At 42.5% G+C, this 144179-nt stretch overlaps 5 protein-coding genes across 6 annotated transcripts; 1 reads left to right on the plus strand and 4 right to left on the minus strand.

Moving 5' to 3' along the window:
• Positions 1 to 2154: 2154 nt before the first annotated feature.
• On the plus strand, positions 2155 to 14310 carry dbh (dopamine beta-hydroxylase (dopamine beta-monooxygenase); the record flags this gene model as incomplete). The annotated part of the gene is made up of 12 exons (XM_079179413.1): positions 2155 to 2532; positions 4851 to 4997; positions 5734 to 5991; positions 6393 to 6569; positions 9357 to 9459; positions 9728 to 9894; positions 10045 to 10188; positions 11451 to 11489; positions 11950 to 12009; positions 12126 to 12253; positions 12625 to 12784; positions 14197 to 14310. The coding sequence occupies 12 exons, from the start codon at positions 2155 to 2157 to the stop codon at positions 14308 to 14310; spliced, it is 1875 nt and encodes a 624-aa protein (XP_079035539.1).
• A 523-nt stretch (positions 14311 to 14833) lies between these two features.
• sardh (sarcosine dehydrogenase) lies at positions 14834 to 51482 on the minus strand. 2 transcript variants are annotated; one of them, XM_079179610.1, is made up of 22 exons: positions 51322 to 51482; positions 50157 to 50346; positions 49213 to 49349; positions 48763 to 48941; positions 47804 to 47983; positions 47088 to 47211; positions 46700 to 46800; positions 44629 to 44733; positions 40086 to 40215; positions 38100 to 38186; positions 33926 to 34016; positions 33514 to 33655; positions 29735 to 29818; positions 29346 to 29459; positions 28521 to 28659; positions 26843 to 26956; positions 26313 to 26460; positions 22965 to 23058; positions 20967 to 21129; positions 20680 to 20848; positions 19615 to 19750; positions 14834 to 17318 (listed from the first exon to the last, which is right to left on the minus strand). In XM_079179610.1, exons 2-22 carry the CDS (start codon positions 50339 to 50341, stop codon positions 17190 to 17192), a joined length of 2751 nt encoding a protein of 916 aa, XP_079035736.1. In that variant the 5' UTR covers positions 50342 to 50346; positions 51322 to 51482; the 3' UTR covers positions 14834 to 17189. The 2 variants fall into 2 exon arrangements, with proteins under 2 accessions (XP_079035736.1, XP_079035737.1); XM_079179611.1 differs by lacking the exon at positions 51322 to 51482 and adding an exon at positions 50995 to 51175.
• Positions 51483 to 53945: 2463 nt separating this feature from the next.
• cercam (cerebral endothelial cell adhesion molecule) lies at positions 53946 to 63237 on the minus strand (the record flags this gene model as incomplete). Its single annotated transcript, XM_079178532.1, has 12 exons — positions 53946 to 55756; positions 57557 to 57760; positions 58343 to 58470; positions 58946 to 59078; positions 59531 to 59637; positions 60072 to 60148; positions 60288 to 60407; positions 60573 to 60777; positions 60942 to 61076; positions 61277 to 61394; positions 61900 to 62010; positions 63035 to 63237. The coding sequence occupies 12 exons, from the start codon at positions 63235 to 63237 to the stop codon at positions 55522 to 55524; spliced, it is 1776 nt and encodes a 591-aa protein (XP_079034658.1). The 3' UTR covers positions 53946 to 55521.
• Positions 63238 to 77053: 13816 nt separating this feature from the next.
• On the minus strand, positions 77054 to 86624 carry urm1 (ubiquitin related modifier 1). The gene is made up of 5 exons (XM_079179235.1): positions 86575 to 86624; positions 85315 to 85385; positions 80300 to 80381; positions 78581 to 78629; positions 77054 to 77957 (listed from the first exon to the last, which is right to left on the minus strand). Exons 1-5 carry the CDS (start codon positions 86607 to 86609, stop codon positions 77889 to 77891), a joined length of 306 nt encoding a protein of 101 aa, XP_079035361.1. The 5' UTR covers positions 86610 to 86624; the 3' UTR covers positions 77054 to 77888.
• Positions 86625 to 90618: 3994 nt separating this feature from the next.
• sh2d3ca (SH2 domain containing 3Ca) lies at positions 90619 to 124553 on the minus strand. Its single transcript, XM_079179695.1, has 13 exons — positions 124406 to 124553; positions 102347 to 102475; positions 100026 to 100175; positions 98535 to 98812; positions 98319 to 98396; positions 97385 to 97512; positions 96898 to 97273; positions 95630 to 95759; positions 95345 to 95460; positions 94896 to 95067; positions 94674 to 94785; positions 94362 to 94568; positions 90619 to 92907 (listed from the first exon to the last, which is right to left on the minus strand). The coding sequence occupies exons 1-13, from the start codon at positions 124484 to 124486 to the stop codon at positions 92732 to 92734; spliced, it is 2133 nt and encodes a 710-aa protein (XP_079035821.1). The 5' UTR covers positions 124487 to 124553; the 3' UTR covers positions 90619 to 92731.
• Positions 124554 to 144179: the final 19626 nt, after the last annotated feature.

The raw sequence follows: 144179 nt of genomic DNA on the forward strand, positions 1-144179 counted from the left end.
GTGTGGTCAGCATGGTCCTTTGTAGCCTCTGTAACCACACCCAACAGTGATGTCACTGGGGTACACATGTACATCCCTGTAGCAAAATAAGTTGAAACACTGGAGGTCAAAGAATAATAATAATATCTTTAAAGAATAATTAAACACATTTTTGAGCTGTTAACCCACAAAGCTCTAGGCTACAGGTTGTCTCCGTGTCTCAAATAACTATCTTCCTTTAAACCTCTAAACGTGATTTGCATTGATTGCTGTTTCTTTACGCTTGATGTCTTGTTACTTTCTTCCGGGTTTTCATTCCAACTAAAGACTTCACCCACTGACAGCAATCTTTTAAAGGTGCTCAATAAGGAATTCAGAGCATATTTATTGTATTCCTCCACTTGGCTCTCAACATGGCGACGGCTGAGCCGGCGGATCACAGCTCAACAGCCCCGGGTCTGTAGACAAAGCACAGAGAATCTCAGATTACAACACACATAGAGGGAGAGCGACTTCATTCTCTGATTAGGGAGACATTACTCCACTATATCTTTACATAGTAAATAGCTGTTGGCTGCTACATTAATGCTCTGAATCCGGTTTATAGAACCTTTAAGGGGAAATAAACATATCAATGAAATCACTTAGTGAAATAACTTAGTGTAATCGTCTTTTTCACTGCAGACATTTGACTTGTCATAGTAGGAAAAGCACAGGTGTTACTAATAACATTTCCGACAGCTCGGTTGGATTCAAGAATCCCAGTAAGTCACGAGAGTGTGACATTGAGGCAACATGCACAATACCAGGATCCTGAAACTGAAGCAGCTCGATGGAAAACAGCCATCATTGATTGTATTTTACTGTGACATGTCAAAATATCCTGTGTGTGAAAAGTGCTTTTTGAAAGCTGCAGGGTGTTGGATTGGTGCCTATGTGATATTGGTTTTGAGAAGTGCTACCATATACAAATACACTGTGATATAATCAGACTGCATATACAGATTTATATTCATACACCCTTTCATAACCCTTAATGTTGGTTTTAATTCTCTTTTTAATAAATGTATCTGTGTTTTTATGACTCTATGAAAATGCATTTCCTCATTTTGAACTTTAATTAATTCAGATTTTCTACAGTTCTTTGTTTGACTGTGTGTTGTTTTGCTCTACATCCTGATTCTGTGTAAAGTCAAGCTCCCTGTTTGTAATCTTTTTTTTATGCCGTATTGATTCTCAAATGTGTGTAGAAGGCGGGGACAGGCCAAAGAGCACAAGCACACACACTTTTCTACAGGGGCTTTACTAACCTTTTAATCCAACCCCGAATGTGTCCCTCTTGCGTTTGAAACCCACAATTGACACTTTGATTAGGTCTTCTGCCGCCTGAGGCGGTGGCTTTAGGAAATGCATCACTGCCTTGTTTTCACCTCAACAGTTGCTTGCTGCCCCCTGAATCCACTTTGAATCACAAAACAACAACAAGCAAGGTGAAAGTTATCGTGTTTGGAATACTTTCTGTCAGGAAAATGTATGATGCATGCTCACCAAAGCAACAAAAAAAAGACAGAGATGGAGCGAGCAATAAAGTTTAGTTAGACTAAGCAGATTGTCGTTGATAATGTCCATGGTTGAATTAGGATCAATTAGGGGCGGGCAGATGTGCAGAATCATGGTTGACCCCAGGGCTTAAAGGATACAATCCAATTTTCCTCAACAAATGTAATACTGTTAGAGTGGATAAAAACAGACAACTCACAAGGGAGGAGTCTCTTAAAAACCAGGGAGGGCGATGAGACAGAGAGAAACGGAGCAGTTGCTCAGAAGAAACAGACAATACCCACAAGGGCTTGAAAACAGAGAAACCTAAAGACAGGAAAGATTAGTGAAACTCAAACTTTTCAGAAAACAAGGGCCTGGGAGGATAGAAAACATGAGAAGAAAAGAATAACCAACCTCACCTGCCCACTGCGAGGGAGATACTGAGTCTACTGTGGCCAGAGAGGAGAGCAGACAAAACCAGTGAGTGTTTCAGAGTTGAAACTCTTATAGAACTGCAGCATTGTAACTACAGCGCTGATGACATCTTTTTTTTAGACTCTGGCTGAAGAACCTGAAAGACAAAACAGAAGTGAAACTTTGCTACCACACTGATTGAGATCCATCATTTAGGCTATGAGAATCTGCAATAAGAACCTCCGCCTTCAGGACATCACCATCATGTACTTCACAGCCCTGGCTGCTCTAATGGTCATCTTGGTGGCTTCGTATCAGGCGCCCACCAATGCTATCCAAGTGTCCGGCCTAAAATCAGCCTCCTCCTCCTCCTCCGGCCCTCTCCCACCTCTCCCCATGCCCTTCCGTGTGCCCCTCGACCCACGCGGGGATCTCCAGCTGGCCTGGAACATCAGCTACGCCGACCAGGAGGTTTACATGGAGCTGAGGGTGGCAGACATCAAACACGGCGTGGTCCTGGGGATGTCCGACCGCGGGGAGCTGACCAACGCTGACCTGGTGGTGCTCTGGGACTCTGGAGCTAACAGCTACTTTGGGGTAAGCAGGAATTTGTGCTATCTGTAGAATCTGTCTTACAAATTATTGAATTTAAAAGAATTTGGGGAGTTAAATCTTGCCTCTTAAAAGGTGTGGATATCAAGCAGTTTTCTACACAAGGTGTAAAATCAAATAATTTTCACTTTCTTTCTCACTCACTCGTCAAATTCATAAAAGCAAAGGGATTACATGGAAGTCCTTAAGGAATGGAGGTTTCCCTCATCTCTCTGTGGTCCCCGAGGCGTGAGATTGGTGTTTTTGCACGAGGAGCCGGCGGACGGCTTGCTTCATGATCACATAGTCACAAAGGATGTTATCGGCCCCTGCTAATTGGAAATCACTCAAACTGCACTAATAGCTGAAGTTCTTTGGGGAATCATTAGCGGTTATTAGCATATCAAAATTGAATCCTGTGATGATTAAGATGTGTAGAATGTCTAATTTTCATTTAGCCACACACAGGGCTTTAACAAATATAAGATTTCTTTTCCCTCTGAAATTTCCTGAGAAAAAAAAATGATATTGCCATGAAAATCCCATTTACCTTCCTTTTCATTTTGTCTATGCGGTTTGTATGGAAATAATAATGAGAAGCAGATCTGATCTGCTCTACTTGATCAGTGTCGCATTATTAACATGAGAACTCAGACTGTATGTGCCAACGTCTCGTTGGTTGGTTGAATATATGATGTTTGTGCAGAAACCTGCAGAATGAAAGGCAGGGTTCATTTCAGGTTTAATTCACAGCTTTTTAAGTCTAACTTGTTCTTCTTTAACGACCGCTAAAATATAACATATCACTTACTTTCATTGATCACAGTGAATCTCGGTAAAGAACGTTAACCTACAAAATAAATCATTAACATCAACTACAATATGAACTGAGAAAATGTTGAATGTAAAACAAACACAAAACTCCAAAATGTAGAAAGGAGTGACATCAAGTGTTGGTGCCTGCAGATTTCTCCTGCTCTTGTACTTTGTTTCGACCATGGACTGCGACAGAATGTATTAATATATCTTTTAATGATTATCGCTATAAATGGAATAAAAATAGAAATATAAAATATATGAGATAACTTCTGTCACGGGCTCAGATATGAGATTCTTTTTTAAACAAAGAAAGGCCAGACAACTCCATTAACGTTTTATCGACTTATTCAGCAGAGATAAAACACACAAAGAAGAAATCTCTGCTGTGAATCTCTGCTGTGATTAGATCTGAGGCCAGAGGGAGCATCCAGAGGATACTTTCTATTGAATGATGCACATCAGAGTTTCAGGAAAGATGGGGGTGACATATACTTGTGTCTCATAAATCTAGTCTGTCCCTTTATGCGAGCACATTCATTCCACATGTTGCTATTTCTAGAACAGCACTGAACAAATTAGACCTCCAGTAGGATAGTGAAGTACCTTTGAGGTACAAGGGATACTTTTTGATTTGGATACATGGTTTGGTTTTAGTTTTGTGCCTTTTGTTGCTTTATAATTATTGTTATGTGATTAAATGTAAAGTATTTAAATAATACAAGCAAAAACTCTTCATTGTTTGGTGCATTTTCAAGGCTTAAAACTTCAGAATTATAAAAAGATAAGACCTTCTCTGTCAGCCATCTGCAGGTTGTAGCTAGTGTATTCTGTACTCGCACACAAAACATACACTGTATACTGCCCAAATCTTTTTAAGATTTATATATAATGTATTTATTTTGAAGATCGTTGTCTTCAGAATCTTTTGCAGTTTGTGTGGAACAGTTACATAAGAGGGGCCGAGAGGGAGACAGAAATACAGCGATCTTAGGTGCTATTCTGGACAGATATGAATGTGAGAAACATAACAGAAGCAGATAGACTGAGCCGTTGCAAAGCCTCCTGGCAGAGACGTGGATCCTGAACACCGGGTTGGGAAGGTTTCACAACACGAACCGCCGTCACTGATTTCTTTGAAAGCAACTGTTTGGGCTGGAGTTAATCTTAAAATTAACAAACAATAGCAACATCACTTTTCCTCTAGTTGATGACATTCATTTAGCAAGTAAAAAAAGCTTTATTTTGTGTCTCAATACATGTTCCCCTATAAACATTTTTTCAGATAAATTCAACTACTGGTTGTTTGTAGCTGCCCTTTTTATTTAGAATGCTCTCCCACCTGGTTTGTATGGACACAAAGCTCCCCTGAAATGGGCCCACTACTCCACTACTCCACTTCTGGGCCATTTCAACATCCTCTAAAATAGTTTGTTGAGAGACACCATATATTTATTGTATCTACGGGTTTGATCTGTTAAATTGATGACACGTGTCTTCTCCTTCAGGATGCGTGGAGCGACAATGAGGGTCACGTTTCTTTGGACAGCCAACAAGACTACGAGTTGATGGAAGCCACACACAAAACTGACGGATTCTACCTGCTTTTCAAGAGACCGTTCAGTACCTGTGATCCCAGGGACTACCTCATAGAGGTGTGTAACATCTTTCTTTCCACACTGTGTGTGTCTGTGTACATGTCAGGGATGACGTGTCTAATATGCACTTATTGGAGAAATTTGGTTACGCCTCTGTCTCTCCTTTGTATCCACTATTTTGTAGAATCTTGAATTTGCAGATATTAAAAGAATGTTCCCCAAAAAATGACACAGCTGTTACTTGTGTTGCACGGCCTCAAGACAAAATCCTGTCTGTCAATCCTGAACCGAATGAAGCTGACAGTTAACAGGTGGCGAGAAGATAACGCGTCAGTAAGGTGGGAAAGATGGCGTTTGAGTGCACATGCGTGTAACATAACGACATAGTGTGTTTGTGCTGTACGTGTTAGTTTGTGATTGTGTACGTGTGTGTGTGTGTGTGTGTGGGAGGGAAGGGTGTGCGTTTGTGATATTTCCACTGCTGTCTTTAGTGCATGTTTTAAAAAAAAAAAGCAATGAGAGTGATCATGGTGGAGACCTCGTGGCTTCAGGTGTGGACTGATCAGCACAATTTCCACTGAAGCATTCAATAAAATGATTATGGTTTCCATGGTGCTGCATCAGACCTCTAAGTTGCAGACACAAAACCAACGGTCATCACCATGACAACATAATGAAAAGTTCTGTTTGCCATCCGAGACTATTCACATGAAAAACACGACTGCTGCTTGTGCTCTGCATTGCAGACATCATGCTACATGCTTTCCCTTCTGATTGTTTCGTGATTGGTCAGGAGGGAACGGTGCACATCATCTACGGATTTCTGGACGAACCGCTCGCCTCGCTGGATCAGCTGAACCTGTCCCGGATCCACACGGGGGTTCAGAGGGTGCTGATGCTGCGCCCCGACACGCCGTCGCCCACCCTGCCTCCAGACGTGCAGACGCTGGACGTCGTGGCGCCAAATGTCATCATCCCAAATCAAGAGACCACCTACTGGTGCTTCATACAGACGCTGCCGGAAAACATGCCAAAGAACCACATCGTGATGGTAGCTGATACGTGCCTCTAAAAATGGAAACACTTAACATAGAGTTTTACACAGTAAAGTGGGTGTTTTGGATGGAGACTGTGCACACGCTTCTATTATTGCTCCTTGTTTACCGCAGCTGGGCCTAACAAAACAATGTCATGGTTAGAAAAATAAATCTAAGAAAATGTATTAACACAACAAACACATCCCCTCACATCCTTATAGCTTTCTCTCAGTGTCAAAACGTAAAGTATTATAAGATATGAAAGCAATTGCACAGTATGTTGCATTTAATCAATTTCAAGTTTTTTTTAAATATTGTCTGAGGTAGCAGTATTGAAGAGCACAAACTCACTTTTTCACTTGTTTCTTTTTTCCATCTCTCTCTCTCTCTCTCTCTCTCTCTCTGTTTCTGTCAGTATGAGTCAGTGGTAACTCCAGGTAACGAGGCCATCGTGCATCACATGGAAGTGTTCGAATGCTCTCCGGATATCCGCGACGTTCCACAGTACAGCGGCTCCTGTGATGACAAGATGAAGCCGGGCAAGCTCGACTTCTGCCGCCATGTGCTCGCTGCATGGGCTATGGGTGCTGAGGTATGATGGGGAAACAGACGCCCACGCACATCTCCTTACTTCTGTCCGTACGGGCACCTTCCACTGACTATGTTCACTCCCCGTTCCCTGAAACAAAACAAAAAGAAAGAAGTATTACAAACATATTCTCACCACTTACCTGAATATAACTTTCATGATGCCAATAAAGCCAAGTCCTAAACCGCCCCTTGAAGATGCAACAATCAACCCCACACAAACAACGTTAGATAAATCAGAATAAACACACGCATTGACGTGTTTTTAATATACACATTGCAGGTGTCTAATTGAAAAAGAGTTGGAATGAATCTTGATTTTGGCCCTGTCCTCGTATCCATTATGAGAGATAAACAAATACTCCTACGCAAGTAATATTCAAGCCTAGAACAGCAAGCAGAAAACCTTGTAAAGAGGATCCCACACGCAGCACCAAGTCTATTAAGAGCTCGGAGACAGTCTGTATGTGGGAAGTAAACTCTCAAGCAAATATCCACAAACTGGTTTGCACGGACACTCGGCACAAACACGAATGAAAGCCACAAATGTACGTACATCGGTAGCTTAGAACGAGGCACGAGGCAGAAAAGGTTTCATCATGGCTGAAATTTAGCAAGTTGGACAACGAGGTCATGTCCACGCTGGTGTCCTCATGGTGAGTATTTTACAGGTTGTCGTCTGTATTCGTAAACTGTGTTAAATGTTTTTTTTAATATTAACAATGGATAAAACGACGACATGTAGTGTGAAACGGGTTATTCTCAGTGACAAAACCCATGAGAGTTATCACCCACAACATACCTGCCCACAACCTCCTCCCTTATCAGTGTCGTTTCTAGTCACAGCTGGCAAAAAAAACCTCCAACTCTAATTAATCCACTGTACACTACAGCAGCTGTACAGTGGACTTCATCAGGTGGTCAGAAACACGACTCCGAATGAATGCTAATGTTAGTCTGGTGTGCTGTAGTGTAGGCAACTGTTTGCTAACATTGTTATAAGGTAATATGTCAAAGTTGAGTTACGGCTTATTCAGCTGCCCCCAAGTGGCCAAAACAATCCGTTTGCTCGTCAACAATGCTCATCAACCAGCTAAAAGGTGGCAAACACACCTGTTTCTTCAGCCAGCCAGTCAGTCAGTCATCTTTCAGGCATTAAATCACCCCACTTATGTTCCACGGCAACCAACCAGCCGGCTGACTAAGCAAGCAGCCTGCTGGTCACATAAAGCAAAGAGGACAGGGAACGGTGAGCATGTCACCATATTTCTCTGCTCCGCTCCCCACTGTATCACAGCCAGCCCGGTCCCTCTCTGATTGGATTATCTGCCAGCCAAACGAAAAACAAGCAGGATGCCTTCTGTGAGCCATGAGCTGTGAAGACAAGATTAGGTGGGAAATATTCAGGCCTCTTTCATCACTTCTTAATAGTGTTGTTTCATTCTCCCCGGCACCGCATCAGAAGGGAACCGTGGCCCTGCAAAAACACAAAACAAGAGAGACAGAGGAAGTTTGAAAGAAGAGGGAAACAATGGAGAACAACTGGAAAAAAAGACATGTCTCTACGGATTTTACTGTTATGACATTAAACTAGATTAAATTGAACAATTCTCTCTTCCATTACAAATTGTGTCTATCAGCAGAAGTGGCTTAAGGTGGTCTGAAATGGTTGAAGACACTGATGATGAAGCAAGATTAAATCAAGTTTCCTTGATAAAAGCATGGAGGTTTGACGCTCATGGGGCCAGCAGAGACTGAAAAATGTATTTTTGCCACGATAAGCAGAACAGTTCAGAATCCAAGGAGCAAAGAGGATGAAAAAAAAGGGAAATATACCTCACGAGTCCAACCAGCATCTCGGAGGGCGCATCCATATGAGAATACAACTGTTCCCTGCAAAGAAATGATCAATAAACATTGTTTGAGCCAGCTCATAGATCCCCACACAAGGTTCTCAACAAGGAACAGAGATGACTTTGTGTTAATAATCAGTTTTCTCTACCATAATCACTTCAAAATCTCTTTCTGTCTTACAATCTGTCCCGGTTACAATTTTAGAACCGGTGGGTGGTTGGGAGTTTGTGAGTGGGCATGCCGTTATTTTTAGCAGCCATCACCAAACAGTTTAGAGAACCACAATAGTAGAGCTGTCGAGGCAATCTATTATCTCTGCAGTGTGGGCAAGAAGACTGATAATTGTGATTCTTTGGGTGTACCACTTTGGTGAGATCACATTGGTGGTTTGAGGGGAAGCCTGTAATTGACTATTAAGACATCCTACGGTGGGTGAAATGAAAACTTTCTCATCTGGAAGTTTGAGGAAAACCTGTCAAGACTCCAGAGAGACTCCATGTTTCACATAAATATACATCTGGGTGGCTTCTTTTTGTGATCCTCTAACGTCTGCCCCCAAAAAGGAATGAGCGCGGATGCTAAAGAAACGTTGTTTTCAGCTCCATCCTTGTGTGTGTGTGTGTGTGTGTGTGTGTGTGTGTGTGTGTGTGTGTGTGTGTGTGTGTGTGTGTGTGTGTGTGTGTTCTTTCAATCTCCTCTAACACAATGCCTAACAGAATTGAAAAACAATCCACAAGTTATTCTGGCGCTATAAAATGTAAAATATTTGTAAAATACAGGAATAAAAGATATGCACCTGTATTTTGACAGCTCTCAATCATCTGTACTGCATGTGAAGAAGAGTCTTTGCTATTACTTCAAAGCAGCTGCGTGTACATGAGAGAAACACTGAATGATGTATGTGTGTGTGTGTGTGTGTGTGTGTGTGTGTTTGCAGGCTTTTTACTATCCTCCTGATGCAGGGATGCCTATGGCTGGATCAGGCTCCTCAAGGTTCCTTCGTCTGGAGGTCCATTACCACAACCCTCTCCTTAAATCTGGTACATACAGCACACACTTATTTGACGTACACTTGAACTCGAGCACATGCTGTAACACATGCCCTCTGTCTTTTTCCTTTCTCTTTTACACACACACACACACACACACACACACACACACACACACACACGCAGCAGGATTCTCTGTACCTCTCCTCTTGCTTTAGTTATTTTCTGTTACGATTGTGTGCATGTGATTTTAATATGATCTACAGGTAAACTAGTTGTTTGTTGCATATTTTAATCTTCCATGATATTCTTCACGCAGGCCGTAGGGACTCATCGGGGATACGGTTGCATTACACCCCGAGTCTGAGGCGGTACGATGCAGGGATCATGGAGCTGGGCCTTGTTTATACTCCCATCATGGCTATCCCACCCAAACAACACACCTTCTACCTCAGTGGATATTGCACCTCCAGGTGTACCCAGACTGTACGTATACAAAAAACAAAGAATGCTGGGCGGATATTCCAGCTGGCGTGTCACATATTTCTTCAGGTTTTGGTCCCTAAAGCACAAAAATCCTGGTTGGAGCTTGACCTTAAAATGTCTGTTTCTTTGTCCGTCTGTTTGTCTATCTAGGCTTTTCCTCCAGGAGGAATCCATGTATTTGCGTCCCAGCTGCACACCCACCTGGCGGGGCGTGGGGTGAGGACAGTTTTGGTGAGGGGAGGCAAAGAGCTGGAGGTGGTACAGGAGGACCAGCACTTCAGTACTCACTACCAGGTGAGCAACAGCATGGCTCAGTTTAACCCTGAAGAACTTGGAGATCTACCTCTGTGTGTTGTATCTTATACTGTATTAGATTGTATCAAAGTCAGCTTTACTTCATATCACACTGAGCCGTGTGCCACTGGGACAAAGATTATCCTCCGCTTCCACTGCACCTTTTAAAAGAAAAGAAAGCTCCCACCTCATTAAAATAAAGGCTTAGAATTTGTCGTTAATTTTACAGCAGGTGACCCATATAGGTTTTAGAAGAACAAGCATAGGTACATTATGGCAGGAATTAGTTGCAGAAGATATGTTAAAACCCTAGAGTTTTAAGGAATTAAGTAGGAAAATATTACAGTAGTAGTCATTTGTAGTAGTTGTTACTCAAACAGGAGTAAATATACAATACTGTGAGCTTTTATTGGAGCTCTTGTGCAAAATACGTTAATCTACAGGAAGTTATAGACCTACGATCAGTCACAATTATAGCAGGCCTCATAAGGTATAGCACACTATATTCTTCATCAGCAGGACAGCAGCATGAAATAATGAATGAAAGAAAAGATCAACTTAACATCGGGTCACAACTGATAAACAACGACATTAACATTGTTGAGAGACAGCAGACAACATCTGTTGTGTTTTTTTAATGCACAATATCCTGGGGCAGGTAGACACACACATACACACACACACACACACACACACACACACACACACACACACACACACACAGGGCAGAGAAGGACATCTGCTAGACCATCTGATAAAATCTCCAGCTGCTGTTGATGTTAGACTAATCTGAGTGTACCTGTGTGGCAGTGCTGTTTCAAATCCTGCAGCCTCATTATAGGCATATGAAGACTTTATCAAACCATTCGCGGCAAAGCTAACAGACCTCCCCCCCCCCCCCCCCACACACACAGCTAATAACTGTGAAAGCTGCCTCTAAGGTAATCATCAAGAGCAACCAGTGTTTCATCTTGCTGTGTATAAATATATAAATAAATCACAAAGTGTCCAATAATGCCCAAACTTAAGATGCTAGAGAGGGAGATGCATTGTAAAAGTGTGTCCAGTGGTAACAAGGAATTGTATTATTAAAACTAAGCACTGTTTTATTCAATCCACTATGATCATTGGCATTATTTCTAATCACATCACAGACTACAGCCTAACTTCTAGGTTTACTGTTCAACAACAAGAATCCCCAAATTGAATGTTGGGTGGATTTTCATTTTAATGTTTTTCTTTTTTGGTCATCTTTCTTACAGACGATCCGAGTTCTAAAGAAAATGACTAATATTTTACCTGTAAGTATATAGTTGATCTCTACGCCTGCATTTGATAAAAGCAGTGACTGTTATATGTTTTAGTTTTTCACTGTGCAGATGTTACATTCAGACAAGAAAGGGAAATTACTATTCTGCGAGCTTAGCCAACTAGGTCTGAATGGTAGTGGCCCAGATGTAGTTTTTTTTTTTCCTCCCACTGCATTTAAAGTATTGAATTAGAATACCTCACCGCTGCATAAGGTGCTTAACTGGAGTGGAAATAGGGACAGGCTGTGAAATTGGTGCTGTGATAGGAAGTTCTCAGGAGACAGAAGACAAAACTGCAGCAGCTGAGCTCCACACAGCAAAAAAAAAAAAACTGCCCACTTGCTCTCTTAAATTACTAATTTTCTGTGAGTAATCTTAAATTCTCCTCAGTGGTCTTTGCTAAACATAAAAAGATGGTGACCTGCTGGTGTGTTTGTGCTTGATCCTGCAGGGAGATGTTCTCATAACAAAGTGTACTTATAACACAGAAGATAGGAGCAAGCCTACAGTGGTAAATTCACCTTGAACACTGCCAACAGCAACAGAATCTCTCCTCTCTAATACCTACATATGCTCTTTGTATCTACACCTTCCTCCACCTCCATCCAAAATCTCTTGTGTCCTCAGGGAGGTTTTGGCATCATGGAGGAAATGTGTGTTAACTACATTCACTACTACCCTCGAACTAAGCTGGAGCTCTGCAAGAGCCACGTTGAACCAGAATACCTGCAGAAATACTTTACCTTCATTAACAGGTAACACAAGCACAAACCACCTCTCTCTCTCTCTCTCTCCCTGAAATCTTGTGCTTGTTCCCCATGACCTTCAAACTTTTTTCATTTTGCATCCGCCCCTCCATCTCCTGTGTGACTAAGCAATTTTGGGGTTTCAGCATGGCATTCGCCCCTTCCCCCACTGCCCTTCACTCCCGAAAACCAGAGATGTGATTACTTCTTTTAATCTCGGAAAACCACATGCTTTGTCCTTTAAAGTGAAACTGTGTTCTCTTAATGCCAATTCTAACTGCTTTTTTCCCCCCCTCCAACCTATTCCTCCTTTCTCAATCTCCCTCCGCCTCCTACTTTTATCGACTTTCCTTCAACCTCTCTCTTGCTCTTCCCTCCAGGTTCCACGGAAAGGACCAGTGTGTGTGCGGTGAGGTTGGTGTGACGGAGCAGTATTCTCAGCTACAGTGGGATGCGTTTACTGGAGAAGTGCTGGACTCCCTTTATAATACAGCCCCCATCTCCATGCACTGTAACCAGTCGAGTGCACACCTCTTTCCTGTAAGTCCCCAATCACACACACTACAAACGACTAAACCAATTAAACCAGTTCAAAGACAGACTAGCATCAGTTGGACAGAATGGTCTGATCATTTGAACGGACAGCTTGTTAACTTGTAATATACACACTCGAGCACGCACGTGCACTCCCGTGCATGCACGTCTGTTTGTTCTATTTGGATCAGAGCAAATAAATCAATTAAACTCAAAAGATTTATAGATGCCTTGATCAAATTTATTTTGCAAACCAGGCCAGATGCAGACGCACTGACTCCAGCGTGTGAATGAAAACATTGAGAGCACAACGGTGTAGCCTAACATAAAGTCAGCTGGTTTGGAAACCAGGATGAGGCTCATGAAAGGACGCGTATACTGCTTGATCTCTTCAGAAGCGGATGCTGTCAGGAGCATTCATTTTCATTTATTTCATTAACTTCAACAACAAAAAGTGGCATGTATTCCATTAATGGAGCCACCACTGGAAGGCGGATGAAAGACTACAACCGCTTTGGGTGAAGCCATCATGCGTTAAAGTAATTCAGCAGCCAAGGGTAAAGTCAGGCTCTCACAGTGTTGTAGCGTTTATACTCCATATAAAAGGGCAGCAGAATACCTAGTAAGGAATGACGAGCGATGCACCAACTACAGGCAGGAGCTCTTGCAAAAAAAGGGGATTTTTTTTTTAAACAAAATGGTAAGAGGCAAAAAGGTTCAAGGACAACTTGCAGCTGAAATCAACAACTGAGAGCCACGGCCTCTCAACCTTTCTGCAGCAGACAAGTGACCGGCACTCTACCCTCTCAACCCACCGTCTGCTCAGGCAAACGGCTGAGCTACACGGGTACAAAGCATTCAAAGAATACGCAATAACATTTTAGATTTATTAGTTATCTCGTACGTTTAAATATAGCTATAGACACACACACACACACACACACACACACACACACACACACACACACACAAGCACACCAATTTTAACAGTTTTAGCCTTCCTCCCAGCACTCGACAGCGTCCAACCACCCACTGCTTGGAGGACATAACGATAACAATGCACACCTGTTTCTACTTGCACTGAATGAGATGAACAGCAATGATATCGCAGGCAGAAAGTAATTGATAGATGAAACTGGCAAAAACACTGAACTGAAATTGATAACTTCACACAAAAACACTGCTTAACTGGACCTTGTGAAAAGAAGCAGCGTTTTCAGTTTTAAAGCCATGTGCCATAAAAAATACAGTCAAAACCACAAAGAAATGGCCTCGAGTGTATTTTTCAAGGATATATTGTTCTATAACAACTGTGCAGTTATCTAATAAAAACCTGCAATTTAATATCAAGGATACTACACGTTTTTTTGCCAAACAACTCATCAAACGTCACCAATATCATAAATCTGTTTCTCCAGGGAGAGTGGGACAAACAGCCCGTACCGGCGGTTACCTCCATCCTTGAGAAACCTCGCTACCCTTGCGAGGGAGGAGCACATCCCACCAGCCGACCCCTTGCACCTGCCGTCTGAGCGGAGGAGGCATCAGGGCAGGCTTCAGCCCAACGAAAGGGCCCCTGACCTTAGGAAGTTAAAGAAGCTCCATGTGAGTTTGCAGAATTTACCGCTGTGTTTGGGGATAGAAGACGTCCTCTTTTGGGTTTTCTGACGCCCGCTGTAATTATATGCTTGTATCCACAGTCTTATGTTATTATCAGTACACACACATGAATGATAATCCTATTTATATGTCTTGTTTCAAAGCACGGTACAAGGACTTGAGAATTGGGATTAGCATGTAACGAACCAATAAAAGTGTGACTAATGAATTGTTGCTTGGGACAACAGCGTTAACTTCTGCTGCGTTATTTAAAAGAAAATCATATTATTTTGCTACTCTTTCACATAAAATAAAGAAATAAAAAGACTTCCATTCTCAATCATCACTTTTACAGTTTAAAACTGTAATTTTCACTCTGTTACTCTACATGTCCCTGTGTGTCCTTGAATTATTATTGTGTGTTGAATAATAAATGTCACAAAAAAAATGTTGGCAGTTAAAAGTTTATTAAAAATAGCTTTAGACAGATTCATTTTAATGGTCATGTTTGTTATTTGAACTGGTCAAACAACTCTCTTAAGACATTTCACATTTAAGAATCAACTTCGCCTGCTTTCCATAATCAAGACTTCTGCGATATTCACATCACACGATAGAAGGAAGAGAAATTCTGTAAAGCTGAAAAATACCTTTGGACAGAAGTGACAGTGTTTTATTAGTCTGCTTCACATTTCCCATAGAAATCGTCTTATTAACCTGAGCCACGACTGAGAACAACCATTTCAATGATTAATATCCTTCTGGGCTGAATCAATGAATCATTCCACATTAGTAAACATTTTGTGCTGAACGTGCAGCAACACAGCAAGTAGTAGCCATACATACAAATACCTTCCTCCACTTCAACACACACTTTCTTTGGCTGCTGTTCGCACAGGGTGAGCGATGAACTTTGGTTTATGTTAAACCTACACCTAAACTGTGTTGGTGCAAGTGGATATAAACACAAGTATAATATATGAAAAAATATGTTTAACAAAAATTAAATTTAGCAATTAGCTTGTAAACTGATGTTTTAAATAAAAATCTTTAAATCACTGTCATAGCTGCATTTAAGACATGGATTAGCTATCAAGGTCCTCAACTCCTGATTTCAGTTTTTAACAGAGCTACCTAGCTGGCAAACCTGTAAGCAGTCATAGTTTTAGTTTGTATGTATACACACACACAGTGTGTATAAAGACACCATCAATTATTAGTAGTAGACTCAGTAAATTATCAAAGTAAGACCCGCCTCAAAGTACCTATTTCATCGATGTATCTTTCATTACACAAATTCTACAAAACAGTCCTGCCATACTCACTTATCCACTGTACTACGTTCATACTTTGAGTTGAAAGTATTAGGAGGCCAAGTTGTTGTTCAATGTGTTGCTCCAACACCTCCTAAAGATGCTTCACTGTAAAAAGATTCAATTATGCCCCCTTCTGGGAGGGCTATAGTGTGAAGCCAACACATCCTCGCTCCAAACTCCTTTCACGGTTAGTTTAGCAGAGGACACGAACACTGGTTTCCTGGATGAAAGTCAGATGTTTGTTTGACCCTCGAGTTCGATTTAACAGCGATACAACACAAAATGAGAGCTCTTAAGAATGCCTGAATTGGTAGACAAGTCTTATAAATAAAATGCACAATTAAAAAAAACAAGAGAACAAGAGAATCGAGTTTGCAAACGGCAGCGGCTTAACGCCGCAGAGCACAGCAACAGGGGGCAGGGATTAGAAAACAAGGGGATTCCATCTGTAACAGCTGCTTTCTGATAACTCCCCGTCTTTCCCCGTCCTTTTTCTCCAGCAGTGTTTTGTCCCCGGCTGGTACTCTGTGCCTCAGGGTGCTTTTTTTTCCTCCCTTCCCCTCCAACTCTGATAAACACTGTCTGCCCAAGAACCAAAGAAGCCAGTGAAACCCTGTTTTTAGTCATTATTATCAGGACAAACATCAGTCACTGTAGTTTGACTCAAACTGCTACAAGGGTTAGTGTTAACGTTTGAGCATAGCTGTATTCCCTAACATGATTATCTACGGCCTCATAGGATACATTTGAAAAGAAATATTACAGCACTGCATCATAATACAATAGAGTGCACTATGAGGACATAAATATAATGCCAACCTACTATTAGCCTGTTGCCTAATAAAAGTCACGCTGCAGTTTTCTCTTTTTAAGTACACAAAAGCCCTGGCCACTAATTGAGAATTTACGGTATTTACTTTATCTGTTACTGTTGTCTTAGACTTCCTAATGTATTTAGTGTTATGGCTTAAACATGCTGAATCAGCTTAATTTGACTGTTTGAACAGAGCAACTATTGTTCAGTTTAGTTTTTGTTTCTAAAGCTAAAGATTATTCATATGCTGTTAAGATCAATCAAGGAATCCAGTTAGCTGGATCACAAATGGTTCTTTTCCAGTTTATCCAGGTGTAATGCGAAAAAAATGTTGATTACTGGAGACAATAAGAATTAATTTGTCTTTATAGTAATGCTACTCACAAGAGAAGAGTGTCGCTCTCAAACCCAGAGAGGGTTTAGAAATGTGGAGCTAAATATCAAAACACCAGATTCAAACCAGCACCTTTTACCTTCCCCTCCAGTTATATTAAATCCCAGATATAATCTTTAAAAAAATAATCACATTTTCAGACGCATAGTAATGACAGCGAGTCCAACGTGTTCAGAGTGAAACGGCTGCATCGGCGCTTAGAAAAATAGATCACAGTTGCAAAATGTGCACCTCTCTCAGCCTCATTCTCCAACCAGAGTGTGTTTTCTTCAGTTCCCGTGGTCCTTCTCAAGCATAGATGCCCTTGATGCGCTTGTTCTCAGGGTCAAATGGAGACTTGAGGTGGGCCTTGGCCTTGAACGTCACTCCCATCCTCTCCAGTGTAAACTCCCCGCTCTTTATGAAATCGGCACTCACCTGATAAGGAAAGGAAGAGTTAGATCAGAGGATTAAAAAGGGGAGGGGGGGAGGGAATTTACATTTTTGGGAGCTGAGGAGACGATGGAGATTAAAACAGAGAGCGAAAAAATGAGATGACCAATTAATCCGCACTCTTTGTGAAAATAAGTGTCCCCGGCCGGCGGAGCACTCCAGAACGGACAATTTCACGGCGTTCATATCCGACAGAAAAGAACGGCGCAGGAGTTATAAAAACGCTGAAAGCAATCCATTCACTCATGAGTCAATGTCAGCTCCCTCGTAACCCCGAGAGCTCATTTTCACTGACTCCCTCCCTCTTCCCTCCCCTGCAGCTCTGCCACTGATCTGTCACTCTTTCCTTCACACACACACACACACACACACACACACACACACACACACACACACACACACACACAGACCCAGAGCTCCCTCTCATCCCCCCGCTTGGTTTTTACTACTTCCATGCTGAAGGCTGCAGCCACTATAACTATTCTATTAAGATACAAAAGTACACCATGATTCTAAAGTGATTTCACAGTATATCTAAACCCAACTTATACAACACGATGAAATATCGGTGTGCTAGGTCCAAGGATTATGCAATTTACGCTGGCAGCTTCACCAACTTGATGTCAATAGTTTGTTTTACTTCATTATAACCGTCGGCTCAGCTCACAGCAGACCCCACTTTAGGCAGCCCTGCTTCAGATTAAGCCAGCTAAATTTAAAAGGCACAGTGACATCAAAAAAATACATCCTATGTGCCTGTGTTGAATGCCAAATACTCTCATATCAAAATACCTCTTTTCTCTTCCTGTAAAACACAATTTAATACAAAACTGCATTTAATCGTTAGCGATCCAATCACATACGAGGAACCTGATTTAAATCCCTATTGTTATTAAACCCTGCCCACATATCCCACTTCACTGGGAAATACGTTAAAGATGCTATATCTGCTGTTTCACTGTGACTTGAATGAATTGACTTCCTTTACCAGCTTGCCCAACGGTATTTGATGGTGTAGTGCACACGAGCTTAACAGTACGTCCACTTACCTTTCAGTGAGTACATTCACTTGTCAAACCACTGAAGCATGTACAGTACTCGGTCTGACACCCAATGAAATTGGGGGATACATTTTAATGGTGTACTGTACCAACTTCCTTAGTTACCACGATACCACAGAGCGGTGAAATGGTGAATTGAAAGAGAAAACACAAAGGAAGGAAGGAAGAGAAAGAGATGGAGAGCGATCAAGCATACAGAGGAGTGCAGACACTTGTATTGCTTCCTATACGCAGGTCAGTTTAAGAGAGACACTTGTCACTCACACTTACTTCTGTTGAAGCCGGTGATGTGATTGTAGGGGATGTGCTCTGTCGTACTGAGTGACAGGAGACTAGATCCCTCAGACCTGTCTGTGTGTGTGTGTGTGTGTGTGTGTGTGTGTGTGTGTGTGTGTGTGTGTGTGTGTGTGCGTGTGTGTGTGTGTGCGCGCGCACACATATGTGTCCGCATTTGAGTGAGTGCGTTTCCAGACTGAAGTGCTCGACAAAGCCAATGGTCTTTCCGCTTTGTTTTGCATTGCTGGTCACGACTTGGGGATGGATATGAGCGCACACACATACACCAGGGCACACATGCTATCACACACACATGTGCACGCAGTGTGTGTGTGTGTGTGTGTGTGTGTGTGTGTGTACTGAGCACACACTCCTACTCAAACAAATCACAGAAGTTTTTTTTCAAAATGTTTTGCCTTAAAGCACAACACTTCAACCAATATTTTGTGTGTCTCTTGCTGCTTCCATCTTTCTGTTTGATGTTCCATCTGTTATTCTGTGTGTGTGTGTGTGTGTGTGTGTGTGTGTGTGTGTGTGTGTGTGTGTGTGTGTGTGTGTCTGTATTATTATCGAGAGAGAAACACACCAACAAAAACTGTATGCTGGCCAATAAGACATATTACTCAGTGTAAAGTGAGTGGTGGGACATGACTGACAGCCTGAGGCTATGATAATACCTAAAAAAAGAGACGGATGCAGCTACCGGCTTACATTTTGAATAAACACGACACATACAGTACTTTCTTTTTCTAGTTAAGTGTATGTATTCATTCCAATCATTAAGACAACTGAGAGCTATGGTGTACCCAAGCAAATATAAGAAAATTAGGAAACAAATTAGGAATTAGGAAACAAAACGTATTAAACACAGAACCATAAAAGAGGCAAATGAAAGGGATACAGTGTGTAGGTATACTGTATGTATAAGTCTTTAAGGCCTTTACCACTCCTCCATCTGGGTTGCGGATGTATCCATATCCAATAGTTTTGTCGACAAAGAAGCCATAGTCAGAACGTCGTAGGTGACCAACAGGAGTGCCGTTACGGAAAACAGCCTCCAGACCGAACATCGGTACTTTCCTGGCGGAGAAGAAGAGAAGGGAGTGTTTCACCTCGTTCAAATAAACAACACACGTGCCCTGTTCCTTTCAGACACACTCACAAAATCAACTCATTTCATTAAAGTTGGACCTAATCCTAGAGCATATTTAATGAAATATGTTTTTATGTGCCCAGGAACATGTACAGAAGTCTGTTGACTTCGACTCCCAGCACAGCAGACTGACTCCCTCCCACACACACAAGATTCAATTGTATATACAGACGCGTACACACACATTCACACTTATCATGACTGTCAGGACTAAACAGAATGTGCCCACTCTGATCACATCTCTTTCACTAGAAGCAATGTTCTCTTGATGGCAAATTGCTGTCGACTTTGCTCTGCTCATTCGAAAGAGGTTATCCTCCATCTGAAGATGAAACATTAATAACAACCACACCACGAGTTAATGTATCTGCATCTTAGAATCTTAGCGAAGTGAAATATTTTGAATGTTTTATATGTTTTCGGAAAAGAAAATCTAATAGAAAAAGACAGAAATGTTTTTAAAATTTCAGTCTGGGCTTGCATTTACAAAGAATGTATTCACTTTAAATCTAGCATGTAAAACGTCTAAAAAGAAAAACACAGCAGGGAAGTTCAATAATGTTCCATTAAACCGCTGCTTGATCCTTTTACACAATATATCTGTGGCTGCACGTCTTACATTTTCTCACTGCACATTTGGAAAACGCATCAATATTAAGGATTTTCTCCTCTATGTAAGACCGTCGTCTAAACTATTTTAGGTTGTGGTTCTATGTAATCAATTTGTGTAAAATGTCTAAGTGGCTTCACTACAGGAAGCGTTTATAAAATGTACCACAGTGTTCACACTTTCTGCTTTTTCATTAATTTGCATTAATGTCTGTCTGGCGAGCATATAATCTCAGGCTTTACTGACTCATCAATGGTGAAGCAGACGATGCGCCTCCTCAGCCCCTCCTCCTTCTGTTTCTCCAGCCGCTCACGGCCCTCGAACGGGATCGAGCTCTTCAGTTTGCAGGTGAAGCCCAGCATCGACTCCAAGGGAGTGTCATCTGGGCGAAGGTCGGCGTGCCAATGTCTGTACCCTGATGAACAGGGGAGGAGAACGAGCAAAGACTTTAGCTGTGAGACGCACCAAAAGAAGAGCTGGACTTGTAGCTTAGGGTTTGTCATCTACAGTATTGGCTTCTTATTCTAAGTTACCTTTCTCTATGCTGAGTGAGTCGATGGCCCTGTAGCCCGAGTTGATGATGCCGTGCTTTGCACCAGCAGCCATGACAGCATGGTAGACTGGAAGGCAAGAGTCTTTGGGAATGTGCAGCTCCCAGCCGAGCTCTCCGACAAATGACAGACGCATAGCTCGCACCTGGAAGAGAGAGCGGCGGCTTAGAGTGATGGAGAGAGGCATGTAGAGGACCAAGCTGCCATGTCTCTGCTTGTGCTCAGTCACACACACACACAAACACTTCATTTTTAAAGGACCGGATCTGCAGTGCTTGTCCTGCATTTTACGAATAACAGCAGTTACTGTGTGCTGCTGCTGAAGAGCGAAAAGCAAAACGACAGAAAACGGAAGAAAATAATTGGAATGGAAAAGATGCAATGATAAGATAAGATACACACAGAGGGAAACAGGGAAACTTGAATCTCCCTTGAGACATGAATGTCCTCGGTTCTTTTAGTCCTGAAAGAGATTGACGGGGGTTAAGAGGTGAAAATGACGGAGGACAGAAAGGAGGAAGTGAAGTGAAAGAGAAAACAGAATAAAAAAGGAGAGCAGGGTGGTAGCTAGAGACGGGGCCTGAGAGGTGGAAAGAGGTGAAAGGTACAAGTTGATGAACAAGAAAATGCAGGCATACTGAAGGTAGGAAAGGATCCTGGATTTGTTATGTTTCTATTGTGACTAGAATACCAGAATGCTCAGGATGCAAAATGATATATAAGAAAGAAGAGTGAATGCTAAAGAAAAACAAAGAGGAAAAGAAGCGAGTGAGGAAATGTGAAAAAAATATAGTTTCCCCAGTGGGTGCTGTGAAAGCCAGGCCATCTGGCCAGCCAGGGATCACCCTGGGCCCCATATGTACGCCATGAAACTCTGGGGAGGACAGTAGGCCCACGCTTAGACACAACACACACACACACACACACACACACACACACACACACACACACACACACACACACAGGCGACAAACTTAAACCACACAGAAATACATGCACGCCTTACGCACACTGTCACTTACACATTTACCAGGCAAACATCAAACACGGACACACAGAGCACAGACACAAGTACAAAAATGCATATAAACATGAATTCATATGACCTAACATGCATGCCAGCACACTCGCTTCAACTGGCGTGTTGGGAAGAGAGAGAGAGAGTCTAATGAGCTATGAGGGGAGCAGAGGGCAGAGAGAGAGAGAGAGAGCTCTGTTCTCGCAGCAGTGCAGCCATTAAAATGTCACCCAGACGAGGCCAGCAACCAGCTGGAACGCACCACAAGCAACACACACACACACACGCACAAAACACTTCTGCAGAACTCTGAGAAGATGCGGACTGCAATCACCGGAGCGTTGCATAATTCATGCAATCGCGAAGACAGAGCGAGCGTGTGTGGACATATGTGTCGCTGCATGAGCCGGTACAACATGCTCTTTTTGATCCGAGGCCAGGAACAGTGTGGAGGTCAAACTGAGAGGCTGAGGCTCCGTCACCTTACGGCATGATTGTTTGAAAACTGAATGACAAATACAGGGAAGTTTAAATACACGATCTCCCCAGTGCTTGTAAACAACAGCGGATTTACTTTTTGACTTTTGACCTCAGGGGAGGAAGTAGAAAGAGATAGAAGGCGGAAAGAGGTTGAGAAAAACAAAAAGGTGTGGACGGACGTGGTATCTAAGTCACAAGGACGCCTGAGACATGCCATCTGTCCCCTCTCTCTCTCTCTCTCTCTCACACACACACACGCGCACGCGCACGCGCACGCGCACACGCACACGCACACGCACACGCACACACACACACACACACACTCTCAGTTAACAGAACCTTTGAAATAATTTAAAAAAACTTGACAGTATTTCTTATATTTAACTAGCACTCAGTGTTATTTTGAAGCTCATCCAATTATTGTAGAAATGAGTGGAGGCACCGAGTGAGTGTGTGTGTGTGTGTGTGGTGTGTGTTTTCACCTGATGCCCTGCTGCGTTGACAACTTTGTGGGTAGAGAAGGCGAAAGCTTCGTTGCTCAGGTCGGTGTCCAACACCTCTTGCAGCACCTCTCGGCTGCACACATAAAAGGGAAGACACAGAACCAGTGGTAGTCAATATTTTTTTCGTCTGCACCTGTGCACCTGGTGTGGTGAAAGATACTGTATGCTTTTTGATCCTCAAATGATCAGACTTTCCTTTCTCGACATCTTAAATATTTTAAGAAAGCCCTACTACAAAACTACGGGAGTACTCATTATATTTGATGTAGAAACGTACCATCTCTCCTTCTCCCACAAACAGACAGGCACACACGTACACTGAAATCAATATTACATAAAAATGAGTCAACAGAAAAAAGGGACTAAGTTTAGCTCACTTTGCTTCTTGTGTGTTTGTGCGTGGGCAGGTAGAGGCCTTTTCTGGGAGATATTTTCGCAACAGTGTGAAATGAAGCCAGGGTTGAAGATATTTGGGGAAGGGGTTCAGGTTACGTTTGTGTGAGCTGTACATGTTTGCGCATCTGTGTGGGTGTCCCGATCAATGTGGTCATAGCTGGATGAAGAGAGGTGTGTATGAGGGTATAGTCGTATGTGAAGAAAACATTTCTTGCGTATACAATATGCATGCATCTTCCAGTATGATGCACCGGCTAATGTTCTCTTCAGGCTGTCCTCCAATTTCTGTACTCCTTTAAGCATTGCTTTGTTCACTGAACTCCCAAGACCAAGAGCAAGGCCAATTAGCTATATATAATCACTGAATTGCTCTGTTTGTGTGTGTGTGTGTGTGTGTGTGTGTGTGTGTGTGTGTGTGTGTGTGTGTGTGTGTGTGTGTGTGTGTGTGTGTGTGTGTGTGTGTGTGTGTGTGTGTGTGTGTGTGTGTGTGTGTGTGTGTGTGTGTGTGTGTGTGTGTGTGTGTGGGGATGGGGAAGGGAGTCTTGCAACCACCAATTTGTTTCTCTGTCGTGCCACTTAACTGTGCCTCTCAGCTGTGGCTCAGAGGACGCAAACATACACAGCGCTTTCTTGCAGGATATCATATCATTTCATATAGTATAAATGTTCATAACTACAAAGCCAACGATCAAGCACACAGTTTCACCCTTTGGAGAGCGCTGCCGAAGCTGTGTGAGCGACAAAGATCCAAGTCTAGAGACCCCCCCCCCCCCCCCCCCCCTCTCTGGAGAATTAGTGTGAGACATCTCTGGGAGACAAACGCATTTCCATAAACGCTGTAATTTCCAATCTCCTCAAACTTTAAAGAGATCAATTTGCTTCATAAAGGAAACAAACCCCAAACATCGGAGTCGATTTTCCGCAATTCCTCATATGTGGCAGAAACAATATGAAAGATCTGAGAATCATTAAGGCACTGTGCGGAGGGAGGCAATGTAGATGCTAATCTTGTTTATGTTGCTGACATGCACACAAGGAAACATCCACTGATGCAAATACAAACACTCACAAGCCGAGTGCGCTTCGGATGCTCAGCAAAACTCAATGAGCTCCATAATCAACATCCGTTTATGCATCTGTGTATCAATAATGAAACACACACACACATGTATATATATATATATTGTATATATATATTGTTCTACTGCTGCTAGTGACGCACTGATTTCTGGTTTGACGTAAGCAATAAAAGCGAGAGGGACAGGATCTGAAAAAGGGGAAGAGGACACTGAGAATAGGCAATTGAGCCGAGAGGGAAGACTGGGGAGGAGAGTTTGAGAACGAGCTGGAAAAGATCTACAGAGACCTGAGGATTGAGAGAAAAGAAACTTAACAGAAGATGAGAAAAAGCCTCACGGAGAAGAAATCGACACAACCCACACAGAGAACAGAGTGGCCTAACCCTGCTGCTGGTAAGAGGGAAGAACAAAGATGCAGGGCGGCGGGGTTGGGAGGAGGGGAGGTAAAAAAAAGGGAAAGAAAAGACAGATGAGGAGTTCAGAGAACGAGATCGGGAAGAGGTAAAAGGTGGCCCGCCTTGCTGTCAGAGTGAAGCACAAAAAGGAAAACTGCAAGAAGCGAGAAGAGAAGGGACAACTTTGGACTACATCCCATGCCCGAACGTGCAGCACCATTCCCCTGAACTATACACCATTTCTCATCCTGAGATGAAGAAATCGATGGACGGTGGCTCTGATGGATGAGAGGTCAAACTGGAATACTGTGACATGTTCAGTATCGTTTTTTCTGAAAAAATGCCAAGGCTCCAACAAACAGAAGCTAAAGGGAGAAAAGCACCATCACTACTTAATCCCTGGTCGTCTCAATGCAGGGATCTGCAAACTGTATAACTTCGTGAGACCTAATGTGAATTCTGTTTTTGACATTTAGTCTTTGAAGATCATCACTGCAGTGTTTACACTGGGGAGTCATCGCGGCAGACGCTGCAGGTGAAGAGATACGATTCTAATATCATGTTGAGCATAAAGAGCAGAGTTTACAGTTGAGAGGCCTCAGATATTATCTCTACTGTGATTCTACAGTTATTACAGAAATGTTCTAACAAAATATCCAAGTATAGCCGAACCCGATTGGAATGACATTAGTTTTACAATTGAGTGGGAAGTTAAGCAATCACCAAAGTTGTTAATAATGTATCCTCTGGGGACCATGGATACATATGTACAAAATGTCATGGCAAACCCAAGTGTTGGACGACCGACTGACAGACTTTGCCATCTATAAAAAAAAATGATCAAACCAAAAACTACAGGTTCAATTGGAATCATGTGGCATTCAGGATCCGTACACAACTGAACCCAGTGGCTCTTCATATGTTTGTAACAGGTCCCGCTATGACGCAGGTTAGATAGTAACAGGTCCTGCCGTGGACCTAACCAACCCAAGGTGTAAACTGTCGTTGAGGCCGAGAGCGCAGCTGCTCCGAGTAATCTTTATCATTGTCACTTACGCCGATGAAAAATTGATTTTAATTTACTTTGCCGGGTTCACAGCATCGTGAAACAGCCAACGGCTACACATTAAACTGCAGAATTACACTCTAACCTTTCTGCTTCCGTCTCCTGTTTTCAATCAACCTCCGTCCCTGTATTCTTTCACCTCTTAAGTCTTGGGAATAGGCACTTAACCCGCTCTCCTCTTATCGATCCAACAGCTCGTCTTTTCAGTTTCCCCCACCTCTTGTCTCCAGGATGTGTATCATAACCCCTCATTAGAGTTACCTCTTTCTGTTTTTCCCTCTCCTCTCCACTGCTCTTTGCCCTCACTCACTCCTTTTGTCATTTCTAAATCACGATAATGTCTCGGCTCATTCGTAGCGCTCTTCCCTCCCTCCTCCCTTTCTTTCCCCACCTCTTGGGTCCCTGGATGCTGATCATCCCCATGTCCTCAGAGTGGTCCGTCAGCTGACAGTGGAAGCCTTGGTCCTGAAGAGTTGTTCTGATGTGGTTCCAGTTGTGTTCTGCCACACCGCCTCCAATGGCCAGGTAGTACACATCACCTGGAGCACACGGGCAGGAAACGAAGGAAATAAGCAGTGATTACGGGGAGTATGAGAGGAACACTGACAATGAAACATCAGACAAATACTGACAGAAAACATATAGAGAACGACCAATAAAACAGCACATAAATCGATAGCTACATCAAATTGCAAGAGATGATAGAATGATAGAAGAATATAATACTGAATACAGCGGATATAAAGTATTGATAGATACTAGGAGACAGCACAATAAGAAATAAGATGCAACACAATGACAGATAGACGGATAAAATACAACAGTTAAAATGACAAAAACACAACAGTGATGGAATAACAGAGCGAGCAATCGATCAGTATAGCAGACAGATGTGAAAACAACACACTCTTTCTTTCTCACCATTGGACTGTGGCGCCAGCGGCAGGTTGGCATCTCCAGGCTCCAGTCTGCTCACCGTCAGGTCAGCCTCCGTCCCTCCTTTCTTATTCAGCATGCAGGTATACACAGTGGAGCCTGAAACACACACACACACACACACACACACACACACTATTTATTCATGTCGCAGACTTTATAGGCCAATTTAAAAGTGCGCGGTCTCTCGAAACAATGCCAGACGCAAATCTCACAATAAAAAAACAACCTAAATTTGAGGTCAATCTTCAATCCCGTTTGTAAGCTTTTGTGTGTCTCTGAATGTGCGTGTGCTTTCCTAAAGATCAAGTGCTACTTGCTCTTCTTTCACAGCTTGCTTTTAAGGGGCAACAATTATAAATCTCTGCCTCACGTCATGTGAACCTCGTCCTTTTGTAAAATGGTTACGACCGAAATACGAACCCGATGATAGCTGAGAACATCACTGAACAAAACAGTCTTCATGAGAGTATCGTCAAAACAATTTCCAAGTGAATGAAGTGTGTATCTAATTACAGGAGACGAAAAAATACTAACATTCCAGGCGTCATCCGTTGGCTAAAGGAGCTGACAGCTACGGTGACATGCTAATATGTGTCTCTGTCCCCCAGTCATGTCTCATTTGAACCACTGATTGTGACAGTTTCATTCTGCCACTGGTACTAAAGAAAACGGTGTGTAAATGTGTTAGCGAAGCATAGGTCGGCCTGCTGAGACAGTAAATGTTCTCGGGGCAAGTGCGACGGCTGTAAGTGCTGTAAGTGAGAACAGGACAAAGGAGAGAGTGATGGACAGATAGACAGAGAAAGCGAGGTCGCGCGGCGTGTCATCGAAGATGTCGAAAAAGCTCTTGAGAACCTAGCTTCGTAGGTGGGGTGAGATCTGGTTGTCTGACTCAGTGGAGGATAACAAAGTGTAAGTAGATGTTCGCAAAAAAATGACATAGGCTGCAGAAAATAAACTTAAACTGAGATTAAAGTATCAACAGGATAAATCGTTTTTTGCTTTAACTTATCCTTATGATGCAAATGTTGATTGCACAATGTAACGGCCATAGAATAACAACATCATCGGCGTATCATTTGGTTCCCTATACGCCTCACTTTTCACTGTCTGCCACCAGGTGTTCTGGGAAAATGAAAACTTGGCACAAAGGAAGTGCGTCAATTTTTGCTCAACCAAAACAGGAAGAGGATCGTGCTTTTGAATTATACTTTCATGTCTATTCATATTCTTTTTTTTCCATTTTACTTGTAACAAGGATTATATGATAATGATGTTATTGATCATTTTGATAAACACTGACAGTCAAAAGTTTGGAATCACCTGTTATAAGCAGGTCGATTTTGAAAGGTTCCAGAAAAAACTTTTAAGAGACTATAAACTGGTATTTACTATTAGTGGTATTTGAGATTTTGTGGAAGAGTGGACTGTTTTGCTCACATGTTGGCATCTTGTTTAGTCTCCCTATCCATATATCTGCCCTCTTCATTCTGTCAATCTTCTCTCCCATCTGTCTGTGCGCGCGCGTGTGTGTGTGTGTGTGTGTGTGTGTGTGTGTGTGTGTGTGTGTGTGTGTGTGTGTGTGTGTGTGTGTGTGTGTGTGTGTGTGTGTGTGTGTGTGTGTGTGTGTGTGTGTGTGTTCTCGCTGCAGCACACTGACCTGGCTTCTTGTTGACATCAGCAGTGAACAGCCAATCAGCCGCCTTCTTGGCATCTGGTCCAGTGAGATAGAACTTTCCAAAGTAGGACATGTCAAACACTGCCACACCATGTCTACACGAGAGGCACTCACTCTTAATCTGCAAAGAGAAAAAAATAGAATGTCAGCCTTAAAGTTGCAGTTTACATCCACGTCTTTACAAAATGTTGTCACTTCATCGTTCATCATCATCTCATCCTATTAGACATTTGTGTCAAATTGTCATAACGGCCAAACGTGTGTTTTGTGAGGCGACAAAAACTGTTGACCACCAAAATCGAATCAGTGCATTCTTGAGTCCAAGTAGACGTTTGTGCCAAATTTTCAGAAATTCCCTCCAGGCCTTCCTGAGATAAAAGCATCTTCCTCTCGTTGCCAAACACGACATTTCTAAAGATATCTGGAGCCAGATCCTTGAAGCATACATTCATCACTGTAATTTAAAACTAATAAGAGAGGATTTTGAAGTCAAGGTTGTTAATTCTCCCCTTGATCATCTGCCTTCTGAGCGGCAGAGTTGGTTTGGTCTGCACTAAACCTCACTAACAGCTCCCTCATCACTGTCGGTTGTCCACGATTGTCCCACGAGGACACATGTTCCCTTTCCTCACGGGAGCCTTCAGAGAGTGTTCACAGTCATCTGGCGACCCCGAGTTATTTTTTGGCACCTCGGCTTTGACAAAACAGAAAGCTGAATTTGATTGAATGACATTGTTCTACTAAATAACACACATGATCTCACACACACACACACACACACACACACGTTTACGCTTGGTATCTTACCACGTCATGATGTGGAGGGAAGTCAAAGGTGTACTCTTTTCCCAGCAATTCTTTGTATTTGTAGTTCACATTCCGCTTAATGTCATAAGCCCCGTAGTAATCATAGTCTTTAAGCTTTGCAACAACAAAGACAAACAAATAGTTAGAGGCTTATTAATCATCATTGTCACCATGTGCAGAGAAGGACAAAACATTGGGCCAGATACTGTGTCGGCGTCGTCCATTACTGGCAGTAAGTATTTTCTAACAGTCCCTATCCACCGAGCCTTGTGGAAGAATTTGCATCTCAATCGTTTGTGTCTTTCCAAGTGCCTATTGTCAATATGTGGTTGTAAATAAATCATTAGCGTGCACATGCTTGTGTACAGTATACGTGTGTAGCGTCTCACAGGAGCGGGCCCGTCTTTGTTGAACCAGCCAGGCCTCTCCCAGCCATGTCTCTCCTGGAACACACAGCCCTGCTCCGTCAGCACCTGAAACACACATGGCACACACAAACACAGAGGGTAAACCGGAATGTTTACCGTTTAGCGATTACCTTCGAATCATTGCACGAAAAGTAGGGAAATTGGGATTTTTTTTTTAATCAAAAGCATGTATTCACACAATTGCACAGACATACATAAAATGTAATAGTCAGCAATTTCCCTCTTCACATCTACAGAATCACATCAATTGCCCGAGCAATCACAGCGGATGATTCTTGCTCTGTTGTTTTAAGGCAGCACCAACAAGATTTTTTTGTCTGTGCAGCAGCACAAGATCCAACTACAACACTGACGTATTATGAGCTTATAAAGTTGTACGGGGGAAACTTGCTAACAAACAGTTGCGTATTTACACATCAAGCAGATAATAATTCTTCGCAATTTCATCACTATAAGCAAACGCCTTTCTTCATTACAGACAGTCATTTGATCCATTGTTTACCGAGTACAATACAACCTGATGGGCAACAAATGAACTGGCCTACATGTTTAATGCGATGAGAAGTGATGGTCAAACACTATTTTAGCAAAAACTATTGCAAATATAGTCCACTTGTTAATTCTTGATTTGTTGACTGGTGTTGAAATAAGATATTTCAGCGCTCGCCATCGTCCTTAAAACTGACAGTCGCCCACAGTTAGTAGGTATGTTCTGCTACGCTCTCCTCTTAGCAGGCAGCTAGCTGCCTCTTGCCAGAACTTCCCACACCGAGCTATATTTACCACCCGTGCTACCGAGGTGGAGAAAACGTGTGAGCAGCAGTGTCAGCCACGGCCTGTTAGTACTCTGAAATAATGTTGCATTGCCTCCTAAAAGCAGACAGTCTCATTATTTGCACAGGGGCAGCTAGTCAGAGGCCTTAAGTGCCTCTTAGCCATAATGCATAGCATTGTGATTAGGAAAACGAGAGCCGGCATGGTGAACAAAAAATAATAATTAGACCTTTTCTGTGTCGTTTCCTTCTTCCATCCGCCAACTGCCTACATTTATCTGAGGCTCTCCAACAGTAGGAAGGCTAGTTGCTAGGTGATGGCCCTCGACGAGTGATTAGCAGGGGTCTTGCAGCTGAGGGTTGGACCAACCCAATCTCACAGGGACTGTGGTCTCCTTCGAGCTACAGTCCGTCTACCTGAGAGCACTTATTTGTGACTTTTCAGTGCTCTATACTGTAGCTGGCGAGCATCAAATCTGTTGCCATAATTATACTGAAAGTAACATATTAATACCTGATCCTGCACTTGTTATGCAAATGAGAGTATTTAGTGCTGGCTGGAGAAAGCTGTACTGCAACAGTGAGGACTTCAGTCTTAAATGGTACAAGAAGATGTGCCACAGCTGCATGCTGACACAATCTATTGAGCCTTGGAAGCGTCAATCAGCTCATACGTTTCACATTAAAAGGATTTCATTTTTGCTATCAAATTACAAGCAGTTTAAAGGGTACCAGGATTTGGTGATCAGCAGGGTGAATGTGATCTTCTTGAGAGTTGGCGCCGATAGCGGCATTTGCAGCCCTCAGCCGGTGTGTGGTCTTTAGAAAGAAATGTTCCGGTGCTTTGACGTTCCTCCTACGTCACGAGTGTGTTGCTCTTAAGAGAGGTGGAGCTCTCTTTATAAACCCTCAGAACACTAAAGAGCTTGACAGCGATATTTGCATTGTGCTATAAGTCACGTTTTTCCTCACATTTCCTTTTCATATTTGTGTCGTTGACTTTTTTGGAATTCTGTTTACATTCATTACGGATACACGAGCTACTAATTGAAAGAAACATTTTAAAAGTTACCGTCCCTTCATGTCTTTGCTCATTCTGTACACCATCTAAAAAAAAAAGCCCTTCGGGGAATCTGGTTAACTATGCATGAAAGGTGTCAGGGAAGCTAAATAAAACAAGCTGTACGAAAGCAGTAGGCATGATCTACAAAACACATTGACAACATTGCTAATGCAATCTGTGTGACAGTAATCTGTTCTGAAAGAATGCCTGCATGCGTGTGCCGGGGTAGAAATTGCAACAGTTAAGGTAAATGAAGTCTGGAACAGGGAAGCGAGGCTAAGTGGGTCATTAATGCATAAAATATGGTGGCGAGGCCCATTAAGAGTTTGTGTCGGGCTAAGGAGAGAAAGGAAGCTGAAAGACATCCGAGACCAAGCTACCGAAGCTAAGTGTATCATTTATAGTCAAGTTGGCAAGGATCGCATTAATAAATGTAGCTGCTGGGGATGTGTTACACTGCTAACTCCAGTATGCCTGAGCCTGAATCAGCTATTTGCCTACCGATTTGAGCAGAGACGACATAAGCAGAGAGCGAGGGGGAGACAGTCTGTAAACATACTGAGAGTACAGACAGAGACGGGGTCAGAGTTTGACAGATGATATCTTTGCACACACTTGCGTCACCAGTACTTCGGGACTAGCTTGGCAAACATATCCAATGATAGACACGGAAGCACACACACAGTTGTTCTACTTCCCCATTCGCAAAACATACATTTTTAGCATCTCAATTCAATGGCCTACTGCGCACATTCATGCACACGTAGACGTTGAAGCCTGCACAACCTGGGTATCAAGCGGCATCGTTTATATGTTGATATTTACTGTCTCAATTAGCCAATCAGATGCTGCATTTCCAAAAGGTTAAGAAGCAACAGCGGAACCTCTTTTTCTCTCACACAAAACACAGATTGGAACGAGAACAAAGACAGTGACAACCGCAGGAAGAGAGAGAGAGAGAGAGAGAGGGATAAACAGACATTAAGTATGAATAGGAGAGGAAATTGTGTTGGAGAGGATGTCAAAAAGAGAGAAGATGAGAGACATGTGAGTGAAGGCCGTGGGTAGAGGCATGGGGATTGGAATGAAAGGCTTAAGGAGAAAAAAAACGAGAGAAGAAGTGAGTCATACAACCTCTAAAAATATAGGGAGTGATCAAAGATGACTGGTCAGGTTACATGGCAGCAAAGATGCTCGTGTGACTTTAAGAGGTGAACTGGTTTCATCTATGTTAGGAAACCTCGTCGATATGGGTGCAGAAAGCTGCCCCCCCAGCTTTGCTCAAGCCAAAAGGTGTCTTGTCTGTCTAAATCCTGAGAGATACACCACACTGCCTACACTTTTTTCACAAAAAAGTAGAAGCCCCGCTTACCAAACGGAGAGTGCTTCAACAGAGCCAAGGTTATTCTTAATGTTTATCAGATCGAGGAAAAAATAAATGTGAATATGGTTTCATAACATCGCAGGGAGAGGCGACAGGGCAGGATGTTTTTGCTTTCAGTCGACTTATCAGAGTTTACTTCTTTAATATAGACACAAAGACTTCATACTGTGTTTATGTGAGACATTTAGGATTCAGGAAAGAAATACAGGAACAACCTTGATTCAATATAACAGGGACAGACTAAATAACTAGAGAATAGCCTTTGTGGAGTAATTGTGTGTATTTTCTGTTATCTAAGTACAACACGTTTCAAAATGAATGAATCGTTCTTTTTTCATTCCTATTCTCTATCATTAAAGTCATAGTTATTAGAGGAAAAAATAAAAATGACTTTGCTATTAAACTTATGGTGACTCATCAAACCACAGTTGAAAGGAGTGCGACTAACTCTAACAAGAAGGACGCACAACGAGGTCGTTTCCTTGAACTCAAGAAACGCACTGTTTCACGGCTCATCTACCTGATGAAAAGGGTCCTTCCTCATGTTTCGGCTGGCCAGCGGCTCATCAAAGGGGAACGCCACGGAGTAGTTTTTTGCATACGACTCATGGCTCCTCTCTCTGATCCAGCTCGCGTTGTCTGTCAGCGAGTTATGGAAACGCCTGAGACAGGAGGGAGAGGAATTCAAAAAAGATTAACACTCATTAAAAGACACAATTATTCAGACTTCATTTAAACATAATTATTCTGGTTCCTGCTGTCCTTTAATGAAATGCCAAACAGAAACTCAAAGCCATGTTCTGCGTGGCTTTGAGTTTAGACAGAGTGGCTCCATACCTATGAAGCCTCCTGTGAGCACTGTCACTGCTCAAATACTTTTTAAAGTTTCACCTCTGTAGGTTTGTAGACAGTCTTCTCGTGCATTGATGTACCTGATGTCGTAACCATACATATCCTTTTCAGGGCGGCCATGTATGATCCAGTGAGCCAGCTCTCTACCACAACCGCCTCCCAGCATCATGCCTGACAAAAACACAAACACACAGAAACTGGTATGAAAAGCGTCTCAAATTCACAGGTTAACTAATGCTGAAACAAGTAGGCAACAACTCCAGCCAGGGAGGTTAAAGTTGTCTCGACAGGAATCATTGTAAAGACCAGAAGGAAGTGGCAGACAGAGGAAGCTGTCGACAGAGCGGAGGTGCGGTTGTGGCATAACATCTTGGTTTCCCCCCCCAAAATCACCCTATGGCAAAGCCAGTGGAAAGGAGAGGCTAGAACTGGGTCAGGATGAGATAGGAGCAGAGGCAGAGGTAGAACGGTGTAGCAAGATGGTCAGCGTGTACAAAGAAGACACCTGGACCAGATGGGAGCATGTGTGAACTCGCAAGATCACCTATAGGCAGAGCTCTGGAGAGCCAAACCAGTTTCTTTTTCAAGAAGAGGTGCACCATGGAGCATATAGTCAGTTGCCACGCAAAGGCATTGAGGGGAGTTGGGTGCCGGGGCTTTTGCTGGAGCCACCAAAAACATCCTGGAGGATGCTGACAAAGGCCTTTGCGGAGGCTGTGGATCCAGAAGGGGAAGCCGTGGAGCAGGGCGCCACTTGGACAAAGGTCTGGGGCTGATCACCCCCAGCTGGGTCACCAGGGCGAGGGTGTCTGATGATTAAAGACCTAAAACCCCCTATGACCCCCTATCATCACTGAAGACAGGTCCAATTAGCACCAGAGAGTGTACTCTACAACTGAACTAAGCAAAAAGGCTATAATTGCTGCTTCTATCTATTATTCTTGAATCTTTTTGAAGGTTTTGATTGAGGGCTGCAACTCACAATTATTTTCATTATCCATAAATCCGCATTTGAATCAGACAAGAGAGAAAAATTACAGACAAACTACCTGCTAATGAAAATGATTGTTAGTTGCAGAATCAAAAACACGTTAGTAAATGAACAAAAGCCTGGCCCTCTCTTCCACTCTCTCTCTCTGATTGCCTTGTCTGGAGGACTGTGAGTGTGTCTCATTAATTTGGAACCTCTATATGTCATATATGACCTACAGAGGATTGTTTTGACCTTTGTTCCATCATTTGACCCTTGCTCACGGCTGCCCCTGAGCAATGTGACCTCATCAGCTGAACCTAGCGGCTGCAGCTTTGTTTTTCAACCCGACCAACATGCGACACTGGCAATCCATCCGGTCCCTAAAACTGCTGGGTTAATGAGCTGCTCCCTTTTAGCAACCCCCTTCTTGTGTTGTGTTGCTGGTAATTTGCATGCATCGTGTGCACGTATATACACACACACACACACACACACACGCGACATCAATATGTAGCAGCACGATCAGTGTGTCCTTGCATCCCTCCTTCTCCATCTCTCACATCGTGCCTCCTCCCTTTATCCGTCATCGCTTCACTCATCTGCAGACACAGTCACTCTGGGCCAAGCCTGGATGGATGTTTGAATGGCGGAATGGGCGGGAGCGGGGGTAGAGAGACAGAGGGAATTGGGGGGGGGTAAGGGGGGATGATGGAGTTCTCCTAAGACTATGTGGAGACAACCAACAAGGATAAATGTCACCAGGGATAACTACACTGATGTGTGAGCGAGTATCTACGTGTGAACCCTTCTGCTCGTGCTTCCGCTCGTCTTATCGTCCCTCCTCTCTGCCATTGTACTTCCCCTCCACTTCCCCACTGTCGGCATCTCGCTCCGTTACCGTTCGTTCATGATGTGCAAACATTTGTTACTGTATGTGTCATTTTCTATCACTCCCTGTCCTCTCTACTGTATTGCTCTCAACTTATTTTTAGATAAGTTTCCCTTTCTTCTGACATTTACAGTGATGCCGCTAGTGAATCAAAAAATGCTTTAAAGAGGGAAGAAGCATGCATCATTATATTCATCCTTCTCCTACCTTAGTCATGCCTTGCAAGCATGTTGTTTTGCAGGGGTAAAGACATTAAGGCATCTCGGTCAAAGCAGTGACAGTTCAAAGTCGTACATCGATTGCACTATTCACCTGAGAAATTGGTCAGAACATACCCTGGCATCAACTCTGATCCAATGATGTTCTCATTCAAAAAACTGCTAAACAATAATTACACAATGTATCTCATTTGTTACATTTACAGAAATACTACCATAGTACCAATGAAGGTGCTCAGTATTATGATTATCAGCAACACGGTGATATAGTTAAGAGGTGACTTAAGGTTGCTGAGTAACAAATGCAACTTCTACAAGTAAGCAGAGTTACTGATTGTTTGGAAACCAGAATGAACTCCAGCAAGTAGATCGAAACAACGGAAGGGTCAAAAAGTTACCGAGCACTCAGTGATGGATATAGTTTTATGTGAATCTGTCGACTTTGACCCTGTAGTTTCTGAATTCCCCCACTTCTCTTCCTCTGCCCTGAGCCAAATAAGCTGTGTGAGTTCATGTGTGTGCATGTGTTTTTGTGTGATGGAGCGAAAATGACAAGAGGACTTTTCCCGTGCCAGAGGGACGAAGAGGCGGGGGGGGGGGGGGGGGGGGGGGGGGGGGGAAGACATGTGTAAAAAGAGAAGGGAAAAGGGGACAGCATGAGGAAAAGACATTGTCGAGCTCCTGCTTTGATAAAACCTAGGATGTTTTGTTTGGGTGTGTGTGTGTCAGGCAAGTGAAGGCGTTTTAGAATATCCTTGCTGTGCATGGCTGGTGGAAAATCCTTAATAGCCACGTGTGATGTATCGTGACGCTGGGCCCATTTCAATGAGCTTGGTACCAGCATGACACAGGGACACAATATGTTATCCACCTCCATTCAGATAGGATTGTTCCATTTCAATTTACATAAAGTTGAAGGAAAATAAAACAATACAGCATGGGTCTTCATAGCATTATTTATCTGGCCACTATTTTTTTTGATAAATCATTTATACTATAACTGACCAGAAATAGGGAAAAATTGCCATTAAAATTTCCAAAAGCTGATGTCTTCAATCGCTTGTTTTCTCTGACTAACACTCCCGGACTCAAAACTATTCAATTTACAATGATACATAACAGTGAGAGCCGGCAAACCTTCACATCTGAGACACTGGTACCGGCATATATTTAGGCAAATAATATGTACAGCACAGCGTAAAACCATAAGAACTACAGGTCCAATCAATAAGGTGTGAGGTATAAAAGCTCAGGGACAGCAGTGTGTGAGACCTCGTTAACTTGGCATTAGGTAACGAGATATGACTAACTCGCCTACAAACGCACTGAGGGACAGAATGAGTTTCTCGTGGATAAGTGGTTGGGGAATAAGAGAGCGAGAAAGAATGTGCTCAACAACAACAACAACAAGGATAAATCAGCAGTTTGCATCCAACGTACAAAATGAACTTCTGAAGCAGAAAACAACAGAGAAGGAAGGTGCGAGTGTTGAAACTACTGTATATGCTCACTCATTAGAGCTCCAACCTCTTGTCTTAACAACTTCAGAGCTCGACCCTGTGGTCTTTTGCTCTTATGCAGAAAAAAAGCTTTCTCTCAACCGTCTGTTAAAGCTGATGGCGATTACTTTACCCTTTACGCCCCCTCTCTCTATGTTTTCAGACTGCTGAGATGCTCACATTCCTGCCTGTCTAATGTCAAAGGTAAGCTCATCTATGAGTGATGTAATGGAGTGACTTGGGTTGGTTGTGTGTGCGTGTGCGTGTGCGTGTGTGTGTTCTCTATGGATAAAGTCCTCCATTATTCATTTGTTTGTGAGAGTGTCCACAGAGATTGGCAAAGAATGGGTCAAAGTATGGGTAAAACACTCTTCGGCCATTTCTCCTGGCTCGTTTTCTTCCTGCTTATATTGCCATGCACTGAGGATTGCTTAGACCTTCCTATCTCTATCATTACATGGTTCACTCAAGGGAAAGCTCTACGCCACAAAGTATTTGAGCGCATACAACTGTGAGTGATACGTAGCATTTGTTTAAGACGTTGAGGCTCTGACCGGAGACGTCTTTACACGCCGTCATCCATGTGCCTCCTCATTCATCTCCTCTTCCTTTTCTTGCTGTAAACTCCCACCCCCCCTGTTCTTTCTTCAATCTTTACGTCTCTGCAGCACTTACCAGCACTGTTGAAGCCACAACCCAGGAAGAATCCTCTGACCTCTGGGGCTTCCCCCATCAGCGGCTTGTGGTCAGCTGTGAATGATTCTGAAAACAGACAGTGAGAGAAACGTGGATAAAAGTGGCAACGAATTTAACAAGCACAAACTTACCACAGAGGTGAGACTGTTTTCCCCATACAATGCTTTCACTTTGTGTAAAAGACCAGTAACACTAAATATGTTTTGTTCAAGTCTTTACTGTGCTATAAATGGTTGTTAGCTATTTGTTGACTGCTAATTTATGCTGCTCTTGCCGCTTGCTAAACCACAACGTCTCGTATTATCATTTCCACATGTAAATACGGAAGCGTTAACATGCGGGAGTGGAGACCCATTCAATGGCATGAAGCGAGTAATATAACAACTATTTCTGCTGTAGAGAAAATAGTAATGTCATTACTTTCAATCAGTAATACAACATAACTGATAACATTTTTCAAGTAACCAGCTCAACACTCGTAAAAACAATAACCTAATAACGTATATAAAGCAAGGAGGGAACATACAACCTAAATAGAAATATATCACTTTATCTGGGTTTGTATGCAATACTGTGGGAGCTGTTTGGGCGACACAGATGACTTTTTCTTTTGCACCATGTGATCATTCAGGGAGTTATTAATGAATCAATCTACACCACATGTAACACTAATGGAATCCTGTGTAGAAGAAACGGTTTTAAACGTTTTCTATTCAATAGTCAGAGCATTACCAAAACAGTATTCAGCCGTCGCCATGTTGAGAGCCATTGAGAGGCAATAGATAAGCTCTACATTTTGCATTTAACGCCTTTAATGTTTGTACCTTCAACTTACCAAGTGTTAAAACCTGGACAAAGTAATAGAGAACGCATAAAAAGTATTATAGTTTTCAAATTGAAGTGAACTGAAGGAGAGTCAAGTCAAAATGCCCCAGCTCACTGGGGCTACAAATGCACACATGAATACATTATTTCTCACAAACACACGTGTATATTATGATACACATGAAGACGTTCGGCCACATTCAAATACCTACAGAGTATGCCAAAAGAAAATATGTTTCACCTTTCACTTAGCCTGATCTACTTGACTGTATCTCCAACCTTAACCCTAAACCAACCTTTTACGTGGTATAAGGACATAGGTCCTCATGGTCCTCATGGTACTCGGCTCATGGTTGAGATTTCTGCTCTCTCACCAAAGACATGGTTGAGGGCTCAGTGGTTGAGTCATACGTATCGTATGAACACTTGAAATTAAACAAAAGAGTCACAGCCGAGGAGATGCTTTGCAAAAAAAATGAAATCCTCATTTGTATCTCCATTTCATCTGAGCCTCCTCTCCCTCTGAGCTACAGTCTTTCTTCTCTACATTTCATCTCTCCTTCTTTACATCTCTACTTATGTAGTTTCTTTCACTCTGTGAATCGCCATCTCCAATTTACATTTTTTCTGTTCATGCTGATATATTCTGTCTTTCCCTTCTCCATTTCTCTGTTTCCCGTCTTCCTCTGGTCATTCATGTGTGTGAATATTTGTGTAAATGTGTGTTTCAGTTATCACTTGTTTCCATTCTTTTTGTGCAAACAGCTGCATCACACTATGATGATGAAAAATCCAATTCAACACTGTAACTCTTCAGGATGCACAGCCACAGACCGGCTCGCTCAACCACTTCGCAACGTGATATTGCCTGAACGGGAAGTGAGGCTTGAGCTAATCAAACTATCTCTACAAACATGACACATGGTCCGCTAGGTTCAGTATTCATGAGCTAATGTAATAGCGGAGCGTTGCATTAGATATTTTACAAACGGATGCATTTCAGTTTTAGATTAGAATGTGTCATGAAAGTTGCTTGTTCCCTGCCGTACTGCATAATGTTCTAAGCAATTTGCAAGAAGGGCTTGCAGGATTTTCAGAAAAATGGACGCCTCTGTGGAACTAGTGTGTGTGTGTGAGTACCTGGTCCACAGACAGTGGACTTGATGCCAGTCTGCTCCAGACCAGGAACTCTGTTGATGGCACCCTCAATGTGTTGCGTGAATACATCCCAGTCCAGGTCGAACAGGCTGAAGGCGAAATCATCAGACACCTGGGAAATAAAACAGAGCAAAAGGACTTAGTTTTTTTTAATATTGGCAAAATATAAGAGCGTAATTCTTCAAAAGTGGCTGCTCATGTTTGGATGTTTTTAAGGATCATTCATTTCACATATTTTTACACAAAAACATCCAGATTTTTAAACTGGTTTTACATAGATTTTATGTTCCAAGTAAATAATGCATCTTGCTGGAAAAACACGTTAAACTTCGCAAAAGGGTGTTCTTACAGAGAGCACATCTTCCATAGTGACAAAGTGAAGAACAGTTGTGAGGAAATGCAACTTAGAAAAGATAAGTAAAAATAAATAAAAGGTTAGATTACTTTGTGAGTTTGTGAAGAAAACACATTTTCTATGCAATTTAATTAAAAATCTCCAATAACTTAACAGTTATGATTCATTTGGAAAGTTTCTGGCCACCTAATGAATGTTAGTTCAATATTCACCTTCTTCAGATCCTTTTTTTAAGTCTGACATCTCCTGAAGGAAAATTCACTGTCGACTCACTACAAGCGGCAGCATTCACATGTTATTTGATACAATTTTATTGTAAAAATATTTATCATAGCCACTTTAAAAACCAAAAGTACTCAGCTCTGTTGTTTTCTTGTTCATATTTCCCACACAGTGAATCCACAATACTTCAGAGGATTGTTGGATGCTCACTGTTGCGGCACCTCAAAGTTAATATCATCGAGACTGATGTGCTCCTTTTCCTTGTTCTTCCTCAACACTGTCCAAGTCACCACATGTAACTGTAGACCACCAACTGTGGGAGTAAGTCACACTCACTGGAGCCACAGCACAATCCCGTAACATCTGTTGGATCGACTCTTTCTCACCAGGGACTCAACATGTGTCAAATCCCTCTCAGTACCCGGTCCAAGCTTTAATGTGCTCCCATCTGGACCTCTGCAACTCCCTCCTTGTCGGCCAGAAATGGAGCCTTTAGCTCCTACAACTCATGCCGTTCAGTGCCGAACGCCCTTGCCTTAGAAAGTTCCCCTCCTACACTAATCAGACTGACTAAGGGCGCTCCAGATGAAAGCCTGTGCTCTCTGAGATTATATCAGTCTGGCATTTCTCCCTATATCCCGGTATTGATCTGGTCACCCCTCCACTTGAACTTCTTCATCTTGGTTCCTCAACGGTGAAATTCAGTCTCTTACTTTCAGAGCGTGACTGTGTTTCTGAGTCAGTGCAGACATATCACGCTGGTGATATGTCTTAAATATAAGTGATTCTTTCAGTTAGAAGTCTGCAGTTAGACAGACTTGCTGAGGGAGAAAAGAGTTCCTATGGCTTACAATTAGTTTGGATTACGACTTGAATGTCACAGGAATGTGCACGCTGACAGTAGCTCCTTTCATCTGAACAAAGAGTTTCTGCATTATTACCGAGCACTGACACTCAACCGGAGTATCTGAGGAGCAGTGCTCTTTGTCCTAGACACCACACTTCTCTCAATCCCTCCCAAGCCATCGATCCCGCTCATCTTCACTCAGTAGGCATCCTCTATTCTCTCCGTCTCCCTGCTAATTCTCCTTTCTGTATCTCCTCTTTCTTCCTCCATTCGCCTCAAGACATCAAAGCAACGCTCAGCTGCAGAACGAGAACAAAAGAAGCTGCTTCTGCACAAAGCAATCCTCTAAAACGTAAAAAACACTGGAGGAGTCTGTAGACAGGCAGGCAGCCAGACGGAAAGTCATGAAGTTAATGTTATCTATCAGTGGCCTGCAAAAACCCTGCTTGATAAAAAACTGAGATATCTTTTGCAAATGTATTTCATTGCGAGGCTCATTCTTAAACAGGAACAGGTTGAATAGAGCAATCTTTACTCGTTAATGGTACGAATCCAGGATTGCATTGCATTGTAAGAGCACAGATTTAAAGAATAAATAAAACGCATGAGCAGTGAAATGTTTTAGGTGTGGAACACCAGAACAGGGAAAAGAGCGAAAATGCCTGCCACCAAACCGGCCAGCCTAGTTAACTCTAAAAACCTGTCCTTGAGAGACAGTACACATCCATTAAGACCAACTGTCGGTTTAAAAGCTTATATAAAGATCATTCTCTAAAGTCAACCGCCCCTTTATAGAGTCCGTCTGTGCCTGAAAGAACAGCCTGTACAATTACTTATTATACTTGCCAAAAGAGTTGTTTGAATCATTTTCTCTCATCTTCACAGCCTTTTGTGTTTTAAAGAAATATTTAAGTTTTTATATTCCAATAAAAGCAATTTCACCAGTAGCGGAGCTAAAAATATTATATATACTGTATATATATATATGTTATTGGTGGTGCTAAAAGAGCGGCTATGGGGTTTGTTAAAATCAATGGGGTTTATTGTCTTTGAAGCATATGCTATGCTCATCAATATTATTATTATGCTCAAATGGATAACAACACATTGCTTTTCAAATGCGAATTTGATGCCGAGCCCTGCCCAGGGTACTTAGGGTACTTAACAAAAAACACTGAATCCATTAGACCCTTCCATTAGTGTGGAAATACACTCGTAAATTAATTTCTATTCAGTATACCAACCTTGCCTCCGTGCAACCTCAGGTACAGTGTTTACTGTACACTGCTTGTTGCATAACTTGCAATGTTGCAACCACTTTTTCTATGATTATATTCTTATTTTGATACCAGAAGAAAAGTTGGACATTTTGAGAAATACGCTTATTTGTTTTCTTGTCTTAATAAGTTGGATGAGAGGATTGATGATACCACTCTCTTGTCAGCTCACAACTCACGACACAAGCTCACGACACCTATTGTAGTGAGCTTTAGAAGTGCTGATAGGCGTACTTCTGAACTGTAGCAAGAGCCAGGCTAGTTACCCCGTTATGCTAAGCTAGGCTAGCTGCTTCCTGACTACAGACACAAGAGTAGTATCACTCTTCTCCTCCAACTCTTGGCAAGAAAGCACATTTTCCTAATATATAACATTACACTGCTCAAAAAAAATTAAGGAAACACTTAAATCACACATCGTATCTTGATGAACGAAATATTCAAGTTCAAAATCTTTATTGCTATATTGATATCTTCATTGTGTAATCCGTCAAGAACAAAATGATGTAATAATGGTCAATGGAAACCAAAATCATTAACCTATAGAGGTGATAACCTCCCAGAGGTTCTCAATTGGATTTAAGTCTGAGGAATGTGAAGGCCGGTCAATGGCATCAATGCCTTATTGATCCAGGAACAGCCTACACACTCTGGCCACATGAGGCCGGGCATTGTCCTGCAGGCAGCGCAACGTTCACCTGCAGCATCTCCAGACACCTTCACGTCTGTCACATGTGCTAGTTGTAAACCTGCTCTCATCTGTGAAGAGAATGGGGAACCTGCCGATTCTGATGTCCTCTGGCAAATGCCAAATCGAGCTGCACGGTGCTGGGCTGTGAGCACCCATTAGAGTATGTGGGGCCCTCATGCCACATTCATGGAGTCTATTTCCGACGGTTTGATCAGAAACATGCACACGAGTAGCCCGCTGGAGGTGATTTTGTAGAGCAGTGCTCCTCCTGTGGGAGCAGATACCGGGTCCTGCTGCTGGGTTATTGCCCTTATATGGCCCTGTCCAGCTCTCCTTGTGTAATGGCCCGTCTCCTGGTATCTCCTCCACGAGACTGTGGTGGGAGACACAGCAAACCTTCTTGCAACGGCTTGTATGGATGTGCCATTCTGGAGCAGCAGGACTACTCGTGCTACCTAAATGGACTGCAGGTACCGCCTCATGCTACCAGTAGTGACAAGGGCACTAGCAAATTGCAAAACTAAGGGAAAAAAAAAATCGACCACGAAGGATAAGGAGAGAGAAATCTGTCGATCTGTGGCCACCACCTGCAAAGCTAACTCTTTTTCTGCGCTGTCTTGCTGTTGCTGCTTTCATTTGCACCAAAGCAGGTGAAATTGATTCACAATCGTTTTACGCCTTCGAACTAGACAGATCAATATCCCAGAAGTTTAATTGACTTGGTGTTATACTGTGATGATTATGTGTTCCCTTAATTTGTTTGAGCAGTGTATATTATGATATTGCCACTTTTACTTACTGAATAGCTCCTTCCACCACTGGGAGATTAGTGAACACACACACACAGTTGTATTAGTCCTGCTATGAATACAGTTTGACCTCCATGCTAATACAGCAGCAAGAACTAAAGAGAAGAAAAACAGACTAAATAAGAGACTGGGTCAAACTGACAGAGTCGATGTAAACAGGATTAAACTTTATATAGTTCTCAATTGAAGTATTTGATTTTATGCCAAACAAAACTGATGCGTCATCAGACTCACTCACACACATAGACAGTCACTACGTAAGGTTTCAGGGTCTGTAAGCTATCAATGGGGAATAACTGTTACTCAGATAATATTCAAGCTTACCTCATCCCAGAAGACGGGGTTTTGTTCATAACCCCCCACAGACAGGGCGTCACCTTGGAGGCGCAGGTACACCGATGCATCGTGGTCCCTGACGTTTGGCATGTTCTGCAGCGAGTGAAGATTAAAGTGGAAACATTCAAAACAATGAATTAGTCCAAACAAATTGTGTTTCACTGACAAAATGATGGGCAGATTCATATTCATGAACAAGAGAAGGATGAATTACAAGAGCCTCAATCTACAGCTAAGAGATTACTTTGTTTGATTGACAAGAGACAAAGATAAGCAAGTTGATGGTACATAATTGAAGCTGCACCAGAAAATGCTTGCCATTCAAACCAGATAATTAACTAAACTTATGATAAATTAGAATAATTGTGCCATTTTTCTTTTAGGTTTTATAATAAGATAATAGACCCATCTTCCATATTATTTAGTGCTTTTTGTGATTGTAAAAAGGAGGCATACATATAGAAAAGGGTATATAATACAGGACATAACAACCATAAAAGTCTTTATCTACAGCTCCAGTGGCATACCATGACATGCCTTAACAAACCATAGAGCCTCTTTACGTATGGTAAGGCAGCTACTGACACACCATGAAATCTTCCTTCCAAAACACAGCAGAGAGAAGCATTCATCCCCTCGAGTCTGAGTAAATATTCTCGTAGAAGTGTCTACCGAACAGTTACACTTTACGTGTGTTGTGTAATTTGTATTCATTCCGTCGGGAGTGCTTTTCATCCCAAAGTCAATTGGCTCCGTGGGTACAAAACCAAAATACCAGTGAACAAGCTGACATTTGGAAACAGCACGCCACATATAATAAGAGCCAAAACTGTGCCTTTCCTCTCTCTGCTGTGCCGAGTACAGTCAAGCTGCTCGCTCCATGTGATCAACACTGGACTTCAATGCACTCTGTCCTTCGTGAACTCACAGATATAAAACCCGTACGGCAGTCATCAGCGAGCGTTTTTGTGAATTCAAACCCACCACAGCGTCGCAATGTATTCACACACGGACATGTGGTCAGCGTGAGATGTTTGACCTGACAAGTCGCACAACCTGGTGGGAACAGATTTCCCGGTGGCCTCCGACTGTGTCACTTTGTGCGTGTGGGCTGACGTCTGTGTACATGATGTAGCAGTAATGCTGGTTAAGCTGCTCTTAAACTACATAACACAGAGAAGCTCTGACAGCCCCCCTAAAACCACCGGCCTCTAGAGGATGAGCACAGTCATGCATGTGTACACTGACTAAAGCTAACACACACAAGATTCACAATCCAAAAGGAAGTTTACACAAGCCATGCCAGACATGTGTTGGATCTGCATACAGAGGCCTCCCCAAGGCCCCCCCCCCCCCCCCTAAAATACACACATGATCAGCATTAAAAAGGATGCAAACAAATCAATCCCCCTTTCTCTCTTACACAAATAAGCACACACACACGTCACTAACGGCATTCTGGACCATTACAGGTGGAAATCTGTAATGTCACAGTGCCCCCTGCAGGTCAAACAGAGTTAATACAGACAGATGAAGGTACTTCTGTCTCCATGGGGAGAATCCAAAATCCAAGCTGTAGTAGTACTTTGCATGAGGATGCATGAATAGTGCAGTATAAATGTATAATGTAATGTAAGCTTTAAGCCTTCCTAAATGTGACATCTTACAATAATTGTCACAAGGTAATAATAAGTCATTGTGTTATTGCATATACAATCAGGTTTCATAAGAGTTTAGAAAGGTGATAACTTGTTAACATGCTGCTTTATAGTGTCCTAAAAATGTATTAATACTCAATACCACTCACAGGTGAAGAGCACAACAGCTCTACAAGTCATTTGGTAGACTTAATGAAACACACGCTGCAGATTCTACGGATTCAAATGAACCCACACTGAAACATACACAAACACACATGTTGTGTTTCCATTAAAATACATTTGCTCTGTATGAGCCCCATAAATAATATAATCAGGAGCCACTTCTGTGATTGATTGATTGATTCTATTTGTCATGAACCACAGTGAGGCTGTTCAGGTATGACACATGGAGGTCCTACCTGTATGCCTTCAATTCTCTCTGTCACCACATAGGCGTGATGCATTGCAATAAGAGGCACCTTGACTCCAGCCATTTCTCCCAGCTTGGTGGCCCACACACCTTCATGTAACACACAGAGACAAAAATGTCATAAGAATGCCACCTTTAAATGAAGATAAGTGCAATTTCGGGAAAAAACACCCGTAAAATTGCACCAAATTGTTTATTTTGCTTTAAGTTTCACACCTCTTAGCAGTCTTATGGAGATGTTTCAAATATCAACTTAAGTTACATCCAGAATGCCTCGCATTGTGTCACAAAATGTTTATTTTACATGTCCAATAAGACCAAAATGCATTTCATCTGTGGTTTTGTATGTTAGTTAGCGGGTCTTGTCTGAATCTCACCTGCACAGTTCACCACACAAGGCGTCTCAATGGTCCCATAAGGGGTCTCCACTGCCTTCACCCTCTTCACGCCGAAGTCATCCGCCCGCACTTGGATACCAGTCACAGGGCAGTTCTCGATCACCTGATTAAAAGACATACATTAAAGATAATGTATATGCTCTGCTCCACCCTGATGAGTGGCACAGTTCTTCAATCTAATATCATTAGAGCCCTTTTATCTGCTCACTGAGGTTGTGAAAAATAATTGTGGCCTAATGTTCTCCAACGCCGCTGTGACGGCAGCGGAGGTTCAGTCTACTGACTCAATCGCTCTCCTTTGACACAATTTTGCCGTACTTCATAATCCTCTTCATATTCAATTCCTCAACGATTACTACTACAGCATAAGACAAATGTAAAATTGTTAATCACACTACGTCTCTATGGAGGCCAAAAAGTCAGACTAGAGCCTGAAGTTCTAAAAAGGCTCGTCTCTAAATTTGTATATACAATTTGTATAACCTTTAAAGATAAGAGGTGGGACAAAGGAATAGGCTGGCCTCTCGACCAGGACAGAAAAACAGCATTCTGGAAACTGGGGTGGATCGACACCATTATTGCCGCAGTGAGAGGAGCTCAAAACCAAGACATGCATGGCCCGGGCAGTGGCAACGCTTGAAAAACCCCCGGATGAACTAATTCTAAAACATTTTTAGCAGACAAGCACTCGTTACCTTGGCTCCCCTGGCGGTGGCAGCTCTGGTCAGGGTGGTGCAGGTGCCTGCCGGGTCCATGGTGCCGTCTTTTGGTACATACAGGGTTCCATACAGATCATCGACGTTCATCAGCGGATACAGGTCCTTGGTCTCCGCCGGTGACAGGACATGGGACTCGATGCCATAAACTTTGCCCAGCTAGAAATGAGGGGAGATGGCATTTTATTAGTTAGGCTCTTCAGTAACAGGGATTTATTTTCCCATTTAAAGATGATCAGTTGTTTCACCTTTAGTCAAATGACAAACTTTTGCTTCCTGAAGCATACTGTATGAAGGAGGAGTTGAGTAACAGCCACTAGTAGCATATCATTAACCAGGTTTTAACTGAGGATAGTTAACCATAATAATTTGGCCTCTTTTTCCTGGCTGGATCAGTTTCACACCATGCGTTGGGTAGGTGAAGTCTCATGTGAACTTTGAACTTCAAACACACGTAATCAAGGTAAACAAAGCCTTTTCCCTGATCGTGTGCGTATGTTGAGCAATTAAAATATTAACTCTGCTTTTAAAAACCCCAGAGGAGCAGCTGAAAATATGTTTCAACCCATTTAAATGCAATTTTAAAAAACTGCTACTTTACTAAGAGCCTGTGGTGTACGCACAAATCAAGTTTCTCTCAGGTATTGTTCTTCGGTAATTATGCCAACAGGGGTCATTACCTCAATAATACAATTATTTATGAGCCAATACTTGTTGGCAGCCCTTTCACTGACAGAAACAATCAGTATTTTTCTTAGAAACGTGTTAACTTGGAGAAATCGCAATTATTTCTCATGCACTGTAGCAGCCTGTTTTATCGTTAAACTTTTGTTTACAGCTTTTTGCTTGTAGCATACATTTTTATGTTCCCAATGTGCCACTTCATGGAGGAAAAGTTCAATGGTATTTTATCACATTGAAGCAACCGTGATTCATACCGACATGAGGCGCTTGTACTCGTCCAGCCTCTGCTTGTTGGAGGCAATGAAGAGTCCTCCGTTCTCGATCCAGCCTGTGTGGAGACCCGTCTCCTCCTCCAGGTCTTTGCTGATCACATTCCTGGTGTGGGCCAAGAGCTCTACCTCAACATCACTGGGACGGAGCTGCCACAGCAGGCCTAGTGAACACACATACACACACACACACACACACACACACACACACACACAGGCAGATTAACAAAAATGCATGTTCAGTGTGCAGGTCAAAATACAACTGTGAGCACTTTATCTGCAGAGACCTTATCAAGACTTGAAGTACAGGAGACATGGAAAAAAGATACAGTAGGTAGTGCAGAGAAAACGAGTAAGGGTGGATAGTTTGAACAGAAACTGCACTACTGCACATTGAAGTCTTCCTTATTCTCCATATTCTATACGGTTCGTTACCTGCAGTGTGCCAGGTGGTGCCAGCAGTCAGTCGGTCTCTCTCCAGCAGAACTACGTTGGTCATCCCCATTTTAGCCAGGTGGTAGATGGTCTGACAGCCCAGACTGCCTCCTCCGATCACCACCACATCCGCTGATCTGAGGCAGGTGGCAGATAACTACAGGTGAGCTGAGAACACGGCTTTCAAAGTGGGATAAGGGGCGATGCCACTTACAACTCAAACCAGCGAAAAACAAAAGGTAATGTTAGTTACATAGAGGTAAAGTTATACACTCTTCTTGTTGAGAGTTAGATGAGAAGACTGACACCACACTTGCGTCTTTACACTAAATAGGAAGCTGCACCCCACAGCGAATAAGCTTAGCTTAGCATAAAGAGTGTCTCTTACCAGTGGTAAGAAAGTCTACCTACAAGCTCTTAACAGGCATCATTATTTTTTCTATCAATACCAAATAAAGAAGAGTACAAATGGGGGATTTCATAATGCTAGCCGTTTGTTTCCCTCCTTTTCTAGTCTCTATACTAAGCTATGCTAACTGGCTAATGGCTGTATCATCATATTGAATGGGCAGATATGCGAGTGGTATCGGCCTTCTCATCAAATTCTCCGCAAAAAATTAAATAGACACTTTTCCCAAAATGTCAACCTATTGCGTTCAAGGTTTTTTTCCGCCTGAAGTTTAACAAAAAATTCTTTACATGATCCATAGATCCCCTACAATCTGTTCACGGCATCGCAGAGGTCATCACAACTATAATTCCTCAATCAGCTGATCCATAATGTACTGATCCATTGCACAAACCCTCAACTTACCCATGCAAAATCATCTCGTCATGTAAGAATTCAAACAGAAGCTGGTCTTAAAATGCAAAAACTACTGGAAGTCAACGGTCACTTGTAGTGCACACGGTACTGATAACACACAACCACCCACTAAGCCAACCTGGGTAAAGGTTTAGTGGGTCCAGAGGAGGCTCCATCCTTTTTCTGTAGCGTCTTCTCGTAGGGAACACTTTTTTCTTTGGTGGGCTCCGAGCTGTAGGACCGAGCGGTCGTCCGGCACAGGGAAGAGAGAGGAGGTCGCACTGTCGACGCCACACGCCGAGCTGCGTGCCCAAGGAAGGCCATGGCCTCTGTGATCAGTCAGAGGACACAGAGAGGCAGAGTGATGCTGCAGAAACATCTGGATTGTATTTATGCAGAATATTTAAGGTCATAGTAAAGTTATGTACAATACAATATAAGTTATTTACTGAAAAACATTTCTGAACTTCAAGACGACATAACAGTATATTCTGTATGAGTAAGACATGTCACTCTATTTATAGTCAATAAATATGCAAAAAAAGTTGTGTACCAATTCATCAAATTGAATTGTGCGTCGTTTCATATACAATATGGTGGAAATGTTCAAGCAAACTGGCGCTTTGAGATAATGTTGATAAACTCTAGTTCCAAGCTGCAATTTTAACAAGGTCAATGAATGGCAGTATTGGTAAAAGAAAATCTGTGTGCAATGCTTTCCGCCATAACATTATAGATCTGAGATACCTTGAAGACTGAACTTGGAGCATAACAGCCCCAGCACTAATGACTTATTTATGATTCTCTATTTATGCGCTTTGAACTGCTTTTTTTCCGTGCTATAAACTAAATTGCCATTACTTGTCTTGTCTTGTCTGACTAAACCCGACTACCCATTCCTGGATCAAAAACGTGAGAAACCGTTAAGGGTGATGTTTGCATGGTGGCTGAATAGTTACTGTGGACGGTCAGCTTACTCGTTGAAGAAAAAACAAACGTGCAGAAGTTTGTTGTTGGTGTTGCCTTGATCCTCCGTTTTTTGATGCGCACTCTACATTTCTAATTGCATAATCACAACACCCACTGTCTCAAAACGGTAACACAATTAGCACATACACGTAACATGCCCAATGAACAGACAGTATGCGTTAGCCTGTAAACCCCACGTCCCAAAACAACAGCCTGAGCAGGAGCAAGCTTGTAATGTAGCCTCGATCACAGAACAACGTTACCAAACCTGCAGCTTCCACCGTGCAGAAACTTTGTTGCACAAAAAGCAGTTCGGTCTCCGCATGCACACTTACACTCGGTTCCGCCTTTTACCGACTGTTCCAGAAAATATACAAAAAAGGTGAAAAAAAAGACAAAAACAAACAGAAGAAAGACGGGATTAGAGTAATTAAAAAATGGCCGAGCACTTGTGTATATCGGAGACAAACCGCGTGTTAAAGCGTGGTAGTGGGCTCTGCAGTCCAGCAGCTGTCAAAACCAGGCTTGCTCGAGTTGAACTGCACCTCGCCTCGCGCATGTGGACGAGATCAGGGGGCAGTGTTGCCGGATCGGATTGACAGTTTCCAGCCCAATCACAACTTCAAGCCCGCCCAATTCAGAACAATGCCAGGAATTTGAAACATGGACATACATATCCAACCCACAAAGGGCGCAGTCAGACAACAAATACACAACTGTCAATAATGATGACGTCATGGTACTGTAAATAGATCTGGATTGATCTATATTAGTTTTAAAATATATGTGGAAAGGTGTGTGTGTCTGACATTGCATTACACCCTTTATCATTTGTATGTCTGCATTGTAAAGCACTTTGTAAATAATATTATTTTTAATATATGTACATGCGCAGACGTTTTCTAGCATGTAGGGCAGCCTCTATGGTGATGCCTCAAATACTCTTCATTTAATAAGGGCACCCATTAGTGCACTCACTGTATCTTCTTTTTTCCACTGGAAGGGTAACCTAGAGCACACTTCATCATGTTTTCTCCAGTGGAAGGGTTGCAGTTGCCCAGGTTGTGGAGCACACTTGTGCTAATATGCCGAGTGCTGCTCAGCCTCATAACTAATTTGGTGCAACGTCTGTGGGGGAACCATCCAGTTCAGATTTATACCACCGGGTTACAAGAGGCGTACGGTTAGTCTTTGGGACTCCCAGGTGAACCGAGCCGTGCAGAGTGGCCTGGCCACTTAACTTCTTTTCGACCAGTAAGCAGTTGGGTCTGAGTTGCTGTATGCAGGGATTGGGCCCGGCTGGGAGCACATCACATCCCTAACAGCCTTCTCCTCATGTTTACTGATAGCAAAGCCCATTAGAAGACAAAGTACGAATACAATAGTGATAGCATAGATATCTGGATGTAACTCTATGAGCACATGCCCAGAGGGCTATGCACATACTCATAGATCTGGTTTTACATCCAAGCAACTAATATGTAATTAAATGAGATGAGAATGTAAATCCTTTATGGGAATGTTCAGAACAAAAACAACGCCATAGGAAAACGGCAAGACGTCGATTAGTTGTTTTATTTAGATTCAATTATATAAACTGTGTGTGTTGGGGGCTGTCAAGGGTAGCAGCTGTTGTTGAGAAGCCTCACAGTCCAGAGACCAAACCGAGCAGAAGTGGAACATAAGACATCATGTATGAAGAGTTTGTATGTGTGAGACATTGAATACATGGTTGTAGTAATCTTGCAGCAGGAGAATAAAGGGTGAGATGAGATTTTTTTTTTCTAACCGCCCCCCCCCCCCTGCGTCAGCAGCCCAACCTTATGAAACCGTATGCCCTGTATCACTGAGCCATATGCAATGCTCTGCCTGCCAAGTTGACCTCGTGATTGCCCAACTCCAAGCCAGCAGCCAATAAGGCGCTGAGTTTAGGTTCCCTCCTGTGAGAGGAGGTTCTCTCCTGTTCATACAGCCTGGAGCAGGAGAGCTAAAACTAAGAACTGCAGCCAATCCTGTTTTATCTGTGTGTGTGTGTGTGTGTGTGTGTGTGTGTGTGTGTGTGTGTGTGTGTGTGTGTGTGTGTGTGTGTGTGTGTGTGTGTGTGTGTGTGTGTGTGTGTGTGTGTTCTGGCTGTCTACAGTTCACCCACCTTCGACCTTTATTGTCTTCTTCAAAACCCTTTCATGTAGTTGAATAACCAAGTTGCCTGAACTAGTAATTAAGTGCAGCATATCATGGCATGCACATGTACATGTACACACACACACACACACACACACACACACCTTTACATACATGTGCAAGTGTGTGTGCTATGCTTATGCAAACAGCAATCCTATCTCATGTATGTTGTGACCTTTCTTTAGCTACATGTCATTCATTCTGACATGGTGTTCCAGGGGAAATAAGGCCACGTAAACCAGATGATCCTATATTTCATTACATTAAGTCAAGTCAACTTTATGTAGCACAGCTGTAGGCCTAGGGGTAAATCTGTGTAGAAAGACATTTAAATATAAATACACAAACTCCTCAAATGACTTGTATATATCAAGTTTTACTGGTTCCTAAAAAGATAGGTCATATATTCTTGCCAATGCATTTGACTGTTGAACACTAGTGACTTAACGTAACAATACAACTGAATACACATTATGTGGTTTGACTTGTTACACCTTAACTGTGACATAACAGACAGCACTGCTCCTGAACTACTAAGATATTTTGAGAAATTGAGAGTTCTCTGTTAGATATATGAGAAATAAGAGTTATAAAGATTGTCACTATTATGAAAGTGTATGAATAAAACAATAACTATGCTAAGTGGTCACCCCTTTCTTTTGGGTACATTTTCTGAGTCAACAAAATGAAAAACTGAACCATCTTGTGGCGGATTTCTGTCAATGCAACACCTGGAAGTACTTTTTTTCAAATGACCATATACTTAAATACGTCTCTGTCCACAGAAAGTTTGGTTTATTAACTAATACAAAACAAGCACAATGACAATGAGAAAAACAATTTATGTCAGAAAAGTTTGCTATACAATTGTCCTAACATTCTGTTTTATAACATCGGAATACAAATGTGTTGCTCAAAGACACAAACACACAGAGGCTTTGGTCATAAAAGCGATTGCAATTTGCTTGCTTTGCATCATGTCTTGTGACTCATCCATCGTCAAGAAACACCCGACAAATAAATTAAGAAATATAAAAGGAAAAGATACACTAATAATAACAGCAAATAGATACCTAAAAACCTTTTCATCATAAATGCTTTTCACGGCGAACGAATACAACACATGTCTAGTATAACTGATCATCATTTAAATCCATGAGGGGCATCAGCATTACATCATCAGGTACTTGCATTGCTATATCCCAAAATGACTGCATTTCAGAAGATGTGGTCTAAAGTAATCACAATACATGATAAAACGTGACAAGTGTACACTGACAAATAATTGTGCAGTGTTATAATGCTGTTTCTGATAACTGTTGATTCAATTGAAATGATATGAACCCTTTTTTTAAGGATTTGATCATGTTTACTGGTTTTAAAAACTCTTAAGAGCAATAAGCGTTAGTTGGAGTGTGAATGTTGTGTGGGTTTTAGCCACAGAGGAGATGGTAGTCTAATGAGTCAATGCTATGTCAGTCCATCTATGAATGACTTAATATATATCAAAACACATTATAGAGGCTGACATTGTTCAAATGCAAACATTCAATTAGTTTGTTCCACTAACAAAATACTCCCTTAATATAATCCGGTACCACTGAAACAGTCGTATACAGTCCCTAGAAACCATGAGGTACATCAGCCTTAAGACTGTTATAGAAGCCAATGGAAATATTAATTAGGGTCAGTATAGCTTTGGGTTAAATACAAGTGTCTCTCTTGATGGAAAACATGCACACATGGAGAAATGGATAAGCAGACAGATATACCAACAAAGGGAAAAAAAGAAATCATATCAATAACAAATAGCAGACTTTTGTCCAAACTTGCCAGGAGTTGTGAACAGTGCAGCTACTGGAGCCTCAGTCAGCGCTCAAAAGATGAACAAATCAAAAAGCTCCTGTAAAGTCACCTCTTCCCTGTCCTATTAAATGCTGTCCAATTAACATTATAAACATGCAATCATCACAAGCACACAAACCACCACAAGCATACATTAAAAAAAAATGCTGTTGTCATCAGCCATACAAACTGTATAAACTCTCATATTAAAATGTCTGAATTAAAGATAAAAAAAAAAAGAGTCTGAGGGTGGACTGACATGTGTAGAAGTATTAATAAAAGACATTTCTTTACAAACATCCTCAATTAGACACCGTCCCTTATGTTGTTTTCCACCCAGAAGATCCTCTTACGCCGTACTCTTGCTGACATGCTTTGAAATGTCCAGTTTAAGTGTCGGCGGCGTGGCCAAAAATAAAGTCTGGGAACACTTTCTCACCTCAGCATCTGTCTCTCTGACCTTGTGGCCTTTTGACCTGCAGGTTCTCCACGGCTACGTCTGCTCCGCACTACAGTTCATCCTTGTAGGACGCTGACAGCACGCCGGCTGGCGGCGCAGCCCCTTTCAGGGTCTTGTGGGATCCCCTCCAATCGGTGCGCACAGCGTCGTCGTCCCACAGAGTCGACGTCTCCGTGTCGCTCACCCACTGGGGATCGCCGGCGTAGTGACACGGCTGGACCACAAGGGGGCGTGTACTGAAGGCTAGTAAATTTCTGTTGGGGAAATGGGACTTGTAGTCCTCACTGCAAAGAGAGAACAGTGATAAGAGATTATATAGATTTGATTCATTCAAGACTTTAACATATATCTCGTACGTCACAAAAAACTAAATATAAGTCCTGCATCAGAGATATAATATTAGTGTACATTTGTATTGTTTTTGTCAATATCACTGATATTTTGTGATGGATTTGGAATTCACTGATTTTCTAAGACAGTTCGGTTGCTCTTAGCGTGAACGGGCGACAGCAGGACCGATGTGTGGTGTGCGGTCGTCGTGCATTCTTTGCCGACTAGTCAAGCATATCGAATTAGAATCACAGAGGTGAGAGAGAGAATAGAGAAAGTGGGTTGGCTGTAAGCCAGTTTTGCACACATGATGGAGCACACAGACACTGCAAAGCCTTCTGGTTTGCAGGCCCTTCAGCCCAAGGTGCATTTCATCTCTTACAGTCGGTGCCCCATGTGTGTCTCAGTTCGTCCGCTAGATCAGAACTGTGGGATGATGAGAAAAGTCGCTTGACGGAGATTAGGGTTAGAAATTGGGTCGGGGCTGCAAAGAGATGCAGACAATGAATAATGAAAAAAAAAAAGAGATTCTTGAGGTGAAGTGTATATTTTATAAAACTTCAGAAGATGACGTAATGTCTTTATATTAAACCACAAACAAACCACAAATTCAATCAACAACCATCTTGCGTGAGTTTAGTGGGGGAAGAGGAGGAGTTAGTGTGGGCTCAGAAATAAGAGTATTGAAAAAAAAATTGGACTGGTGGGAGGACCTAAATGTTGTTGCTGTTTTAAGACAACCTTGGCTGGACCACATGTGACGCCAACATGAATAAAAGAAAGTAAACTAGAGTCTACAGCCACGCGAGCAGCTCAGTGAGGCTGCACTTTGGCACAGCGGTGCTTTAAGTAAAATGCTAAAGTTGGCACGCTAACGTGGTCATGATGACAATGCTAGTACTCTAATGTTTAGCAGGTATAATGTTTACCATGCTAGCGGCCTGTTAGCATGCAAACACTTGCTAATTGGCACTAAACACAAAGTACAGCTGAGGCTGATGATATGTCATTAGTTTTGCAAATATTGGATTTTGATGGCAAGTATTGAACAAGCTAACATTTTGATGGCACTTATTGAAAGGTTAAGGGGTCATCAAAGTTATTTCCTCCTGAATGTCAGCACCATTTCCATTACCTCATCTGAGAATTTTCAGTCTAGACCACAGTAGTGGACTGTCGACGAGCCTGCCGGCAAGCCATGCCGATAGTGTGGCTAAAAAAAAAAACAGCTGAGCACAAGTCTGCCACAGACACATCTGTATCCCCTCTGGCTGTCAAAGTATATCTGGCAACCAAACTGTGTCTAAAACTGTGGCAATCCACTCATTCAGACAATCATTCTCAGAAAGACATGCTGCCATGAAACCTGCACATCATAAGGAGAACAAAATGTTCAGAAAGATTTAAGACCACCATCGAAAGTATGGCCAAAACGGACTTTTTCCAAAGAAACCACAGACTTCACTATACTTCTTTAATCTATCAGCTCCAGGCTAAATATATAGCACGTATGCAAGTTTAGGCAACTATGGGAAGAATGTTTGTGGCAATTATGAAGTCAGTTTTAGATTCATAGGTCTGGCGGGGAGGTTGCAGAGTGCTGAAAAATAAGTTTTATCATAGAAAAATGTGAAAAAGACTGATACAAAACAACTACAACTAAATCATTTCACCAACATGTTCATTAAGATTTAAACAAGAAAAGTACGAGGTGTGGATTAATAAGGTGTATTCAGTGCTGTCGCCATACATACTTGGGATGTTTGTCATACATGATGGGGAGGAATTCATCAACAGGAAGCATCTTGGACAGCGGCTCAGCGTTGAGCAGTTTTTGGGCTCCCTGCAGGGAGATGGCGTAGGACAGAGTCCAATACGAGTAGTCGGCCATTACCAAGTTGTGAACGTTCTCCACCGCCTCCTCCTTTGTGGGATTCACCTGCTTCCTGCCAAAGTATCTGCAGCAGCGTTAAGCCACAATGAGAAAAAAAGAGGACGAAGGATGAAGAACAAAAAAAAACAACGGTGAAAAAGAAATGAGGCAATGTCTAAAACATCAGAGTCCAGAAATGTGCTGCAATGCTGATGTTATTTGAAGCCACATGTGTTGGAAATCATTTTGGAAGAATTGTCTTTTTTTTTTTCAGCATTTGTTCTGCATGTGTGTCGAACCATTTCCAGAAAGTCGCCCCAAACACAATACACACATAAAAAGAAGCTTGTACACTTCCCATCTTCCTGCTGATAGATAGTTTCAAAATGCCTTCGTTGTGTGTGTGAGGTTTTGTCTAATCCTTTCAGTGTGATTTAGATTAAAGACATTTGTTTCGATGTCCTGCAGAGACCTTAATCACAGAGACACACACACACACACAAATGAGTGATGTGCAATGCATTCCGGGATGTGAATTTTTCCTCTGACCCCATTCCTCCACGCACGCACACACCACATACTTTTGAGCATACTGTATTGACTCATCCTAAACCTCACCCATCCCTGCCTGAACAAGGACTGTGTGACTGAAACGTATCCATCTTACATGATGTCCCAGTCCAGCTCCGCCTGCTCCACCTCCTCCATCAGTCTGACGACTCGTCTTTTGAAGTTGGCCTGGAAACGAATGTCGTCTTCAAGGACCAGCGCCTTGTCCATCTGCAAGTCCACCATCTGAGGAGAAAGGGGGGGGGGGGGGACAATCGGTTTCAGAAAGACCAAGAGATGGTTAAGGAATACAGAGAAAACTAAACTTTAGAGAAACAAAAGATGGGACAGAGACAAAGAGGGATGAGACTCAACAGGGGTCTCTCAGTCGAAATATCAACTTAGCGTGTCTGGAATACATGGTATATTTAGTACGCTTGTGTTGGCGTAGTTGGAAAAACCCAAGTTGAAACAATAAAAAACATCTTCAAATTGTATTTTTCATTCATTTCGAATTCATCAATACTTGAAAATGCAGTGAATGCCATTAAAAAACATTTGGAAGGCTTTGAATTTGATAAACAGATTTGATTTCCTTCTATCCAATCCCAACTCTTGGTCAGAATGCCATCCTTCATCCTCATGATAATGTTACCTGTCTTGCTCTCACTTTCAGTCACACCAATAAAGACTTCCATGTGTAATGTGTGCGTCTTCTCACCTCCTTCCAGACGAAGTAGTGGCTGAGGAAGCAGCCCACCTCTCCTTTGGTTAGGGTGCGTCCAGAGAACGGGTCATAGTAGCCTGGCAGCAGGTCAACACCCAGGATCTTAATGTCACTGCTGTTCAGTGCACTGTGCACGCACACACACACACACACACACGCACACACACAAACATACAGGTGTTATAGTAATTATATTTCCATGAAGGGAAGGGGGTAAGAGCAAGGGGAAAAGAGGGCGGTTGGAAATGAGGCCATGTCAATGAAACCTCAGATTCTGGAGCAAGACCACACATTTAAAACGTTTAACCTTGTACAGATAACTGCATGGCCTTAATAAAGAGGACATTCACAATTTGCATCGAATACCAGAATATTATGTGGGAACCCAATGCCAGGAATTTAACAAAACCATGAGTTGATGGAACAGCACATTTCTGGAAATGTCTTTCCTTCTCACCAACCATTCTCCAATCGTCACTTTGTGTGAGTATCTCCTATTTCGATATTGATTTGTCTCTTTCTATCTAAGCCGGTTGAATGGTCTCGCTGTATTCATTCTCTCCCTGAGAGTGTACTCACTTCCCATCCACGGCGTCGACCACCTTGACGTCAATCTCGAGCTCATTCAGCGAGAACAGCATCCGGTCTCTACGGTCAAGACGCCGTCGCAGGTTAATCAGATATATCTGAGGAGGAGGACAATTAGTCGTTTAACTCTGTTAACTGCATATCATAACTGACATGTATGTCATTAACTCCCTGACTTCTTTAGACAAGTCTGTACTTTCTCAAACTAAATTTCTTCAGATTTTGATTCCAGCAATAACATGCTTCATGCTGACTCCGAATGATAAACACAGCCTAAAAAGACTAAAAAAACAATCCTTCACGCTCTTAATATTTCATAGCCCATTGAGTTCAAAACACCAGGATTTTGATAAATACCATCCAAGAATTAGTGTAATTATGTAATAAGTTACCCCAACAATGTGCCTTGTTAGAATCCTTTTAGACTCAAACGTTGAGAAGGTGCAGTGTTTTTTTCACAGATGCTGAGACTACCATGTTGGTTGAAAAAAAATGTCTGCTTCTACCAGAAAGACAACGAGGTGTCTCTTACCTCATCAAAGCCCATGAGGTCTCTCTGTTTGGCGAACATATGGACGTAGCGTGAGGGTCGCATTGGAGGGCCATCAACTGTTTGACGAAGAGGCAACACAAGTTACAAGAGAATAATCTAAAATAACAAAGCTGAACCAACATAAAACACCAGAGTTTTATTCCCTGTCAGTATCCGTCTTTATTAATATTAATATTGAATACAATCTGCTCTTACTCATGGACTCAAGTTGGACATGGACAAAGTTGAGGCGATCATCCTCCAAGGTTTGGTGAGGTTTGGCCGGGACGTTCAGGTAGCCGTAGCGCTCCTTGTTACACAGATACATCTGTACCTCTGAGTGGCATCAAAGATCAATCAATCAATGAATTAATTCATAAACGAGACATTCATTGTGTACCATCTTAGGTTTCCCCTCTAAAACACATTATTCTACAGTAAAGAAACTACGTTTGTGGATTTGATTACAAAACACATAACCACAAACAAGCGCCGACCGACCTGCAGCCCGGCAGGAGAAGGCGAACACGATGATGTCGTCGTAGGGCCACGAGTAGTCCTCGTGAGGTGGGAAGAAGGCCAGGCTCTTCATGCCTTCCTTCCTTAAATCCAGCAGCATGGTGGAGTGGATCATTGGCACCGGGAAGCAGCCCAGTCTGTGACGCTGACGGGTGGGGAAATACTCTGCAGTTCGACGGTAATATCCCTTAAAAGACAAGAGGCGGTGTGTTGGAGGGATCTTGATATAAAGAGGTCATTTTTGTGTGCTGCCCACAATGACTGACTTTTCCCTTCACACTGTTTTTTTTTTTTTCTCTCTCATGCGTTCCCTTCCAGTAGATGATCGATCACTATCAAGTCCACACTTACCTGTGGAGTGATACCGCACCAGTAGTTGGAGTACGCCCCCTGAGAGTCGAGCATGGGAGCAATGGCTGACTTGTTCTCTGCCATCATCAGGTTGAGGGTTTCGGGGTTGGTGAGGATATTGTCTGTGTCAGCGTACTGAAACAAGAGACACAGAGGAGACCGAGGAAACAGAGGACAAATAGGAGCGTGATTGTGGAGTCATGTCTCTGGAACAACACACACTTTTTCTTGGATGCAATAGCAGCAGCAGAGAGGGAACAAATCGAATCAGATAAATCAAGGGACGGAGCTGACTTGAATCTTATCGGCACAAGAAGATTTATCTTATTATGTACCAGGATGTAATCGGCCCAGCGTTTCCTGGCAAAGTTGATCGCCGCCTGCTTCAGCTTCATCACATACTCATATCTGCTGTTGGGCCAATGCTTAGGACCCAACTCTCCTGCGTAGGACCTAAAACAGAGAGTTATAATAAGGACATTATAGTATATTGTTGCCATCTTCTCATATCTCATCATTTACTACTAACTGAATTAGGCTGAATGGTTTCAACATATGATAACCACTGTGTCTATACACAACTCAAAACACAGCTAGGCTGACAGTTTAAAGAGTTCAGTGACTGTAAGCAGATTAGCAGTCAGACTGTATGATTGGCATGCACATGCACAAATTATTTCCAGTAATGGCCTCTTCAGCTCAGACGGATGTCCACACAGTCAAGGCGTACGGACAAGCAGAGGCGTGCTGCATCATTCCTTATTATGCAAAGTGAAAGGCTGTGTTATCTTTAGGCAACTAAGTGGATCCACTGTGGTTAATAGTTGCACTACAGAGGTTGTAAAAGCCGAGTTCATGTTGCTTCGGACCGTAAGATTGGTCTTAGATCTACACGGGACCAACAGGATGTTCGCTTACCCAGATCCCTGCTACAACACATTCATATAGTTGGACTTACGTGGGCTGGTCCATTGGTCTCCACTCAACATAATGGTAGAATTTTTGCATGACGGTAAGCCACTCTTTCAGTATGGCTGTGGTGTTGTCTGCGTTGTGATCCGTGGCTGCCCTGAAGAGCACAGAGAAAAGCAGGTCGTAAGACTGAGGAGCTGATGTGTTTCAAATGCCGGTTTAATTCCAACACATCTTTAAGACGCATTAATAATAATAATAACACATTCTTGATCCGGTGGAGCAGCCCACAGTTACGATGTTATTGCATTATGATATTCCTTTCAAATATGCTTTTCCTTATACAATTCCAACTCTTTTTTAAGGACCCTTCTTGATGGTATGAAAGTATTGATTGGTCAGGTGTGTCATTTGCTGGATAAGCTGAAAACAGACACACTCTTGTTATTAACAACTTCTCAATTGATTTTTAGAAAATGTTCTTTATTATGACATTGAGATATAAAACTACCCATACTGTGACAGAAGATTTTTTTTTTTTATGTGGAAAGTATACTTCAATATTCTGTGCACACACTCAAACACACACACTGCTGTGATCACAACACAACTATACAAAGTACATATATCACAAATTTACTGTTAATCCATCGCCTTAGATCGTGTCATATAATTATCACTATCCATTTTATACTGCTATGCAAACCAGCAACAGATGATCTCTCTTATTAGATCCAGTTTTATCAAATCAAACGATGAATGTACAAGCAGAACGGGTTTTAAATGAGATAAGGGGTCACTTTACGACACATAAACTACACTTAAGTACCCACAGAGGCGTTAACTGCTAAAAAACCCTTCGAGGACAGTTCAGTTTATGGGTTTTAATCACTAATGTTAGGCCTATTTTCATTAAAACGAGTGCCGAGAAAGGGTATCAGTTACAACACGCTCTACAGGGGATTAAAAAAAAAAACTAACGCAGTCCACAGTATAGGAAGCGAGTGCGGCGGAGTGAAAGGCTCAGAGGGGACAGGGGGGGGGGGGGGGTAGGACGCTGCTGCTGCTGCTTTCTCAAACTAATTTAAATGCCATTGACCTTTTGAACGGCTGCTACAGTGGGTTTAAAGCAGAAGAAAGCCCTCTACGAACAGCCCGGCGGTGCATGCAGGAGAACCCACCACACAGTGATGCGAGCTTTGGGGTAGTTGAGTCTCTCCAGAGCTCCGAGGTAGTACGGCAGGGAATGAGCAGTGTTTCTGGCTAGAATGGCGATAACCACCGTAGGAGGCTGCATCTTCGACTCCTCCGGATACATTTCCTCCGAAAAGTAGCCGTCAGCGAGGAAAACGAAGGCCCCTAAAGCTAGAAAGTGCAGTAACATGGTGGAAGCTGCTTTCGGTGCTCCAGCTCAAGCACGTCGCCGGGTGGACGCGTCAGCAGTCCAAGAAAAAGAAAAAAAAGAGGGGTTTCTCAAACGGTTCAACCCCCCCCCGCTTCTCGTACAGGCTTGCTCGCTTTTTCCAAGATCATATCCAAACGGAGCCAGAGAGAGACGACGTTACGACTTCCGCTTTAGATCTGTAGCCCAAGGAAAAGTCTTGACAACTTTATGCAAAAGATGAAGGCGTGATTTGGCAACATTGTGTTTCTTTGTAAATCTCTGTAGACACTTAAACTATGTCGTGTAGCAATAAACATCCAGTCAGACACACCTCTAAAGACCAATACATCAGTTTTAATAACAACTTTAAGAGATAACATATCTTTACTTTTTTTAAACCAACTGCAGCTCTTTTCTCCATGTGACATTGTTTGCATAACCTGTGAATCAACAGATACATTATACACATTTAGAAGGCAGTGTTGGTCTTTACATGCACATAGCCTACACATTAGGCGTGACCATTTACTGTCATGTGATATAGTTGGTGAGAGAGATATCAGATAAAGTGGGTGAACATCATCAGGTAGATGGTTGTTTCTGGTGTGTTCGTCTTGGCTGTAGTTTCAGGGATTCTCCAGCAGAGGGAGGATTTGATCCTATAGAAGGCCCATCACTCAGGCTGTCTGAGGTCAGATCTTATGGGTTTCTTTGGGTAATGGTGGAATGTAACTAATTACAATTTATCAAATACTGCACGTAAGTATTTTACGTGAGTATTTTTTTAATACTGCCTTTCATTTATTAGGCAACAATAATTACTAGTATGTTTGCAACTTAAAACACATACGATCAAATAACAAAATATGATGCGTCGTTGCAAGTTAAAGTACACAACAGTACACGCAGTACAAAGCGGTTCAAATGTAGTAATATAAAATGTGCATTCTTCACAATGATGTCATTTGATGCTTCAAGTTCATTTTCCTGAAAATACCTGTAACTATTTTTACACTGTGGTGCTGCTACTTGAACTTAAAGGTGCAGTGTGTAAGATCTGGCCACCTGCTCCAAAGAAACAGAAGGCAGCATTTCACCTCTAGTACTGGGTCCATACAACCTAAATGTACACTCATTCAAACAGCCAGCTACTAACTAACAGCAGGACAAGAATACGCAGAATTTGACCAAACTGCTGAAACTCTGAGAGCCGGTCAAAATAACACTGCTAGAAATTAACTGGCAAAAAACAAGAAAAACAACCAAGAGTTTTGTTTTGTCCTTCACGACATCAGGAGATACTTTTCCCGGAGGAGAGCGAGCTGCAGCTCTGGCAGATGGACCTTCAGTTAGCAGAGCTGCAGCAACACAAATTCAGCCAATGCAAACCTCAGCACTGGGGATGCAACACATTACAACACATTGTAATCTATTCACATTCTGTTGATAAAGTTTTGGACTAAAATTCCGGCCAGATCTTACACATTGCATCTTTAAGCATTTCATCCATCACTGCGTTAATCACAATTACTGTTTAAGGCCTGCTGTGTGTCAAAAGTCACTCTGAGATCTCAAAGAAACAACACAGAGTTGTTGTTGTTGTTGTTGTTGTTTTTTGCATTTGCTGCTAAAAGAGGAGCTCGTTGATTACCTCACACTCTCTGTGGGGAACACACACTTGTGACACAATTTGAAATTTCACAAAGATGACATAATCATTAGGAGAGGTACTTTAGAAAGTAAAGACAAACTGAGAAAGGATCTGAGATAATCTAAGATACTGTTCGATAGATCGAACTATAGATCGTGTGAAGGTGTTGGGTGTCCGCATGTCTGGAGGGATGCATGCCACAGGTGCAGGAGGGCTTCATGGCTTCATGGAGGCTTGATCAGTGAAACAAAGACAATCAATGGGATCGGTGTTCAACCTAATATTCATTGGAATTCTTCAAATTTAAATAAGGAAGACTCCAAGCAGAGTTGGGAGGGGGACAGATCACTGATTCAGTGGAGTCAATGGTAGTTCTTAACAACAGCATTGGAACGTTTCTGGTATTTCAAGAGGTCCCTCAAGATTTTAAATGCAGCTTGTAATTTGTCATTGAGAAAAGGGTCAGTTTCAAAAGATTTAACGGTTCAAACAGGTGTGTTGTGTTCATGTGTGTTGTTTCACTTACTGATGGAACAAGGCTAACAGTGAAGGAACATGCCAGCCAGAGATGAACTGGAACAGTATCATGGCTATAGCTTCCATTACTCACTTAAATGAATAGCCACTGGTATTTGTCAGTCCACAGGTCAACAGATTCTCTCATTTAATATTCAATAGTCTCCTCTTTGAGGAGTATGTGGTTCCTGGTATGTGCTTGCATCTCCTGTACACAAGGCAACAGGTTTTGCTGCCGTGGACCACCTTGAACCTCCTCAATGACCCCTGGAGGCCCCCTGCGGCCTATTTTGAGAAACTCCTTTGACAGTTGTGGTTGAGACTGTTTTCAAAAGAAATACTTGAACCCAGTCCATCCCAGGTGACATCCAGCAAGTTTGAATGATCTTAGTTTGTAGAGAACATTGTCGCAAATGATTTTACAACGTGCCACATCCCTCTTTTCACTAACAAGGACCACGCCAATAACAATATGAGTTTTGAGAGGTTTAACACGTGATGGAATGATTGTTAGATTTAGGAAGCGGAAGGGGTAGAGGGAGAGGGATGTAGGGTAGGGATAGGGGGTAAAGGGATGATGGGATGTAAGGGTGTAGGGAAGAAGAAACGAGGAGGGTAGAGAAGGTCGTAGAACGAAGGTTGGGGCGAGCGATGGGGGACCGTGGGTGTCCGATGGCTGGCGGGAACTGGGGGAATGGAGACTGTAGAGTGGGGGCCGTCTCTTTGGAAGCTCTGGTGGTGCAGAGCCCCCCGTTGTTCCTGTAAACCTGCAAGAGAGAGGGAAGGAGGGAGAGAGAGAGAGAGAGAGAGAGAAAATAGAAAAAAACGGGGTTGGGGGGAGGGATGTGAAATCAGAGTCGAAGAGGAAGTGAACAGGTTCGTTGTGCTTACTCTGTGCGGAAGAGATGAGCTGTGTTCAGGGCGTGGTCCATGTTCCCGAATTAAGTTTATAAAACTCAATTTAGTAAATGACACGTGTTCGGGATTAGAAATCAGAGAACGCTTGGGGGAATACAAAAACTCCTGTAAGTAAAAAAAATGATAAAAATTGATCATTTTTCCAAAAGATGGGATGACACTTAAGATGAGGCATTGACTGGAAGTTTTACAGCGATACATTTTTAGCTGAGAATTGAGTAAGGCTACATCTGTAATGAATTTAAGTATGCAAATAATTCAGTGCTAATGCTCAGTCAGCTCAGCACTCGAGTGAAGATTCAAGATCAGAAGATGAGGTCGACTGTGAAGACGAGCAAAAAGAGGAGGGATGGGAGCCGGAGAAAGAGAATGAGCATGATGGAAGGAACGGTGAAGAAACGGGGGAGCGGCATAAAGACATAAATGTGGGTGGAAAATAATAAGCAAAGTGGTATATAATGAATTTTGACTCCTTTGGCGGGCTCTCTGAATAAACGAAGGCAGTCTTGGCGGACAATAGCGGGGTTTGGTTAAAGGGGTCGTTTGTGTGGACAGGTCAGGGGGGTTGAGGGTCAAATCTCTCCTATTCATGACACCCCAAGTGTTGCCACACTCACACACAAACACGCGCACACACATACGTATGTCAGGGGCACTTTCCCAGCGTTGGTTGCGGAGGAAAATCTGGGAAAGTTCAACCTCGGGTGCAATAACTTTTCACTGCGAGGTCAAGGGTGGAGATGGCGTTTGTTTGCGTGTGTGTGTGTGAATTAAAGACAGAGGGAGAGAGAAAGGGGAAATCTTCATTGTTTTTGACCAGATTGCAGAAAAGAGAGACTGGGGGGGAAAAAAAGAAAAGGTGGATAAACTGCACATATTGAGGCTTATACTTGTCTTAAATGGGTGGATCACCCAAATGACAAAAACACAGATTTTCTCACTTGTCTCTAATGGTAGAGCCATTCAGTTTGCAGGTTTTGAAATATCAAGCCCTGAGATTCCCGCCTCCTTCCCAATACAGTGGAGGTGAATAGAAGTTGGAAAAGTGAAAACCGAAAAACAACATGTCCTGCTAATTAGCACGGACAATGATTCTGGAAAGAACAGGTTGCTGCTGAACTTTCTTTTAACTGTAATATTCCATTGCTGGGAACACCATAAATAAAATGCCATTCGCCTCCGTCGTACTGGAGTGGCAGCAGAAATCTAAATGACAAATATCTCCAAATTCAAGCAAAATAAATGAAAACTATCTGCATGATTCTACTGAATATAAGTAAATAAATGGGGGTTTTGGCGTTACTCGTGCAAATGGAGATGCCACCAATCTCTCTTTCGTCAGGCGGGAGGTGAGAGAATGAGTCATGGCTGTGGGTTAGGATGTGTCAGAGTGAAAGTGCTCCTGTCTTCGTGTGTCGGGACCAGCGGCAGCTATAGGCAGCAGAGAGTCGTGACATTCTCACAAGCTTCCGGGACCTTTATTGCTGTGGCAATAATCAATAGCGTTCCCACAGAGACGTCTTTTGGCTGGGCGGGTCAATACCTGTCACTCAGGGCCGGAGCCGCGGCACACACCCTCTTACTCAGCAGCTACAGATGCCTCACTCTGTCTGCTCTCCTCCTCCCATGTCAACTCATGTATCTCAGGACATTTCCACAATTTAGGGAGTCATGTGTTTTTAAAAAAAAAATCTCAACTCATGTCAAATTGAGTGTGAAAATACGATGATTTGGATGATTGTTTTTGAATACTCTCATATCTTCATAACCCAGTGGTGTTTACAAAGATGTAAAACAGGGAAAACCAGCAGATCTTCCCGTTTGAGAAGAAGAAGAATGAATTAAACGAGTGATTATCTGCATTTCTTATCAATAAATGTTTTTTTGTCTGTCCACTAATCGGTTAATCTTTTCAGCACTAAACACATTAGTTATTTATTTTCTGTTGGTTCATAAAATTCCAACCACTTGAGGTTTTTGAAACTCTTTCAGAACTAATATTATGTACCCACAAATGTCATGGAAGTATCCATAACACCGAATCTGTATTTTAAATTTTTTTGATTGCATTTTGTTGCACTAAAATCAAATTCAGTAGCAATTTAGTTACATTAATTAAAAGAAGAAGAAAAATCTGTGATTTTTTTGATTTTTTTTACAAGGAATTTCTTCCTTCAGCTCCAAAATACATGTAACTGTTTCTGTGACAATGTTTTTGCATCTTTAAGTCAGCGACAAGTGTGATTTTGTGTGTGTTTTTAATAAGCTGACTATATATAAATATATACAAGTACTGAACCTTACAGAAGATTGTGGTCACAATGGACAGTGTGAAGAGGCAGCCAATGGGCTGGGTGATATTGTTATATTTGTTACCAATATACAGCCAATATTGCTGTTTGACTCAAGCACTTAAACAGAATTGCTTCAGTCAAAAGATTACCTGTGCACGTCAAGTCCAGTCTTTACACAATAGAACTTAGTCAGCACAAAAAAGCTGATATTCAGACTGAATGCTCTGGCGATGCCTGAAATAATGAGATTATGAGGTCAGTTATCTTCTCCCATGAATATGAAAAAGATCAACAATATATATATAGAGAGAATTTTTGAATTGATTTTTTAAAAAATGTATTGGATTTTAATATAATCAAATAAAATAGCTGCCCGGTGATTTGATTTTGCAGCAGATGATGATCATGGTGTAAAGTAGAGATTTTGAGCAGAAAACAAATCTCTGTATAATGAGATGTTTGGATGATCTCGTCAGCTCGTCTTCCACCTTTACACTGCATGATTCAGGAATTTCAGCTTTTTTAACTTTTAAAAAACCTCACAGAAATCTCAATATTGCACATCTGCTCAAAGGCAGCTTCCCTTTTGTATCTTTTAGTCCCTTAAACACCGACGTACAACAACAAATCACAGGATATTTGTGAACACTCTCGAGCCCTGTGATCTCTACAAAGTAATGGTGAGATTAGTGTAGACTTCTCTGCTTCTCATCTTCTCTGCTACTCCCTGGATGACGCCGTCCGTCGCCTCGTTGCCAAGCAACAGAGCAGCCACTGTCAAAGAATTCTGGGGGATGTTTAGGCAGCGGCATGCTTCGGGGGGGGGGGGGGGGGGGGGGAGGAGTGTGTGTGTGCGTGTGCGTGTGTGTGTGTGTGTGTGTGTAGGGTGGCAGAGGAGAAGCAGGAGTGTGTACTGGTCGGAGTTGAGAGAAGCAGGACACTCAGTTGTGCATTTCTAGGAGAATTTCCTTTTAATCTTTTAATCTCAGCTATTATGCCACTTGGTGATGATCTATTCTACAATCCAGCCTTTCATCAGTGTCACCACCAACACATCCTGATCTCCGATGAGTCAACTTTTTTCACGCCAAGAAATACTTGGGGTTCGCGTGTATTTGATGCGGATGGATAGTAAAAACAACTGGCGGTGTGAGATCTGGCTTCTTCCTCCAAAACTCGTCAAATATTTCGCCCATAAGCAACATTGCAGCCTGGAAGCAAATGAATGTGCAAAAAGAAAAAAAATGGCATGTTCATATGAGACCGTACGACACAGAATGAGTGTATGGTGACAGCTAGGACTGTCTCTCTTGTGTGTCATGGCCTTAAGATTTCTATGTCTCTCTGTAATTGGCTTCCTGAATTTGCCGTCTGGCTCATTTAAAGCCCTAATTATGCATCATATTTCCTGCCTATCTCTTACATTTTCGCCACAAACTTTTTTGCGAGCTGTCAGTACCGATGACCCACTTGTAACACGGCCAGCTGGATGAAATTAGAGTGGTGCTGCTCTCATAACAACCTTGTCAGAGAATACAGTAGCAGGTGCATACAGTATATGGATATGTTTGTCACCAGAGGAGGTTTATTTTGAGGATTCCCCTGTTCCCTTTGTCCTCTCTCTCCTCTCCGTCTCTCGACAGGATGGTTTCATAGCCCACCCCGCCGACATGGGCCTCCCTCTCCCCTGCCAGGCCTTTTAGCCAGCGGGTTAAACATTGATTTGTGAATGGAGGGAGGCACAGTGGCCCCTGCGTGGAGTGCAGCGGTCCCCTACTGTTTCTGTGTGTACACACAAACCACCCTACTATACACCACCAAGACTAACAGCCAACATGAAAGCTATACCGAGCTAAAAGGATTTGATTCAACAACTGCAGTTGTGTTTGAAATGTTTCCGTGTTGCTATTCATCCTTAAACTAATTGGAGACGATTTTTCTTTTAATTTAGTCAGACAATTTTCACATCCAGCAGTGTTTCTTTTCACCAATAGAAGTCAAATACACACAACTTTAGAGAAATAAAGGAACGGCGTTGTGAAGGGACCAACCTCTTTCAGTGCTTGATCTTAAAGTGGTCCGTTTCACCTGAAAAAGATAATCTATCTAATATTTAAATTGTTTTGATGAATTTCTCATTTGAAGATGAGTCTTATCCACAAACAGAAAAACAATGTAGTCCTGCAACTGATCCCACATGTCATGCATCACTTGTTGAGCTGTTGAGTTTTTTCCACACATTTTTAGATCTAAATAACAACCGTTGCAGGTGTCTTAGTGATCTTATAGGCTGTATATGTTCAATGTGGTTACAAGGTTAAAGAGATGGTGCTGGAACACAGTTTAAACTGAGAGTGTTAAAACTCTTTAGATCCATAACCCAGAGTAAGTGAGGGGTATCAAGGTGAGAGTGAAAGGGGGCCCTCTTGACTTCTTACTGGGTTTCCCGCCTCTGGAAGAGTCCCAGCATGAAAAGGCAAAGAGAGGGAGAGAGGGGATTGGAGAGGGGTTTGCTTTTCACCACTCCAAAAAAAAAAAAAAAAAAAAAGAGCAATGAATGAGTGACTGGCTGATTGAATGAGAGGCGGGCTGGGGCTGAGAGGGGCTCTGGCCCTGTGGATCAGCAGAGGTTAACTCGGCTTCTTCACAAGGATGAAAAGGGGAGAAAAAAACGGATTGAGCTTTAAAGAGGAGGATCCCCTGCGCCCGGGGCGGGATCAGACAGGATGATTTATTAGAGAGAGAGAGAGAGAGAGAGAGAGAGAGAGAGAGAGAGAGAGAGAGAGAGAGAGAGAGAGAGAGAGAGAGAGAGAGAGAGAGAGAGAGAGAGAGAGAGAGGGGAGGTCGCGTTTGTAAGCATCAAAAAGCTGCAGAGCGAACGCAGCATTCAAAACTGCTGATATGCACGACATGAGGATGGGCTTGATTCAGATGCCAGAGAGAAAGAGACACGAGCTCTCACCTCTTGAATCATACCCACATATTTATACAAACAACGTTTTACGCATGAACATTTTTTCACAGCGCTTAAAAATGCAATTATAAGGGCATACAAAGAGAAAACGCTCCACAGAGCTCTTTCATTTTTTTGCTGTTTTAGTTTTAATGCTTGTAAAAAAAATACTTAAACTGATCTCATCAGTCACAGTGTTCCCCGTGTAACCAGGTGCACTGGAGGGCCACAATATGTAACCATGGCGTTTTAAAATAAATAAAAGCAGCTGCATGAGTGCAACATAAGTTTATAGTGGAATGGGACAAGTGCAATGCCATGCTAAGCCTTTACACAAAACAACCATTGCAGCCGTGCGATTTTTTTGCTTTGTTTTTGATTACATCTTTCTGTAAGAACTGCGCTGTATAAATAAAGATGTGCAATTTGGCCTCCGTAGCCCCTTCAATCGCCTGTCACACGCGCATCATATAATCGACTCATTTTCTGTCACTCCGGGACAACGCTTTGCCTCACAGGCCTACAGTAAGGCTGCCCTTTCTGCAGCAGAATGGCTGCACATGGCGCTGAAGGCACCGCTTTATGCCCTAAGTGCCTGGTTACAGCGTTGCACTAGTTTGCTCACACAAGAGAGGGGGGCACAAGACAAACACTAAACGTCATGCAGTGCGGTCAGAGAGTAAACAGTGTCGCGATTGTAATCTCTTTTTGGGGTAGAAAATAGGGCTGTTGTGTCTTTAAGAGGGGCTGCTGGTCCCTCATCGCAGCTGCTGCGTGTGTGTGCGTGCGCGCGCGTGTGTGTGTGCGTGTGACACAGAGGACAGCGGAGATTCATTACTTAAGCAGTACAATGGACATTTATCACCCCGTGGTGTTATTCAAATTCAGTACCAAGCGAGGACCTTCTCCACTCCTCTCTCCGCCTTGCGTCGCGGTCGCAGCGTTTATTGTTGGAGCAGCGTAAAGAAAAAGCCAGGAGGGCAGAGAGACACCCATCCAGTCAGCGCACTCAGTCAGTCCGAGAGACCCGTAAAGGAAGGATGGGAGGAAGGCAGGAGCGTCTGACCGGAGTGTACGAAGCCCGCCGCTAAGCCTCTTTCTTTTTTTGTGCCACCATCCAACGCCGCTGCTCGCTGGGGGGCTTTTGGAAGGAGCAGAGAGATCCGAGAGAACGCACGACGTGGGAACCGAACCAAGGACGCACCAACGGGAACTAAGGGGTTTCCTTTTTGTATTTTTTTTTATTTCATCAACCACAATGAAACACCAGAGGAAAGAACGTAAACGCTCCAAGTGCCTTTCTTCAAATAGGAGGGTTGTTTTTTTTAAATTCAACATCCGTGGAAAGCCATTGTGCATCTTGAGGCACCAGAACTGAACAGTCTTTCCCTAAATCGATGACAGTACACAGGTGCAGAAATGGCGTTTTTGCCGACGTTCTCACCTCGGACTTTAAATTGAAATGAAGTCCACTTAAACTGTTTGATTCCTGTCTTTTTATTCCCCCCTCTGTGAGACACTTTAAAAGTGCGATTCTCTGGTGAACCAAAAGGAGATGACATTTTACTTAAAGCTGCAATGGCCATTCAGCCATCTTAAGGGCCCAGAGATCTGGACAGACTTAACTTTACAACTAGCAACCAGTGTAAAGACACGGACACAGAGCAGCAACTATAAGAGACAGTAGGAAATAAGATTGTTTCAAACAGCAGCAGAAAAAAAGAGTCACAAAGTGATTGTGGCTGCAACAATGCCTCCTTAGCATTATCAAACAAATGCAACAAAAAAAAGGATAGACTTTCTTCCTATGTGTCAGTACAACCGAGGGGATCAGCTTCTGAATGTGCTCAAGAAATGTTTTTCATCGCAAAAAAACAAACATCTTAAAGGTTTAGTTTTCTGCTGAAACAGCTCAGAGTTGGAAATGCACAGTGAGATTTATTTCAAGAGGCCGAATCCGGGGCAGTGCTGAGCAGCGAGGATGTCACAAATAATGCACAGTGCTGCAACTCCCTATCTTGTAGGGGGGAAAAAGGGAGAGAAAACAGGTTTTAGTGTCAGTCGCAGCCAATGCTGTCAAAGGGCATCATTTAGGCAGCCGTGGCAGGTGCAGCCATGGGCCTATACAATAACGACCCGTGCACACTTTGTGATTTAAATAACCAAATGCTTCATTTCGTCTTTCTTTCTTTCTTTCTTTTTTTAAATCTTGGCAGAGGATATACAGAGTCTTTAGCGACTGATTGTCCAAACGCAATTCTTGAGTCAACTCAAAATTCAACCCCAAGAATTGTGTATGGACATCTGTTGCTGCAGACTCACATTCATCACTGCTGGCTTTGGCCAAACGCCACATCAAGAATGTAGCAGGCCTCCGAAACCACAAAGGAGGCTACACAACGGTCTTTACTCTCGGGTTGTTTTTGTAACTGTCTCATTTCAGGTAAGATATATACAAACCACGTTTGTGCTATATATGGAGGAAACGGACGCGGGACTGGGCCAATAAAGTGGAGGAAACCTTATTCTGCCTCGTGTGATGTGTTTTTCGAGATGCGCGTTGTGTTTGGCCCGATTGGTATTTACACTTTGTCGAAGATCTAATCAAGAGTGTTTGTTTTAAATGGCAAGCATCGACCGGAAGCATCGATGTATCGACTGTGTTTGGCAAATACTAGGAAGCGGTGAGTTGAGAGTGCTGGCAGAGTGAGGCCTGCATGCAGCACAGACGCACGTGAGATGAGCGATACGAACTGGGCCATCAGAGACATGAAGTCATGAACGAGGGGGATAAATACGAATGAACGAGGCAGATTAAATAGAAAGAAACGTCAAAAGCGACGTTTGAATGAAAAAAATAGCTTCTTAGAGATTTCTATTTAATTTATTAATATATAAAGAGCAGGTTTAGAGCCTATTAGACAGTCTTAAGTGCATCCATACAAGAAGGCATGCTAAGCAGAGATATATTACCTAACACAATTTTAAAAACGCATTTAGTGCTTATTTGGGGAAGTCTTATAAGTTACTACATATTATTGTGTTACAGTGCTGTAAAAAGCTTAGAAGAACACAAGAGGCCTGATGACTGATGCTCAAATCTCAGGAGCCAAACAGCGTCACTGATAAATCACGTGGGACACTGATGGCCCATTCGGTGTTTTTATCTTTTTATCTCTTTTCATTCTTTTCTTTATTTAACCTTTTGTTACTGCTTTAAAATAATTATAATTATTCATTTTCAAACGAAACATGTCTGATCATTCAAACGTATAAATAGATAATACAACTATTGAAGTTATAATTGTAAAAACATACAAAATATACTATATTACCCCTACAATATTTTCTTATTTCAAATATATTTTGAAACGTTTTTTTTGTAGGCTCAGCATTTAATTTAAAACAGCAGCACATCCACACAGCCAACGTGTGTGTGTGTGTGTGTGTGTGTGTGTGTGTGTGTGTGTGTGTTATTGTTGTTGAACATTAAAGGCTAACATTTCTTAATTCCAGGGGATCAGTGCATCTGTTTGCTCTTGCAGAAATGCCTCTGTGTGAAATGGACTCAGCTACTGACTCTCTTTACTTATTTTATCATCAGTAGCCTCTAAATTACAATTGTTTATTATTTATTATTTATTTGAAGCAAACATTTGTGCACGTGCTTTTTCTGCGTGTTAACAAAACACAACTGCATAACACGAATATATTTTTTTCTAAATAAAGAGATTATTTTTAATTAATAAATAATCAGCAGGTTCAGTGGTAAAAAAAAATCAGCAGGTTCAGTGGTAAAAAAATGAAAAATAAAGCAGAGTCTTGTTAAATTTTGATTGTGGCAATATAGATGCTAAAATACTTCTCATTTAGAGTTGTTGGGCAGACTGTTTGAGCTTTATATTTCTAACTACAGTGTTTTTGTTCAGCTAACATGCCTTCAGTTTCAGCACTGCAGGACAACTATCGGTGCAAAACACGATGAAGAGTAAATATGGCAACAGTTGCTTTGGTCAACATAATCGAAAAATGAGGGATAAATATATATATATTTTTCTTTCATGTACGTAACAGAAGAATTATCACCAATTATCACCATGTCAGCTTGATAGAAAAAAAAAACTAAATCAATGCTATTATGTAAAAAGATAATCTAGCAGTTTATTTTTAATGGCTAGTCACAGTGTTTACTACATGGCAGTTTATTACAGGAGATGCAGGGGCTTTTTATTCCCACTGTTGGAACCTGAGCTGCTCAGAGTCGTTATGATACACGTTGCTGATCTCAGGCCAGGTCGACTCTCACCACCAGCATCGTCACCATCTCTCCTGATGAGCAGGGATCAGTGTGCAGGATGTGGACTTGCCTATAAACTGTGCAGGTAAATAGTCCAAACCCTGCATGCACAACAATGGAAACAGAGTGGGAATAAAATGTGGGTACAAACCCTGATTCACATGTAAAAGCTAGTGTCTCAAGTTATTATGTATGAGCATTAATAGATGCAATGAAATAAAAAAATGTTTAACGATTTAAAATCTACAACAGCCCACCTTTGACGTTGTAAATATTTGGTTCAAAAATGTAACATGGTGACCTATGAGAGGCATCAAGTCCATATGCAGAACCTTTTGATCATCTCCTCACAGTGAAAAGTCCCCCCCCCCCCCGCCCCCCACACACACACACACACTCAGTTTCCTCAGTATCCCAGGCTTGCACTAGCTGACACAGTGCTACACTTTCTCCTCTCTCTAACCCCCTCGCAGCCTCATTAGCATTTCCTTTCTACCGGCCTTTATCGGCCGGTTTCCCGTTGCAAATCGGACTCCACAGCCGAGAAAAGGTTTTAGGTCGCCCCGGGCGTTCAGGGGAGGGCAGCCCGGGGGCTAGACCTCGACCTCCCGCAGTGGTCCTGTACACCCCACACACACACACACACACACACACACATACACACACATACATTATCTCTCTCGCTCTCTCTCTCTTATGCATATTCCAGCTGAGTGGGGCTGTAGGACGGTAAAATCTCCCACAAGTCTCGTCTAATCAGCCTAAAACTGCAGTGTGATCACAGACCCGGGCTTAAATCGATCAGATATAAGCTACCAGCAGGAATAATCGAAGCGTGATGTAAAAATCCTAATTGAGAAAAACGTTTGGATAGGCCTCCGCGTGCTGTGCAGGGTGCTGTGGATCTTTGCAGTCAAGATACTTTGGCATCGAGAGAGATGTTGTGGTTCATTCAGTGCAGAAACACATGATGTGCTTTGGGGGAATTGTAAATGAATAACCTTTATATACAATAATAACATAGACAGTTAACAGCAGTAGAAATTCAATCGGAATTAAACGTTCATAATGTATTGTATGATTGCTTATTTCACCACTGTGCTTACAACTGGAAATATTCGCTCCTTTGTAGTAAATTACTATTTTGAAAATGAATTACAGAAATCAGGACTCAATTTATTTGACAAAAAAGCTTTTAATCTTATTTTCATTATGTGAGGAAAAATATAACAATTAAAAGATTAAAGTATATTTTAAGAAAAATTACATCACATCGGTCCAAAAAAACCAAAACAATAACACTTTATTTTAACCTCTGCAATTAGCATTTCTATGCATTATATAACACACTGTAATGTACTTGTAAACATTGTAAGAACAATTTTGTTCATTAACTATTTGTCTGTAACCCCATGTGAAGCATATAAATAGATGTCATTGCAAAACAGATTAAAAAAATGTCTTCATAGGAGAAATTATCGATGTTAACAAATGAAAAAAAAAAACACCTACAATTTCCTTATGAAGATATTGTTAAATGTTTGTATCTGCTTAGACATGCTGATTGTTTAAGCAAAGTGTAACGTGATATTTTATATTCCTGAAGGTCATTGGAGACTAAGATAAGGTCATTTTGTCTTTCATGCTGGAATTGAGGATGTAGGGAGGTGAAGTTTTAAACACCAAAGGCAGGTATTTGCACTCGCACCTGTGAGTCGGCCAGTACAACCAGAGCTTCATACACCTGTCCAGCTTTGATTTAAAAAAGCAGAATTCCCATCTCACAGTTTCCACATTTTTCTTGGTAATCATCTCTGAATTTCCACTTATTCCTGTGGACCAAACATCGATCCCGGTCAGACAATCCCGGTGCAGGCTGACACATCCACAGCGACCAATGGGGTGGTGTGTTGTTGAGATGTGGGGGTCAGTGGGGGGGGGGGGGGGGGTGAAGAGTGCAGAGGATGTGGCGAAAAGGCTGTTACAGAGAAGGGTACGTTGTGTGTATTCATCGTTCATTTGCTATCCTCCATGAAGAGTAGAAATAAACACAACGTTGTCTTGGTCTTGTAGTTGGTAGTCCAGCTCCCCCTGAGGTTTACAAAACACACAACACATTCAATATTCACACATCTCTACAAGTCAAAGCAGACATATCTGTCTTCGCTAATACAAATGTGCGTATTGCTCCCGTGTTCCCACTGGGGTCCAATCAATGACAAACTTTTCATTTCATTTACATCCTGTGTTGCGTCCTGTAATTGAATCAATGGATTGAAATTGAAGCGTTCGCTCTGTGTGTGCGTGTAAATATGTGCTCAGATATGAGACCCCAAGGACGAACCTGTCTTGCAGCTGCTTTCACGTTACATGAAACATTGACTCAGAAAATGAGCAATCTCAGTATCAGTGAGGCTATATAACCTGCCCCCACACACACAAACAGTCCTGAATTAAATGCTAGGGATCTATGCACGGAGACATGATCTCCAGTCATTTAACACTGTAATGGAAACATCGGTCAACATAGGTTAAACAAGCTTAAAGTAAAAAATATTGCATGTTTTTTTACAAGCTACTGGAAACACACACACACACACACACACACACACACACACACACACACACACACACACACACAATCTCTCTCTCTCTCTCTCTCTCTCTCTCTCTCTCGCCACCATCTGACAGTGAACATGGCTCCCAGAGCTCACCATTAGCTCCCAGTCTGCATCATTGATAAGCACCAGTATCCCAGGTCTCCTGTGGGAAAACACACCGTTTTGAGTCAGACACATTTCCCAAAGGTAACACACACACGCAACCACACGTATGTGTGTGCAAAAATATATACCGAGGGAGCAGAATGCCTCCATAGATGCACATAAAAAAAAAACAACACACAAACATAACCGATCTGCATCCTGCATCCAATAAAAACTAATTAAAGTTGTTTGGAAATATAATTAAATGAATGAAAGAAGCACTACAACAACGATTTTAATGATGTTAAACAAAAGAGAAATAGCTTCCTCTATTTAATGGGCAGGACATTTTTATATTCATATTTAAAAAAAAGAAACATGTATTATTAAATGTGTACTAATTATTACACTTACAGCTAAGTCTAACTTTTTGGGTTAGCCTTTTCTTTGCAAGCAAAGTCTGTTATTCAGTCGTAATCAAAGTCAAAAATAATAGTAAAAGATAATTGATGACACCTAAAAGTAACTGAAAAGAATATTTGTATTCTTAATTTTTTTCCAGTAGCAAAATATAGCCCAGAGAAAATAGTCAACACTTCACAGTATGAAATTAATAGACAACCATGTATTCAGTTTGAGAACACACACACTGGTATATTTATGATAATAGTGATAACAGTATCTGTGACTGCATGTGTGTGTTATGTCCATGTTACAGCATGTTATGCATAAAGCACGTATTAGCAATCACACACTCCGAAATTATTTTCTGGCTAACAAGGGCTGAATATAATGATGTCTCTTTTGTTAAAATAAAAGAGGCAAAAGTGTCGGAGTAAAATAGTAGAGAGAACGTGTGGGGGGGGGGAGAAACAAACTGTCACTGACAATTAATGGCGGCCCAAAAATAACGTACAGATGAAGCCTAAAGAAAAAACCCCACCCTTCAGAAGAGGATAATGGGGGTAAGGGGACAAACACCTCTGGGTGCAGTCTTCGTCACATAAGTTGGTGTATTTAATTTCTGAACGCCACAGAGGAAACTATTTGGGTAATGTGGGTGGAGAGATAATGCCTGAAGCAGTTCAAATAAGCTTCTCTCCACCTTGATGCTCTATGACGTCAAAGAGAAAGGGCAATGTGAGAGGAAGCACACACAAACAACAGGGCTGCTTTGAGAAGGAACAAAAGAATTAAAAACAAAGATAAAGATTGTCAACTAATCACCCTTGATGATGTGTGCGCTTTCAACATTAAATACACACACACACACACATCAAATGTATACGGTTTATAGGTAGGCCAGCTATTTCTCCATTCATTGGTTAGGTGGTGCTATAAATAGTCCTGCACAAAGGCAGCTGTAAAAGTCAGCCAGTCCTATAAGGCTGCTGTGAGCCCTGGACCCACAACACACATTCATACACACACACACACACACACACACACGCACACAGGTAATCATCTCACTGAAACCCACAACCTGAAGGCTAGACAGTTTTTTCCTCCAGGATTTCAGCAGTTTTTGAACTGCAGGAAAAAATGCTTCACAATCTACTTCACTTTCATCATTTCACATGTTCTTATAGAGCTGTTCTGACCAAATGTTACGGTCACATTTGGCAGTAACAATTTTTTTTGTTTGTTGCTGTGATGCATAACGTATCATTTCAGGTCATATTGTTGGACACAGATCCAAGTGTGTGTCAAGTGCACGCACACACTCACACAGAGTCTCCCTGGACAAAGAGCTCGGGCCGTTCCTTCAGCAGGTTCCGTTGGATCCAGACCAGCAGCTGCTTCACGTCCCCTAAAACACACACACACACACACACACACACACACACACACACAAAGCCCATACACAGACAGACAACAGAGGCCACAGGTCAGGGGTTAAAGGTCAAGGTGCACGGTTCCAGCCCCCTGGTCGATGTGACGCGACAGAAGCACCAGGCGGGACGAGGCTGTGTATATGTGTGTGTGTGTGTGCGTCTGTGTGCATGTATATTTATGAGTGTATGTGTATGTTTGGGGGGGGGGGGGGGTTTCTGGAAATGGGGGGATGGTTGTCTGATGTCAATGGCCAAGAGCGACATTGTTCACCTTGGCTGGAAAGAAATTAAATGGATGATTTGTGTGTCTAAATCGAGACACGACTGGACAGATTAGAAATCAAAAAACACCTACAGCTCAACATTTTCAAAAGGTTAAAATGAACGAAAGAAATTGAAATATTAAGTCAGACATTTTCCAAAAGCATCTACTTATATAAATGCAATAATATTTCTCTGTAGCATCACACTTGCAGTGACATTTTTTTTCAACGCAGGTCAAATAAAATAATCAGAAAAGCCGAGACCAGAATGATCATTTTCTTTATTTGATTGGCACATTAAACGCTTCTCGTCTGAGATTGGATATCAGAAATGCTTGATTTTTTCTATGAGTCTGACCTCTTGAACAATCAGATTGACCTCGTCTCAACAATAGGCTGAGCCTCACTCAGACCGACTGACAGAAAGACACAAAGGCCACGACAATGAGAGGTTTTAGGATAAATCCCCGCAAAACTACTAACAATGAATATATTAGAGTAATGGCTGACGTTCGCATCAAGATTCAAGGTGGTCTGAGAGCTTTCGAGTGTGTGAGTGTGTGTGTGTGTGTGTGTATTAGTGATTGGTGTGTTTCCTTAAAGAAATGTACATTTTGTAAGGAAACAGTGTAACATTATGGACACAGACACACTAAATCTAATATTTTCTTGTGACTATTTCCTGTTTTTCGAGTGTGTGATCACAGCTGTCTTCTCGATGTACATGAGCACGACGCCTCGCGATAACACTTGAGAACAGCACTGCAATTTCTGGTAGCCATGTCACACACACACTCACACACTCACACACACACACACACACACACACACACACACACACACACACACACACACACACACACACACACACCATCAAAATGAACAGTATCGGCCTCCTTGACCAGACGGGAGGTATATGGGAATATACGAGGAGAGAGTAAATAAACAGAAGAGAGCGAGAGAGAGATTACAAGAGAGGAAAAGAAAAACGAGCGCGGCAGCAGATGGAGCAGATACGAGGGTAAGTGGACGACAGCGAGTCGTCCCAAAGCCAGGTGAAAGGAGAGCGCTGAAGCCGTAGCAGGTATAGGAGCCGAGTCACACGGGGATCCAGGATCAGCTGGATCGAAGGCAGATCTAATATCACAAAACTGTGCAAAGACCACAGCAGCTTTTTACATGAAACACATTCAGAAAAGATGTTCACAGGTGCAGCCAAATTTGGATTTTTTTTTTAACTTTCAATAAATTATTATGTTAGATATAAAATGCAGGCATACATTTTGTGCATATCTAAACTTACTGAGACATTCTGGTGCTTTTTCTGGGTTTTCAGATTATGAAATTATACTGAGAGGGTTATAAACATATCTAAAGAAAATGTTGTTTTTTCTCCTCTTCTGTGGAGGAATCGTCTTTTAAAGTTCAAGGTTTCATTTATTCAGCCGTAAAATAACAGAAATTGCAGTGCTTGCTGATAAAGCGTTGAATACAAATAACCACAAGATGTAATCAAATGAAATACAAAATAAGAAAAACGCATAAAAGAAATATCAAAAGGCCCACTGAAGCATTTGGCTTGTGACAAATATATTTATAGAGACACCTGCCTGGTCACCGATGAGGGCAACTCCCTGTGTGGATGATATGTGATGTATACGGTGTGTGTGTGTGTGTGGACATGCAGCCTGTGTGAGTGGTGCTCAGGTTAATTGCAGTGCTGTCGGCCAGCTCAGTAGTATAATGATAGTGCTAGTTTTCTACGGTTCCAGGCCTCCATATAAAAAAAAGACAACTACGTCTCCCTGCAACACACACACACACACACACACACACACACACACACACACACACACACACACACACACACACACACACACACACACACACACACACACACACACACACACACACACACACACACACACACACACACACACACACACACACACACACACACACACACACGAGTAGGCAGTGAATATTGACCTGCACCTCTGCGGGGCTAAAAACAGAACTAATCACTTCAGCAGTCATAACTCCTTCTTTGTGGCGACTCCTTTTTGCTCCCTCTCTGCTTTTAACCATTGGTAATTTTTCTCCACCATTACCCCTTATTCGCTCTTTCATCCCATCGCCCATTTACTTTTTCATTTGCTCTCTCTCTTGCTCTCGTAAACCCTCCTCTCACTCATTCATCTCTTTCCATCTTTCGCCTGTATTGTTATTTCCCTCCCTCGACACACACAAGCAAACATGTTAAAAGTTGCACACATAGACAACACATAGGTTGTCTTAGCTCAATACACGGATCAATAATAATTCAGAGAGCTTTTTTATAACAGAAACAGTCATCATGGCGATGCCCTTTTAATGGCTTTCTGTTAAAAGGTAAAAGGTTACACATAGGGCAACCAATTCACGTCACGTTTTAAAAATGGAGGACAATGTAAAGGAATAAGGAGTTAAGAGAGGTGAAAGGAAAGAACAATGACGTGGAGCGACTGCGAGGTGAAGGTTTTTGAAAGCGCTCTGCGGTCCAGGTAGAGGGGGAGAAAACGAGGGAACAAACAGACAAGAGAGGGAAAATGCGTCACAGGCTCCTGAAGCATCTTGGGATAGCCGCGTTGCGTGGGTAGAGAGGAGACACGGAGGGAGGGGAGGGAGGGAAAGGGCGCCATTTTGACGCCGATTCAAAACCGTGGTCGCTTTTCTTTTGTGCATGCAGTCCCCCCCCCCCCCTTTCTTCTTCTTTTGCTTTTCTGTCTTTGTGCGATTATGACTGTCATGTGAGGGGGATGAGCTATCCATCTTTCTGCTGATGCGAGGGGCAAAAACTGTGTGATCCTTAGACCACGGGGCGGGGGTTTTGGTGTGTGTGTGTGTGTGTGTGTGTGTGTGTGAGTGGGAGAGAGAAAGTTAGAGAGAGAGGGCGAGAGACAGATAGAAAGAGAGAGAGAGAGAGTGTGGGGGTGGGGTCTTTCAGTTGAGGGTCATCAATCACCGGCTGGGGTCAAAGAGAAATACGAAGGATTCAGAACCAATTATATCTGCCTTCACCCCTTCTGTACTAACACACACTCTCTCTCTCTCTCTCTCTCGCACACACACAAAATTAGTTCGGAGAGACATTTTCAGGATCAGCAAACCTGCCAGACACACAACCAGTTCAGACTTAAGATCATAATGAGCAAAATACGTCCAGGAAAGGTGATGTCAAAATGTCTGTGCTCCTGTGAAGCTGAAATTATGAACTGTGCACAACATGGTGAAACCTCACACACACACACACACACACACACACACACACACCCACACACCCACACCCACACACCCGCTGGTGCAGCAAGGTCATATCTGGCTGACATTCCCTGTTCTGGTCAACTTTTGTCTTTTTGTTGTCGTGGTAACATCAGTGCCATGGATGAACACCCTTTGTTTCGTTAAATACCAAAGACACATATTTCTCTCATTTGTTCCCCCTCTCTCTGTAACACTAATACACACACACACACACACACACACACACACACACACACACACACACACACACACACACACACACACACACACACACACACACACACACACACACACACACATTAACCTCTAGGCAGTTTCCATTCACTTGCCTCCTCATTTTCTCGATGACCTGGGTCCTGAGCAGGGTTTGGGAAATAAAGTCGGGCTGCGGGCAGGTTTTCCCTCGACTCCTCCATGCGAGTTAGTGACCCATATTGGAAGGAGCCCGAATCCCACAGCAAAATAAAATCTAATCAATTTGGATCCTGAGGTTGGAAAGTTTTTATGAACTGAGAAATGAGCACACGGCCGCCAAGTCAGCCAAAATGATCTTGACCAAAAGAAAGAAAAGCTGTCACCACACTGCTCTTTTGCAACCAACAGAAAAAGCATTGACTTCCCCTACCTCCATTCACATACACACACACATCTGCATTAACAGTGGGCAACATTCACAAGTGAAGGGATCCATTCATGAGGATGGAAGCAAAGAGAGAGAGAGAGAGAAGAGAAAGCAACAGGAGGACCATGGAAGAAGTTGTGTGCAAAGGGAAAGATGCTATATGGTTTGTTTACATTGGTTTTAATATACTAGTCACAAATCACAATATATGTCCCCATCTTCCCTCAACAAATACTAATATAAATGAATGTCCATACTGTTCATATATTAATGACAGAGGTGTCAAACGATGTATCTCAAAAGACTTCCTGGTTAAATAAAGGTGAAATAAATAACATGTTTGGCCATTATGAAGTAAGAAAAACTCAAAAAAGATTTTTTTATGTGAAATCAGGATAGTACTGAGGGCTTCTCCTCAAACCATCCTAACTGCCAGGAAGCCATTGTCTTCCATTGATTTCAACACATTATGTGAGTCAACTTGGCGAGGCTGTAAACCTGTAAATATGTAACGCATCACACTGAAACCTCATATCTAATTCTAATTTAGTTCATTTATCATCAACATCACTTCGTAATGCAGCTAAAAACATGGATATTATTGAAAAGTCATCAAGCTGTCATCAATTCATGAGCTGGTGATTTGTATTTTAAAGAAAAGCATCTTGAAGATGTCACCGTTTCACATCGAGGCTCTCATTCGGACATGGTGATACTCACAAGATTCGGATTGGCTCGGAAGAGTCACATGATGTTCCTTCACACCATTAAAGAGCAGCTCCGCTCCACCTCTAGACAAAATAAAAAGAGTCAGATAGGCTAATTAAGTGTGTGTGTATGTGGTGTTTAAATACTCTACAGGACAAACATGTCATGAGGTCTGCTAAGCTGAGAGTAAAAGGCATAACACACCTTTACAGATGAAGAACATACATTTTAGTGATCAGGATTAAACTCATTCATCCCCTGCTTTTCGAAGACGAAGGTTCTGTATATCAAGTGTGTCTCAGTGAGGAAACTCTGGGCATTAAAAGAACCGTGGCCACAAAATGTTGATAATAAAAAAACAGCACAAATGATCGACAGTGTGTACGATTTGTTTGGTGCTTTCACAGGCACAGATCTGGCACACTTGTCCATACGACTTACTGGGATGCAAGAACTTTGAAGAGATAGTCATTTTGGAAAATAATGACAAAATTCTGAAATCGTTTTTTTGGTCGTTTGTATTCCCACATTCGTTACATTGTTGCATGGTCGTCTGACCTGTGGTTCACTGGCTAAGACCTTCCTATCAATTACTGTAACATATCAGCTCCTTTCTAGCTAATAACAGGGAGCTATGAGACTGTAAAATAAATGTATATATTACAATATTGATTTTCTATTCTTAAATTACATAAAGCATGAACATGGACTGTATACTTATCCCCACCCATGTACTGATGTCTGTTGCTGTCATATTTATTATTTTATTGAGAAGTCTAAAGAATTTTAATTTTAAGAATTTAAACCCAAAGTCCTCATTTGAGTGAAGCAGGTCTGACTTCAGGCTAAGGTCTATATGTTGATGTTTGCAGCTCATTCAAGCTTGTGTTCAGACATTCTTGGCATGTTTTTAAAGGCAGACTTCTGCACATCTGGCTGCGCTGCAAGAGGAACCAGGAGCCGACCGAGTGCGTGCTCGTGCGTCGTGGTTGAGTGTGAGATAACGTCACAGACACAACGTCTCTCTGTTCCTGTCAATTTACAGAGAGAACGCGACCTCACGATGGTGAACATTTCATAAACAAACTCAAAACTAGCAGGCAGCTAACTTAGCTGTTACACTGATGTGAGGTCTTGTTTAAGTAAACGAAGGCTGACGATGCATAAACAAACGGATACAAGGCTCATCCAGCGTCTTGTTTCCGCAAAACTGCTCACAGAACAACAAAACTGGAGTATGAGATTATCATAAAGAGTTTTATATTCGCCTACCCGAACTCCAGGTGAATCGCTACGGGCGCTGCCATATTGTCGGCACATGCAGGAAGTAGTGGAGAGGGTAAGCCGGAAGTGACGTTGTGGATGTGATTATTTTCATTACAAAAGAATACATTAATGTAGATCAAAACACATTTTGGACATTTTTATCAAGAACTGCATCAATATGGCAAACCGATAAGAAACATTAAGAATGAGAAGGTAATTCAAACGATTTTTAAAAATAAATGTCTCTTTTTTTATCATCTTTTTGTTTTGTTTTTGTATATGTAACCCTGGTGTGGACAGTTTTGTGTTTAAAAATGAAAATAAAGAAATGAAAAAAAACGGAGGCTTGATATAATCAGCAAACTGAAAGCAATCTTATAATATTTTTAGAAATAATATTATTTTGTAAATAAAAATATTGTTATTAAATGTATATCGTTTCTTTGCGTGACATATTTAAGGGCAGTATTGCTAAAACATATTTTACAAGGTATATAATTTATATGATTCACAATGAAAGAAAAGAGAATTGTTTCTTTCTTTATATTTACAGTATTTTAATTTTTACACTTTCAGTTATACACCCGCCTTTTTGAACTTGAACATGTATACAATTTGGCCTGAGTTTTGTTCTGATGTTAAGTTTTTCTCCTTAGAACTCTACAATTCAACATTGTAAAATGGCTACAAACTCCTTTATCCCAAGGCAAGGAAAGTATATTTGTATGGCAGATTTCACACACAAAGGAAATTCAATGCGCTTTACATAATGCATTAAACACATTTTCAAAGAATGAATAAAAAAAGCGTGGAAATGTTCAAATGCAAATTAAAGAATAGAAATATTTTAAAGGAAATGTAAATGTTAAGAACAGAGACATAAAAACAGGATAGGAGAACAAGATGGTTCATGATGAGTATTTAAGGTTCAGTCAAAGGTAGAGCAGAACATAGAAGTTTTGAATCTAACTACAGTATATGCTGCTTCTCCGTGTTTAGTTTGCACTCTGCGAACAGTAAGCATCTAACTGATTCTGTGGCCCCATTTATGAACTGGTATTCCCTTGAACTTAATGGTAATTTAGAAAATCATTATATTGGAAAGTCATTAGTATGCAGCACTCTCTCTCTCTCTCACATGCCTTGTGCATGTCTGCATGTATTTGCATTGTGTATGTCAATATGAAAGTGTGCAGGGGCCTGACATGAGTGTGTGAATGCACATCTGTCTCTCCCTGTCCCTCTCTCCCTCCTCGCATGCATCCTCAATCATACTGGTGACAGTTCCAGTCCCAGTATGCAGGGCCGGGAGGAGGAGGTGTGGGGGGGTGGAGGGTTGCGGGGGGGAGGGAGGGGGTCGGTCAGAGGTTTGAATTGCAAATCCGCTGCCTTCTGTTGGCGTCCAAGCCTTAGCAGGCCCTTCCCTGTCCTCATTCATGTGTTAATGAGGAGTCAGTGCAGGGGCAGATAGACAGATCGACCAGGGGGCCTGGCAGGGGTGAGGGAGGAGTGAGGCGATGGCGGGGAGGCAGGCAGGAAAACAAGGGGGTCCTCTGATGCTGGAGGCCGCAGTGGAAGTTTTGAAAGATGATGAAGACATGATATGCGCCATTTGTGGCTCCAGCCCCTCGTCCTGGGATGAGGAGCATACAGTCATGGGGTGAGCTCAGAGCGGGACAAAGAGGCAGAAGGTGGGGCGTGGGTGGGGATCGTTATGGCTGTAAAGTTCATGAGCTATCCAGGAATGATCACACCATCACTGGGTGTCACGTCACATTTGCTGAGCTGCCTTGAGGTGCACGTACAGCTGTGGATAGTACGCGGTGCTACTCTACTCTGATGGACATCTTGTGCATTATTCATCTCAGTATGAAGTCACCAAAAGCATACATTACATGTATTTGATAAGTGTACACAAATACCGTTTTTTTTGTTTCATACGATTTTTTTATTAGATTTTAAATGAAGAACATTTAGAGATATTTTAAATTCAGTTGAAGATGATGTGAAACACCTGTTAACCTAACCTTAGCGGACATGCTCATATCCATTATGCTGTGTTTGTAAAACTGGAATACACAACACCCTGTTAAAAGGATATGCTGATATTCATATGCACATTAAATAAAATGTATCTCAAAAAACGTGATTCACCACCTGATTCATGATGTCCAACAGTTCTTATTAGATTATTGTTAATCAGACTTGTATTTAATTCTGTGAAGGAGCCGAGTTAACCTCTGGCATGACAAATACTATGTTTTTTTTCCTCATTATTTTGTTTGGCGGTCACCAATATCCCACCCACACTTCGGCCATCTTGATCTCAGCCTGTCAAACTCAAAGTTGGATGTGATTTGAGACATTTCTTGAAAGTAAGAAACGTTCCATATCTTCCTGCAGATGAATGCCAAAAGTCAACGCTACGCTGCCAGGCCCCAGCTATAGAGCAGCCAGGGTCACACATGATCAGATGACAATGACCCGCACAATGGATTAGCTATAAAAGGACTGGGGGGAGAGATTAGGGGTGAATTGATGACGGTTGGCTGGCTGGTTGGCTGGCTGGCTGGCTGGCCCGGGAGATCTTGGGTCTGTTTCAATAAGGAACATAAAGAGCTGAAATTAACATGTACCATGATACCAAGCAGAGAGAATCCTCTTAGAGATTACATCCATAACATGTTACGCCTATGGAACTGTATGGAAAGGGGAGACAAAGAGCAGAGCGAATGATAATTTTCTTTCAGATTATGTGGCATCCTATTCTGTTCTGTTCTGTTTGATTTTATTGTACTTTCTGTTCTACATTATAACTTTCTTATTGTCACAAATTCAGCAATAATACTTTCTTTTTTTTCCCAGGAAATCTTTCACCTGGAATAAACTGGACCCCCCCCCCCCCCCCTCAGTATAGCAGCTGCCAGGCCGCACTACTGCCTCCTTCATGGAGGGAGTAAGCAGCGAGAGCAGCAGCAGTTTCCCTACAACATCTGTGTTGTGGCACACATACACACACACACACACGTTTACAAAAAGCACACGTTGAGACAAAAACACACGCGTGCACACATACGGACACACGTTCACACAATGTATGGGGATACACACACACACACACACACACACACACACACACACACACACAGTCCATCTGTCTTTGTCTCCCTCCCACTGCCACCACCATGGGTCTGTCTGCAAAACAATGTGTGATGCTTCGCACATCACACATGCTCACTTCATGCGGTGCATTTTCAGTTAAACATGAGATACATTGTAGATTTAAATGCGTATGAACATTAACATTAACAGAGGAGTTAAAGTGCCCAGGAGGGTGCAGGATCCAAGAAACTAGTGGACTAACAAAGATGTTGTCGTCTACCTGAGGAGGACCCAGCCACCTAAACTGGACCAGGAACCAGGATGTTCATAACTAGGGATAACTGTGTGTAAGAGAAGAGTCAGCTTGGGTTTGATAGTGATATGGTGCCTCCTATTGGTTACGTATGTGCATTGCAAGCAAAGCTAAACCCTTTCATACCATCAATTCTGACCTAGTTGTTGCTGAGTGTTGCTTAATTGGAATTCAGTAGTGGTGTCTTTTCTACCATAACAAGTTATATATAGAGAGAACCCCTTCGTGTTTTTATAGTTTGAATGTTACTGGCTATTATCTATATATTCCTTCTTATTTTAGTTTTCCAATAATTATTGCCAACAAATCTCATAAAAAGACCAAATCAAATGTTTTTTGTCAGTCTCTCAATACATTCCAACTTCCCCGGGCTTTCATACGTAACTATGTTCATGTCTTCAGGTGCAACAGTGTAGCTCATTGATGTGTTTCTTATAGTTGTTGGACAATAATTGAGGTCTAAGTCACAGAGAAATAAGCTGTATCAGACATTAAAGGCATCACTTAATTGTTGGTTTAGGTCTTTTCATGGGATTTGATGATTATGACAAATATATGGATAACCAGACAAAACAATACCAGTAAAACTATTTGATTTTGGGGGGTTTTTTCTGAACAAAACTAAACTCTTTCACACAAGCAATTATTTTATTTGAAAAACAGTGAATTTTTATGTACAGTTCGTAAAAAAAAAAATCGTGAGATCAGTCCTGAAACATTTCTTGCCTTTTTGCTTTTCACGTTCATCTCACGCAATCCTGTTATAAAAAAAAACCAGGAGTATCCACACGTGGTCAGAGCATTCCTGTACAGCATTCAACAGAGGACAAATAAAAACATATCACATCTATCATCACCTTTTCATCATCTGTGTTATCAGATATCAAACCCAAACCTGTAGATTTCATATCTAATATTATTGGTATCAAACGTTGGTCTCAAAACACACAATACATGTGTTTTTTGTATATAGGTCTTCCTGTTATATTGCATTACAATTAAAGATTCAGTGTTTTGATAACTAAAGGTCGCCCCCTGTTGGACCACAGTGGGAACTGGCACATGGCTCCTCACCTCAAGATCTGACACAGGCTCGGCTCAGACTAGAAAGCAGGACAATCAAACACCCAGCAAAGAATCTCTGATATGCAACTATCAGGCAGAAAGGGTATCTTTTAGAAGTTATTCTGATTGATTGATATCTGATATGACTTTGGTTCATATCGTCAGAGAGAACAAAGGATATACATTTTTAAAAGAAGCTGATGTGGGGGGCAAGAAAGTGAATTTTGTGAATGGGTGTCTGTACCTCAGGGGTCTCAGCCCGTGGATGAAATGATTGAATAGCTCTAAGAGTCGGCTCCAGCCCTCTCGGGCCCACATGCTGATAATACAGGAATGATTTAACACTGAACAGTCATCCACAACAACATCCCATAGCAATAAAAGGATTAGCTCTATTGCTGAAACACCAACTCAAAACATACAACCAGAAGACATTCCCTGCAGCAGGGCTGTGGTCCATGTGTCCTTATTTGCCTCAGTTTGGGAACATCATTGGTTTTCAAACTGGAAAAAGTCAGTTTGGTATCAATTTGGATATTTTACAAACCTGAAAGATCGTTACTGTTATTATCGTCTGCATATTTCACAAGTTTGACACATTGTTATATTTGAATTAGTAGTTTAGAGCAACATTTTACTTTGTATAACATTTGTAGCTGCATGCACCAACCATTTCAATTATTTCTGCAACTTAAACGGAAACATATGTTTTAATAAGTGAAACATTGCTGAAACTAAATGAGTGTACGTCCCATTTTTCCTCTGTCTTAGTGCCGCTTTGAGCTAAATTATGTGCACAAGAAACACAATATCAAATGTATTAGTCAAACAGCTACAACAGAGGGAAGTTGCTCTGTCCTCTTAACATTTTTTAACAACTCGCAAAGCCCTCATATTGAAGTTGCTGCATTACTTCTGCAAATGTTTCATATCTGACACATTTATTAATGCATGCCCGATACATTTTTAATGGGATTCAATGGGACATCTTGATACATAATTAATAAGGTTTTATGAATATGGTTCCCTCAGAATAAGCTCTGGCAGATTCTCACGAGTTTGGTGAAGCAATGTCCATGATGTTCAAATATCCTTTGATCATAACAAATAAATAAGACAAGAAAAAATACATGAAACAGTAATGACATACAAAAATGAAGAAATGTAAACAAACAAACATACGCAGGCGCACAGACACACTCTCACTCACAGAGACAAAACATCTTTATATGAGCTATGTAAGTTATTGTTAGCATTCCTGCTACACTGTGTGACAGCAGTTGTTTGAAACAAGAGAGTCTGTTTTATTGGAGCAAAGCCAAACTCTGCAGCTCTGTCTGGCCCTCGGGAGGCACCGTACACATGTCACTGTTTGTACCATGCAGAGGAGCGGGTCACCCTCCTCCCCCCCATCTTCTTTTCCACTTAGCTTGAAGAAGTCCACAGGGAGGAACAGAAAGAGACGTGAACATTGAGTGCGACACGTGTTATAAGTGAGGCCCTCGTTTCTGTTTTGCTCCCTGCACATGCGCCGTTAGCTGCTGCTTCTTCATTCACCCCCTCAGTGTTCTCGCTGGACTCGTCCACATCATACTTTATGATGCAAAACTAGACCATAGCACAACGAGTGGTGTGTGCAGATGGGGGGGGGTGTTTTGGAGACGTCGGTTGGTGGGGCAGGTGCTATAGCTCGCTGTGGCGCACCGGAGGCTCTAGCTTGTGTGAGAGAGCGGTGAGAACCTTGTCGAACTTCTCGTAGCGCTCCGATTGGCTGCCCTCAGAGCCGCGGCTGCCCCACAGGAGACGCATCTGAAACTCTGTCTGGAAGATCTCGTGTATTTCTGCTTGCTCCTGGAATCCTGGAGAGGAGAGGAGTTTATGAGTTACTACTTGTAGATTACTTTTTTTTTTTTTTTGACTGTGGAGCAGATTTTTTCTACCGCTACTTTTAGGGTCTGTACTTCCATTTGTAATAGATAAACATTTTTATTAAAAGCACTCAAAAAATGTGACAGAATATAAGCATATCAATAATACTGTAACAAAAACGAACAAAAAAAATTCACGTGACCGTTATCAGCAATTGTTTGCCTTATATATGACCACTTATTATCTCGTGCCCACTCTAGATCAAGGGACGACATCTGGAGCCAGTTCCACTTGTTGATGAAGACCATGAGATGAGGCCGAAACATTATTCTGTCACACATACTGCTCCCAGAGTAAACAATGAATATCCATGCTGAAAAATGCTCAATTCAATTAATGAATTACCCTTTAGATGAACTAAAAACAGCTTCGGAACCAAAACATCTTGAGCTGAACCCGTTTTGACAACTGTATGACGTAAGCACCTTAACTTCGACTCATAGAAATATTGATGAGGGGAGCAGACTGAGGTCAGGCTGATCGATAGCGAGCTATAACAGGAAGCTGAGATGTGAGCAGATAGCTATTGACACACTGTTCAATAATGCAGTAATGGCCTCAAACTGAGAATCATTGGGGAGGTATTAGGGGTCAATACAGTTAACATAGTAACCACACACACACAATCATTACATCAAATCAGTGAAACTGAACACACTCATTAACAGCAATGCATGAACAACATGAGAAGGAACACAATGCCAGAGAAAATGGTTTATTTTCATCATTTCTTAAGGTCGGTGTGGATGAAATAATTAACTGTATTAATGAGTGCAAAACCAAATAGTATTAGGAGTAAAGGGCGGAAGAGAAAATATACTTTTAATAAAGCCATGATGGCACTTCTTTGAAGCTGAACTTAAGCACTTAAGCACTTTGAGATAAATACTAACATCATGCCAACATGGTCACAATGACAATGCTAACATGCTGTTGCTAGTAGGTATCATGTCTACATTGTATATTGTCTCAGTTTAGTGTGTAAGCAATAGCATGCTAACATTTGTTGGTTAGCATTAAACACAACACAGCTAAAGTTGATGGGAAATGTAATTTGGTTTGCAGGTATTAGTTCTTAAACTTATAACTTATACACTTTTAACACAAATGTGTCGACCAAATATCATGGCAAATCCATCCATAAGTTGTTGAGACATTTCAATCTAAAGGAAAAGTCAGTGGATCACTAAAATAATTAGGATTCATCGCCTGGGAACCAACTGTTCGTCAGGGACCAAAAGTGGTGGGCGGCCGAAATGCCACCGACCAACAGACCGACAAGCCGACATTGCCATACATAGTGCTACGGTGCTAGCCTGGCTAAATGGCTAAAACAACGCAGATGCTGTCTCCCTCACTTCCAGAGACTTCCCCTTGGCCTTACCCTGCATTTTGGTCTCAGTGTTGGTTCTGTAGATCGCCCCGTGATGTGCGATGGTACGCGCTGCCTCTAGGTGGTACATGACCACATCTACTCCCACCTCGGCACTCTCCCAGGGCTCCAGGGCCTCCCCAACCGCCATGCCCCGCTCCAGTAAGGACAGGACGGGGATGATGTGGGGGAAGGAAGTGTTGGCGAGGGCATTTGACTCTGTGATCACAGGAGAGTTTTCAGTTTGAGAGTTGTAAATAAATACACACGTTTGCACAATGAAAAATGCAAACACACACACAACCATTTAAACTAGGGTCTCACCTTTGCCATCGTTCATATTCTTCATGAAAGGTTTTAGCTTCTTCTCATATAGAATAGCGCCCTCTGTGTGTCTCTGGCGTAATGTCACCCACGTCTGCTCCAGGCGGGAAATCTGTGGCCACGAATGACACAACGAGAAAATGTTTCAATGCAAACCTTTGAAGATTTTTTTGCGAATGATGGTGACTTTTTTTTTTTTTTTTGTATCTGTATATCTCTTACCTGTGGCAGCTCAAGGGCTCTCATCACTGCAGCAAAGCCAAACATGTTGCCCAGGTTGCTTTTCAACTCCGCTGCCAATTGGATGGTCTTGTGGAGCAGTGCCGCCCTCTCCTCTGTGCTTCCCGTGCAGCCTAGCAGGTCCACTGCCATCATGATAGACATGGTGTAGAACCTGAGAAAAAGAAGAACGTGCTATTGAATACAATGAGTCAATACAAGTTCATTACTGCTGCTGATAGGGAAGCAGAGGGTGTCGAGTCATTTTGAAAGCCACTCTGGAAATTCACATTGTGGCAGATAGTAGTGTGTTACAAGACGAGAACAGGGGAGGAAAGAGAAGAGATGGAGGGTAAGAACAGAAGAGTACAGCTAATCAATAGAGGAATTAATGAAGGAGTTAGTGAGTGATGTATAAAGGAAGACAGTGGGAAAGCAAAGCGTGTTTGTACCTCTCCAGTAGGTCAAGTCTTAGCTGGTGTCCATGCGGTAGTGTCAGTAACTCCAACCCCGAGGACACTCCCATCATCCTTTGCATCTCTGAGGTTACACCTAATATTCTCGCCACCTGTCCAAGAGTAAAAAACAAAGAAAAGACATTTGCGGTTTGTGCATTGGCTGTATGCGAGTATGCAAGTCGGCATGTGTAAATGCAGACTTTTGTATGCATGTGTAAGCCTGTGTGCGTGCATAGGAACTGCATACATTTATTTATAAGCATGTGTTTTTGTGCATACCGTGCAGTCCGCCATGGTGATGTGTTTAGCCGCGGTCCTTGCATCCACCTCAGCCAGCAGCTCTTTGACTTTCTTCAGCACCGACATCTCCAGAGGCTTATTCTCAGCTGGCATAAGGCAAGACTCGTACCTGCAAGACAAGAGTGTTGTTAAGATCAACATAATGCTTTTTAAACCTGGCAGGCTCATCCGGTGGTCTGGTTCAAAGAAGAGTTATGACTTTAAGTTCATCATGTAGCAATAAGAACCAAGTTACTAACAAATAGTAGCCATCCAACCCTCTGCTATGGATATGTAAGGCCTCTAGACGTCAACAAACTGGACTAATACATCAGCAAGCCAAACCAAATACACAGTATATATTTTAAACCAAACGACACTCAACGCTACATCAAACATTAGTGACATTGTGCCGGTCACAGGCACACACTGGTGCCTCAATCATAAATTGCCTTTACTACCAATTTCCCCACTAGTGTCAACAACACTGACAATAATCCCCATGCGCCAACATTTCACAGGGGACCCTCATGTGTCCAAAGCTGCCGCCTGCTCCATCGCTGCCGCCGACTCAGTGTACCCGACCACCTTCCTGTGACAAGCCTCATCTACTGTGTTCCTCCCTTGGCACCGTAAGCCCAATAAAACACAGTGTCTGACCACAGCACAAAGTCTGCCCTCAGGCTATTTCCCACAGGATTATCTGCTGTTCACTCCAGTATTTTTTTCCCCAGTCTCTGCTCACTCATAGCTGTGCTCCACTATTTTTCTCCATCAGTGTAATTTTTCTCCCAAAGAGAAGAATAAAACAAGAACGATTCATGCCGAAGTGACTCCCACCGTTATAGTAAAGCATAGTGCATAGAAAATAGTAAGCTGTTGTGTCCTTTTTTTTTTTAGCAACTTTCTAAATGTACCGTTTTTCATATTGAGCTTTGTTGCACAAAGTCGGCGACTCCAGCACCACCCACGATGTATTTGAAAGTATGTTCTGGACAGTTTGAACACCCTATCAGCCCTCAATACATCCAACATACTCCTCAATTAGTTCATCAATTTCTTTGTGTTCTACTTCCCATCTATGGTCAATTTCCTAAAGTGAGAAATAGTGCCAAGACTCCCTCACTCCACTCCTACCATTGTGTTGTAAATCCCTTTGATAAAGTACTCCAAATTAAAAGCGAGGTTGGGTATTCTTTGGAAACACCCTGAGGTGTGAGTTTGGAAGCCTAATCCTGTGTGTGTTTGTACTGAATGTGTATGTGTACCTGGACGGCCTGAACGAGGACGCCGTCTCCACCTGCGGGGCGCTGAACATCCCCTCCTCTCCTTCCACCCTCGCTCCGTCCTCCCTCCCTTCTTCCACTCGCAATCGCTCCACGTAGCTCTTCGTCGGGGGTTTCGGGGGCCCAGCGGGGCAAGGTCTGAGGTCACAGTAGCTCTCTGCCGTTTCTGAGGAATGCGATTGGTAGCCGGGATGATGGGCGGGCGTGCAGTGCGCCGAGTGAGAGGTATGCGCGGGATGCTCTGGAGGGTTGCTACTGGCTGAGGGGCTGAGCTGAGGGTCGCTGGAACGACGCATCTGGGGGGAGGGCGGGACGACAGCCAGGACCCTCCCGCTTGAGTGGGCTCTCTGCCTGGTGACTGAAGAAAGAGAGAAGAGTCTCACTATCTCTCATGGAGACTTTGTTTGTGAATGTGAGTGGGAGAGCTTTCCTTTTTGTATCCATGTGTCTGTGTGTCTCTGGCACTTACTAGCACTATATGCAGGAGAGAGTGGGGTTTCCCCAACAGGTGACAAGGTGCAGCGATACTCCTGAATCTGGTCCATGCTCATCGCACAGTTCCGCATCGCGTCTTTATGGTGGTGGATTGTCGACGGGCTGCAAACACAGCATTTATAGGATTTAACATCTGTTAAGGCACTAAAAGGGAACCTCACACAGCAGTGCACAATTATCAGTTTCAGATGAGAGGAATGGTGTCGATACAGATGCAAAGGCTAATTTTAGGGTGAGAGAAGTGGGAGACATTTTAGCTGGTGCAACCTTGAAGACAATTATTCTACTTCATGACACACTCATGTGTTATTCACGAATTAAAACCATTTTAGGACCTTAAAGCAGGAGCAGAGAATGCAGCAGTGTGGCTTCTTTAGAAGAGATTAACTGCAAAATTTGAAAACTTAACTAATGTAAGCTGCATCCGTTCAGGTTACGATAAGGTGCATTATCACTTTTTTGAGTAGCATTAACTCTGGAAAATATTTTCAACAATCATGACCAAATATATTTTGACACATCTTTGCCTTCTAGAGCCCAGTGAGCATTGGTTTTGTTCCATTCTTTAAAAGCTTGCTCAACTCCTTTCCATACTCCCAATGAGGCTAACGTTTGCTTATACTGTGCACACACTGTACAAACATATTTGTCTGCTCCTTCTTTGTAGATTCAAGTTTCAAAAAGCCTTGTTCTGTTTGAAACTCGAGTGATCCTATTGCAGAAGTGGCCAAGTGAACAAGTCATTATGCAACTTCACTCTGGGGACACGAAGAGGACTTGATGCTCGTCACTAGGGGAGGTGCTCACGGTGTTTGTGAAGTGAGGGGAATTGAGGAATGTGTGAGGGAAGTGCACTAGTTTGGTGCTCAAACACAACACTAGTGTCAACATATACACACTGAGACAACCTGCAGCTGGGCACAGGTTCCGGCTCTGGTTCTGGTGGTGCCACTGGTGTCTTAACTGGACTGGGACTGTCTGAGTCACTGATCATGTATGTAACATAAAGCAAGAATGACATATCATGAAGTCTGCAAAAAAGAACTGCCAGGGTTTTATAATTGACTGCTTAGCTGTTGCATCTCTGCCACTAAAAAAAAAAAACACAGCCACCCCCGGCTCACCTGTGAGGTATCATCTTCTCCGTCGTCAGCCCGTCAGTCATGGTGACGCTCCGTCTCTTGATGTACGCTCCCCTCTGACTGGATGGTGAGTAGGCGGAGCATTGCTTGCTGCAGGCCAGAGCGAAGGTGGCCTCCAGGTAGCGCAGAGGGAGCGTCCTGCTCACCGGACAGTAGATGTGGACACCGCTGGACTGGGAGACCGGCTTGCGCTGGCCAATGTAAAACCGCACAAGCTCCTGGACCGAGTCGAAGCTGTCGGACTCCAACACATACTGCACCTGAGGAGGAAGAGATGGTAGAATTTAATATGACAGCTTTGTTTGTTTGATTTGTTCCGATTTTGGTATTTTCTCTTGTGCCACTCCGGAAAGGGAGCCTACCCTCAAGATGTCTTTAAGAATGGAGCACAAAATGCTCCTGTTCCTCTTAAATTCTATTATTTCTACAGTGCTTAAGACCAGTTTACAGACTGCAGGAGTATCTAAATGAAACATAAATCAGTGGGCAGGGAGGGAATTGAGAGGCACACAGAGAAGCAAGAGAGGAACAACGGGTCAACGTGGCACACCTGCACCAAATTAGCCTGTAACGACTTCCATCATTACGGGCAACGAGAGAAAGTAGGCCTCTTCAAATGGAGGATACATCTTGAGTTGCCAAACACCGGTGTAAATAATAACCCTAAAAAAGTAATTACATTTCGGTATGACGGGTGGGACACGCGGAGGAGGTCATGGGCAACACTGTCATGTCTATAAATGCCAGTAAAGACGAGTCAAGACTCAATACATCAGTAAACATTTTGACAGGTCAAACGCAGGTGTGACTAATAGCATTATTAATGGCTGTTCCAATGCCAGGGCTCTGGTTTTGTGCGCGCTGACTCACCGGGAAAGCAACTGGCTGAAACACCTAAAATGGAACAGAGCCATCGTTAATGTTATTAGTTGCTGCTTCCAACCAGAGGGGACTGTGCGTTCAAATACTTCTACGGCCATACTATTTAAGATGCCAGTAAAAGGTTTAGTATGTCCCAATGCACACTGTGTCAAAAATACCAGGATGTCCTCCTGCATCTGGTCGCATTTTGCAAGCCAGCATGCTTTTGTGGCTATTCTGACCCACTATCCTCTGCACAGATGAAGATATATCACATCGACAGAGCACAGAGTGATGACAGCTCATTGACAGAACCCTCAGTGACCGATGACAGAGCATTCAATGCTCAAGGCACAATGTTATGACGAAGCAGCGTGTCCCAATTGTATGCATTCTGCATTCAACGGAAGGTACTTTGTAAGGGCAGCTGCAATACATACTTAAAAGTAAAAAGAAAAAACATGCAATGTTGATGACGGTTTGATCTTTTGGCATTAAATAAAGAGACACCAACAGTAGATTCATCTCCATTGTCTTTTCTACCTACAGAACATAAAGTAAAAGGCATCTAGCTGTTGAGTGCTGAAACAGAGTAAAAGATTTAATACACACCTTGGTCTCATTGGATTTGACCAGGACTTTGCTGATCTTGAAGTGCAGCACCTCATTGTCCCATCGACAGGTCAGTACGTAGTCACCGACGCTGGTCAGAGAGTCACGCACGAGGAAATCTCCATTACGTACAACCAGAGTCTCTGACACCTAGACAGAGAAAAAAAATATGTGAATATGATTGAAAGTTAGTAAAAACAACACCGGCTCCAATCTTAAAAAGCTGGAAGCTAAACTTGGCTCACCGAGCCACAGCATGTGTGTGAATATTTTGTTTCTGACACGATTGTTGAATAATTGAATTTATAGAATCATGATTATTCATAACAATGCCTTAGGAACTGCTGTTTCTCTGAACAAACACAACTATCTCTCTTCCTGCCCAAAATGTCTTCGCTATGCACAGTTTGAATCGGCAATGATGGATGAAATACCGGCGACGATGGCTGGAATGACTTTCTGAGGATGCATTTTATCGAGTTCAGCACTATTGTAAAAATTTCAATTAAAGTTATTTTCAATGTATTGACAAAACATGCAACCCCTGAAAAAGCAAGCTCCCATTCATGTCAAATGTAGCAGCTTCGGGCTGTATATCTTGCTGACACCAAACACGGCAATGTGTCTCTGGTGTCTGCGAGAGGAAATCGCAAATATTGACGTTGTCGTAGTCATGTAGGAAAAGAGAAACATATTTCAAACCGAGTGGTGTTCCCTTTCAAAACTACCTGCATAGAGACGAATGACGAAGGCTGAAGGTGTGACACGTTACTATTACTCTACACAGGAAACAAGGCATGAAATATGCAACGCAGCGCAGCACAAGGTAAACAGTGCTTCAGAGACCAGCAGGAGGCAGTATACACAAAGATCAAAAGCTCCAAAGAAGCACAGGATCCTTTTATCTCTACCATAACTAAACATAATTTGGTTGTGGAGGGTTTAAATTGCTTTTTTTAATCTAATAACTCACTGCATTCAAGAATAGATCATGTTTTACACTGTCGGTTTGGAACAAAATATAGAAAAGGAAAGCCACATTGGTGCATACACTTAATTCCTTGTGCACATACAGGAAATCTTCTCTTTAAAAAGGAAGAAGAACGAGAAGGAAGACAACAAGCAGGAAGGATGGACTGGATGTACAGCACCAGCCACGTGTGTGAAGTCTAATCTCTAAGTATTGTTTTGGTACCCAGAGGGCTCAGGGTTTCCCCAAGTTTCCACTGGAGCAAACTATGAATAAATGAATATTTTATGTAAATTAAAAGAGGAAAGACTCAGATGGCTGATTTGAATCTGTGTCTGTGTTTATGTGTGTGTGTGTGTGTGTGTGTGAGTGAGACAGAGAGCAGAGGTTGATCAAGAGACAGAGGCTGTGTCTATGAACGAGTACCCTGCACATGTGGATGCCGTGTGTGTGTGCGTGTGCATTTCTGTGTGTGGGTGGGTGCAGGTCTGTTGTGTGTATCTGTGTCTCAGTCCCCAGCTGTGACACTCAACAGCGTACATCGGCGACACACACACACAGCTGTCTGTTTGGCAGAGTTTCCCCTCCTTCTGAACGCTAAAGCAATTTCTACTGAGCTGTGACAGATGATGGGATTCAGTAATCAGTGTCATTCTGTGTGTAAAGCATTTAAACTGTGCTTTCAATGCCAGAGACTTTGGCCAAGTAATCACTCGACTAATACTATTGGTTGACAGTCACATCAACCCACACATAAATACTATTGTGTTTGTTCTTTTATCTCGTGCCTTTTTGAAATATATCATGAAATGTGGGAAATAAAAACCAATACATCTTCATTCATTCTTCATATTTCACTGCCACAGGGACGAAGAGGGTGTGACATGAAGTTTAACTGAAGGTTTGACTAGTGACTAATTAAGTTTATTGTTATTTGGTTATTTAGTATGAAAGTTTAGGCTTATAGTGGAAACACATTGCAACTAACGGTTATTTTTTATCTGTAGATCACTTTTTCAATTAATCGATTAATTGCATAGCTTTAAAAAGCTATATATATATATATATATATATATATATATATATATATATATATATATATATATATATGGCTCCATAGGGCTGCCTGCATGCGTGTGTGTGTGTGTTTGTGTGTATGTAGGCTACTCATGCGCTGGGCCATAATGTGAACAGGAAGGGCATTACCACAAGAGTTTATTGCCTTGGACGTAGTATCCGTGTTCCCATCTGTTCTCAAACATCCATTCAGGACTCCCAGCGTAAAGACTAATTCCATGTTCTCTGCTGTGCATGTGTACAGTTTCCACAGTGTACTTCAGCGTGTGGTTACCTCTCTGGGTATGTGTCCATGGTACCAGCCATGGCTCCTGATGTCAGCAGCACTCAGTTTCAGCTCCTCCTCCAGCTCCTTGCGAAGCTTCTCAGGAGGAGATTCCAGCAGGTACTTCTCCTTGGAGAACTGCGTGGAACAAACGCAAGAGGACAACACGACATCAGGGGGAGTCAGTTTACACAAGGGACCCTTCACAAGTTGCCCTTCAGTGGATTCATGTGTAAATGACCACAGATCAGTCTGTATACAGCTTATTTATTCAGGTACATCCCATAGAGATTAGGATCTCAGTTTTCAAGAGAGACTTGTAGAAAATAAGTACATTTATACCTACATAATTTGGAATTTACAATACAAAAATAGATATAGATCAGGTACAATATTGCAATACGGGTGTACGGTTTTTAGATACAGCAGAGCGTCGTTGACACAAATACACAGACGTTCACAAAAACACACCTGTGTTACAGAAGGCAACACAGCAGGGAAGCAACACTGTGTACTGCCTTCCACACAAGCGCACACACACACACACACACACACACACACACACACACACACACACACACACACACACACACACACACACACACACACACACACACACACACACACACACACACACACACACACACACACACACACACACACACACACACACACACACACACCAATCGACCCTGACCTGATTACTAAGAGGCAGAAATTGTCATGAGCACACTCTTATTGTTCTCATGTACAGTGGAGACCTAGCTTTAGCTTGAGTGTGGTCACTCAGGATGGCTTATAATAATGCCAGATACACATTGCCGTGTGTGTCTGTATATTTTGCATTATTAAACACAAACAAACGGATCAGATTTCAAAGCTTCATATTTCTGTTTGCACAAAAAAAACGTCACTGGGGTGAAATCTGGGTTGTTAAACATGAAAATAAATTCCACTGAATACATTCATGATTATTTAAATTTACTACTAATCTTCAAGCTAGGTGTGTATGAGATAATAATATAAAGCATTTGAGCTTCTTAGGTGATATTGACATCAGCATTGTTTGAATTCACAAACAAAGCGTGCACAAATAAATGTATAAATAAATGGTTGCATTACAATAAAGCGTTTGAAGATTGCATATGATCTACTCAGGAACTATTTGAGTGGGTATGGAAAGAAAAACATCAAATCCCACACTGGGACCTTGATGTAACGTGACAACACCACATCAACCGATGATTGTGGAAAGATTGGGTTCAGAGAGATGATCTTGGATGAGGCAAACAGGGGACACACAAACAAAAAAAAACTCACACAAACAACCTCGAAACGAATAGAAATCCACACGGGAATAAACAGCGAAAGGAAATCATTTCAACTCTGCCAATATGAGGAGAAATGAGACTGGGACCAAAATAAACAGTACACAGCCTTGTCGCTACGGCTACCCTGTCGTTCCTCCTAATATTTTCCTTCAATCTCTCCCTCCCTCCCCCTCTCTCTCTCTCTCTCTCTTAGGCTCAATGTTTTCCTCCTACTTTCTCTCCTTCACACTCTTTTCCCTCCTGCTGTCCGTTCATCTTCCGCTCAAAATATCAAAATCATAAAGTTTCAGTAAGTTGTTAGACTTTTGCCGAATGTGTGCGACACAGAGGCAAAAGACATCGTAAGAGGGTGTGAGCGACGATTGGAAACTCTGACGATCTGTGTGTGGAGTGTTTCTCCAACTTCCCGCATGAGTGTGTGTGGCATGAGGAGACTACAAGAGCCACACAATCGATCCTATCGTCTCCAGGTCACTGCAGGATGAAATTATTAACTTCCTCCTCTTCCCTGCTCCTCTCCGTTTCTCTTCTTCCTTTCTTCTCCAATCCTCAGGGGAAGATGGAGGAATACCGCCGTGGGGGCCCACTCACTCCCAGATTAGATTTGAGGTGTGCGAGTGTACGTGTGTGTATGCGTGAAGAGGCCAATAAAAGTGCAGAGGGGTCAAGTGTGCCGTTATTGCTTTTCCTTGTCTCCCTGGAAACCCAGGCGAGGCCTGCCACTGAACTGATGCTCAACAACGAACCTGGTGTGTATAATTGTGTGTGTGTGTGTGTGTGTGTGTGTGTGCGTGCATATATATATATATATATATATATATATATATATATATATATATATATATATATATATGTGAAGGGTTATGGGGAAAATTGAAATGTCAGAGGGGCTCTATTTATGATTCGGTTCATGGAATAGGCTGACATCAGGGGGGACACATTGAAAGAGGGGAGAAAAATGGATTGACAATACAGAAGCGGTGAAGAAAAAGTGATTTGACAAGGACACAGAAGAAAAACATCAAGTTTATTGTATTCTATATGGAGGGAAATTGAAAGTACGCTTCCAACACACACGCACAAACACATACAGCTAGCCATTAATCTAAATCCATCCCATGGTAATATCAATATGTATTCTTTTGTGCTGCAATAGCAGACACACACTCCTCTTAAAAAGAGAGGGGGGGGGGGATGGGGACAGATATGAAGTATAGATGTGAGAACACAGAAAAGGTGAGAATAAAGAATACAATGATATTCAGGAGAAATGTGCTGACTGGTGAGAAAAGGGGACGACACAAAGGGAATACATCCAATGTGAGACATCTACAAAGACCGGTGTGATATTACTATTCTAATTACAAAGACTAGGTTTAATATATCAACATATTGTGTTTGTTTGCTTGTAGGTGTGTCAAGAAGAGTCTTCCATCTTTCATCATGTAGTAGCAGTAACTCGACTGTGTACTACACTACTACCGCCACTAATAGTAATGGTTACTCGGTTACTGCAGAATGATGATTCCTACCAATACTCATAGCATTCAATACTGCCACAATTACAACAAGTAAAAGTACTACCATCAGTAATTCTTCTCACCCTACCGCTACAATGTATAGCCTAATTCTTTTACTTCTAATACTGATAACAAATACTGGGCCTAATAACAATTTTGGTACAAATACTCCTCCTACTATTAGACGCTATACTACCGCTAACTACAACGTACAGTATAGTATAGTCAGTCATTTCTATAGTTCATGTTTTTAGTAGTAGTTTTAGTAGTAATACAGCATTTCTGGCATTACTACTGTAACTGCATCTGCTACTACTTTTCATAGACATCAAGCAAACAGGCGCACGATTGTGTTTCATGATGAGGTTTGTGTGTATATCGAGTATAAGCATGACAGAGGATGCTTACAGCATAGATACACGGTAGCACAGAATGTCAGATCAACACATCTATGAACCAAGAGGCACAGAAGCAGACATGTCAGAGACAGACAGACAAAACAACCAGAATGCATAAAGACAAGACATCAGACATTCAGGAAGGCAGAATGGCAGACAGACACAAACTCATTAATGGAGACAGAGAGGCAGATACTGTACGCAGGGAGACAGGTAGCCCATTAGCAGATGAGAGAGTTTAGGCAGTTTAGGAGCTGATGCAGGACTTTGTTTCCCCTGAGGGGGGCGAAGAGAGGAAAAGTGATCGGTGTGTATACGTGTATGTGTGTGTGTGTGTGCATGCAGGATGTGTATGGGTGTCCATTCATCCATGTAGGGGTGGTTGCATACGTGTGTGTTCCACATGGGGGGCACTATCAACGGATGGAGCTCTATTTTTGGTTAGCAAGGATAAGAGCACTGTTAATATAAAGACTGGCTTCGAGACTTTCATGTGAACAGTCGGTGTACTGTACACATTGAATGGATGGGGGTGAGACAGGGAATAGGCTATAGGGGTTAGGGGCGTGTGTGCATGTGTGAATATGGAGTTATAGATAAACGCACAGTGTGATACATCGCCTAATTTACACCAACACGCACTTGAGCCTCTTTTCCTCACAGTGAGCCAATTAGACGGTTTCCTTGGATGACTTCAACACACCCTCCCTGAGTGAAAACTGACACTGCTATCACTCAAGATCAGTGAGAAAAAAACATGGACTCAAAAGGAAAATAAATGAAAGGGATGATAATGGGGAGAAATTCTAAATGTATGCACATATTTATACATATATTATGCACGCACACGCCTTTTTTTTTTAGCACGTTGTGTGTGTGTGTGTGTGTACTGCGGCTCGTGGTTTTGTTCTGTTGTCTGTTCCACAAAAAAATGGTTATTTTATACGTTTATCTCTTTGTCCATTTTGCATGCTTGCTGTATTCTTTGTTTTCTGTATGCAGGGTTTGCAGTTCTCAAATCAAAGTGAACACGGACATTATTTGATTCAACAAACAATCTGAATAGTCATCACAGCAAGATTCAACTAAAACCATCTCATTACTGTGGTTTGGTTCACTGCGGAGTCAAAAATATACAGCCACAGGTATTCACAATGCACAACACAGTGGGAGGGAGAGTGCTCACTCTGGCACAAATCAGCGTGTTGCCGTTTGTGGTTGAACTAGTTTTGTTTGCTAATTCTTGTGGAAGGAGCACAAAGGCAAGTACCTTGAGCAATTTATAGGGATGCGACTAAAAACAAACAACTCCAGGAGTGAGGGCATGAATGAGAAATGAAATGGAAGATGATTGCTGACAAGTATAAAAACCTGCAGGGGAGAAAAAAAAGTCTAATTTACCAGCATGGATGCAAAGGGGGGAAAAGAAGAAGAGAGGAACACATTCCATCAGTAGAAGCGCCCACAAAGGAGAGGAATGCCTTCTAAACAGACTGCAGCTCTTAGATCTCAGCTCATGTCAGAATGCATCTTCTTTCTTTTTCAGCTCGTGGGCTAGCCTCTAACCCCGTTGTCATGGTAACGCCCCGAGTGAGAGTGGTGGTGACAGGGAGGGGGGGGGGGGGGTTTGGGTGATTTGGGGGTTAGAGGGGTGGGGGTAACTCCTGGTCATGTGCACACACAAACACACAAACACACACACACACACATACATAAAGGTCAGGGGTCCAAGTCTGGAAGATCCCTACAATCCCTTGATCGGCTTTCTCTTTCTCGCCCCCTTTAACTCTATGTATCCCCTCTTTTGGGGAGATAGAGACCAGGATTATCGCATAAAGACCCCTGAATCCTCCTATCTCCTATTACACACACACACACACACACACACACTCACATTATAGGAGTTAATGTGTATTTACGTGACCAATATCACCCCTCTCCAGACTGTTATAATCCCTCCGTGCCCTCCGGCCTGATTTCCACTGTTACATTCACACTGGTTCACACGGGTATAATAGTCTTCAATGCACATGTAAAAGGATACGAGCATTAGAGGGAGTGCTGGTAACATTAGACCTTTTATATTTACCCTGTACTTTTTTCTTAGCAAAGGTGGGAATGGCATTGAATCAGAGCTAATGAAACTGCTTTTGCAATGATGCAATAAAGAAAGCTCAACAGTGGGTTCAGTCTGAAGTCGACCTGAGCCTGAGCCACTGCAGTATAACAAGCCTGAATAGTTGTCAATGTCCCTGAACTATTACTGTATGCATCTTACAAGGGAGACTCAACCACTATGGAGAACGCCGATCAATACATAATGAATCCCTTTTTGAAATGTGTCCGTTGCAACATTTTTGTAAATAACAATCATCCAGCGCGGCATGCAAGATAACGGGTGTAATAACAGCCCTAATATCAGCCTAATTGATGCAGCAGCGGGATCAGATGACACACATATGTATTAGATGTTGTTTCACTTTCTGGAATAACCTCTCTCTTCTAAAGGTGAAAATACTGTCAGTAATTAGGCTTCTTTCATTGATTAGACTGGCTGTTTGTGGAGCACATGCAGACTTCAAAACACAACGCACAGTTTCACATGATATCATGTGAAAGAAACTCAAGAACAAAATCGTAAGTGACTCACGTGTAAGGAAATGGAGAGAAATTAGATCCAGAACCTGTTGGGCCTAAACCAGTTTGAGATGAGAAATCAAAGCTTTGACCGTTAGTAAGATCAGTGTAGTCACAGACCCCGAGATGAAAGGCTATTTATATACATTTTGCAGTATTGAATCCACTCCGTTTCTTGTGCACAAGCACTTGTCACACATGGGCCGTACCGGGCATTCCAAAAAAAAAAAAACACACAGATAAAAATGACAGCGATGATGTCTCATGTGATCAGACAGTATCAGAGAACCGGCCTCAGACGAAGAGCTTGTGACGACTGGTGGAGAGACAGGCAGAGAGTATGAGACTGATAATAATGACCTTCTGCTGTCGTTAGGAATGAGTGTGTCCTACAAACACACGCACAAACACACGCACAAACACACGCACAAACACATGCAGGGCGTTGACAGAAATATATATATATATAAAAAAATATACACACACATACTGTATATATATATATATAGGATTGTGTGAGCTGTCAGTCAGTATGGTGTCAGAGAAGAGACTCTCTAGATTGAGTGACAGCTGATGGACAGGATATGACATACAGCTCCACTCCCACTGAGACTGCAGGAAGCACGGTGGGGCTCCTCTCTCTCTCTCTTTCTCAAAACGACTCTCAATCTGCTCTACATATACACTTTCTCCGTGAGATGATGTCTTTTTCTCACTTTTCCTAGGTTCTCCCAGGTTATCGCCTCCCTTCCCTCAACCCTGTTCTCTCTATTACCTCAATTTGTGGAGATGACAGTGACAAACGCATCATTTTAGAAAATTAACATTCCTTGACATTATTGCTGATGGAAAGCCTGTACCTTATGATACCCGATTCCACAATGAGCACTGTCCTTTACTGCCTTATCGTTGACTGACAAATATAGCAGCTCTTTTAGGAAAATATTGACTTGCAACAAAAACATATAGATCACTTTCTTTACTCAAAAATGTGCCAAGGACTCTGAGCTATTTATAGTGTCTCTAGACCTCTGCAGGTTCAACCTCCATGAATCGGAGGACAGGACAGATGCCGGCCTGCTATGTAGCCTGAGAGACACTGCCCCGGGGAAAAGAAAGTCCTCAATTAACCCTTGTCTGCTCATGAAGCTTAATTGCTCTGACAATTGAAAGTGACCTTGATGAGCATATCAACATTTTGATCAACTCCTCCCATCTGGATTATGGCGGCTGGACAGTAAGCCGACTCTGTTTGAAAAGAGAGAGGGTAGAGGGGGGGGGAACGCGTGTGGAAGTCAAAATGAAAGCGAATGCACCCAAAGTGTCTGTTAGAATCATCCTTTGCACCGCAGCACTGTGTGAGCCACAGCTTCTGGTACATCTCAGCCTATTAGGTCAGCTCGGGCAACAGCCCTTAAATCTCCCCTTCACTGGTTACAAGTCATATAGTTGAACTGTGGACGTGTATAAAACACATGAAAACATGTCTGACCGTTTAAAGCTACGACCTCCTGTTGTCTCCATCATCAATAATGTTGGTGCGATTGAGGGCAACAACTATGAAAATAAAACAAGTTGTAAGAAATGTCCTTTAATACATCTATGCAAGTATCTGCCTTCTTGTCTATGATCCAAACCCATCTCTTCTCTCTCTCTCTGTGTCTGACTCTACCATTCATATTTTAATTCCTCCTCCTCTGTGATTCACTTCTTTTGATGCTTTTTGTTTGTGGCTCAAAGACCTACTGGAGCATTCCCTCTCTCTATTTCCCTCCCGCTCTCTAATCAACCTTCCTGAGCAACATCTATCAGCACTTTGATAAAAAGACCATTACTGAGAGTGTGTGTGTGTGTGTGTGTGTGTGTATATGTCATCTTGCCAATAGATATACCGACAATCAGCTGCCTAAAGCGGCTGAATGTCCTCCCTCGATGTGTCTGTGCTGCATGTGTGCTTGTTTGATTTGTTGTTATTATATTATTATCATCCTTGTATCCGCAATACTGTCACTCCTGTGAATTGAATTGTTCCTTTTCTGTTGTATACGGAGAGTTTTCATGACAGCGCTGTCGGCGACAATGAGAGAGAAAACAGAAAAACATAACGTATCACAGAAATGCAAAAGAGAAGAAAGAAAAAAAAACTTTGACATCTCCACAAACGCGAACAGACGGAGAAACACATACGCACAAAGATATAAATACATATGACTTCCTGATGCGCACACACACACGGAGGCAGAGAAGATTTTAATGATGTTTGACTGTTAAGTGTGACTCCTAACTGCACGTAACTCCCTCGCCTCCTGACCCTTTCTCTGTTTCTCACACACACACACACACACACACACACACACAGAAGAGTGAGGGGAAGTAAACATCCATTTCCCCAAAGCGTCCGCACAGACACAAACTAGTCTTTTCCCCACAAATGCGCGCACACACACTGTAAGACACAATTAAAACTAGAGACGGTGCTGATAACTTGTGAAGACCGATTGGAGCGTTGATGTCACCCAGAGTACCACCCAGATACTGACTAGAGATTAGACCGATTCAATTAGACGTTTCACTGGGTGAAATTAGATGGCTTTCCGAAACCTAATTCAATTACAATTAGTTTAATACTTTTGCTAATGACACAGCAATGTAGCGACACACATTGCGCTGGTGTAATTGCGTACAGAATGTAACACATGCACATTTCTATTTGCACAAGCTCACCCAATGAGGGCGAGGCTAGAGGTCTTAACTGAGCCGGTTAGCTTAAAAAAGGCCTTAAAAACACATTTTCTCGTTTAGCTGACGACTGAGAGAGATGGGATTGTACAGAAGAACTCTATTTGCCGACAAAGTTTGGGTTCTGTCACACGGGAGACTACTGGCTTTATTATTTTTGCACAACTACGGCATAGAAGTGTGCATTGACAGAGAGACAAGGAAAGTACGGCAATAAAATGACTGCTTGACTGCAGATGTCTGTTTGTAAAATGGAAAGACTGTTGCAGTAACGAGTGGATGGATAGAAACCATTATCCCCAATAAACACCAGATGCCACACTACTACACATGAAATAAGACGGGCACACATACTCACTCACCCCCCCCCCCCCCCGACTGTCGACTCAGCAATGCCACACCTATAGATGCCGTTGCCATGGTAACTCCATACTCTGCATGCCCCAGCTGGTGTTTCCCAGAGGAGAACTGTATGGACGTGTGTGTGTGTGTGTGTGATGGAGAGAGGTTAACGTGCTCCGCCATGTGCAGCGAGGTGCACTGAAGAGGAAAACATGGCTGGTTGGGAGCAGCCATCATGGTATCCCATTGTGTGTCTGAGTGTGTGTGTGTGTGTGTGTGAGCGGGATCTCTTCCTATGGTTCTGTTAGTTTTGCTATTGATTGGTCATGCAGTTCACAAAGCATGATTCAGCTTTCACTTAAAGACGGTACATTAAAAGATAGAACAAAAACAGAGAATTCAGATGAAATGCCACTAAAGCCCGATTTTACTGCCAAGAATGAATCCGATCTCAATCCAAATGAAGTAGAATCCGATCGTAGACCCACAACAATAGCAGAAAATGACGTCATGGAGCCACACCAGCATAAACAAATACCTCAGCAGCCCACTCAGTCACACAGCTTTTTGCTTTTTTTCGCCCCTCACAGTGACTCATGCTTTAAATTTACACACATTACAGTGTGGTGACCTGGGTTTCTGCCTACACGGCTGAAAGGAAGTACAACATTTAGCAAGTCATGTTTCCAGCTCTCAGTTTTGTTCATTGCGGCATCACTCACCATCGCTGTGGCATTATGTTGTGCTGCGTGCTTTGTTTTATGTGTTGGCATATGGCAGGACTGTGTATTGCATCACAACTGTCATTGTGCATGTGCGAAAAACACTAACAATACAAGGACCCACTCTTAACAACATTGCTCTGTAGCACTACTAGTGCTCAAGAACTCCACACAGTACCTTTAAAACAGGCTATTAATTAATACATTTGCCATATTTGGTTCAGTGTGTCCACCCCACTTTGCTAGTTCACAATTAGCAACGATATACAGTAAATCCCCGACACTGTTTTATAATCTGGATCACGTAGAAACTGTTTGAAAACACTTCTTTTTCAAGATGTTTATAAACCCTGACTGGCACGGCTGAATCGACCCCGTCCATCTTTCCTGGCTAAAGCTCAAAGTAATCAAAGAGAATTGAGGCTTTGCTGTTCAATCACTGCATTTCGGCCTGCTTTCCTTTCTTCACTTACCTCTCAGTGCAGTGCAATTTATAGACCGCTCGAATGTACACACACACACACACACACGTCTTGACTATGGCTTTCCTTTACTTCTCTGCTTTATTTTCCACCACTTTTCCTCAGCTTACCACGCTTCAGGCAAACACTGAAGACTTGTTTTCTGCACTTCTGAGTTTCTCATGCTCTTTATTTGAACACTTTTAACTTCCCCTGAACTTGTCTTGTTCTTAGAAAGATAGATGTAAAACGGAGTGGAGGCCAGTCTCCTCCTCCTCCTCCTCCTCCTCCTCCTCCTCCTCCTCCTCCTCCTCCTCCTCCTCCTCCTCCTCCTCCTCCTCCTCCTCCTCCTCCCTCCTCCTCCTCCTCCTCCTCCTCCTCCTCCTCCTCCTCCTCCTCCTCCTCCTCCTCCTCCTCCTCCTCCTCCACAGCTCATCTGTCCTTCTCATCTCTTACTTTCCTAATATGTACTTTATTATCCTTGCAACTCCATTACCGTTTGTCTTTTTCCTCCTCCATTCCTTTATGTCTCCACTCAAAATTCTCCTCTTTCCTTCTTCTCTTCTTAAGTTAATCATCGCAGTCCACTTGTCAGTTCATCTCTCCCTCCCGCTGTAACCTGCCATCTCTCAAACACATATCATATCGTTCCTCTCTCTGTGCACTTTCCCTCACCGATCCACTCAGCCGGTCCGTTGGCGTGTGTGTGTGTGTGTAGTTGTTTGTGTGTGTGTGTGAATGTGTGTTGATGTAAAATAACGGCGGGAGCATCACCTTGTTCCATCAGCGAATCAGAGACAGACAGATGTATGTTATACACACTTCTACACCAGTTTTATTTAAATTCCTAATTTTCTTACTATGGCACCCGGATCTACTACGGGCATATATATACACATAACAATGAGCACATTTAACTCAGAAGAGGCAAATATAAGGAAAGCTACTGCACAGGCTTGAGCCAGGCAAAATGTTCCAAATGTATATGTTTTACAAAGCAGGGAATATGTTCTTTATGTATTATCTGATACTTTATATTTGCCTATGATGAGAGCGCATACTTTCTGATCGGTCTTTGATTTTATAACCATTTCACTCACAGTAAAGAGCGCCCGCCTTTTGTCTGTAATTGAAAAAAGGAGCTGTTAGTGCCTATTGACAAGCTGGACCAGCTGGGACAGCTGAAAGATGCTCGGGGCAGTTTATTCACTCGGCTGGAAACACAACTCTAACCTTTCATTTTGGCAGCTCAGAGGAGAGCTGGTGATCGGCGGGGCAGAGGGTTGGGAGAAAACTGTCAGCAAACTGGAAAAGCATTCTTTCAAAATAGACCTCATCGCGATAAATATGCCGATCATGGCATTTTAAAGCAGCATATTCACACAAAGACGAACACTTTTTGCCCAGCTCAGTCGCAGTTTTTCTTCAGAAAGACACAACACAACCACTCACACACGATCACCCCTTAGGGCTGTCGTTCTCTCTTCTCTGGGCTGAACCATTAATGGCTAATTTGCAGGCTTTTTGGGGTAAAAGGTCAGCACACTGATGGATGGAAGGTCTAAGGACACATCAATACCAACCATCATCTGTTAACACACACACACAAAAAGGCGCGCACACACTCGTATATGTGCAGACACACGTGCATGAATTTAAACATATATTACAACCAATCAGATGAACACAGCTGATGTACACACACACACATCCATTCCTTGCCTGCCATTTAACCGCAAGCCAGCAACATTACCATCCATACTAGTACCATCTATCTTGATAGTGACAGGTGTGAAGGGAAACACCACAAACCCACAATGCATTTCTCCAATGCAGTTAAAACAGGAAAGGGACCAAAAGGGAGGAAGCAGCAGTTGAAGGACACGCAGCAGAGAGGCTAAATGAGGGGAGGGGGGGGGGGGGGGGGGGGGGTTGGTGAAGAGGGAGAACAGGGCCTTGGTCTCTTAAAATTAAAAATGGAAATCTGTACCTCTCATTGACTTGTGAGTTTAAGAGGAATGCTGCAACACAGAGCAATTTATATGCGCTCTACTTGTATGTGGCCAAGTGACAGACAGCGCAGAGGGGCATTGTTTGTTTTGTATTGCAGATTGTGTCTTGTACTTTGGAAATACACAACATATATTGCTTTTATACTTAATACACTTACACATAATATACCTTTTCACTGCTTTTATTACTTCTCAACTTCAACAAAGGCTGTGGCCTAAGCCGCAGCCTCGTTACCATGGATACACGCACATATGGTGACACAGCATCTAATTAATTAATCAATGACTGACAGCAGAGGATTAATCAGCTTTGATGGCTGAACCACGGCCAAGAAGCGGAATGTAGATGCAGACATGGTCACTCTCAGACAAACAACCACAGCTTTTGACGCATTATTGTACACAAAAACAATTTAATTGTACATGCTAAGGGATTAGGCTCAACTTTAAGCTCAATTGAGATAAAAAAAAAAAAAAAAAAGATTCACTGCCTTGTAAACTTGCTTTCTCATATCGGCCCGTTAGATATGAAGCCAACAAAATAGTGCATGTCTGGCAATCCGTGATGCAAACACTCACTTTAAATGGAAGGTCACAGTAGGGAAGTGTATCATGAACAAGTTTATCTTTAGCTCAGTCACAGTGTCATCCTAGTCCCTGCTGTCTCAGTACACACACACACACACACATACATAATTCTTGCCTCGTCACAGTACAAACAATGACCGATCGACTGGCCTTGGAACTTGACACACAAACGCATCACAAGCACACAGGAAGACATGATGATGATGCAGTTGAAGATGCGAAGGCAGAGGGCAGAAAGACAGAGACGCAAAAAGGTAAACAGACAATGAAAAAGGAGAGATGGGAGGAAAACAAGAAAGAATAAAACGGGATGAGAGAAAAAAAAAAGACAAAAAGTGATAGAGGGAGAAAGATGCGAGAGAAAAAAGGGAGACGGGAGGAAGGATATGGGTATATGATGATATAGAAATGAGAAACAGTTTGATCCCATAGGGCGGCCACGGCTGCTAATCAATCAGTTTTATCTCCCTATTACCAGCATGCATACGCACACACACAACCTTCCTCGTCACCCTTGATCATGCAGACCGTTAGAAAGAAGCACACCCTAGAGCAGTGCTGCCATTGGCCAGCAATGATGTCATCTCTTCCTGGAGGTTGAGAAGCGAGCTGAACAATTGGCTGGCTGAGGCAGACAGTGGGAGAGCGCAGCTGAGGTATCAATTCCATTCATACAGAGGCAGCAATGGAGCGCGTGTGTGTGTGTGCGTGCGTGCGTGTGTGTGACCACTCCCCACAGAGGCATACAGGCAGAGCTATTAAGGCCGTGTCCATCAGTCAGAGACACAGACAGTACCTGCTGGGATGCTCCCTAATGGATGCTCTCTCTGTTACACACACACACACACGCACGCACGCACACACACACACTGGAATTTCGCTCAAATGCACACTATCAAATATGCAAGTAATCAAGGATGCACACACACACTCTCGCACACACAAAACTGATGGGGGTTGGGAGGGTTGAGATGGGTGTTGTCTCCCTGTTGTTACTGGGCTGTTGTCATGGCAATGACGATGGAGCTTTTACTGCTAGCTGGGACTTTGCAATAAACACACACACACACACACACACACACCAACACATTTTCATTGATGCACGTGCACCTTTTGAGAGCAGCCTTGCCCTTGCAACTGCTTTGAAGCAACACAAAAAATTGAAGAAAAAAATAAATCAGAAAAGGACTCGCTTTCAGTGTGTGTGTGTGTGTGTGTGTGTGTGTGTGTGTGTGTGTGTGTGTGTGTGTGTGTGTGTGTGTGTGTGTGTGTGTGTGAGAGTGAAGGTGTGAGTGTAAACACTCCCATGGGAGACACTAGAGTCGTTCCTCTAAGAGAAGCTCGAGGGAAATTAGCCTGTGATAGCCTGTTAGAAAGTGCTGCGCGTTCACTCTCCTTCTCTTTCTCTCTCTCTCTCTCTCTCTCTCTCTCTCTCCTCCTTACATCTTTCACACTCCCCTCCCCCTCTTACCACCCACACCTCCCACTCCACACCCAAACACCCCTTCTTTTGGAGTATGATGTCACTCGCGGGCTTGTAATTGCCAGCATAGCGGTTGGGTTTTGATCCAAGACTTCACGTGTGAACACAAGAGGCAAACCAGCACCGAATCTCATTTAAACATGCTGTAGTTGAGAGTTTATATGAAAAATTCAACATGCACACTATAGATAGATACAGGTCCAGATACGGCATACCGAAAGCCATTTCCCCAACCATGATAATGCGATTTGAGATATGTCTGATACAGAAAATAATTGCCTTGCTGGATGTTCTTTGCCTGTGCCTTGTCCATTACTCTCTTATATCTGGGCACTTCTATTGCTCACTTGTTACATAGCGGAAACCTAATAACTGATATCCACTGTTCCGTCTCTCTGCTTGAACCTAATCACTTTTACTGAAACCGTGCTTATGTATATGCATGATTTATATGTGTTGGAGCTCACGATCTGTGTCCACACTGCATGGATTCTTATCTTCAGAATCTAATTTGAATTGAATTAGATCCAACAAAGCTATCACATTTCAGTCAATTAAATCGGTTTAATCTGTAATCTGTATCTGACTCACATTAACAGCCCGATCTGCTTCATTAATAACTAATTCATGTTATCAGTATCTTTAGCAGATTTAGACTATCTGCCAAATCTCTATGAGTGAGCACCTTGTGTTTAACTTGTGTACCTGCAGTAGTGCTGGAACAATTAGTCAGTTACCTAACTGACAGAAAAATAATTGACATCTCTGATAATCGTTTAAGGACAAATGCGAGTGAAATGCAAACTGTTTGACACCTTAAAGACTGAACAATCCATACAATGTGTAGACCCATGAATACATGTGTAGGCATGTACATGTAGGGTGTGTGTGTGTGTGTACCATACTAGAGTGTTTCCACTGTCGTTCTCAGCTGCTCTATGCAAATCACCAAGAGACGCTTGAACAGCCCCAGGTCTTTTCTTTAAGGAAAACGATGCGTTAAAAACTCCGCAGAGGTCCAGGGCGCCTTTGTTACTCAAACACCCTCCACCCAGTGGGATTTAATAGAGATTAAAACAGAGAGCAAGAGTGGCACGGAAAGCTGTGAAACCTTAGCCTAAAGAAGTGGACTCTGCACTGAATATTCAGCCTACATGAACAAATGAATAGTTTCCTTTCAACAATATTAATACGGATATAGTACAAACAATACCTTCAATGACTAGATTTGTTATGTTTCTAATTAATTCGGACAACAGGCATTCGTATAGCTGCAACATGATGAACAGAAAATAGATCAGTGATATTTTTTGTCTTTTACTAAATGAAAATGACGCTCTTAACGTCTGAGCAGGTGCTATACTTCCAGATTGCATCCATTATGTATCATTTCAAACCAGAAGGCTCTACTTTCCCAAACAATGGGCATTAAAAGCATGAGAGCACAGCTCCCTGTGCGAGAAACCGCTTTTTGGTTTCATTTGGGAGAACTGAGCCTGTAAAGCTGCGGCCCGGCCGCCTTTCATCCGATGGCCTCCGCTTTCTCCGAGGTCAGGTCAGGTCATGAGATGAGGAGAGCAAACAATTGCCAAACCTCCTGCTCCGAATCCCTTCAGTATGCCACACTCCCTCTCAGCTGTGGCGTTCCCAGCATATGTGAGCGTGGTGTGTCTGTGTGCGGATCCACAGGCATGTGTGATTTCTTCAGCGAGAGACTAGTGGAGAGACTTCAGAGGATTGACACACACACACACTCACACACACACAGTTCAGCCCTCCTTGTTTGCTTGTAAAACCAACAGACACTTGACTTCATTCATTTTAAAACTCCACATTAAAAATTGTGAATGAATGCAGCAGTAAGAGAGACAGAGTGAGAAGAGAGAGGAGAATATTATTCTGGTTCTCGATCAATGGGGAGCAAAGTGGATGCAATACATACTGTGCTAATGGTCTATCAACCTACGTTCAATGTCAAATTACACCTTTATGTGCACAGCTACCAAGAGCAAAAACAATTTTTTTTGGAAAACTTATGAGTTTCTATAGCGGCAATGGCACTAAAAGATAAAAGGAGCAAAATGTAAATATTCACCAAAGTAATTACTTTCAGCCCCTGCACCTTAACTGGTGAGAGAGGAGAAGATAATTATAACGCTGAGGGCCATTTCCATCTCTAACCTGCAGGCAGGAATAATCGTTCTCCTCCACCAGCCTCTGCTTAAAGGAGCCTAGTCTAAGATTAAATGCACAGCAGCACTCGCCATACGTTCCCGTTCTTATGCTATTGTATTTTAAAGCTTTACTCCATCATGTCAACGAGAGAGAGAGCAGACGATTACATGAAGCACTGAGCTGGAAAACTCTGTGATCCTGGCCTGCAGCTAAAAGCCATGATATGAAGAGACCACTTTTTTGCATTTTTACTTGTTTGAACGGTGAGCACATTAAGCACTTGAGTTTGCTGAACCAATACGGTGCCCCGAAGACACATTTCTACCAGGCACCCCGGCCACATTGATTTTAAATTACAGTACTTAAAACTTGTTCACTGAAGCCATCCCCTGATTGCTCTTAGGTCTGACGACTGATCTGATATATTAATGTTTGACATTTGATCTTTTATAGGAATCAAAGTACTCTTTCTACCTTTTAGAGTAAGCTGCCTTATAGTGACCTGCAGCTGAAGGACCACTTCACTCTCAGTGTTTTCTCTGACCTGCCAGGCCAAGATGGAGATTAAAAGAGAGCCTGAGCACAATGAATCAGGTGGACAAAGCGCTGCTGAAGAATGAGATAGCAGTGGACTCTTTAGCGTGCCGTTAAAGCTAACTCAACACTTCCTGTATAGCCGCCTCACAGGAAGAGCCTGCAAGCGAAAGCCAATAGCAGCCTTCCGTTTGGCTTTTACTGTAAAGCCTCGGACAAATGTCCTGCGGATAGCTGCTGTCTTGTTCCGGTCAAAACACATGTGGTCCAATACTACAATTGAGGGTCCGGGTGGGTCTGGCGGAGCGCATTTCCCAATCCACAGTCCACTCGATGCTATTTGGCTGTCTTAGTATTCCTTTAAAAACTAATGTGGGTAACTGCGGATCTCCTAACATAATCTCCTTTCAAAACAAACATCCCAAATCATTCTGTCACAAGCACCCAAACCCTGACCACTGATGTGGCAGATAAGAAAACGTTCATATGAATTGTTGTTGTGCGTTATCTAGGGCACAAACAATGTTTTCCTGCTGATGGGAGCACCAGACCAGAAGATGCTCAAATGGGTCACTTGGGAAGGCAATGACAAACTATGTATTCTGTTGTTTACGTACGAGGACTTGTTGTAGTGTTGCTTAAATCGCCAAATCAAAGAAAGGTGTTACAGAAACTTGTATAAAGTAGTTAATCTGAAGAATTGTTGATCGATTACTCCGGCTTAAACTAATCCTTCTCTTCAACTAATGCAACAAACAAACCAAAGAAGAGCTGAGAAATATGAATGAACAAAATCACAGAATGGTCTGGAGCTCCCACACACACACACACACACACACACACACACACACACACACACACACACACACACACACACACACACACACACACACACACACACACACACACACACACACACACACACGCGTGTTCCTCATTACTGCCAAAAACATCACAGTGCTCTAATGAGGATATGGACTCTGGGACAAGGCAATTTAAGCACACACATGCAGGCATGCACAAGCACACACACACCCACACACACACACAGCTGCCCTTCACACTATGCGCCTGAGGGTGTGACAGGCAGGCACGCCAAAAGAGGATTTGTGGTGAAAAGCTTTGGGGAGGAGGGCGAGAGGGAGAGCGAGATAGGAGGAGTGGAGAAGAGGGGATTACATGGTGAATATTTCAATGCTAAAACATACCAATTGGCTTGGGCTCCCTTTCTGGCTTGGACAGACACACACACACACACACATAAAGGACTTAGCAGGGCCATATCTTCTACAGCTAGCTTAGCACTGAATAGACAGAGAATGGGGTGATGAGTAAAGCTAATAAAAAAAACACTGGGCCCCCCCCGGGGATCTGACCCATAAGCTGATTCCTGGTTAACCTGCTGTGAGAGACTGACTGACTGGACCGAAAACCAACCAAGCTCTCCCATTCAGTTCAAGACTGTGACATCATCTGGAGGGAAGTCTAAAAGACATCACTGGAAGTAGATGCGACTACCTTGCAGGGGTGTGAGAATGTCTGAAACCGTGTTTTTGTTACTGTAAAACTAATAACATCACAGCACAGAGTGTGAACTGTGTAGAGATGTATATTATGTAGAGGAGGCGCTAAGGACATGCAGCCGACGGTACCGGTTCAATTTCTGTTTATCACACTGCGACCTTCTCTTGAGGATAAAGCATAGATGAGACATGCAGAAGCGACATCAATGCAATAAAGCTTGCCAGTTTAATATGAATGATATATTTGTTGCAGGATTTCTTGAGAAAATCCTCCTACTGGATGTAATAAATGGAGCTCTACGATGATCTAACTTGTTTATATCACCACAGCTGAACATTTTCAGGTGTCATCTAAAAAAAAAAAATGTGGGAATTTATCAGTGTTATTTTTCAACATTTAAAAATTTGATTCACTAAAAACAAGCCGGGTAAAAATCTGAATTTAGAAGTATAGTTCGCAAAGGCCAACACCCTGTGATTGGACTAACTGAAGTTGTACTCTGGTGCATAATCAACAGCTCTTTTGCATTTACTTCTCATTTGTCTCTTCACGTTCTATAACCAGAAGCTGTGCTTGTCACAAGACTCTTTCGTTTGCAGTAAACTAAGGTGATCAGGATGCTCTTGCAGCAGGAAACACAAAAAGGTTTGTAAACACAGGAACATAGAACCAATGTGAAAAAACAATCTAATCTTCACAGCTTTTTCAGTTAAAGTCAGCATAAACTAAACGGTTGGCTTTATAGTCTACTACTGTGTTGTCATATTTTAGCCTTATATTATTCCACAGTACGTGGAATAAACACCATGTGGTGCTGGATCGCTGAGGATCCACACTTGGTTCACGGTGTAGGGGACTGGATGGCGGAGAGGCGCCATGTTGCGAGGTTGGAGGTCGACAGCAGCGTTCCAGATACAGTCGGGCTGCAGGAACGCTAAAGGACAGAGGGGCCGGCTGCAACATGCTGGTCAGGTCAGCAGGGAGTGAGGCTACAGAGACAGAGTCGAGAGAGAGAGGGAGAGAGAGAGTGGGAGTGGGAGAGAGGAGAGGCTCGCAGAAAAGAAAGGATTAACTTCAAAAACAATTTAAGTAGAGGGGGCAGTTCTGTGTTTTTGTGTGTCCATGCATATGTTAATGTATTTGTGAGTGTGTGTTTGTGTGCGTGTGCGTGTTTTCTGGCAGCCCATGGGGGTTTTAACGTTTTAAAGCTGCGGGAGTCCAGCGGAAAGTGACATTGTCCCAGTTACATCGATGAGCTGGAAGCACTGGGTGTATTGCAATGGGCTGCATGTGTGCATATGTGTGTGCGTGTGTGTGTGTGTGTGTGTGTGTGTGTGTGTGTGTGTGTGTGTGTGTGTGTGTGTGTGTGTGTGTGTGTGTGTGTGTGTGTGTGTGTGAGTCCATAGTTAGCATACTGCAGTCTAGACCAGGGGATCAAGTGTAATCTCTCTCCACTGATACAGCTGATGAATTGTCCACCGTCTCTGGATCAACATCATCTCTGCATGTTACAGTGCAGCGTTCTAAATCAATTCAGTCATAATACCATTTGTTTTACGGTATTTGACCCATTTTTCGACTGCGATTATGGTTTAGAAAATCAACAGTGAAGTATCAACATGACAACGTTGTTTATTTTGAGCTTGAAAAGGGGAAATATAATGGTTAAAATAACAGCGGTGGATGCAGTTTTTCCTGCTGTGGTTACTGACCACTAATGATCCCTCACGAAGCAGCGGCCTGCCTGAACAAGACAATCTGCAGTCATTAGGGGAGGGATTTTTCTTGGTGCTTTTTTTGAAGGGGAAATGATAAGAAGAACAAGATCAACACCACTGGCGTGTTCACAATTTCACACACCAGCCAGGCAGCGAGTAATCTTTCTGAATCAGATCAAAGAAGACTCCATCACACTTTGCAGGTGTCTGAGAGGAAAAAGTAGGAGTGTAAACATCATCACAAATGGTTACCCTCCCCGGAGGCAAGGAAACAGCATCTACATGACATTGAATGCACAGAAGAAGTAATGATTAAAGCGTCACTTCTCTGGCTTGCAGACACTGTTTGGGTTACATGACACACAACGTTGTGCTTGACAGGCGATGTTTAATTAGGTTGGATTGGGGAATCAATATGGGTCTACAGAAAAAAAAAATTTGCACCGTTTGTAAACAAACCCAAGTTTCAGGGAATGAAGTAATTATTTATTTTACAATAGAAAGACTCCCACTTAACTCTAACCATTCAGCGACTGCTAATTAATTTACCCCCGCTCTCACACACACACACACATACATACGTACCCCTTCCACAACCACCACTTTGCAGGCACCCCACAGATTGAATTAAAATAACCTAATTACTCTGAGCTTCGAAACACTTCACTCTAAACAAAAGCAGATGCCTCCAAAACCTTCAAAGAAGAGACTGTCTCTCTCCCTCTCTTTTTAGGACAGACATTTGTTTTTAGAACAATAAAACAACTGAAGAAATCCAGCATGAAGACACACCGACCGCCTCGGCTAGTTGCCGGGTGGGACACGCCAACACCCAACATGAGGATTACTGCCCTGAAACGCAGTTAAACCACAAACACAAACTCGCCTCTGCTGCTTCCCCGTTTAAAGTAAAGCCATAATTATAACAACACAGTCGGCTACAAACAACGTGGCAGGGAGAGGAGAAGAACAGAGAAGCTTGTACAACCACTTCAGTCCAGCACTGATTCACAACCCCTAGGCAATAACACACTTTTGTTCTTCATAGTCTACCATTATCTCATTTATTAACCAATTATCTTTAAGTATTCTCCTTTCTTTTGTCACTGCGCTCGCTCTGAAGGAAGTCTCATATTTGGTAATATTCTACAACCTTTGAGCTTTGCAAACCAAACCGTGGCAGAAACCAACAGAAAAGAGCGTCAAATAGCAAGCACAACAGACACAGCGGCATGCTGTACACACAAGTATACGCGTACAAAACAAGCTGAAGGTGTCATTTTGTCCCAGGAATAAGGTCAGATATTAGGTTTCAGACATGAAGCCAGAATTAGACCAAAGTAAAACTGATATGCTTCACTCTACTGTACCCTTCACAGACACACACACACACACACACACACACTCTTTCTCTTCTTCTCACACACAAATCACAAACACACATTCCCTCTCTTCTTTTTCCACCCTTTAGTCCCAGACCCCATGTCCTCAGTCACCATTCCCCTCTATCTCTCTCCACGCCGCGCGTTCACACAGTCCATCTGACACCCAAGTACTGTACAGCAATCTATGATATCATCAGTCTGCCAGCTAGCAGGCAGGCTGACATTACCGGCTGCCGGGACAGGAGGGGAGCCAACGGCGAGTACACCTCCCGCAAATACACACACCAGCACAAACACACACACATACATACACACGTGTGCATAGACAAATGTGCCAAATATAAGGAAACTTGGATGGTGAATCAGGACACACACATATGCCTGGTATTGACATATTGGGTACTGTGAGCACTTTGTTACACACCAGGAAGCACAGGCTCACTGCTCCTGCATCACAACACATGCAAACAAACAGAGACACACATAGATGCTCACTCACCTGCACCTGTATGAAAGACCCCCGGTAGAAGCAGCATGCTGCAGCCGACAGGGCACTCCACAGACTACACCTCTCCGTCATGGTGGGTGCACACCTTCCCTCTACTACCTTTCTCCTTTTTTTTTATTTTTTTTTTTACCTCTCCCTCTTCTTCTGTTGTCCGTCTCCTGTCCCTTCCTTTATCTCCACCCCACCCAGGGTGTCCGATCTAAACCCCAGCCCCTGGGCTAAGCCTGTCCCACCCCTGCCTGCCTCCTCGCCTGCCTCTCTGCCTGGCTACCAGCCCCTGAACATAGTGCAACCACTACAGAACCGGGCTACAAGCTACACAGCTAACGCCACAGCACTTGCAGGCAGCTGCTGGTGACCACATCAGCTAAAAGCCACGAGCGAGCGCCGCTAACAGCTGGTACTGATGACAGCTAGAGATATTACAGCTCCTGACATCTCCACTGCTCTTGCCCTGCGCCGGCTTCTGTCGCTCACGCGCTCGCTGCTCTCCCTCTCGCTGCACTTGCTGCACTTCACGCGGCTGCTAGGGATTACCTCATTGCTTGCTGATGAAAGAAGTGTGGGTGGGGGGAGGGCGGACCAGTGAGAGAGAGGGAGAGAGAGGGTGGGAGGGATGGATGGAGGGGGGGGGTGTATGCTAGCAGGCACAAGCAGAGAGGAGTGCTGTCGAATTGCAGGCAGAAAGCCCCACCCACCTACCCAACGACCCCCGCTCAAGTGCTGAGACAATGCTGACACGGGGTGGGGTGGGGGGGGGGGGGGGGTGAACTGAGTAAAACAAGGAGAAAGTGGGAAAGGATGGGAGGAGAAAAAGAAAGATAATCAAAAGCTGAGCTAATGAATGAAGAAGATGCGGGTAGAAGGAGAGAAAGTAGGAGGAGTGCAGCCTCCCAAAGGAATCTAACCTTTCTTTTGCCATGAAAGGAACCCAGCAGGGGTGCCCCCACCCTACCATACACACACACACACGCTTGAATACAAATTAATACCTTTTATGCATTTCAACACACACACACACACACACACACACACACACACACCACTATATATTACTAGAGGTGGCAGGAGCTACAGAGATTTTGGTTCCTGTTGTGATATAATGTTCATAGTTATCCCTCAGCGTGAGTGTATGTATGCGTGTGTGTGTGTGTGAGAGAGAGAGCAAGCAAGAGAGAGAGAGGAGAGAGAGAGAATGTGTGTGTGTGTGTGCACACAGCAGAATATAATGATGTGTCTCTAAAAAGCCATGCAGACTGCAGCTAGACAGCTCATTATAGGCTGAAACACACAGGCAGGTGTTTCAAGGATAACACGGTGTGATTTTCACCGGCCCATTTCACATACAGACACACACACACACACACACACACACACACACACATACCGGCAGGGAGATGTCGGAAGGGGTGGGGCGCTGTCCCCAGAGGTCTGAGTGAGTGACATCATTGAGGACGCCTCACCATGGCAACACTGCCGGAGTACTTGACAGCATCCAAAATTCTGACACTGCATTTAGTTGGGACTGCACCACTGCAGGGAAGCATAACGCAAGAGAGGGACATAGCCCGAGGAGGAGAGGAATATGCAACATACCAGCAGGTGATAAAATTTTTTTTAAAAACACAGTATGCACCTTCTTTTTCCCTCCTTTTCTTACTTTGTCTTTGAGGTCATCTCAACAACACACGCACACACAGCGTGAGAGGATGCCAGTAATCACTCTGCTAATCTGCCTCTTGAATGCATGCTAGTGGGTCACAGGCAGAGAGAAAAGGGACGACAGATAAGGAGCTACAAGACACAGGATGGATTAATTAACTGCAGCGACTCCTCTTAATGTAATCTCAAACCATCCAGCGCTGGATTAGACAGATTACACAGCGGGGACACAAATAATCTCATAAGAGGGGCCCTGTACTTTCCTTCCCTCGATCCTCTGTAATACCTTTCCAAAACAATCAAAACATACAGCATGTTACATCTGGCTGCTGTGGCACACACACGCAACTTAAAATACATGCTATAGGGAGAAAAAAAAAACATGTGACCATATGATGGATGCAGAGTTTAAAGCATTGATGGTCTGCTTTGAGTTTAGCATTAAAATTGGCAATGTTAGCGGTCTAATTCCCACTCAGACAGGCCATAATGAAAATGTATTGCACTGTAAGGTCCATTAGCTAAAAGCCACTCCACAAAATTAGAATTTCATGAAACATATACTTTTTATATCGCACCTCCTAAATCTATTGATCAAGTGTTTTGATTTGAAGTGAAAACAATCCTGCTAAAATGAGCATGTCCTCTTGTTGTATTGAGACAAATACATTCTGAATGCTCCAGCTTGTGTTTCCACATGTCAGTCTGCAGCCAAATACATCAAATGGTTGCTTTGGGAGCTGAAACATTAAAGTAAAGTAACAGATTTACAGAGTCATACCGTGTTCTCTGGAAAATATTGATTATACTAAAGGGCAGATATTCTGGCGTGCTTTTTTTGTCTTACTTTTCTCCAGCAACTCAGAAGAACTATGTCTCGAATTGTGACTGAATGTATTGAAATACCAATATTATGAATGTATTACAGATGTGGTCGATTCACAGTTTTCAAATGTCTGAATCCCACATGATTTAACTTAGTGTACGATACAATGACACTTATCCAGCAGTGCGACCAACCAGTCCAGACTGTGTACCATACTACGTCCTAATCAAGACAAACGTAACAGACGAAAGTGAACATAAGAAAGTAAAGATCACCAATATTTTAAAAACTTTCTACGACATATCATCAAGCTAGAGCCCTCAATGCTCCATTTCCTTTAAGATTATTAAATCTAGGAGACTGAACGCTCCACAGACCTTATTTTGTGCCTTTGGGAAGACTAAAGAGAGTCTCATTCTTACTTTACTGTCTTGTTCACTTCATTACGCTGAACCGTCTGTCATGTTTTTTTTTTGCTCCATCCTCACTTTGTTTCCACTGTTGCTTCCCTTTAAATCCTTTTATCTATCTTCCTTCCATTCTCCGCATTCACACCTATCAGAAAACATCTGTACAGGTACTCTTTCCACCATTTTCTTTACTTTTACTCTGGCCGTTATCCATTCATTGAACCTATCCTGTCTCTTTTCAGCATTCCCTCAACTCCCTCTCTCTATGCTCTATCGAATCCAGCCTTTCCCCAACCCTTCTTATCACCGGGCTCCTCCCCTCATCTCTCCCTTCTCCTTATCCCGACCTCTCATCACTAGCCGAGCCTCCTCCTTCAAGCTTCCACCACTCTCTGATCTTTGTCTTTCCTTCGCTTCTCTCCTCTTGTCCTTCCCTTCTCCTCCATGGTCATCCCTCCACCTTCCCCTCCTTCCACACATCTATCTGTACATCTCCTCCCCTGCTTGGAGGCGGTCTTCGGTTAAATATTAATTAGTGAGCCCCATCCCGCAGGCTGATAGGGAGCACAATGGAGAATCCCTGCATGTGCCTGCAAGCCTCCCACTAATGAAAGGAGTGTGTGAGAGAGAGAGAGAGAGAGAGAGAGAGAGAGAGAGAGAGAGAGAGAGAGAGAGACACACAGAGAGATTGAAAGAGAGAGAACATAGACAGCGAGAGTGTGTGTAAGAGTAAAATGTGTGTCGGTGCCTGTGTGTGAGAGATGAAAAGAGACACACCGAGGGCAGATCAAGATTACATGTGCACACACATCGTTATGTGTGTCTATGTGTTTGCACACGTGCGTCTCTAAAACAAAGGCCCGGGCTCCGTTGGGGGTTAGCGGGGTGCAGCTAATGATCTGTGTGTGTCTGATTGTCATCAGTGTGTTTTTTCACAAGGTGGACCCCATTCACCGACTGGTTAATCCGTATCGAACCACCAAGCGTGTGTTTCAAAGGCCGTTTGAAACATCAGCCCGCGATAATGATGCAGCGAGAGAGGGAGGCCTGGTGGAAAACGCTGGGACTTTGTAGAAAGAAAAAAAAAATGAATTTAGGTGTGAAATAGCGCAATTAAAAATCAGCTGTCCTGCTTTAATCGCATTGAGATGACTTAGCCTTACACAGATGTGTTGCTGTAGCAACTAGACACATCTTGAGCGTGAATAAAGCAGTGTGGTAATACTGTTTCAGAGAAATCAATGTGGCATTATTCTGTGAGACGTGTGCTGCTTCGTGGCATGCGTGTGCTGACCTTGAATGGGATGGACAAAATAACAGGAACACTTGAGAATAACATGGTCCTTCAGTAAATATCACAGCTTTTCTTCTGAGGCTCTGAAGTGTTGATTCAACTCGAGGAATAGTCTTTCGCTCATCGTTTCTGATTGTGTGCTCGGGCCTTTTTGTTAATACAGTTGTATTTTGTATTTTGCATGTAGTCGAAGGGTTTTTGAGACATTTCTCTTTATTACATCACGTCATCTTTTACTGTTTTATGACTGGAATACCAGGAGTTCAGACAGCAACCACTGTAGTGAAAATCATAACGACAAAGGCAATTAGACAATGAGCGAATGGAGTGAAAACCAATTAGCAAAGTGTTGCTGATACTCAGCATTTTTGGCCACAAGGCAGTCGGTCGGTCTGTAAGTCACTTTGGTCCAGATTGAAATATCGCAACAACCTGAATCCTCTAGGGCCCATCAGCAGGTCAAAGTCTTCCCCTATCCAGTGAAATTATCTCACCATTTACCACAGCAAATCGATTGCCAAAAGATTTGTTACAGACATTCATGGTTCCCAGAGGATGAATCCTAGTGACTCCGATGATCCCCTAACTTTTCCTTAAAGCCAACATAAGGATGATGTGCTAATTAGCAAATGTTAGCATGCAAACACAATCAGATCAGATGACAAACATGGCAAACATTACCTGCTAGGATTGTCATTATTGGTTTGGATTTCTACAAAACACTCGCAAACTGTAATGTCACTCTGAACATTTCACTAAACTGGTGTTTACTGCAGGGTATTGTATTGTATTTTAAGGTATTTCTGTTATTTTGTCAACGTAAAATGTGACAGATGACTATGTTCCATAATGGCACTATCGTCTTTTTGTCTTTGGTGACCTAAATAAACAGATTCATGCAAACAATCTAGATGTCAACACGGTGTATGTGCTGTACATGTGTGTCTGTCTACTGGGTCTTTGTCAGCCCGTCTGCACGGTGAAGGAATGGTAACTGGAGACTTTCCAGGGGTGTGTTACCGACGGCCAGCCCTGACAGTTTACACCCCCTCTCGTTTACAGAGGCGCCACATTAATTCATCTGCTGTAATAGTCACACGCGCGCATACGCACCCACAGGGCACTGCCTTTAATTTAAGGCTGCGCAGGCACACATACAGATTTAGAAAATTCAAACCATTCGCATAATCAAACATGCAGTAACAGATACACAGCTGAGCCCCTTCACACTCAACAGCAGTGTGACTCTTGTGCCAGACGTATGTTAATAAAGCGCATATGATCCAAACCCATTCCAACCCCCCCCCCCCCCCCATACACACACACCCCCACCAACCCACTAAATAGAACGGTAGACAAAGCAGGGCTGGGCTGCAGGCAAAAACAAACGCACACAGTCATAGAGCCACACACACACATACCATCCAAAAACAACCTCACACTTAAACTGAGACTGAACAATTTGTATTTAGTTACTTAATGACCGTGTCATTATACCTGTTTTATCGCCAACCTCAGCCATTTTAAAACTGCTTTTTACATCTTACACTAAAAGTAATGAAAACAAAAACAGCAGATATTGCTTGACCAGCCGTGCGTCAACATGATCAATTGATGATGATAGATATTTTATGATAAAGCCTAAAAGATAAATAACTTGTCCTGAATGCTTCGGGGCTTTTCTTACTGATTGCTTATTTTCTTTGAGCATACTCACATCAGATCGGTTTGTCTTTCTCTCCGTCTCATTGTCTTGTTTTCATTTCATGCATACGGGATACTGCGTGTGTGTATGTGTGTCTGTGTGTGTGTAAATAAGTGTACATGCACATGTGACCGGGGGAGAGTCACTGGCCTGGTCTTTTCTGTTATAGCAGGGAACACTGAGGCCAACTCCTGATTTAAACATCAGTTGTCATAAATGTTTCAGGGGAAATGGAAGGAGATGGAGGGATTGCTGGCAGCTTTCAGGGAGTGGGTGGGGCGGTGGGTGGTGGTGGTGGCGGGGGAGGGTGTTATGGTGTTTGAGAGCAAGGACATACAAGGAAATAGGAAACAAATTTGGGTGAGGATTCGAAAAAAAGGTTGGGGCTTAAGGCTGAAAACGATGATCCTACTTCCCCTCTGACATGTGATCTAATACCACATGCATGAAACATGAAAAATGAATGTTAAAAGCAGTCACATGTCAAGCTTGTTTAAAATTGAAAAACTTCAGAATCAAAAAAAGTCCAGTGTTCGTGTCAGCATGAAGGCAGCACTAACGGTATTAAGTGCTAGTTACAAGGTGACCTATATTATGAGTAGACCCACAGTGTTTTACAGTGGAGGTGGGTCACCTCGCCTGAAATAAAGACCGCTTCACTGACATCATAAAAAATGAATACACCTTTATGAAATAAAACATTTAAGAGCAGAGGCAGCACTTCGGACAGAGTCGGTCAGACCTTTATCTTCTCAGCAAATTGATGAATACAACAGTAAACACCTCTATGCAATTTATAAAAAGGTTTTTTCGGAGCCATTAAAGCTTTGTTTACATCAGTTATGTTCATAAACACAGCAGTAAAACAAGCCTATACTACTTCTCATTTATAAGAACTCTTCGAGGTTTAGATGCTGTTGTTCCGCAGTGTGGTGGGGTTTAACTATGTGTTGTGATCAGAGGAAGTTGGATATATTTGTTTTACAAAATGAATACAGGTCGGGGTCATAGGAGACGGCTTTTACCACTTGCCTGTGATAGAAAATCAATAGAAAAACTGATACAGCTCAACACTTCACTTCCCCTCTCTCTTTTTCATCCTTCATTCCTTCCTTGAGCTTCCCTTTCATGACTCTCACCTCCCACTTTTGCTCTCAGTTTGAAATCCAATATCTGTTTTAATGTGCGTTTGTGGTTTACAGGACGCATGAATCCCTATCACGCATCTCCAAGGTCATGAAACAGCTTCCCGTGCTCTCTGATCCATGAGGAGTTTACATCTCCAGCCCCACCTACTGGCTGCAGCACAGACTGCTCGCTGTAGCCGCACATGAGCGCCGCCTCGCTCCAAATTCAATTAGCTAAATGGCAGACTGAATCCGGCTAAATGCAGAGTGAGCCTGCTGAAATGAGCGTAACTGTTGAAGACGAAGGGCTAATAATCAGCCACAATTACATCTGAGAGCTCACATTAAAGAAAATCTAATTCAATACTGTGGGAGGGAGGAGGAAATGTAAACTAAATTGCTGTTGGAGGCTGAAAGAAATACTACTCATATCTACTGGCATCTCAGGCATTACATGTGTCTGCATGTGTGTCACTGCTAGAGAACAGACCTTGTCTCATGGAGCGAGAAAGATTTATGTGGGAAAATATTCAATCACACACACACACACACACACACACACACACACATCTCTGTACAATCATACCACATAGACTGAAGAGAACAAGACAAGGGCAGAGACACCTTGACAGAGCAGACTTACCTGCATATATTCCACCTGGCTCTCTGCTGTCTCCATGTGGCTGAAGAAAAGCAGACGGAGAAAAACAAACGGGAAATGTTAGGCGACGTGATAAGAGAAAAGAGAATTTCGGACAGATTGTGTGATACACACAGGTTCACACATGTCTGTGTTTGATCTGGTCTTGCAACAGGTGCAGTGCATGTTATCCCTGTATTCCCATGACCCACTTCTGCAGCGGGCCTCTCCAGCGAGTCAAATATTATTGTAGGCCAGCTTCATGGAAAACGGGTAGATAACAAACCCCACCGAGCATCTAAAGGTTGCCACATATGGAGCTGGCCTCTCAAATCTCTCAGGCGCAATAACTCACACGTTTACACTCACGATGCATCCGGATCATGTGTCAGAACCCCGCTGCACTGGAGTCTAGGGAGCCATGCTTTGGGTACTTTGTGATACGGAGCGAGCGCGAGCTAAAGGGGTAATTACACTCGCAGACAAGTTTTAAGATCAATCACTCAGCGCAGCTCGAAACGGCACGATGGGTCTCAAAGGGCCCAGAGCAAAGCCGTGTTACACATGACCACAGAGAGGCCAGATCAAAGGGTCCCATCATGGCGGCGGGCTTGGGAATGTTAATAGGTCCCATGATAGAGGAGCTGTATTCCCTTCATAAACTGTCCTGTGCCTAAATTCATAAAAAATGGTTGTACAAATGTAAAAATATTTTCCCTCCATCATTTGCACTGACAATAACATCAGGATTTATCCAGAGAAGAATGTGAGCTGTAAATAGAAAAAACATACCAATCATGCATCAGGCTTTGAAAACAAACAACACCCCAAACCTAGATAACACAAAGGCCATCCAGCTCCATACAGTAGAGCTGAAGTCCAGGTCAAGCATACCAGCGGTGGTTCAAACACTTACGGACATAACTTGTGTTCATACTTTGAAATGATAGAAAATGATTTAAACCATTCTTGCAAGTCAGGTTTGGATTAATAATAAACATTTCAGATGCAGAACTCACTTCTCCACATAATCTTTTGCAAATCCCCCCTTGCTGTTATTTGATTACTGCGGTGAGGCGATCTTTATTTCGTTTCTAAATAATTGATCAAACAAACAAATAAAAGCCCAGCAATCATTTAGTTAACTAAAGGGCATAGTGAAACACTTTCATGCTTGATGTAATTGAACTTATCACACATAATACGTGCTTGATATTATTTACTTTATAAACTTGAAGCTGATATTTTATTTGACTTTTATTTACTTAATATTGAAACTCTATTGCAATCCTACTGCGGTCTACTCTGTGCAGGCAGCAGCCACATCCGACTCAAGCGTGTGCAGAGGTTGTCATATGTTGTGAACTGTAAAGCCTGACACAAACTTTTGATTTTGTGCTATATGATTCAAATTAAATTGAAATTGGCTTTGACTAAGGCTGCAATGAATACATATTTTCATTATGAACAAATTTGCAGGTTATTTTCTTGATTAATACTCAATGAACAGTTTTGTCTATTACATGTCATAAAGAAGTGAAACATCACAATGTAAGAGAAGTAAAAGTAATGTATTGAAATACTATGTTTTATCTGGCCGAAGGTCCACTACCAAAACATGTGAGTTATATGACAGCAAAAAACATCAAATCCTCACATTTGAGATAATGAAAGCGGTGAATGTTTGGCATTTTTCCTTGAAAACGGACTGAAATGATTGATCTGCTGCTGATGAAGTTTCTGTTGATGATTAATTCAGTAAATTAAAGATGAATAATTAGTAATCCACTAATGGTGGGGGATCCCCCTGTTCATCCAATTCTACAATTGGGGCCCAACAAAGGAGTTCACATGCACAGGCAAAACATGCAAAACTCATAATTATGCCAGCTGAGATCTCAGAGACACCAAGACAGCCAAATCTTACCAGTAACTGACTGTCTGAGAATAAATTAATACGGTTTCCCAGGAAAAAAAAGCAGACCAAGTCAGGCATGGGAGATCTGCAGGAGAGGGAGTCGGACAGCAGCCTGAGAGACCGAAGGACTTGTGATTTAGAGTTAAACGAGCAAGAGATACCTTTGATTTGACCTTAGTCCACCGTACAGCCGTATTTCCCACGGTTCCTGGGCTGAACTAATGGGCTGATGCTGGACGCACGTGCACGCCCCACCAGCACAACTGCAGCCACGCATGCATACACACACACACGCACGCACGCGCGCGCGCGTGCAGACCGCGGTGTAAATCCCACTGTAACGCGATACACGCACGCACTCTGCTATCATGCGTGGAATTTTGGAGGCAGGGAGACCTCAACGCAATGTGCTCTGCTGAGAGGAGGAGTTACACGACTTTTCATTCTCTCATCAAACTCTCCAATAAAGTTCTGAGTTTGTTGATAAATCCACTTCAAAGTCATAATAACGCACACAATGAGCTGCGCACAAAGAAAGCTCGTTCGTGTTATAGTCTCCTGAAACAAATCAATGTAAAATGAAAAAAAAAACATCAGATCAACAGTGCGGCAGCTTTGCAGCAGCAGCGGATCAATACAAGGAATCAATATCACCTGCTGCCTTTAAAAAGTGAAGTAATGAATCCTGTTATGGTCTCACCCCACGCCCATCGCCCGAGGTGAGTCCTGTTCACAGCAAAGCCAACACGAACCGTGAACTGTCCAACTTCCCCTGTGGGTCCACGCGCAGGTAAAGAAAGCAAACCGCGTTGCGCCCCCTGGCTTACGCACAGAGCATGGACGGAATAAAAATGTGCTGAGGCTCCTCTTCTGACCCACAGTTCCTTCACTCTCACGGCAATGTGACTGCATTGCATTGGACATGCAACATGTACAGTGGCCTATAAGCTTGAGTTAATATGCCAAAATAACAATGTTAAAATGCTCCATTACAAGTAAAAGCCATTAATTGAAAATTCAGTATTTTTGAGCAAAATCTACTCAGTTAAAGTAAAAAGTACTGTTTCTGCAGAGTAAATGGCCTCTGCCACTTTACCTCTTAGGGCCTCAAACAGTTATAAAAGCATGTAAAGAGGAGAAGCATTATAGAAACAGGACAACAGGGGCCGCGAAGACATGCCGCTTTTTGTAAGGGGGATTGTGTAAAAACCAATTGGCTGGGAAACACCGGTTTAATCTTGAACAAAGTGTTGTATTTTTTTAGAACTGATGGCAAGTAACATAAAATGGAAATATAAAACTGCACTTAAGTAATGAACTTGAGTACATGTTCTTATTTCCAGCACTGACTTTGACACACCCGCCTCAAGACAGGGCCAGATGAGGTAGTAGTGACTCGAGTGCAGACTTTCTTTTTTCTGACCGTTGCTTAGTTTTATTAAAACTTTCCTTAGCCAGATAGCCTACTGTGCATACCAAACAAATCTGGGTCAAACTGTTACCTTAAATGTATATCACTCTCCCCTCCTCCCCAACCAGTAACTGTTCCTCCTTCAGTGACTTTATTGTCCAAGAAGAACAACAGGAAGGTAAATGAGCTGTTGGCATAAGAAAGAAAGATAATCACCTGTGAATGCAGTCAGAATTTGGGTTTCCTTCCGTCAGATCTCTGCTCTCTGCCTCCACCTTTGGGTCCGGTGCAGGCCCGGAGTCTAACTCATCCTTGTCATGTGTCTGATCATCCCCCCGGCTGAGTGGAGGTGACGAAGTCTCCTTCGGGTTCAAGTTCTGCTCGTCACAGGTCTCTGGTTGGAGTGCAGCACTTAAGCCACCAGATGGCGACATGGCAGAGATGGTGTTTGTCACACCAGTTCCAGCTGTAGGTTCAGGCTGGGTCTTGGGATCAGTGAGGGAGCCTTTGCCGAGGCCAGTGTCAGCTTTAGCTCCAGCTTCATCTCCAGACACTTTGGATGAGGCTGCTGTCGGCCTTCGGAGCACACGGTCTTGGTCCCCCGCAGGTCGCTGGCTTTGACTTCTGCCGATGCTGCTCTTGTCTTTACTCTTCTTATTGCTGCTGGGGCCTCCTAGAGAAATCAGAAATGGACGTCTTAGTATTGGCACAGTGATTGTTGTCCTGTTTCTCAAAAAAAAGGCTTTTTCCAGCCTGAAAGAGTTATCCCGTAAGTGTTGTTCGTAACAGCTGCTGCCTTACCTTTCTTGTCTTTCCTCCTCCTCAGAAGCCGTGGCAGCGTACCCATGTGTGTGTAGCTCTCACTGGAGCGGACGTAGCTGGCGGTGCGAGGACGCATGGTGCCCATGTCGTCCATCGTCTCGACAACTGGATCCAGGAGTGACAGTGCAGTGGCCCCGCCGCAGTCAGTGCCATCTCCAGGCACACATCCGGCGCCAGACTTGGAAGGGGAGGACTTGGAGTCCGATTTCTCGGTGGAACGGCGAAAAGAGAGGTTGGTGAGGCTACCAAACCACTTCAAACCTTGAGAGGGGAACAGTTAGAAAATGCTCATAATGTGGCAACAAATCATATATTGAGATATGGCGATACACAATGTTGTCGTCTAAATCAGTACAAGCACATACTAATTCAACTTTCTCAGAAAATCTGATTATTTTGCACTAAAGTCCTCATTTAAAGCAATCTATGAATGCAGCTCCAATAATTATAAAAAATGTCTCTGCTCAGTTGTTTCAGCAAAATTCCCCTTTGCAGAGCTCGTGTTTTGATTGTGTTCCTGTACAGATGAGATGTAGAGGCAGTCAACCATTTACTACCATGAAGTGGGACGTGTGTGTGTGTGTGTGTGGGTGTGAGTGTGTGTGTGTGAGTGTGTGTGAGAGAGAGAGAGAGTGTGTGCGGATGGATGCATAAGGTCCTGCTTGGTTGTCCCTGTGTGTCGACATCCGCAGTCATGCACATGTTTTGTTATTTATATAAAGGCCTGCTTTTACAAAGCTGTAAATAATTCAATAATCATATAGTGCATATAAATTAAATATAATAAACTGAAAGCCAAAGCAGGTCCAACATCTCTTCATTTTTGTACACATGATTTTAGCTGCAAGTTGATTTTTGCATGTCATCATTATCACCAAAATGTTGCAAACCTGATATGACATATGACACACACACAGACAGACACACACACACACACACACACACACACACACACACACACACACACACACACACACAATACTCACTTAGTTTCCGTATGCTCATGATGTGACTGCAGTGTGGGTATAAGATCAGCTGCAGGTGGTTGACAGATGCACCATCTGAGAGGAGCTGCAGAACAACAGAGAAAAGAGACCCAGATCGTGGGAGGATAACTTGTTGAGGCGGAGAAACCTCAGTGTAGACCGCAGTTCCTCCCTGCGAACTGTTTGCATGTGTGACAGAGACACAACTGAGAGATGAGAGGCAGCGACAGGGGCAGGGCAGACCGTGACACTTCCTGTGTAAAGCTGAAACGACCAATGGCAAGAGGAAATGAAAAGATGAGATGAGATGACAGGGCTTGAAAGGAGAAAATAAGAATATAAATATATGAAACGTGTGACTGTGACCTCTGACCCACTGAATGAAAAGGTGACAGAAAGAGGTGGTGATGGAAACTTGGACCGGTGTTTAAAACAGAAGTGCTGATTGGTCACTTTTGTCCCATTAAAAGTGAAATAACTAAATAACTATCACCTTTGATACCACTGATTATCTGCTTGAAGCTCATCTTCGCAGTGCAGTTTATATACAGATAGGTCATGTTTGATAGGGTTGAGATTCTGTAATCTCTCTGCTGCACACTTATGCATGTTTAAGACACCTCACCTTAAGGGAAAATAAATGATCCAATCAAAAGTGAAAGAATATTTAGGTGGTAATCGGGACCTGTTGTTGTTTGTCAGCACATCTCAGATCAATGCAGGACGTTCTGCAGAGCACCTGGAATTTGAATAAGATGTCGATGAGTCACACCGGGTGCTAATGCATTGAGGACATGTTTCCTGTTCTTTTACTTCAGGTAGCACTGATGTGTAAGCCACTTGCTCTTTCCACAGGATGGAAGTGTTGCAGCTATTTGGGAGATCATCTTGGGTTCCTGATGTAAGTAAGGGTGTTGTGTTAGAGCCGGTGTGCCATTCAGGATTATCAAGTTGAAACTTCAATTATGTAAGATTATGTAAGATTTAAGAGGAAACGTATGAAACATATGAAGAAAACTGCACGTTGACACATTTGATGAGAAAGATCTTTCATAAGTTTTTTTTTTTTTTTTTTAGACTGTCCATTCCAGAAAAATGACAGAATGTGCAGTTTGTTAGTTTGTTTTCCTGACAGGTAACGTTGTCATGCAAATAATGACTAGCAAAGCAAAATGGTATGAAACCAGAAGCCAGGGTTCGCATCCTGTTCCCCTCAGCGTTCAACAATGGTTTCTTTTAACCACAATCTGTTCTTTGTCTTTGTCACTTTGCTTACTTTGCATAGATGTTAAATGCCAGGACGGCTTCAATAACATGACTTTTGCATAAGATAGATAAATGTTCTAAACTGAGGAGAAGTAGTTTTTTATCTTTCTTCCCCTTTCTTCAAAGACATTAAAAAAAGAAGATACATTTATGATGTAAAGGCATGCCTTTAAAACAGAACTGATCATTGTGTTACAATGTTGCTTTGTTGCTGTTTTTTGTTTCTTTCTTTCCTTCTCCTATTTGTTTATTCTTTTAAATTATTACCCATAGTCAATATTTTATATAATTTAAGAATAATGAAGAGGCAAACTCCACAAATGCAAAACAATTATATTTTCCATTTCATTTAGACATTTTATATGTGTCGTTCTTTAAAAAGAATGCATGACATGGTACATTTTGAAGGTCACATCAGGGAGATCAGTGACTATCACAGTAGTATAATGTAAACTAGTCTATATGGCGTTTAGTATGAGCCATATGCCTTCATGGGCTTTCACTTCCTTCTGACTTTTGGGCGTGCGGCTTTTCGTCTTCCTGTCAAGACCAAACCAGTAAATATGTAGCCCTGAAACTGTGAAGTGTGAAGGCATATAAAAGAGGTAAATACATTATGAAGCAAAATGAAACTCCAGCACATCTGAAATATTTAAACTGTCCTTCATTATTAAAGACAATATCAGCAGCTAAAACTAGAGGCAATTCTATAATTGTAACATAATTATATTGTTGTTGTTTATTTTCCTCCATTGTCCGCCCAAAGATGCACTGAAGGTACTAGTTCAGATTTTGCTGCTCACTTGTTGTCTCATCAAATCGTCTGGTTTTGTTGTGTCAACCAAACTAAAGGTCACTTTTAGCGTGTTACTCAAAACACTCTTCAAATGCACACGTGCATCCTCAACCAAAGAGCTTTCTTTGCTGTAGAAGTCTACCCAGAAAGAGGAACTGTGGTCAGTTTATACAGAAACCGTTAGAGATCATTATCTTCTGTTTGTATGCCATGTAATCATTTGTGTGTCTTAAAGTGTGTTGCTATAAAGCCATACTTGTCTGTCCCTCAGGGTAAGGCCTTGTTCAGGACAAGGCCCTCTTAGGGGATACGGTCCTGGTTTTATTTCAGCCTACAGACTCCACCAAATGAGCACGACTGTAATCCACCAGTATGGAGGTGGATGGAGTAAAGTGAGAAATATGACACAGTGTGCTAAACACAAACACACAAACATGTGAGCACACACGCACACACTGAGCCTGAAGTAATGGGTGGGACCTTCATTTTGGGCTTCGTGTCCCAATCATTTTTTTTTCCACAGGAGTAATTTGTTGGAGTGAATGACTGTGTGTTTGTGTTGCGTTTGTGTTGTGCCTGTGTGTGCGCTGCTTTAATTTCACCGTGATGAAAAACAAGACTTCAATAATTCAGCTCTCTGCCTCCTCACACGATGACAAATATCAATCACTTTGACCCGAGGCTGCGCTGATACACACCGCCGAGTGAGAGGCGCACAAACCTGAAACCTTATTTACACAAAAATAGAAAAGCTGTCGGCCTGACTGAGGTCCCTGTAAATGTCGCTTTATTTATATATATATATATATAAAACTTTATTTCTTACCACAAGTATAAATATCAAGACAATTCTGATCCTTCATCATTTCATAACACATCCTAATAACAGTAATTATAGCACCAAATATTACATAATTGTTTCTCTACCCCCTTAAGAAACATAATATAAAAGCTAGACAGGACTAAATCAGTGTACTAACATGTTTATGTTCCTTAATAGGCTATAGTAATACTTGTTATTCTTGCTTATTGATTATATAGGGTTATTTATGAGTTTGATATTTCTGCATAGGAATAAAGGAACCGATAGATAACACACATCTAATAGATGGAAGGTAACTATCTTCCTTTTTTATCATAATAATGTCAGAAATAGAACATATAAATGAAGACATGTACACCTTTTACAAGCCCTACAGTGTAGCCTAAAAAAAAGAAAAACACGGTTTTATGATTTTTCAACATTTCCAATAATGTCAGCATTAACTATTTGTGGAGCGGTGGTAATGTTGTATTTGCTGGCATAATACAGTTTATAGTGGAGATCTTTGTGATTGTATTTTCTATTCTTCCCCAGTCAAACCTGCTGTAATTCAAAACACATTTGCAAAACACTGCTCCAGTGTAGCACCTGAACTGCACTTGAATGGATTACTCGGAGCCGTTATCCTTGAATGTGAAATATGAAGTTATTTCTGGATGACATCCGCAATATGTTCCGTATCTGCTGTACATTACTCTGCAATACAGGTCGTGGGTTTCAATAAATTCACAAAAACATTCTTTCTGACGTTACTGCAAGATCAACTGAGTCACAAGTCTTTATTAGAATGGGATTGTGAACTTTGGTATCATCCTGTTGTCAGCTTTCGGCTGGAGGATCAATCACAACAGCTCACTTTGATTTACTGAGGACACTCTGAAAGCTGTAGTCAGCTGCAGTGGTGGCATACAACAATGACAAAAAACAACAACAACTCCATTACAGTAAAAGTCCTTCGATATTTAAAAGTGCAGAATATTATCAGTACAATTGTTACTGATGCAATAATGTCTAAGAAGCATTTCAACGTTGTAAATAAAGTTTAACTGAGTTAACTACTGTTGTGCTACGTAAACTATAAAATGTATCATATGCAGTAATCATATGAGGGTTTGAAACAAAAACACGGTAGAAAAAGAGAGACATGTTTTGAAAGTGAAAGAATGAAAGTCACAGCTGCCATACAAATGAACATTGTACATTTCATGTCAGTTCTCCTACCTGTCGCTTATTATTGTCTACTGTCCAATAAAAGAGAAATGCTGCAAAAAAAACGGTAATCGCAAAATGAGACGTCGGTGGAAGAGGAAAAGGTCAAGACGACAGTGTTTTCCGACTGTGTTGTCATCAGGTGTAGGCACTTTGTATTGATGCGGCCTCTGTTTGTCATCCAAAAGGGAGGCTGAATTGTTGAAGCCTTGTCATCAGGATGAAATTAAAGCGGCACACATTCATCCATGGCATACATGGATACATCCTTTGCTGTACTTGTGAGGACCTTGACTTGACATCACACTCTCAGTATTCTATGTACTGTTTCCAAAAGTTAAAAACAATTACGTGAAATTTGATGAAACACTTGAGCCATCATACCTGGTTCTGGATACATTAGGACGATGTGGATGTAAAGACGGTAGACTAAGAAATGGGTGTCCTCCAATAGATACTCCTGTGCTTTGTTAATATTTGTCTTCACCATTTCTTCTGTAAAATATATTTAAATTGGTACAAATAAAATGTGACCACAAGTCAATTATAGGTATATTAGTGAGTGCATGTAAACATTTATTTAGTATCTGTTTAGAAATGCTTCTGCTTGCAGGTTCTTTATTGCAGGGGGAATCCAGTATCATTGTAATTGGATAGTGGACACAGTATGGCATTTCAAATCTGTCATCATGTGTTTAAGACTGTGGGGGGCGCCAAAGACAATTACATTTTTCGTTAGAGACAAGACCAACACAGACGACTCCCAGCAAAGAACTTTAATGCATGACACACAGCCAAATATTCAACATAATTTATAACTATGGATACTAGCATCTGTTTTTCTCCTCCTCAGAAGAAAGAATACAACTTATAAATACAACATAAACCTAATGTACTTCATGCATTAAGGGATCAAACACGTCATTTAGACATTAATTAGGAGCTCTTCATGAATAATCATCTCATGCAAACACTCAATTACCCAACAATCTGCTGCTGTTCATTCCCTTTGTGCTTTGGGAGGGAAGTCAAGAGGCCTGCTTAGTAATAGGGAATACAGGTCTGTGTGTGTGTGTGTGTGTGTGTGTGTGTGTGTGTGTGTGTGTGTGTGTGTGTGTGTGTGTGTGTGTCTTTAATGAGTCCAGCCAGCTGAAGGTGACTCATCTGCACCAGGGGCAGCTCTCATAGTAACACTCTTCTCTGTTGGTGAGGTGTTGAATCATGAGGAATAAACAGCGATTCTTTAATTAAATCTGCAATTTTATTTGATTAAGTGCGGCTTTGATCTCAAGCCGTACATCAATAACTGTATATACATTGTGCTTTATTTCTATACCAGTATTTTATCCTGCATACACGGGCATTATCAGGGATTAGGTGGTGGTAACCAGGATATCATGCATTCTATGCATTTGTTAACTCTGTTATATATAGAATGTGTGCACATGCACATGTGTGCACACACTCCTACTATTAAAATGTGTTGTACGCTAAATCATTACAGTCCACACAGTAACACTATCATGTTAATATGATAGCCAATGATGAAGAAATACCTCCTTAAAGCAGTTCAACTTCTTGTGTTAATAAAGCACTCAACACTTCTTTTGAATGGTTTCATGACTTATTTGTCTGGTTGTCAAGATTGACTCATTTTTAAGCCAAAAAGGTGAACAAATAATTATTGTCTTATCTAGAAAAAGGCAAATTTGATAGAACAGTGTTGCTGTATTTCCTGTAACAGCAGTGGGAGTATAGCTGCAGGCCACACAGGGTTACATACATGCATTAACCCCAACCCGGGGTCATTTCGCTTCTACTTTTGGCCCCTGACGAAGTTCACCGGAGCAGCTGGGGATTAAGTACTTAATATCACTTCACTGGGAGCTGCTGACGGATGGGATGAGTTCTTATTTCACTCCACCGTCTGATTCAGTCCACTTGCATTCAACTCATATCTTTAAAATGATTAGGCCACTGCCACTGCTTGCCTTCAAATTGGTTGGTGTTAAGAGAGTCATCAGAGGCCATGAAACTTAATTAACACAAGCTTCTAACTATAGAACCATTAACTGGGAGGTGTTCACACGGCAACGTCACCGCTGTCTAAAAACATTCTTCTCCACAACATCAACACTTGCTTTGGTACATTGTACTGTCAGTCTTCAACCACTAGAGGACTGCAAATGACTGAGATTTGCATTCCACGTAATGCAGAGCTTTCATAATACCAACACTTGGACATAAATAAATCATTGCATGGTGAGAAGCAACAACAGCAGTAAGGGTCACCGTAAGTTTGAACCATTGGATTGTTGAACAGCGGATTGATTTTCTCTGAGGAGTAAATCTGAGGCGGGCTGGTTGAGTGAGATGATTATTCTCAGACAGGCACTATTGAGTTTCAAAGGGATCTCTGTGATTACTGAGATTCACAGACAAAGAGTTTAAAAAAAACAGACGGTTCGCTGGCCGAGCAGAACCAGAGGCAGGTCCTGTCCTTGCCCTTGACTGATGACGCTCTCACATATTGAGTGACGGAAGATTATCGAATCAGCACAAAAAACATTCCAGGAGAAAATAATAATCTGGATCAAATTCTGGGCATCCAGTCAGTCACACTGACATGCTGTGTACTTCATTGTAGCTTAAACCCCCCCCCCCCCCCCACACACACACACACACACACACACACACTTCATCACCACTGAAGCAAAGAAAACAAATGTACATGGTTCTGAGTCTTGATTCTCACATGTGCTGTGCTCTCAGCACCATGGACAGCAGCCCCAGAGATGCAGGAAACAAAGACAATGGATGGAAATAAAAGGCTAAACTTCCAGGTCCCATTAAATGGTATTATTCTTTCT

This window comes from Pholis gunnellus, assembly GCF_910591455.1.
Source record: "Pholis gunnellus genome assembly, chromosome: 18".
Classification (NCBI taxonomy): Eukaryota; Metazoa; Chordata; class Actinopteri; order Perciformes; family Pholidae; genus Pholis; species Pholis gunnellus.

Coding starts and splice junctions, on each gene's coding strand:
- sardh (XM_079179610.1), bottom strand. CDS start 50,341: ATGGCCTTCCTTGGGCACGCAGCTCGGCGTGTGGCGTCGACAGTGCGA. Junction 47,984..48,762: donor AGTACAAGCGCCTCATGTCG/GTATGAATCACG, acceptor CCTCATTTCTAG/CTGGGCAAAGTTTATGGCAT. Junction 29,460..29,734: donor ACAAAGACGGGCCCGCTCCT/GTGAGACGCTAC, acceptor GTTGTTGCAAAG/CTTAAAGACTATGATTACTA.
- urm1 (XM_079179235.1), bottom strand. CDS start 86,609: ATGGCAGCGCCCGTAGCGATTCACCTGGAGTTCGG. Junction 85,386..86,574: donor GCGATTCACCTGGAGTTCGG/GTAGGCGAATAT, acceptor TATTTTGTCTAG/AGGTGGAGCGGAGCTGCTCT. Junction 78,630..80,299: donor TTTGTCCAGGGAGACTCTGT/GTGAGTGTGTGC, acceptor GTTTTCCCACAG/GAGACCTGGGATACTGGTGC.
- sh2d3ca (XM_079179695.1), bottom strand. CDS start 124,486: ATGACGGAGAGGTGTAGTCTGTGGAGTGCCCTGTCGGCTGCAGCATGC. Junction 102,476..124,405: donor GGTCTTTCATACAGGTGCAG/GTGAGTGAGCAT, acceptor TGTTCCACGCAG/TTCTCCAAGGAGAAGTACCT. Junction 98,397..98,534: donor GAGAAGATGATACCTCACAG/GTGAGCCGGGGG, acceptor ATACATGATCAG/TGACTCAGACAGTCCCAGTC.